Consider the following 120,700-nt stretch of genomic DNA (forward strand, 5'->3'; position numbering starts at 1 on the left):
GCATGAGACGAGCTAACACAGGAACAAACAGGAAGTGACGAAATAAACTGAACGTGAACAAAACGGAAAGCACTGGGTCACCGACCCAGGAACCCTGACAGTACCCCCCCCTTCAAAGGACGGCACCCGACGGCCAAAAGAGAAAAAGACCAGAACAGGGCGGGCGGAGGGGGCCCAGGACGGAGGGACGGAGTCCACAGAGAGACAAACAGTTCAGGCGGGCGGCCGCGTGGCCGGCGGCCGAGACGAAACAGTTCAGGCGGGCGGCCGCGTGGCCGGCGGCCGAGACGAGACAGTACAGGCGGGCGGCCGCGTGGCCGGCGGCCGAGACGAGACAGTTCAGGCGGGCGGCCGCGTGGCCGGCGGCCGAGGCGAGACAGTTCAGGCGGGCGGCCGCGTGGCCGGCGGCCGAGGCGAGACAGTTCAGGCGGGCGGCCGCGTGGCCGGCGGCCGAGGCGAGACAGTTCAGGCGGGCGGCCGCGTGGCCGGCGGCCGAGGCGAGACAGTTCAGGCGGAGGCTGGCGACGCGGCAGCCGCCGGACCAGGCGAAGCAGAGGCTGGCGACGAGGCTGAGGCCGGACCCGGCGAAGCTGAAGCTGAAGCTGAAGCAGAGGCTGAGTCCGGACCAGGCGAAGCAGAAGCTGAAGCAGAGGCTGAGTCCGGACCAGGCGAAGCAGACGCTGAAGCTGAAGCTGAGTCCGGCCCAGGCGAAGCAGACGCTGGAGCTGAGTCCGGCCCAGGCGAAGCAGGCGCTGACGCTAAAGCTGAGTCCGGCCCAGGCGACGCAGACGCTGAAGCTGAGTCTGAGGCTGGCCCAGGCGACGCAGACGCTGACGCTGAGGCTGGACCAGGTGACGGCACGGGAGCCGGGGGTGACGGAGCCACAGCTTTAGGGCCAGCGGGCGCGGAAGCCCCTGGCTGGAGACAGGCAGGGCCAGCGGGCGCGGAAGCCCCTGGCTGGAGACAGGCAGGGCCAGCGGGCGCGGAAGCCCCTGGCTGGAGACAGGCAGGGCCAGCGGGCGCGGAAGCCCCTGGCTGGAGACAGGCAGGGCCAGCGGGCGCGGAAGCCCCTGGCTGGAGACAGGCTGGGCCAGCGGGCGCGGAAGCCCCTGGCTGGAGACAGGCTGGGCCAGCGGGCGCGGAGGCCCCTGGCTGGAGACAGGCAGGGCCAGCGGGCGCGGAGGCCCCTGGCTGGAGACAGGCAGGGCCAGCGGGCGCGGAGGCCCCTGGCAGGAGAGCGGCCGGGCCAGCGGGCGCGGAGGCCCCTGGCTGGAGAGCGGCCGGGCCAGCGGGCGCGGAGGCCCCTGGCGGGAGAGCGGCCGGGCCAGCGGGCGCGGAGGCCCCTGGCTGGCAAGCAGGAGGGCTCACAGCTGGCTCTGGGTGCTGTGGCTGCAGGTCCGGGAACTGGACTGACTGGACGGGAGGCGACTGGACTGACTGGACGGGAGGCGACTGGACTGACTGGATGGGAGGCGACGGGACTGACTGGACTACAGACTGGACAGACTGGACTACAGACTGGACAGACTGGAGGACGGGAGGCGACTGGACTACAGACTGGACTACAGGGGACTGGAGGACGGGAGGAGACTGGACTACAGGGGACTGGAGGACGGGAGGAGACTGGACTACAGGGGACTGGAGGACGGGAGGAGACTGGACTACAGGGGACTGGAGGGAAGGCTGAAAAGCAGGTGAGTGAACTGACTGGAGTGGGGAAGCTAAGGGATGAACAGAGGTTGGCGATGCTAATGGCTGAGCTAATGACAGAGTTACCGAGGGGGATAAGATTGCGGCCTGGGCTAATAAGGCTGGTGCCTGAGCAGGGGACACTTCAGCTAGCCTAACCAGGGACAGTGCGAGGGCGTGAAAGGTAGGATCAGGAGGTGGATGAAGAGGTGAAGTAGTAGGTGGGCCGGTGAGCTCTTCCAAGCCTCCAGGGAGGTCAGGCTGGGTTGAGGCTGCCCTCAGCCTGGGCGCTGGGACAGGCACGGGAGGTGGCTGGACACCAGTCACCCCCACCCGGGAAACAAGAGTGGATGTGGAGGTAGACTGCGTCGCAGCTGCCTTCCTCCTGGGAGCTGGCACCGGTGTGGGTGTAGGCCGGGCCCTAGACATCTGAGGGGGTGAAATGGCTGAAGAAGAAGGCCAAATCTGGGCTGCCGTGCTGGTGGGGAATGGCTGAGTGACGGGTGTGGAAATGGTGACCGGGTGTGTGCTACTGGCAGGTTTATCAGAGTTCGGTCTGTTTCTTCTGCCACCACGATTTACAGTCTTTGCGGGAGCACAGCAGAAAAACTCTTCCCAGTCTACATCATCCAGGAGGGAATCTCCCCATGAATCGGAGATGAGTCCCTTAGTTAATCTGGGTGAAGTGTCAAATGAGGAGGGTGGAAAACAATTACCGGAACTCACCACCGGGAGTTGTTGACAATAGTCCGTGTTATGGCGGCGTGTGCGCCGCTTTCTCCGGGAAGAGGAAGCGGGCGGGGTGAACAGCTGAGCATCTGGCGCGGTAGCCTCCATTGAGCCGAGGTGGGAGGCGTAGCCGCGGTGTCGTGGCGAAGGTGGAGGTCCGGCGAATGAGGCGGCGGGTGTGTGAACGAGGAAAGCACTGGGTCACCGACCCAGGAACCCTGACACCAAGGCATCCCCGAAGTTTTAAGTTCAAGTTGCACGCCCGAAACCCGGTTTCTGCTGGCCAAAAAAGCACAGACTACCGTTCCAAACGGTCAGGAGCAGAGATGGGCAGTAACGCGTTACTTGTAACGCGTTACTGTAATCCGATTACTTTTTTCAAGTAACGAGTAAAGTAAGGGATTACTATTGCAAAAACGGTAATTAGATTACCGTTACTTTCCTGTAGGAACGCTGCGTTACTGCGTTACTAAAGCCGTGATTTTCTTGCGAGAATGTCTCATGACAGTGACATAAGCGAGTGTGATGTTCGTGACAACAGCTGTGTGCAGATCAACAATGGATCATATATCGAGTGCGGGAGAGAGTATGAGCGTGCAGCGTTTAAAGCGTGGAAGTACTGACCTTACTTTGAGTTTGATTCCGTAAAAAGTGACAAAAACATTAGTGTCCGCTGTGCGTGTGAAGAAAACTTCTTTTTACAGCGAAAAAACCCCCCCCAAACTTCCAAGCAAGCACCGAGTAGCTACGTCGTAATGAGAAACTCACAGAGAAACTGCGGTATCCTTCCACTGACCGCTGCGGCACACCTGCACCAGGATAAACCCCCGCCTACTCTACTCCTGCTTTACAGGTGAAAATAGAGCAAAAGGACCGCTAGTCTTTGACTTTATTTATTTTCTGCTGTGTTTTACTTGCATCTGAAAGAGTGAGTGTAAACACAAAAAATAAATAAATAAATAAATTATATATATATACATATATATATATATATATATATATATATTAGGGGTGCAACGATACTCGTATCGATATCGAACCGTTCGATACAGTGCTTTCGGTTCGGTACGCATATGTATCGAACGATACAACATTTTTAATTTATTTTATCAACTTTCCTTCTGACGATGCTGTCTGTGTTGAGCGCTCAGTGGATCTGCGCTCGACAGTGCAGCCTAGGCGGAGTAGTCGAACACAGATTCACTGAGCGCAGGGCAAGCTAGCTAGACAGAAGTTAAGCTCGTTGCAACGTGGCAAATTGAACCTCCCCCACCCTCATTCAGATCTGGCGTTTGGAACTATTTTGGTTTTCATGTGACGTATGACCCTGAAGGTAAGCGTGTCATGGACAAAAGTAAAACAGTATGTTGGATGTGCCAGCAATGCTCAATTGGTGGGAACTAGTGTGTTAGCGCAGTTAGCTCGTTAATGTGTTGACGTCTTCCAGCCCCACTCATGAGGCGATCCGCGGTAGCTGGTTAACGGAGATTTGCCGTGTTGTGACCTTAACGTCATTTCAGATTAACGCTGACAGCACTAGTGGGAACACAACCAATATGACTGCACATTTACTCCGACATCATCCTAGTGCAAAGACAAGTGGAAGCAGACAAAAACAAGCACGCATGCTACAAACTTTACCCGAGTCATTTAGACAGCCGTTAGCACATGATTCTCCTTATGGGGACCTGATATGTTTAATATGCTGCTGAGAATATAGCCCAGAAGAAGCGTATAGTATAGCTTTTATTTTGGAAAGAGACATTTCTCCATAATAAACTCTCTTTTCCAAAGATGAGTGATTCCTCAATCAGATACAGGGCTCGCAAAATCGCTAGCCCGACGTCCTGGGGCTTTTTTCCAGTCGGGCTACCAAAATCTATCTCTGCCTTGCCCGTCGGCCTATCGTAGGAAGGAAAAATATATGTCAATGCTTTTGCATTCTTTCGGAAATGTAGCTGGGTAATTATGTCATTGGCATCGGCCACTGTCAATATGTGACATACTGAAATCGCGTTTGAATTTGCGCTTGTTTTTTGCTTTCACTTTGCAATCGCGTGAACTGTGTATAGAAAGCGACAGTACTGATTGGTGAGTGATGATAATTTGCGCACCAATTCCTCTGACATCGTCTTATCAATCGTTAGCTTACTATGCAAACATGACAAGTGAAATCTCCTGCAGCTTAAACATGTGAGAGGTTGATCGCGCAGAGAATCGCTGAGCGTTATGTTAGTGCGTGTGTAAAAGCAGCAGGACATATATTTTAGTTCTGCTGAGCCAAATAAGACAGGTCAGGGTGAAGAAGTGACAAAACGGAAAGGTTATGACAAATCAGACTATAAGGCAAAAAGAAAGTGCAGCTTTATGGTTTCATGGACAAAAGAATTTCTGTGGCTGCAATATGACGAGCTAAATAACCAGGGCTGCACATAAGTGGTCCGCAGGTGCGCATTCGCTGTCAAAATAAAAACCCGCACAAGATAAGAAGTTGCAACGCGTGTTTGCGTACATAAGATTTTAAGGAAGAGGACAGACATTTGTTTAGAACTCTTAAAGATGTCGAAGAAGCTCCTTTAAGCAATTACTGTGATGTTCCTCCACCTCCAAAGAAATGTCAGAAGGAGTCCGAACCACAAAAGAAGCACGTATTCTCGGAAAAGTGGTTGCAGGAGGTGAGCTGGCTTCAAACAAATGATGAACGCACAGAGATGTGGTGCAGAATGTGCCGTGAAAATTTAATAAATGACAAATTAATAAAAAGGCATGAACATTTTTTTGTGTATCGAAAAAATATCGAACCGTGACACCAAAGTATCGAACCGAACCGAACCGTGAATTTTGTTGTATCGTTGCACCCCTAATATATATTTATTATGTGCTGGAATGTGCAGAAAATAGGTTTAAATATTAAACTAATTTCTTCCAGTCAGAGAATGGTGCATATAATTAAAATTTTGCTTCATGCATAAAGTTAAAAGATTAAAACTAACAAAACAAGTTTTAAAAAGAGACTTTTCCATTTGATTACATTTTGTATGATAGATTATGTAGAAAAAGTAGAATTAGGCTGAAAGATGGTTTGATATGTTTATTGATTAGCATTCAAATATCTCAGTGAAGACAGAACAAAGATTTACCACAAAGCAAAAAAGCATGAGACAAGGCTAATCAAAAGGTATTGGCTGAAGCATTTGCTTATTACGCCAACCCTTTTAACAAAAAAGATCTATCGCTTTATCACCTATTCAGGTTGTAAATCATGTTTTTAAAAAGTAACTAAGTAACTAAGTAACTAAGTAATTAATTACTTTTGAAAATAAGTAATCAGTAAAGTAACGGGATTACTTTTTTGGGGAAGTAATCAGTAATTAATTACTGATTACTTTTTTCAAGTAACTTGACCAACACTGGTCAGGAGACTCAAACTCCTAGCTATTTTGGAGGTTCCCAAGTTCTCCCCGGTTGCCAACCGTACTATCCCTGTTCTCCCCACAGGAAAATGCCCTACGTCTAAGACAAGTAGGGAGCGTTACCTCCGAGAAATGCGCTTCCTAGCGGTCCAACCGCCGTTCTCGAATAATTTATAATACTTTGTAACAACAGTAAAACACCCAAAAAAGTGTAAAACTGAAGCAGGTCCAACCTTAAAACCAATGGGGACTTTAACCCACAAAATAACCAAATTCCCTACTAAACTAAATTAACTCAGCAGTCCAACTGCTTTAAATCCTCAGTACTGTCATGAGATTTTCACCAAAATCAAAGCAGACATTCACCAGTAATTTCAGTGAGTAGACTTTAATTTTTTCATGTCCAATTTGGCATGCTTTGGAAATAATTCAACAGGTAGTGCCTTACCTTTGGATAAGCCGGTTTATGCCCACTCACTTTGACCACTGATATTCGTGCCTGCCCGTCTGACCACCCCGGACCCCGGATCTCTCAGTCTACACCTCCAACTCTCTCCCTCCTCAACCACCGGACGAGCCCCCAAATGTTGGGTTCAATATTGAGGAGGGATACAGGAGGTAATCAACTTTCAAAATAACAACACTGATCCGGCCAGGTGAAGTCAAACGATGATTTTAATGCACGCGTGGAGGGACCACCGCTGTACGCAGACAGCGCCGATCCCCAACCACCAAAGCATAGGCAGGTGTTTTATACCTTCAGGGCTTAAATTTAATGACGCCCCTTAAACGTCAAACCGATACAGTTCATACATAGGTTTCAAAACCACAATGACTTTTAACACAGTTTAAAAATAACATTGTCTCCGTCTCCACGACAGATGCTTCCTGTCAGCCTTCTGACTTTCACTTCTCGTCTGGAACACCAGACCCACATCCTGCAAGAAACTGTTCTTCTTTTTGCAAAGACAATTTTGCAGTTGCAAGCAAACATGACTAACCTCTCACCTATAAATGAGTCTATCTACTGTGTGAGTGTGTGTGGGTGTCAGCATGAAATGCACATAGTTTCACCTCTCACCTCACCAGCTGTAATAAAGGCTAATTGGGTACCAAAATGTTTAAACATCTAAATACAATATCAATACTGTAAACTGTATGATTAATGCAATGGTAATGATGATGATTATTAACAATAGCAGTAAAATATTTCTCTAATCCCCACACTGCTAAAACATCTTTGCTTTTATTTCGTGAATTTATGAATGGTTGAGATCAGTGGTGCAAACAAACAAAAACATAAGCTCTGAACTACAGATGTGAGGAGAAAAAGTTAGTCTATATGTTCTCCACAAATATGACAGTGTGTGGCATATTAACGTTTTGATGAGAAGGTAAAGTCAGAAATTAATCAAATATATAATTAAAACAGTAAAACTTTTTTTTCTGTTCAGTACATATCTGTGATCTGACATCAGTACATATCTGTGATCTGACATCTTAATCAAAATAATGATAATCATAAAAATGTGTTTTACTAATGATTTCAGAATTTTGTCAAAACAATATATTTGAAAATTCATGGCTTACAATAATTATATGTTAGAGTTAAAAATAACATTTAGATCAAGAGCTTATGTATGCTGGTGGATTAACCATAAGAAACATAAGAAAATATTTAGGTAATTACCAGTGCTGTTAACTTAGGGCATCTATGGCATAAACTTTACACTGAGTGGTAAATTTGTTAAGCTCTGTGTATGAATCATCCCCTATGACCTTTAGATTTACTACAGCTCCACTCGGTGTAACAACAGCAGAAGAGGTATTACTGAATAGCACATGATTACCAAAGTAAAAGCACAATGCAGCATTTCTTTTAAAGTTACAGCAATACTAAAAGAAAAAAGGTAACTGGATACATTTGTGGTATTTTCTGTGTAATAACTGCAAATCAGGGCTACAAAATGCTGAGTGCATATTTTAATCACAATGCTACCGCATGTAAATAAGTGTGACCATGCTTCAGCATAGTCTGTATTACCACTCATCAGATTTTCCTTGAATTTGTTAACTTTAAATGACCGGATGTCCAACTTTCAGCTAAGAAACATTTAGCTAACCCTTTTACACATAGTGGTCACTACAGTTGACAGCTATTCAACAGCTATTCAAAGGCTGTTTTCTTGTATTTGTGTCAGTGTTGATGGCATACTTGCACTTAAACCACTACATTGGACACTGATGTGTCACTCCATACCCTACCACGTTTAAAAAAAGTACATGTTTAAAAAAATGAAGTTCAAAATGCACATGTTGCATGCACATAGTTCAAAAACCTTTTTGTCATGCCTAAAGATGAATAAAAATACTTAAGAAAAAAAAATCCTGATTGAGGTTGTCATAATTCATGCATGAAAGGGTTAAAAAATATCTATTTCTATCTGCGGTGTCATGTGTCAGTATCCTGCGTTCTGTGTGTTGGAATTTCTATGTGATCACATGACAAGTCCAAGGCAGGGTTAAACAACAAAAGCCCCATTTTGAGACAGAACAGAGCAAGCATCAGAGACAACAGAAAATTCTGACACAGTGGGGGAAAAAGAGCTGCTCTGTGTACAAACTGATTGTTTTCTATGTTACTTAGTGGGCGTTCTCAAAAATGAGTTTTCTGTTTCTGCTGCAGTCTTTTGATGCCACTACAGCTGAAAGTTTTGTTCACTTTTTAGCACACAGCTGTTTCATACATGCTATTATACACTAAGAGATTTGGTAACATAGACTGGTATAGAAATCAAGAAAAGTAAATCATGCTCATAAATCACTGATATTTAAAGTCTCACTGCTGATCAAAATCCTTCAGCTTCTAGTTTGTTTTCCTCTTTTCAGAAAGCCAAAATGTCAAAGATAAATGACATGAGCATTCTGGGAGTGAGGAGCTTCGGGATTGAAGACAAAGACAAACAGGTCATCTCTTTCTTCACTCCTGTGACTGTGCTGGTTGGACCCAATGGAGCAGGAAAAACAGTATGAGGGGACATTCAGATGAGATCAAAAGTTGACTGTGAAGTCAAACAATACATCATTTAGATTTTAATATTTAAATTTTTTAAATGATTAGTGTTTGTGTTTTTATCCATGTGCACCGACCGGGACTTGTGTTTCCTGTTTCATCTTTTTAGACAATTATTGAATGTCTCAAGTTTGCGACATCAGGAGAACTTCCACCTGGATCTAAAGGAAGTGCTTTTGTTCATGATCCAAAGGTTTGTCTTCCGTTCTCTCCTTTTAGCTGATTAGACTCTGAATTTAAAAATGTCCTTAAACAAAGAGTACAAAGAATTTTTTAACAGCAATTATGAGGTTGGATGGGCCAGTTTACATCATGACTTACTTATTTGTTATAACGCATTGGTTCCTAAATTGTGTATTGAAAGGCAAACCTCCAAGTGTTGACCACATTTTATTATTTGAATACAACAGAATTAACACGTCGTTTATATATATTAACACCATAGAAAATATATATTTATTTTTAAAATGCTGACTTAAGTTGAATGTATTCCCAAAGCTACCGGCCTTATGGCTTCAGTTGCTCATACTAGATCCAGAGAGCACAAAAGTCTTGTCAGAAATGTGTTCATCTAAAAAACTATAATCAAATGTTAGACTGAGAACATGAGACTCCTGCCTCTTTTGTACCTGTAGGCAAAATCTTTATCAATATAATGAATGTAGAATTTGTAGTGTGGGCACATCATATCGGAAAATCTGAGATTTGGTGTTGTACTTGACTTATCTTAGCCTGTCTACAGTTGCTGAGTCTGCAAGCCAATTTGCAACCCACCCTCACCCTAGATTCTGTTTTTCATCTATTGTCACTGATGTCAGTAAAACTCCACCCTCTGTAGTTACAAATCTTATCATTTTTATAAATGTTGCAGGACGCCCAGAGGACAGTTGTACGAGCCCAGATTGAGCTCTCACTCTCAGACATCAAGGGAGAGGAAATCGAGATCCAACGCTTCGTGTCCTGCTCTCTGATAGAAAATAAATACTCCTTTAAAAGTGAAGAGCAGAACATTAAAAGAACAAAGTAAGAACCTGAGTTGTTTTAACTGATGTTTAAAAATGTATAATTTGGATTGAGGTGATATGGTGCCTGTCTTCATGTTCTTCTAGGGATGGAAGGAGGGTGAGCAGGTCTGTTAAGTGTGGCGACTTGCACCAGGAGATAACTTCTGCACTGGGTGTATCAAAGTCAGTGTTGAACGATGTCATCTTCTGTCACCAGGAAGAGTCTAACTGGCCACTTAGTGAAGACAGAGTTCTCAAAGAAAAGTTTGACTCCATCTTCAATGTAACCAAGTAAATCCAACACTTGTCTTGTTTGTGTCTTTTTTCACATTAAATCACTTCAAACCCAACTAAAGATAAATATATATATATATATATATATATATATATATATATATATATAGACCAGTACGCTCCTTTCAGATATTACAAAGTAAAGAATGTCCTGTCTTTCTTACAGGTATAACAAAGCGAGGGCAAAGATGCATGAGCTGCGTTTGAAGCAAAGTCGGAGAATTGAACAGTGTCAGGCAGAGCTGTTCTACCTGGAGAAAAACAAGGAGAAGGCCCAGCAGCTTAGAGACAATGTAGCCCAAAAACAGGCTGATCTGAGGGCCTCACAAGATCTGATCCTGCACATAGAGAACCAGATCGATCCACTTGAGGTGGGTTCATAAAACAGGCAAGAAAGTTCTGGTACTTTTCTGTAAACCGTTCACATGAAGTGTAATCAATTCTGACCCAGTAAAGGACTAGATGTTACAATCCCTGATAATGCATTGCTTTAAATGGAGAAAATCTTGGGGGATGGCTCCAGAAACTTTACCAGCGGCACACATCGTTGTGTGCCTCAACTTTCGTTGTTTTACCCAAGCCAATCTGCCATTTTTCCTTGGTTAGGTTTAGGGATTAGAGATCTGATCTAAATTCTCATGTTAAAATTTGGGACACATCGTCAGCAATGTTCCCTCTAATTTTTCATGTGTCTGAGCGAATGCACAAACTCCCTGAGCGGTCCCTTCGACCACTGAGAGCAACAGCAGGCGTCTGCACTGTGGTCACACCAGCATCAAATCCATCCAAGTTACATGGTTTATTAAAATAATCAAATTACAGAATTTACATTTATGTTAGACTACTTTTAATTAAGTGCTTTAGCCCACTTACAACGAAAATTTTAAAAAGTCTTGTTCATGACCTGTGTAGTTTGTTAGCACTATTGGAAGTAAAAATAACTTGAACTCCAATTTTGAAAACACAACTTTCTTTTACATATATATATATATATATATATATATATATATATATATATATATATATATATATATATATATATATATATATATAAAGCTCTGATTTGTACTATGAGTCTGTGGTCTGGGAGACAGTCCTGTAACTCTCTGTCTGCAAAATACAGTATATAATGGCCAATGCTAGGCAATTCATTTTATAGTTACTTTTTCAAAAAAGTTACTGAGTTTTGCGAACAAGGTTTTTGCAGCTGTTTACCTAAAATGCAGCCAAGGTGTTTTCTAAACAAACATTTCACAATATTTACAGAACAATCAGCTGTTCTGCATCAAATTTGATGCCACACAAATCATTTGTGCCACTCCAAAAAATCATTTCTGTCCACTATGAGATAAAGGAGAAAAACAGCCTGATACCTGCAGGCCTGACAACAGCAGATGTATCACTCCTGTAACACCTGTAACATCCAGCAGTCGCCTCATTGTTCTGACACACACAACAAAACTATTGACTACACTACACACTAACTACACAAGATTTGCGCTAAACGTCGCAAATCTCTCACATCTCAAAACACCGCCGTCACTCCTAAAACTTCCCCCTTCCTAAACAAAACTAAATGCCATGTTGCCATATCATTTTTTGATTGGTCGACATGGTACATTTTTTGACCAATAGGAAAGGCCGGGTTTTTTTGGTTTTGGCTTTTCTCACAGGCGGAGAGTGCTTTTCCTTACAAAACACAGTTTTTATATAAGATATAAACTATGATAGTATTCAGGAAGAAAACCAAACATTGCATATAATTTTATCATAACTCTGGTTTTATGTGGCCTATCAATACAATTTAAAAACTGGTATAAAGTCCACACTTTTTCCGTCAATTGTTCCGTCTGTCCTGCTCACATCTCCAATGGTTGTACGCGTTGTCATTAACGTGGCTTCACTCCACATCAGCCACGCCGCTTTGTTAGCTAAAACACCGGTGTCAGCACATAAGGACGCTGTCATAGCCTGTCAATGACGTTGATTAGCTGTGTATATACGAATGTGAATCGCATCATTGGCTGGACTATGGGATAAGGTGGCATCGTTCTAATCCCATACGGGAGCAGCCAGTCACTTACTGACTAACACTGCAAAACAGAATTGTTGAAATTTTAATTTCAATTCAGGTTCGATTTTTTTGTGTGTGCGCAACGCAGATTTTTTGTGCGCAGAGACCGTGCCAGCAGTGCGCAATTGCGCACGTGCGCAGCTTAGAGGGAACATTGATCGTCAGTAGTGGACCTTGGATTCATCAGGTGTTTCGGCTATTATCACTAGCAGAGATGGGCAGTAACGCGGTACTTGTAATGCGTTACTGTAATCCGATTACTTTTTTCAAGTAACGAGTAAAGTAAGGGATTACTATTGCAAAAACGGTAATTGGATTACCGTTACTTTCCCGTAGGAACGCTGCGTTACCTCGTTACTAAAACCATGATTTTTTGCGAGAATGTCTCATGACAGTGACGTAAGCAAGTGCGACGTTTGTGAAAACAGCTGTGTGCAGAGCAACAATGGATAATATATCGAGTGCGGGAGAGAGTATGAGCGTGCAGCGTTTAAAGCGTGGAAGTACTGACCTTACTTTGAGTTTGATTCCATAAAAAGTGACATAAAAATTAGTGTCGTGGGAAGAAAACTTCTTTTTACAGCGAAAAAAACCCCTAAACTTCCGTGCAAACGCCGAGTGCGCTATGACGTAATGGGAAAGTCACAGAGAAACTCGCGGATTCTTCCACTGACCGCTGCGGCACACCTGCACCAAGGTAAACCTCCGCCCACCTGCTTTACAGGTGAAAATAGAGCAAAAGGACCGCTGAGTCTTTGACTTTATTTATTTTCTGCTGTGTTTTACTTGCATCTATTTGAAAGAGTGAGTGTTAACACAAAAAAATATTTTATTTTATGTGCTGGAATGTGCAGAAAATAGGTTTAAATATTAAACAAATTTCTTCCAGTCAGAGAATGTTGGATATAATTAAATTTTTGCTTGATGCATAAAGTTAAAAGATTAAAACTAATAAAACAAGTTTTAAAAAGGGACTTTTCCATTTGATTACATTTTGTATGATGGATTATGTAGAAAAAGTAGAACTGGGCTGAAAGATCTATCGCTTTATCACCTATTCAGGTTGTAAATCGTGTTTTTAAAAAGTAACTAAGTAACTAAGTAATTAATTACTTTTGAAAATAAGTAATCAGTAAAGTAACGGGATTACTTTTTGGGGGAAGTAATCAGTAATTAGTTACTGATTACTTTTTTCAAGTAACTTGACCAACACTGATCACTAGACACCCTCATCCAAGGAGGCCCTGCCAGGGTTGATCAGGCCCCGGAGCGTGTCACTGGTTTATGTTAAAATAGTTTTTCTCTTCTTCTTTTAGTTTTCTACAGTTTATTCTATCTATTCACTGCAACTAAGAAATATTTACCTCTTTAACATTTATGGAGCCTAATTTCTTCAAAGGAACAGAAAAGGTGACAGAGAGAAGTAAGGCAAGTAAGTAAGATAAAATAGGAGAGAGCAGAGAAGAGAGCAGGAAGGAGGGCGCCCGATCTGGCTTCCCACATCTCCCTGCCGGATCGGGCTGTACACTCTACCTCCCCACTGCCTCCCAGAAAAGGGAAGAAGAGCAGAGGGGAGAAGAGCGGAACATTTTTCTTTCCTATTTTTTCATTCCTCCTTTTAGTTTCACTACCATGAAGTTAACTGCACAGTCCCCAGGAGGCCCTGAGACAGAAGTATCAGTCAACCAGCAAAACTTCTAATGTTATGTTTTACCCTTTTGACGAACCCTGTTAAGGCAGGCCCACCACGGGTTGATCAATCCTGGGCATGTGTATTGCGGTTAGCTGACTGCCTTAGGTGCCCAAGTGATGTCAGGCCTTTTTAGCCATAGCCAGTGACTGGTCCTCTCAGCAGTGTTAGCCAGTTCTCTTTTAGCCTGCTGTTGTGCCTGTCCTCTGATCCCAATCTCTCTCAGCAGTTTTGCTGTTGTAAAACTACTTAGAGCAGGACAACAAAGCCCCTGCACCCCACTTCCACTGGGCGCACCTTGATCTTCCAGCGTCTGTCCTCTGCCTCAGCTGCCAAGTTGGCATACCACAGCTTCTTACGCTCAAATCCCTCCTCAATTGCTTCCTCGCATGGTACCGTCAGCTCAATAACATATGCAAGTTTTGTGGAGTTAGACCAAAGGACAAGGTCTGGCCGCAGAGTAGTTGTTACGATCTCTGTCGGAAAAATTTGCCTCTGATCCAAGTCCACTTGCATCCACTAATCCCTGGCAACCTTCAGCGGGCCCAGGTCCGGGGTTGAGGGGCTCCTTCTCGGCTTGTCTCCCTCCCGGACGCTCCTCTTGATTCGTGAAAGGATATCCAACTCTGCCCACAGACAGCAAAAACAATACCTGATTAATGTGGCCACTATGCATTTCACGGTCATCTCCTTCTGCACTTCTGGACACTTCCACACTGGTTCTACCTTTAAATTACTCCCATCAAAATAATGGTTTTATTTTGGGGAAGAAGTTGAATTTTCAGGGAACCAAATCTGGAGAACAGAGCTGAGAGCAAACAATAACTCTTATCCTATCCCTGCTGTTGCGTTTACCTCCCGCCCTTACTTTAGTGTACCTGGTCAAGGTTGACCAGTCTGTTTTAACAGCTCTTAAATTAGCATAACAAACATTTTTCACCACCAAATTCAGTTCAGTCGGTTGTTCAGTGAGTGAGTGGATTCCCATTCATTTCCTATGGCGGACACTTTTGAACAGGAACACCAAACACATGTCACAAGGTTGATTAAAACACTCAAAATTCAACAAATTCATCACTTTTATATGTTCAAGTGCATAGTGTGGAGGACATCACAAGACCTTGAGGCAATCAGATGTGAAACACAATATTTATGAGTGTTTTAAGTTGTAAATCAGTCAGATTTGACCCGAACGTGACAGGAAGCTTAAATGAGCTGAAAGTGCACAGTGGCACAGATTAGGTGGTTTCTGCTGAATGTTCTCATTCAAATGCCTTTAGATAATTACAGCAGAGCAACATTCATGTTTGTTCTGGGCACAAGTTTGAGGGTCATGCTGGTAAATAACAGGTAAGTGATCAAACTTACAGAGAATGATCTAAAAGTTGCAGCCGAGCTTATTAATATGTATGTTGTAAACAAGTGATACCAGGAGAGCACAAATATAAAAACAATGGGGGTTAAAGAAATGTATTTTATTATTTAATGATTTATAATTTTTTGCAGACACGGCTGAGCGACATAAAAATGAAACTTGAAAATGTGACAAAGCTAGAAAATGAAATCAAAGCTCTGGACAGCTTGAGGAAACAGATGGAGGAGCACAACAAGGAGCTGGAGGAAACTATGGAAGAGGTAACACAATGTGTGAAAAATGTCTGAACAAATATGAGATGTTTTACTTTTTAGTTACAAAACTTCGAAAGATACTGCACTTTGGATGAAGTTTCATGATCTTGAAAGAGAAACTAATCGATCAAAGATTCATTCGTTTGAGATCTTTGTGATTTTCTGTCAGGTCCAAAATCTTTGCTCAGTGCCTGATCTACTCGTTGTTTTTTCTTCCCTGTGACTTCCTCCACCTCCTGAAAGGGAAAATAAGCTGACACAACGGAAGACATCCAAAATACATGACAGAGCCATAGAGGATAACAAGATTTCCAGGGATCAACCTAAAAAGCAGTCATGCTTATTTTAGTTTGGTTTTTGTGCACCTTTGTGGGATCAGTCTTAAACAAGAATGACCAAATTTAAATTAAGTTAGGTTTCTGAAGCTCCAAGGGCCATTTCTGGAAGTTCTTGATCACTTCTTTGACATTTTCATCACTGCAGTTTCCACTGGAGTCAGACCTCAAGACCCATTCATTTAACTGTAGAACAATTCCAATCCATTGACCTTTGTCTGTGTGTTTCAGGTGTTTCAGGATTCAGATGAGCAGCTACAGCATACTTACGAGAACCACCAGAGGACAGTGAGGGAGAAAGAGCAGAAGCTGCAACAGCACCAGGAGGAGCTGCAGACCTTTGACCAAGAATACCAGAGACTGACCAGAGAAACGAATGATCTGCTGGTAGAAAAAGGTTCACTCACCTGCATATACTAGAGTAGCTCCTGACATTTTCCTCCACACCTATGAAAAGTAGGAGTGGGTTTTGATTATCGATTTTCCGATTAAAATCAATTCTAGCTTGAATAACGCGATGTCGATTCATTAAAATCCTGAATCAATTTTTATATATACATTTATTTTGCCCGAAACGCTAAAACAGTAAATGAGAGCAGATACACGGATTCTGCACAAAGATGTAAACACAAAGCGTAGACCCGCCGACGCTTCAGAATCTGTGAGATGCCCGCTTTCTCACTGACGGCACGTACACGCCATTGGATGAGAAAGCGGACATCTCACAGATTCTGATGCGTTGGCGGGTCCACGCTTTGTTTCCATCTTTTTTTGCGCTAGATTTTGAAGCTGCAGATTTTGTCTCTCTCCAACCAAATTTGACTGAACCAGCAGCAAAAGAAGAACCAAATTATCCTTCACATTTTGCTTTACATAAACATCATCATGAATTCCCTCTTGCTGTTTTGCTTCCACCACGATAAAATGACACTTCATGCACAGCTCTCTCTCTCTCTCTCTCAGGTATAGTTTCCCATCTAAAAATCTCTGTTTTCTGCTGATTCTTGTCTGTGTACAATATTTACCACACTGCATGAAAAACTCTGTAGTGGGTCAGTTTAAGCAAAAGGTTTCCACTGAAATTGAGCCTTTACGATGTTAACCATGAACTAACCATGAACTGGTGAAGAGCCCTGAGAGCAAACATCTCCCAACACTTACATCACAAACGTGTGACTGGTCAGTAATGATGGTTCTGGAACAACACTGATAAGAAACAACATCAGCACAGTCCTATCAGATCATGTACTTATCACCATATGTGTAGCGAGTCATTCGTTAAGTCGTGTCTTGTTGTTGTGACATGTTTTCACAGTAAATATATCGCTCAGTACACTGACAGAATAAAAAATACTAGAAGTGGAATAATGCACAGGGTGGATGCTGTGTTTCATCAGTACAGAATTAGCAACATTTTTTTTCCCACAGGTCGTCTACAACATGAAGCTGAACGTCACACTAAGAACACTGAGGACCGCGACAGCCTGGTAAGAAGAAAGAAAACCTCTTCTTTCTTAACTTGTTTGTTTCTGTCAGGACAAAGGAGTCTGTGGAGTCTGTAAATACACTAAGGTGGACTTAATCACTCAGAGCAAGCAGTGACATTAAATATGCATGTGGATTAATACAAGGACACAATAACTCTTTTATTTATTCACATGTCATCTGTGTCACAGGTCCACTCTTTGTCATCCTGTCTGGAGATGGAGGGTTATGACCAGCTGCCCTTTGCTGTTTCTCAACTCGAGAGCTTTTACCATCAAGTCACACAAAGGCTGGAGGAGGAAAAGGAGAGAGTCAGTCAGCTCTTGGTAAGAAATGCTCTGTCACTCTCAGTTTTTGTCAGTATTTGTGTGTAATTTTTCACAGATAAAATGATGTCCAACCAGTCATGGCATATTGCTGCCCCTCCCTGAGCCTGGTTCTTCAGCAGATTTCTTCCTGTTATAAGGGAGTTTTTCCTTCCCGCTGTCACCAATGTGTTTGCTCATAGGTGGATCATCCAATCTGTCGGAGTTTTCTCTGGTTCTCTGTATTATTGTAAGGTCTTTACCTTACATTATAAACTGCCTTGAGATAACTGTTTTTGTGATCTGGTGTGATAAAAATTAAATTTAACTGAAAACAGAATTCTAAGATAAAATACACGTTAGCTAGAGATGCCTGCAAAAAAGTCATCTGAACAATCATATATGAACGTCTTGATGCATTCTCAATCATCCAGGAAAATAAATCTCCAAAAGTTGATTCTGTTCATCTGGACGTAGCGTTTCCTGGGAGAAACGTTTCGTTTTCGTCACTCATCCAAGTGACTTCTTCAGTCAGACTGAAGAAGTCACTTGGATGAGTGACGAAAACGAAACGTTTCTCCCAGGAAACGCTACGTCCAGATGAACAGAATCAACTTTTGGAGAATCATATATGAGATATTTGTGCTCTTCACTTCTGTTCTTCCTCCTCTTAATATTTGGTTCGATCAGGCAGAGCTGCAGAAACTGGAGCAGCAGAAGCAGCAGTCTGTTGATGAAATGAGGGACAGGAAGACGTACATGGAGAGAACGGTAGAGATGAAAAGAGACGAGCAGCAAAAGAAGCAGCAAGAGCTGAAAAACATCACAGAAGAGCTGCAACGACTGCAGGATTCATGTAGTCGACTGCAAGAGCTGGAAAATAAACTGGCTGAAGTGGTGAGAATGCACACACACATGGATCATGATGTTTTTGAGGTTGTGAAATCGTCACAGGTTGATTTCTTTGATATTCTCTTTTTCTGGATCAGAGACTGGATATATCGTGCGTGTCTCTTACACTAGATTGATCCTACTCTTTTACAGCTTGATGTATTTATCCACTGACTCTGTTACAGCTGCTTTGTATGAATCACAGTTCAAAAGCGTCCTTCTTTGTCTGACACTTGTCTCCTCTTGAGCCTCTTTCATGTTCTTATATCATAGATTGTGTTTTGTGTGTGTTTCTCTTCAGGAGCACGAGGATGCAGTTCAGAGCTCCAGTGTGGAGGAGCTGAAGGCCGAGGTCGAGGAGCTCCAGGAAGAAAAGGCTGAACTCGACTGCACACAGAGACAGCTCGACGAAGAGATGGAGACACTCAACATGCATACAGCTGCACTCACACAGATGGACATACTGAAAAAGGGCAAAGTAATGAGGAACCTAAACTCACCTGCTGCTGTTTTTCTACTTCTCTTACTGATCATCTCCCTTCTTTCCTTTATCCCCTCTCATCTTCCCTCTTTCTGTCCTCCAGGCCGAGATGGAGGAGCAGATTCTTCAGATCCGGTCTCGTCACTGTGAGGATCTGGTGTCTCTATTGGGCCACTTTCCAAACAAGAAAGAGCTGGAGGACTGGGTCTCTTCCAAGTCAAAGGAAATCAGCAGCACCGGGGACAGACTTACAAAGCTCAAGTTAGTAACATTTAAGTAGAAAACAATGCTTTTAAGATGGATCTTCTCCCGACACTCACCACTGTTACATTGTGGTTTTCATCTCAGAATGGACTTGGCATCAAATGAGCAGAATAAAAGCCACATTACTGCTGAGCTGCTGAAGAAGGAGCTGCAGTTAGCTACAGATGAAGAGAAGTTCTTGAATGTTTGCAGCAGTCGAGATCTGGAGCAGGACCTGAGCAACCTGCAGAGAGAGCTGGACGAGATATTCAAGACAAAAGGTAAATGGTCTCAAACAGGAAGAGTGGTAGCTTCTTTGGACCTTGCAATCAGTTTTACGTGGGAACTATTTTCTTACTACTGTCTTCATCCACCAACCAAAAGAATACTGCAGCTATGTGACATTGGGTTATCTGGGAGGTGCAGCATGAACGTTTACATCCTGTCACGCTGTCAGAAGCTCTCGTCACAGTTGATGCACGCTTCCTTCTGCAGAGATAGTCAGAGAGTTGAAAGAAAATAGTTTCTACTTGCTCACAAAAATGTTTGTTTTTTTGTCGTGAGACACTGCTTCTAAATTATTATTATTATTGTTTATATGAAGCTCTGAGCACCACAGGACAAGCACCACTTAGAAGAGAACTGCTTCTTTAAGCCTCCTAATGTAGTATCCATGTGAATAAACATGATTCCTGTGTCCTTCTTTCTGCTTCTGTCCTGGTTTAGCTCTACTAACTGGAACTAAAGTGGTGTACACCCAGTTCATCAGCAAGCTGAGCGAGCACAGGGAGCCCTGCTGCCCCGTGTGCCGACGATCATTTCCCTCAGAGTCTGAGGTGCAGGAAGTTGTCAGAGTCTTGCAGTCTAAACTACACCTGGTGCCAGAGAAACTGAAGATCACTGAGCAGGATCTGGAGAGGACAGAGAGGAGGAGAGAGGAGATAGTGGCTCTCAGGCCTGTGAGGTACAGTGTCAGAGACGTTTGTGTCAAACCAACAGTCCAGTCTGTCCTCATTTCCTTGTAAGAGATAAAAACGAAGAATCCACTGTCGATTCATTGATTTTTCTCTTTTATGTCTCATGTCAGGGAGGCCATTGTGCAGTTTCAGGAAAATGAGCTGCCAGCATTGAGGAAGCAGCTGCAGACTGTGGACAGAGAAGCTGAGAGGCTGAAGGGTGATGTGGAGGAGCAGGAGGCTCTGCTCGCCGTCCTGAGGTCTGAGGAGGAAAAAGCCAAAGACTGCCTGCAGGACATTTCCCTCATGGACTCATACCTGGTACCAAACATTTGTCTGTCTCATTCTTTCTCACCACATGTGCCAGACACAGCCAGGACCTGCACACATCTGTCCTTTTTTCATGACAAAGAATCAAGTTTAGAAAGTACATAAAAAGTGATGAGATCTGGATTTCCTTCTCTGTAGAGAAACCTTGAAGAGGTGGAAAGGAAAATTGATCAGCAGGCATCCAAACTCCAGGAAGTAAACCTGGACAACACATTTCAGCAGCTCAGTCAGGACAAACATGAAACTCAGGACCAGCTTGACACCAGTAAGACAACCAGCTCTGTTTCCAGCCCTGATTTTAACTCCGACCCTTGATTTCTCCCATGAAACCCATGACAATCCGAACTGTGTAAAAACTGGACTTAGTTCATATCTTTTATATCTGCGTCTCTGCATTGCAGCATGATTTCCTTTCCTTTGGCCTTTTGTGTCCTTGCAGCTTACAGCACAATTGTGCGTAAACATAAACAGATCCAGGACCAGCAGGAGCAGATTCAGAGGCTGAAAAGTGCAGCGATAGAGATGAGAGACGAGCAGCTTCAGCTGATCAGAGACAAACAGAAGCAGCAGCACCTGGAGGAGCTGAGTGCAGAGATCACTGCTAAGATGGAGGGCTTAACCACAGAGATCAGGGTGCTGTTTATTTATGTATTATTATTATTCATTTACCTAATTTTATTTCTCTGTAAGTGGAAACAAATATTTAACGTTGCATTTTTTCCTCTGACTTTGTGGTCGAACAGGAGGGAAATGAAGAACTGTGCCCTTTATCAGCTGCTCTGGAGAAGCTGCAGCAGGAAAAGCAAAATCTGGTGGAGCAGAAGAAGCAGAGAGAGGAAGAAGAGCAGAAGAAGGTGGATGCATACATGCTCTTTTAGTGGGAACGTGTCCTTCTTTCTATCTGCTGCACATTGTCAGGTTCCTTTGCTCATAACCAAAACCAATGAATCAACACAGTTCAAATAACACACAGTTATAAAATACATTTGCACGTAGAACCGTGTTTAAGACAAAAACATAACATCATGTGTGCAATGTTCTTAGAGCATTTCTATCAAACAGAGTTGTGAATGTTTATGAGGTAACTGCTGTAACTCTGTTACCGACAGATTCGTAACACTGAGGAGAGACTGAAGGAAATCACTGCTTTGCAAAGAGACGTCACTAAATATGTTGATGAGGGAAGAGACAAATACAAAGAGGTAACGTGATGATCGCTGCTGGATAAACAGGATTTGATGCTTCTGTTTAAACAAAGGAAGCACTGAAGCACCTTTCCTTAGTGTTTAGAGGATTTCACCAGTTTCCTAACTAATATGCACTTCACTTAGGACTATCTCATCACAACTGTATCCATTTATTTTAAATGTGGACTGTAATCGTGTTGATTTGTTATTTTTTTTTATACTATCTGTCTGCCAATGTTGCAGGACAAAGAGTCAGAGTATCGAGCAGCAATGACTCAGCTCCAAGAGGCTGAGAGGAATAAAGAGAGGATCAGCACAGAGATGGGAAACATCCAGCAGGACATAGACACTCAAAAGGTATCAGAGTCGGTGTTTTGATTTGTGTTTTTCTCTTTTTTTTAACCTGTAATTTTAAAAATGAAACTTAGGGTTATTTACTCTCATTGCTGATGTCACACCCACCTTTGCATCTATTTAAAAGTTAAACCACAAACTATATATACAAGATGGTTTTAGCCCCATGAAATCAGTCCAGAAGTGACTTAAACCTGCATTGCTTCTAATGAACAGCAGGGGGCGACTCTTTCCTGATTGAGTTTATAGTTTAAACCTTATTGAATAGAATCTTATTTTAAATATTTTTGTAAATTATGGTCTTCATTAGGCTGATAAAGCAAGGAATGCATTAGGGCGGGTCTACCTTTTGATTGACAGGTCACTGCTGTTTCTCAGCCAGATCCACAGCTTGCTTGTCACTCTTGCTTGTTGCTAAAAAAGGGAGATGCCAGGAGTTTAATAACTCTACTGAAGCCTTTAAAACTTTGATTTCTTTACTAAATCGTGACGTCACAGTGGCTACATTCATCTTTTATAGACAGTCTATGAGGAAACTCTGGGCTTTTTGTCCTTTAATTGTAGAAAAACTTCCAACATCCAAATTCTTGTGAAGAATGTAGTATAAAAAAAGTCTATTTTATTATCACACTGACACTTTGTGTCCTCACTGACTTCAATGCTGCCATTATTGAAATGTTCCTTAGGTCAAAGAGCGCTGCTTATGGGACAACCTGACCTTGAGAAAGCACGTTAATAAGCTGAAGAACATGGCGGCCAAACGTGAGGCTCTGCAGGAAGAACTGAGCTACATGCAAGTCTCGCTGCTTCAGCGGTGAGAGTGCTGCACTGTAAAGTCAGCCCCAGCCTCTGCTAAAGCAGCAGCGTCACACCTCAGGTGGTAAAGATTACTCAGGGCCAAGTCAGACTCTCATGTGTCTTTCTGTGGGTGTCCAGACAACATGAGGAAGAGGAAAGCAAGCTGGCCGAACTGAAGAGCGAGCGCAGTCAGGAGCAGGGCGCACAGAAACCCCTGGAGGAGCAGATACTGGAATACAGGTTTGTTACGCTGCTCTTTCTTCGGCTCTCACCATATCAGGTTAAAGCAGGTTGCTGCACACCCTCAGCCTGCTTCTGCTGGACTTTTCTTCCTGTTAAGGGCTTTTTTCCTTGCTGTCACCAAATGCTGCACAAAGGGAATCGCTGGCTTTGCCTCTACAGTACTTTGAGGTTGTGTACTGGCTGCGATCCACCACCTTCTGCTCCACATTTACTCTGTCTGCCCACTTATTTTCATACCCAGCCAGGCTAAAATATACACTTTCTGCTAAGCAATCAGTTCTACTTTGACACAGATATACAGCACTGTGCAAAAGTCTTGAGCCACCTGTCATTTCTTTATATTTTACTTCTAAGGAGCAAAGCTTGTGTAATGTGTTAACGTGCTCTGGAGCAACAGTGTTCCAGCTTTCTTAAGGTCTTTCAGAGTGTTTCTTTGGACAGTGGCTCAAGACTTTTTCACAGCCCTGTACCTAAAATAAGATCATTTCAGTGATCGATGTTAAAACAATAATGAAATCAATAAAATTCCTTTGACTTTGTGCTCATGACTTAACCCTCCGGTTGTGTTCACCCCCACCCCCTTACTTTAGTGTTCCCAGTCAAAATTGACTGGTCAGTTTTAACAGCTCTTAAATGGACATAAGAAACATTTTTCACCACCAAATTCAGTTCAGTGGGTGGGTCAATGGGTTATTCATTTTGTCATTCAGTGACCCATTCAGGGGGTCAGAGGCCAGGGGTGGGGGGGTAGATTCTCATTCATTTTCTATGGTCATTATTGACCGGGATGTAACAAAGTTGATTAAACACCAACGAAAGAGGTGCTCATCACTTTTATATGTTCAAGTGCATAGTGTGGAGGATGTCATAAGGCCTCCAGGCAATCGGATGTAAAACACAATATTCATGAGTTTTTTAATTTGTAAATCGGTCAGATTTGACCCGAACACGACAGGAAGGTTAAACACATTTCCCATAATTCATCGCTGTAACCCAGAGTACTTCAGGTATCTCAGGGTTATATAACATGAGTCACACAATAAAGGCGACAATTTTCAGTACTCAACATCACATGTGAAACGTGTGCAAAACACTAGTAAAAACTCTTCCCTCCACGCTGAGTGTGGAGCCTCGACAGAGCTGAGAAAATCCCTGATTCTCCCCGAAAGTTCACATGAGCACATGAAACAAGAGCGCTTCACTCACTTTCACTCATCTCTGATCTGAACCTTTGATTGCAGCAAACAGCTGGAGGAAGATCAGTACGGCAAAGCCGAGGAGCTCCACAGAAACAAGATGATTGAGATGAGAACCACACAGGTGCTCAGCAGAGACCTGAAACTCTACGAAGAGGCTCTAGATCAGTAAGTTTACTGCATGTCGTCGCTTGATCGTCAGTGTGGGACAGAAACCATGTGAAGGTCATCAGAGTTTCTGTTTCTCTGTTGCTTCCACAGAGCCATCGTGAAGTTTCACAGCATGAAGATGGATGAGATCAACCAGAACATCAGAGACCTGTGGCGCAGCACCTACAGGGGTCAAGGTGCATCTCACTGACCCCCTCAGACAAAAATCAGCTCAGTGATTGAAGACGTGCTTGTATCTATGAAACTACAGCAGAGTGTGATCGAGACGTCTCAGACACATTTTACACGTCTGATCACCAGAAAACTGCTCAGTGGGTAAATGTGAGTGTTTGGTCTTCACCTCGTGTCTCCCTTGCAGATATCGAGTACATCGAGATCAGGTCTGAGGTGGAGGAGAGGTCGGAGAGGCGGAGGAGCTACAACTACAGAGTAGTGATGATGAGAGGAGACGCAGACGTGAATATGAGAGGGCGCTGCAGTGCCGGTCAGAAGGTATTTAAAAGATTTTCTGTGTCAGCGCCTCCGTCACTTAAACTCTTGTTTAGTTGGATGGACTGATCCTGTGTGTGTGTTTAGGTGCTGGCATCCCTGATCATCCGGCTCGCTCTTGCAGAGGCCTTCTGTCTTGACTGTGGAATCCTGGCCCTGGATGAGCCCACCACCAACCTGGACCGGGAGAACATCGAGTCCCTGGCAGACGCTCTCGTAGAGTCAGTGCATGCAAACGATGTGTTACCCAGAGAAACCTGATGTTTGTTCAGCCTAAAGCTGAACCTCTGACTTTGTGACTTTCCCTAAAGCAGACGGTGTAAATAAAAGCTCACAGCTTCAAAGTACAAACTTATAATAAATGGATGAAAGATCTCAAAGATAGCCTGACAGGACAAACATTAAACACACTCCAGACCTTACAGAGTCGTAGCTTCATCTGTTGCATTATTCAGACTGCTTCTTGAATCCTCTCCACTTCTCTGTCTCCTCTGTCCTCTCCAGGATCATCAGGACTCGCTCTCAGCAGCGTCACTTCCAGCTGCTGGTCATCACTCATGACGAGGACTTTGTGCAGCTGCTGGTTCGGTCCGGGTGCATCCAGCACTTCTACCGCATCAGCAAGAACCAGGACCAGAACTCAGAGATCACAAAGCAGAGCACAGCCTTCCTCTCCGTGTGACACCTTGTACCTCAGCAGCTATGAAATCACTTCATGGTTCACCCTCTCACACACACCCACGTGAGCTGCTCGCCCGGCATCAGGATGAAATTTGGATTCGGCGTCTCAGCTGATGACACGTCAGCACGTGAAAGTCTGTGGACTAAAAGACACAACCTGTTCAGAGATCAGAGGCAGCTCCACAGTTTACCTTTATATTTCTATGTTTCCTCTGAGGGGACAGAGTTCTCTTATGAATATTTTTATGGGACAAAGAGGTGTGAGTGGTGTGTGCTGTGATTTAGTTTTTTGTTTTGTTTTTTTTTTAGATCTCCTCTGGTTCCTCTAAAGGGCACCCAGGACAGTTCTGAACATCAGCAGCTGTTATAGAGCCAGAGGTGACTTCAGCTGTCAGGATTTCCTGCATGCATTAAATTATGTTAATGCATGCAGGAAATCCTTTTTCCTGTTAGGGTGGCTCAATTTTGTAGTTTATTTTTTAAATATTTTTCTTTACTCTTAAATTTGTTTTCCCTACGAATATTTACTGCTGGACTTGGTAGAATAATGCACATTTGTCAGCACTTGCTCACATACACACCGTATGTAGTACCATCGACACTCTATTCGGTGTTTCAGTATTCATGTCTTCTGTTAAAACAGGAAGAAGAAACCTTTAACAGCTGATGTCTGAGAGGTTTTCATGGCAACAAAGATCTGTCTGCTCTTTGGTGAACGCTGTTTGGCTCATGCTGCAGGAGGTGCAGGTGTTTTTATAGGACAGCTGAGGGGTCACCTGCTCTTTAAGACATGTTTGATCTGTGTGAATGTGACACATCACTTTATTCAGGTTTGTGTGAACATTTATTTATTTTATATTTAACCTCATCATAAATAATGTTGTATACAGCCTGTTTAACAACATAAAAAATATACTGCTATTAAAAAACAGAAAGAAACTCATTGTTACTTCATTGGATCTGGTAATAAGATCATTATGAGAACAGCGGCCCTCAAGCGGGAGAAGTGGGAACTACAAAAACAGTAAAGGTTTAAAAAAACAACACAAACACTACTTCCTGTTAGCGATTTTAGTGAAGGTTACTACAGCTTGGCTTTATCTGACACTGTTTTAAACATTAATGTGTGACATTAATGTGTGACGATGGGCTGAAGATGTTAATGTGTGAAAAAATTCGCTTTTAGCCGTTAAGCTAGCTCTCGCTAACTGGCACAAGCTAACCCGAAGACAGTAGGATGACAGTTGAAGCTGAGTTGTAACTACCACTAGCTAGCTTCACTGCTACCTCAGATTACTTTCTGTAGAAGTGTTAGTAAAGTTTAAAGAGTAAAACAGCCGCTGATCACATGAATTACACCGCTGTATCCTCTTTGACTTCATGTCTGCGGATCCTAAACTACAGAATTTTCCCTGCCCTCTAGTGGACAACTGCATGTGTATAATCAATTTAGAGAAATTACATATGGAAATAACATCCGGTCTGACACTTCAAAATAAAAGGCCCCAATGTGGTTACGCGTTGTGACCACCAGAGGGCGGCATATATCAAACATACTGATTATAAAACTTACTGTAAAGTCTTAAAAAATGTTTGTTAAATGTTTAAAGGAAAGACAAAAGACACACAATTATTCAATTATGGATAAAAATACATTTATAAACCAATAACAGGTACTGTCTACACAGGATAATACTAATATCCTACATAATCACTGATGACTGAATTAATTTTTCTGTATGTGAAAAGATATCAAAAGTTTACCTTAATATCTATTTGATCATAAGCTGTTTTTTAAGACACACTCTTTCCAGATCACTTTTCTCATGGGCGTTTTTTTTGTTTTGTTTTTTTTTTAACTTTTCACTTCCAGCTACATTATGTTTGACATGTTTGGACACCTTCTTAGAAAAGCTTAAAGTGCTTCTTATCTTTAAGTCTACAAATTCCTAGTCTGCAGCCAATTGAGTTGAAAGTGTCATCTGGAGAGGCTGTCTTTCAGGGTTTATTGTTCTGATCCTTCAAACACAACTGATGGTGCGTTAAATTAAAAGAATGAGAATATTAAAATCAAGTGATCAGACTGATTTACTTCACTGCCAATTGTGCTAATATTTCTCACTGAAAAAGGCACCTGCAGCATGCTGCAGAGATTTCAGAGCTCATGTTGGAAGAGTGAGACATTTCTCCACTCCTGTAAGTTTATTTGTAATGTCAAATGAAGATGTGATTAAAAAGATCATCAAACTACCTGATTCTAAATGCGCTCAGTGGAGTCACAGATGACCTGGAACCTTTCTGGTAAGCTAACAGAAGACTATAAGGAGACAATGCAAAGACAGACAGCATAAATGTATGTATGGTTGGAATGGGTCCAGTTTTGCTGCAGGCAACTGCAAGTGACAAATAAAACTTCATCATCACCATCATCATCATCAGTAAAGTATATTAACAGAAGTAATTTGTACTTCTGTTTAGGGGCTGAAATCAGCTTACAAAGAGCATTAGTTATGATTCTGCCATGAAATCCGGTTTGTTTCACTTCAGTTCTTTGAATAATTTTCCAGAATGTTAACCTTTGAGCCTGACATGCAATATGCTGTGTTGGTTACATGGCATCAGTGTAATGCAAATAAATGATTGTAAACAAAGGTTCTAAAAAATATAGAACTGAAAAGTTATTTAAAGTATAGCAAGAAGACTAAAGTAACAGTAAAAGTAAAAAATTCTACCTGTACACGGGACTTAAAGGTAAATTAGGGTCTTTCCTGTTGGGGCCCTTTGGTATGTGTGGCCAAACAATCCAAAAGCTTAATGCTCTGATGTTACACTGTCAAAGAGAAAATGATGTGATGTGACTTTGTGGTTGTTTAGGAGATCCTGGTTCCTCTGTGCGACTGTGCCAGCTGTACTGACACATCAGAGTCTGCTGGATCTTTTATAAATGAGACTGACATACTCGTTAAGTATTTCCTGAATGATACAATCTCCCCATCCCTCTCAAACTGGCATTTTGTTTCTGTACAAATTTCCTGAATTACAGATACTGTATAATGACTGACTTTCTATAACTACAATCACTGAAACAGAATCACGTCAATTACAGACATCCAAACTTTTATTAAAAGTTACATTTAAAAACCTGAAATACATTAAAGGATAAATTCTTGCACAGTGTTTTTATATACTCCTGGAGCACTCAAAGCACTTTACACAACATGCTCATCCACACATTCATACAGGCAATTTCTCTGTGCTTAACTTGGGGTTAGCATTTTGCCTGAGGATATCTGGCATGCAGGGCGGAGCAGCCAGGGATCAAACCAGCAACCTTTATATTAGTAGTTGACCTGCTCTACCCCCCTGAGCTACAGCCACCCTTCATTATAAATGAGGTCCATTTATGAGGAAAATTTCATAACAGTGTCACATTAAGAGGACAGAAAATGATCATTATCACATGTATCTCTTAACATGAAATACAAACTAAAAATGATTTACATGTTTAGGGTCATTTCTTCCAGTTATGTTAAAGTACCAAACACGGTTTTATCCTGATTGCTCACTTATTGCATCGTTAATCTGAGACATCATTATAGAGTCTCTCTACTTTGTCCTGTCTGAAGCATGTAGACCAGAATAAATACCATTATCACAAAAGTACAAATAATAAATATGACCGACTCACTGCACTGATAAATGGTGATGGCTTCTGTGTTTTGTCTCAATAATAAAATAACACAATCACAATTATTACAGAAATATCAGATGTGTAAACATCAAGATGATCATCTGTCAAGTTTCAGCAAGGCCAGTATGCAGGACTCTCAGGTTTAACAGGTAAATATAAAAGTGGGCAGATTAAGGGAAGCTCAGAAACAAAAGAAACCGTGGGAAATTGAAACAAACACTGTTGGCTGCTCGTTGTCTCCATATAAACTGTCTTCAAGTCATTGTAGAAAAAAAGAAAAAAAAATAAGATGGTCTTCAAAACCCATCTGATCCAATGTCAATGTGTCGTACACTACAACATTACACTGAGTCCATGAACACAGTATCAGTGCTCCCACTCCACCCACTATTGTCATGTAATGATGACAAGAACAGGGGAAACCAGTGAATCCCAGATGATGATGATGTTCATGATGTTCATGATGATGATGAGGAGGAGTGCTTCACCAGATCTCAAACTGTTTGTGTTCCTTGAAGGCTGCTCTGTGCACGATGTTGTTGCTGTAGAGTCTAGAAAGAGACCAAAGCAGAGAGAGCAGACGTCACTCATTCACTCAGAACAACATGAATCCATGTGAGCTCAGACTGTGAATGATTCCTCTGAGAGTCTGAGGAGAAACTCCTTCACTGGTGGAGACTGATTCATGTTGGCTCACCGCACACAGTCGATGGAGGGGTTGATGGAGAGCAGCTGCAGTAACACATCAGTCGAAGCATCAGTGATCTGATTGTGACTCAGACTGTAACACAAACACAACAAGTGGCTCTAAGTGATCGCTGCACATTATATTATTGTAGTGTGTTTGAACAGGCTGATGGTTATTGGTGCCTCCCAGAGAAGGATCAGTGTGTGACACTCACTCCAGGACTTGGACTTTGTGCAGATGTGTGATGAGAGGGAGCAGCAGCTGGTCAGTGAGCTGACAGTGACTGAGGTCCAGCTCTGTCAGCCCTTCACACGAGTCCAGCATCTGGACCAAAGCCCCACAGGCCCTCTGATCCAGCGTGCTGTGACTGAGATCCAGCTCTCCACCCAGGGCTCTACACAGGGACACCGCCCGCCTCACTGTGTCCCTCTCACTGTTCACAGGAACCAGAGACAGCAGCTGGAGGAGGACAGTTTTACTGACTCTAAACAGGACAAACAGAGCAAAGAGAAACTGTCAGGATGCATCAACACCAGTGTGAATGAGCTTCTCTCTGGTTTAGACTCTTCTGTGGTCTTTCCTACCTGAGGCGGACCCTGTGGAGGACAGGAAACAGCAGGTCCAGCACGCTGTCCTCCACCTCACAGTCTCGCAGGTCAAGCTGTGTGTCCCGGCTGCTGTGTGTCAGGATGGTGGAGACGGCCCTGCAGTCATCAGCAGTCAGACTCAGAGGCTCAGGCTGATCCTCCTCTGGTAGCTCCACACAGGAGGAGCAGGACAGATCCAAGCTGTGCTGCAGAGTCCTCAGCAGGCCTGACGCTGCCTCCTGCTGGACGTCACAGGCAGCACAGCAGTGGATGAACCTCAGCAGCTGATTCCTGTCAACACTGCAAGGAAAACACATGCAGAAATGAACCAGCTGATGACTCTGTGTTGGACAGCACAGAGAAACGAGCTCTAATATCTGACCTGAGATGAGAAACTTTGTCCAGCATGAAGAGGATGGACTCTACTCCCTCTGCTGGTATGGAGGTCCACAGGAGGTTCAGTTTCACTCCGTCTCCGTGTTTGAGGATGAAGATCAGAGCAGCACAGTCCACTGAGTCCAGCTCTCTGCTGCTCAGGTTGATCACATGACCAAGTGACCTCAGTAAACTGGGTACAGCGTGACTGTCATGAGCTCTGTAGAGCTCTCTGATGGAGCTCATCACAAAGCTGGGACTGGGCCTGAAAACAAACAGTTTATTTCTAAGGACACTTTGTTTAAAGGATCAATAAGCTTCTTATTAAAGATGAGACAGCATTTCAAATCCTCCTGATTAAACAGCAGAAACTGTGTTTGGTAAAAGATCAAACTACATTCAGCACCTTTTAAACACAATCCTGTCCAGAAAGGGAAGCAGACGTGTGGTTTCCTCCTGTAAGAGGAGGTTCTTCCTCAGGTTCACAGTGATGGTCTGAGCTGACGACTGCTGCAGCAGATAGTGAAGAAGCTCCCAGTTCAGACAGCAGGAGGTCAGGTCTCCACCAACCTTACTCAAGAAGGACAACGTCAAGTCCTTGTCCTGGATTTCATGGAGGAGACACAGAAGCTGCTGGAAGCTCTCTTCACTCAGTCTGCAGAGATCATAAATATAAAATGTGCTTTAAAGCAAAAAATGTACATTTTATTTGGCCTGTGATGTTCAGGAAAGACATTTACTTGACTGTTAGAGGACCATCATGGAGCAGCAGTGTAATCAGACCCTGAGCAGGGATGCAGGTCTCAGTCAGGTCTAACCGTCCGACTGTCCAGTATCTCAGCAGGGAAGCCAAACTACTGACAGCCCTCAACAATACTCTCTGTGATGGTCGAGCTTTCTTAGACACAAGAGAAAGCTCTTCAACAGCCAGCGGACAGACCACTCTGCCTCTTCTTACCCACTGAAACAGGAGCAAGGACATGTCGATGGAAAGCCTGAAGATCAAAAATAGACAAGAGCAGAAATGATGAACACCAAGAACTAAAGATTCAATGTGGACAGCAGATAAATGGTTTTTATAAGAACACGAGAGAGTTATAATTTCACTTCCTGTGAAGCTGTTTCCAGAACATTAGTTTCACTTACCTGAGCTGTGAGATATAAGGCAGACACTGAAGGAAACTCCTCACTTCACTCTCTTCATGTGAGCAGCCTGTCAGCTTCACCTGTTTCTTCTCTGGTTGGAGTTTCAGCACTTCCAGGAGGATGGAGGTCTTTCTCTCTGAGAGGTTTATGAACCAGACTGCAGGAGCTGACTGGAAAACTGACTGTAATGATGGAAGGACACTCAAGCCTGTTTTAGTCTCACAGTCCTTCACATTGGTGTACAGATTTAGCAGGAAATCACACTGATAGTCATCATCCACGTATCTCTCATTAAACGGGAATGTTTGATATCTGCACACTGATGATAACAGCTCCAGTATCTTTTCTCCTGTCTGCTGTTCTCTCTCTGCTGCTGCACAGAACAGATTCACAAAGAACCTGACTGCTTCTTCATCTGATGTCTCAGGATCAACACTGGAACAACAAGAAGAAATATTTACACATATGCAGGTCATCTGAACAGCAATGAAAAGCCAATAACATATCATATAACAAATACCAGTTTGAACTTATTCTGTTTTTTCATGGAGTATTTTCTTTTCTTCGTGAATTTTATAACGACTGAGTTATTGTCGTTAAATCAGTGCTCTGTAAGTTTACTTTTTACTAAATACATGAGATTGTAAAGTCATTATACCTAAAAAATAACAACCAAAATCAGCACTCTGAAAAGAACAGTATGTAATTTGGTTGTTGTTCTTTAATCCATAATAACAGCTCAGTTTCATGAACTCATACATGTATGTAAAATACAGTATTAGACTTAAAAGCAACACACAACTGACAAAGTCCAACACACCGGTGAGCACGTTTCCGTATGAAATGGAGTAAAGTTGACATTTAACTGACATATAATCCTGTGTGGATGAAATCACAGTGGGTAAATATAATATTGGTGACAGTGAAATATATAATTATTTAAAAGAGTAATGTAGCCAGGTGGAAGGTCAGTGTTATGGGACATGCCACTGGCTGGCTCTGTTTCTTTTGGGGTACCCCTGGGAGCGCAAGGGATGATGGGAATCTACGGAGACATTCACAGAAGTGCTAGCTTGTATTGGTGTAACATGGGTGTTCAACGCTGTGTTTTCACTGCATGGCCTGTTTAACGGGTGGAATAGTTAAGGCACCAGGTGTTGCTGTGTTTGACTTCGCTAATCATCTTAGGGAGAGCTGTACTCTGTTTTTCTGCTGGATTAATGCACTGTATGTATTTGAGTTCACATCTGTATTGTAATATTTCATTTGTAAGAGGGAAAATGTACAAATGTACTGTGGTTAACTGTTTAATTTGGTCTCTGTAATTTAGCAGGAGAAGCCACTAGAGTTATTTTTGCACTGCTAAGTTTGTTTTGTTTCTGGACGGGTTTATATCAGTCACACATTGACATTAGACATCTTTGAGTTCCAGTCTCTGAAAAGTTGGGACAACTACCTGCAGTAGCAGTGGGTTACCAGTGCACACAGCTGTTACTTGATGAGAACTGTATGTAACAATTTTATTTCCTTATTTTTACAACCTTTCATCTGGACGCTTACTTTATAATTCAGATTAAAAGAACCCCAAAGATAATCTGTGTTTTTGGTTGGTTAATTTAGCCAGGCTACAGTTAAATACTATTTAGATTTACAGGACTCAAAATGTTGTTGTTATATCTTTTTACCCAGAATTTATCTGTTCTTATATAAAGCTAATCATGTAAAGTAGAAAAAGAGTGAAGAACTATATGATTAAATATTAACCAAGGCAGATAAAATAGAAGGACGAGGGTCTAATTACACGTGTGTTATTAGATATGATGACTTCAGATTAGATTAACAAAAAAAATATGCTTAAATACATTATTAGACTGTAAAAAAAATTGCTTTCAAAGTCACCTGGTAACTAAGCATTAGTTTCACTTACCTGAGCTGTGAGATATAAGGCAGACACTGCAGGAAACTCCTCACTTCACTCTCTTCATGTGAGCAGCCTGTCAGCTCCACTTGTTTCTTCTCTGGTTGGTGTTTCAGCACTTCCAGGAGGATGGAGGTCTTTCTCTCTGAGAGCTTTATGAACCAGACTGCAGGAGCTGACTGGAAAACTGACTGTAATGATGGAAGGACACTCAAGCCTGTTTTAATCTCATAAGAGCACAGATCCATCAGGAAATCACACCATTTCTCTTTAAGGGGCAATCGTTCATATCTGCACACTGATGATAACAGCTCCAGTATCTTCTCTCCTGTCTCCTGTTCTCTCTCTGCTGCTGCACAGAACAGACTCACAAAGGTTGTAACTTCTTCATCTCGCCTCCGAGAAGCAACACTGGAACAATGAGAGGGAAACACTTAGTGATGCTAACTGTCTGCTAACTGCTTCCGTCAAAAGTTCTCTGATGACTCAGCAGTTGTTGGCCTCATCATCACTCGGGCCAACAAAGACAGAGAACAGAGAACTGACCGAGGACTTTGTCGATTGGTGCCAGTGGAATTGCCTAGAGAAGCATCTGGGCCAATAAACTGGACTGGACTAACAATACAAAGGCCATGGTCACAGACATAAATAATATTATTAAAATTAAAGTGAAAGGCATATATATGGTATCCTAAAACAAATCAGCCAGGAAACCAGGAAAGTCTGGCAAAATATAAAGAAATGAGGGATTGATCCCAGTCTTTCACAAAACCATAGAGTTAACCATTTAAAATGCAGTTCATTTACCTGAGCTGTGAGATGTAAGGCAGACATTCAAGGAAACTCCTCACTTCACTCTCTTCATGTGAGCAGCCTGTCAGTTTAACTTGTTTCTTCTCTAGTTGGAGTTTCAGCACTTCCAGGAGGATGGAGGTCTTTCTTATTGAGAGGTTTATGAACCAGACTGCAGGAGCTGACTGGAAAATTGACTGTAATGATGGAAGGACACTCAAGCCTGTTTTAATCTCATAGTCCTTCACATGAGAGTACAGATCCAGCAGGAAATCACACTGATATTGAAGATCTGTATATGTGTCATTAACAGGGAATGTTTGATATGTGCACACTGATGATAACAGCTCCAGTATCTTCTCTCCTGCCTGCTCGTCTCTCTCTGCTGCTGCACAGAACAGATTCCCAAAAAACCTTCCTCCTTCATCTGCCCATAAAGTAAAAAAACTGGAACAAGAAAAACGAAACAAAAAAGAGTAGTGATATTATTTCATGAAAAGACATGGTACATTTTGAATGTAGTGACAGTATCCCCACAGTTCAGTGATTGTATATTAGTAGAGTTTTTCCTCATGGATGAGACTGCTGCTTTCTTGCACCATTAGGGTTGAAAACTGGGTCATGATTGTCACTTATGTGTATGCTGCATATGATACAGAGTACCCAGCTATTTAAATTATACATTTGGTGTGCCCTCTATCTTGTGACTATTATCATACTGGGGACTTTAACTCTTATATTTAATTAAATATAAATACATAAAAATACTGTAGTTTTACATTTGAATCCCTCTTGGTAAAGCATCTCGCGTAGATAAAGTCATGGTATAAATATAATAATGATGATAAGTAAATATTACAATTTAAACTAGTACAACAATGGTTTTATGGAAAAAATTATTACTTAATGTTGCAGAAATAATTATGGAACCATCAACCAAAATATCACAGAACTTTTCTGCTTTTATAACTACTGTATTTAAAATGTTTGCGGCACAGCCTAATTAAAAATATTCTCCATTATATTGGTTGCAGCTTTCTCTTCACCACGGAAATGATTCTGCGATCAACGACCACTATTGTCGTCCGTGAAAGTCCAGGTCTTTTTGCTGAGTTCAACAGTGCTTTCTTTTTTTTCAGGATGTACCAAACCGTAGGTTTCACCACTCTTAATATTGTAACAATTTCTAAGATGTGTTTTTTCTGTAGTCACAGATTAAGGATGGCTTGTTTCACCTGATTGGAGAGCTCATTTGACTGCAGGCAATCTACTGAGAGCCAAATCTTTCACATGCAAGCACCTCAAATCAGCTCCGGGACTTTTATCTTCTTAATTCATAATTACATAACAAAGAAACCTGCCCATGAGTTAACCTTGGAATCAATTGTCCAATTACTTTTGGTCCCTTTAAACAGAGAGTGGCACATGTTAAAGAGCTGAAACGCCTAAACCCTTCATCCAGTTTGAATGTGGATTTCCTTAAATGAAAACTGAGAGTTTACACATTATGTCCATGTCCATTATATAACTATAATTGGGATATGTTTCGGTAAAAATGTAAAAAAAAAAAAAAAACTGTGTCAGTGTCCAAATATATTTGGACATAACTGTATTTCTCACGTTGTCTTTGGTTAAAGCATGTTTATTTGTTGGCTTTAGTTTGTCTTTCCTTCTTATGAACATTCTACTGTGGGCTTCATATCAACAGTTATTACAGGTGCATTTTCATTTCACTTTTGCCCCTCTTCCAATCTGCATTTGGGTGATTTTACTGCAAAACACTATAGTACACTCTGGCTAGTAATGCACCCAGCAATCACTTATGGGAAGCCACACCCAAGCCAGCTGACCCCAAAGCTGAGGATATGTTTTCCAAACATGAGCATTTCGACTGCGAGACTGCCTCCTTGCAGAAATGGAAATTACACAATGATTTAAGAATGTTTTCTCAGCATAGAGCGATTCTATATGAATCTAATCTATCTGGGGAAAAGAACTGCCATTAATTAAAATAAATATTTTATTTTGAAGTAGGTGTTATCAAGCCAGAATGTTTGGGTATTTAAAAAATAGCTTTGTGCCCTGAAACTGTTTCCATTCCATAATTGCCATAGTTTTTGTGGTTCCCTCAGAGCAGCTCTCCTGATGCAGAATTCAACATGTAAAGTAGAATTAATTTACCTGAGCTGTGAGATATAAGGCAGACACTGCAGGAAACTCCTCACTTCACTCTCTTCATGTGAGCAGCCTGTCAGTTTCACTTGTTTCTTCTGTGGTTGGAGTTTCAGCACTTCCAGGAGGATGGAGGTCTTTCTCTCTGAGAGGTTTATGGACCAGACTGCAGGAGCTGACTGGAAAACTGACTGTAATGATGGAAAGATGCTCACGCCTGTTTTGGTCTCATAAGAGCACAGGTCCATAAGAAAATCACACCATTTCTCTTTAAGAGGGAATCTTTCATATGTGCACACTGATGATAACAGCTCCAGTATCTCCTCTGCTGTCTGCTGTTCTCTCTCTGCTGCTGCACAGAACAGATTCCCAAAGAACTTAGCTTCTTCACAAAAATCTGAATTCTCAGGATCAACACTGAAACATCAAAAGACAAACATTTAGTGGAGATTTGATCTGAGCTGCATAAACACAACCACACATTACTGATGGACTCCATCTTGTTCATGTGTGCCCTGTATATAATGAAAGTCCATTTAAAGCCATCTTCCATCAGAGCAGCTGAACATTGTTTTTAGACTGTTAGTGACTCACAATTCAATTCAATTCAATTTTATTTATATAGCGCCAAATCACAACAACAGTCGCTTCAAGGCGTTTTATATTGTACAATAGATCATATAATAACAGATACAGAGAAAAACCCAACAATCATATGACCCCCTATGAGCAAACACTTTGGCGACAGTGGGAAGGAAAAACTCCCTTTTAACAGGAAGAAACCTCCGGCAGAACCAGGCTCAGGGAGGGGTGAGAGAAGGAAAACAGAATAAAGACATGCTGTGGAAGAGAGACAGAGATTAATAACAGATATTCAATGCAGAGAGGTCTGTTAATACACAGTGAGTGAGAAAGGTGACTGCAAAGGAAAAACTCAATGCATCATGGGAATCCCCCGGCAGCCTACATCTATTGCAGCACAACTAAGGGAGGACTCAGGGTCACCTGGTCCAGCCCTAACTATATGCTTTAGCAAAAAGGAAAGTTTTAAGCCTAATCTTGAAAGTAGAGATAGTGTCTGTCTCCCGAATCCAAACTGGAAGCTGGTTCCACAGAAGAGGGGCCTGAAAACTGAAGGCTCTCCCTCCCATTCTACTTTTAAATACTCTAGGAACAACAAGTAGGCCTGCAGAGCGAGAGCGAAGTGCTCTAACACAAACACTAATCCTGTGTGTGAAATCACTGTGCACTGAACTGTAACTGTTTGTGGTTTGTGATGAACATGAGTGGAACAACAACATCTACACTTCATATCTTGTACAACAGTAGCTTCCTGCTGAAATGACATGTGTAACTCAGTTTCTGAATTAGGTTGGAAGGGGTGTTTACTATTTTACTTGTGCATTCATTGATGGCTTATAATTTCCTTTTTCAATCACTGGATTGTTAAACTGAAACAGTTAGTTGTAACCCTGGCCTTGACTGCATTGTGCTCTGCCTGTGCCCTTAGCTGATTTTGACCGTCTATTTCCCTATGCACAGTTTTTTGGTTTTCTCCTGTGGTGTCACGAGCCTGACCCTGAGTGTGAGAGAGTGAGAGCACTCTGCACTTTGGATCCCCTGCCCAGAGTGCCTTTTCCCCCTGCACATTGTTGAGATTGTTGTAAATATTTTTGGCACTGTAAATAAACACACTGTTGAGCTCCTCCAACTCTACGTCTGAATCCACCCACTTGTTAGCCCTGACACTAAGGCTACGTTCACACTGCAGGTCTTAATGCTCAATTCTGATTTTTTGATCAAATCTGATTTTTTTGTCTGCTTGTTCACACTACAAATAAAATGTGACAGCAAACGCGCTCTAGTGTGAACCCTCAAAGCGGCCCACATGCGCAAAAGACGACGTCACACACAACGCGCTCTGTTTAGACCCAGACCAAACAATATTGTTTGACTGATGGCCCTTAATATAAAGACTTCGGACTTTACGTTTCCCAATTTTGCTTTAAGTTATAAAGTCATTTTGTCATTTACAAATGGCCTAATAATGATCCTTATTGCTGTTTTAGAGAGGAGCGGTGCTTCAAAGGATAGTTGCAGATTTCTGTCAGAATCGGCAGATTATACAGTACAAATAAAATGTTCACGTTTCTCCAAAGTTGTCTTTCCAACAGTTTCACTAACATCTACACGGGATGACCAGGAAGCGTTCACGATGTCTTCTCCGGCGCTGATAATTGTCTTGTGCTAGTGATATAAAAGACGGATTTAATGCGACATGACCATTCAAACAGCAGTCGCTTTCTAAAACATCAGATATGTATCGGATTCAGTACCACATACGAAAGTGACCCAGGGCGGATTTGAAAATATCGGATTTGTGCCGTTCACACTGTCATACCATGATCGCATATGGGTCGCATAGGGTCAAAAACATTGGATTTGATGTGCTTTCGCCTGCAGTGTGAACGTAGCCTAAGAGTTCAGGCTGTGTTAAAAAGGTTGTTAGAATTTTACAAACTGTTTCTACTCTCTATGCTGTATTTCTATGTATGTTTGCACATGTTTCAGCTGAAGAAAAGGTCTAATAAACACAGTTGTTTACAGGGCGCAATGTTTCCCTCTTAAATAAGGGAAGAACTGAAATAAAACTGAAATATGACAACATATAAATGAAGTCACAAATATCGTTTCAATGATGATGAAAAAATATATCACTATTGGATTTTGTAAAAATAATTTTTGGATTTGTTTAGCTTAAAATATTCCAGCAATGCATTTCTGAACAGATACAGTATATAGTAACAGAAATGATGACTTATTTACCTGAGCTGTGAGATATAAGGAAGACACTGCAGGAAACTCCTCACTTCACTCTCATCATGTGAGCAGCCTGTCAGCTTCACTTGTTTCTTCTCTGGTTGGAGTTTCAGCACTTCCAGGAGGATGGAGGTCTTTCTCTCTGAGAGGTTTATGAACCAGACTGCAGGAGCTGACTGGAAAACTGACTGTAATGATGGAAGGACACTCAAGCCTGTTTTAGTCTCACAGTTCTTCACATGGGAGTACAGATCCAATAGAAAGTCAGACTGATATTCATTTTCTTCAACACCCATGTCTCTGTTATTTAGAGGGAATGTTTGATATCTGCACACTGATGATAACAGCTCCAGTATCTTCTCTCCTGTCTGCTGCTCTCTCTCTGCTGCTGCACAGAACAGATTCCCAAAGAACCTGATTTCTTTATAAAATTCTACTGGAGGATGAACACTGGAACAATAAGAAGGAAACACTTAGTGATGATTTGATGTTAGCTACATAAATACAACCTACTCATGGACTCCATCTTGTTCATATTTCTAACTGTATCCCTTACTCATAACTGTAGGGAGAAATTCTTTGTGGTAAGTATTTCACTTTGGACTAGTGCTTGTAAATACAGCCACTTCTCCAAATCTCCTCTAACTTTATTATAAGGGGCGCCTGTAGCCCACTGTCCAGTCTCTCACAGCATTTTGCTCTCATCTTGGTTGCAGATGGCAGTGACTGGCACAGGTATGTGGAAAATGGAGATAATATCTGTAGATTAGCTTTCAGAGCACATTTGGCGATTCCTTTACTAGTGTTTGTGGACCAGGTTTATTTTCCCTGGTGGTTGCTTCATTGTTTAATTCTTAATAATGGTAGTTATATTACCAATCAAAAGCACACAGGCTTATTATTGACAAGGCAATGGTGTTGCAAATTAATTACAAGACTTGTGCTGTAGAAGTTAAACCGCAGGGCAAGAACATTAACATTCAGTTAATTGTTGCTTGATTATTATTATTCACTACCACGATGTAATCAAAATAGCAGTTCAAGCAACCAAAAAAATCATACAATGATGGGCCACTTGGTTAAGCAATCTGCAGGGACGAGCGACCAGAGGTGCTACCAGTTATTCACTGAATGAGCCTCACTACAATCATCAAAACAGTGTCTTGTACTTGTGCCCCAGTGCTTTCATACACACACTTGAATGTCGAGGGAGGACTCACCGAGGGTTGTTAGTTTCAATCGTTATGCCAATGTACTGTATTCAGCTGCAGTCAGCTGAGACTGAAGAAGTCACTTGGATGAGTGATGGAATATTTCGCCCACAAAAAATGCTACATCCAGACAGACAGAATCAGCTTTTGGGATTAATGATGTAAAGTAGAATTCATTTACCTGAGCTGTGAGATATAAGGCAGACATTCAAGGAAACTCTTCACTTCACTCTCTTCATGTGAGCAGCCTCTCAGCTCCACTTGCTTCTTCTCTGGATGGAGTTTCAGCACTTCCAGAAGAATGGAGGTCTTTCTCTCTGAGAGGTTTATGGACCAGACTGCAGGAGCTGACTGGAAAACTGACTGTAATGATGGAAGGACACTCAAGCCTGGTTTAGACTCATAGGCCTTCATATGGGAGTACAGATCCAACAAGAAGTCACACTGATATTCATCAGAAATGTCTCTGTCATTAAAAGGGAATGTTTGATATGCGCACACTGATGATAACAGCTCCAGTATCTTCTCTCCTGTCTGCTGTTCTCTCTCTGCTGCTGCACAGAACAGATTAATCAAGGTTCTTTTGGTTCCTTCATAAAGATCTGACCACCAAGGAACAACACTGGAACAATAAGAAGGAACGATTTAGTGATGATTTGATCTGAGCTGCATAAATACAACCACACACTACTGATGGACTCCATCTTGTCCATGTGTGTCCTGTATATAATGAAAGTCCATTTTAAAGCCATCTTCCATCAGAGCAGCTGAACATTGTTTTTAGACTGTTACTGACTCACAACACAAACACTAACAGAAAAAGTGAAGAAATTTGTGTTTAGTCAATTATTTCTTTGCGGTAACAATGCTTTTTGGCATTAAGTCTTAACCTGTGGAAAACATGCTTTGTTTCCCCTCAAATGGGGCCACATTTGTAAGGAAACTGCATTTGTGGGGTGAACAAAACTTGTCAGATCTTTTCTGCCAATACCAAACTGCCTATTCTGCTATTCACTTTTGAAAGGTGTCATTTATTGAATTGGAGGATTGAAGTCTGAAGAAACAAGACATATTTGCAATATAACAATTGATTCATTTAATAAACAGGTGCCTCAGTAGCACCTGGCAGAACCATACACAACCACAAAAGCCTGGTACCTCCTCCTGGTTGGGCTGGTCACCAGCTTGGTCACACACTGCCTTGGGATGGCATCCCATTCTTGCAAGTCAGCCAATGTAGCTGTGTTGTTGACTCTGCCATGAACAGCATGCCCAACTGATCCCTCAAGTGTTCAACCCACAAAACATTTTCCTTACTTGTAATACACAGGCTTTCCAACAGTATGAGATGTATTGCTAAGAAGCAAAGAAAGAAATAATCAACCAAAGATAAAATTTCTTACTTTTTGTGCTGCATTTATATGAATACTTAAAGCGTACAATAATACCAAACTTTTTGGCTTAAACTACATCTATAAATCATTTTCAAAGCATCCGATGTAGCATTAATGATGCAAAGTACAATTTGCTTACCCGAGTTTTGAGATATAAGGCAGACATTCAAGGAAATTCCTCACTTCACTCTCTTCATGTGAGAAGCCTGTCAGCTTCACTTGTTTCTTGTCTGCTTGGAGTTTCAGCACTTCCAGGAGGATGGAGGTCTTTCTCTGTGAGAGGTTTATGGACCAGACTGCAGGAGCTGACTGGAAAATTGACTGTAATGAATGAAGAATAATCGATCCTGTTTTGGTCTCATAAAAGTACAGATCCAGTAGAAAATCACACAATTTCTGTTTGACAGGAAATCCTTTGTATGTGCACACTGATGATAACAGCTCCAGTATCTTCTCCCCTGTCTGCTGCTCTCTCTCTGCTGCTGCACAGAACACACTCCCAAAGAACCTGATTTCTTCATCTAACTTCCACGGAATAACACTGGAACAGAAAGGAAGAAACATTTTGAGCCTGCAGTGAATGAGTAACTTCAAGCGGCTATATAAAGTTTATGGAGATGCATTTTAAAGTCTTTGGCAATTTTAGCATATGTGAGAGCACTACAAAACTTTGAAAACTCACTCTGATATATTATACTATTGTCTAGGTGTAATGATTCTACTCTGATTCCCTCCTAAATATCTGACCTCACGCACCCACCCCTTGGATGTCAATCTTTCTGTCTCTACTCAGAGTTCATGACCATAGATGAGGGTTGGGATGTAAATTGACCAGTAAATTGACAGCTTTGCTTTTACACTCAATATGTCTGATGTGTCACCTGAGGTGTCAATTTCCCTCTCGCCTCACTCATGATCAAGACCCCAAGATACTTGAAATCCATTTGGGGCAACAAAACGTCTCTAACCAACAGTGGAAGCTCCACTCCTTTCCAACCAAGAACCATGGCCTCAAATTTCGGGATGCTTCTCATTCTCACCACTTTATACTTGGCTTAAAACCCCTCCACTGCAAACCATCTAATGAAGCCAACAGAACCACAACATCTGCAAAACGCAGAAATAAGATCCACTTCTAGGTAAGTGACCTCCACCTAGCCTCCTTGTAGGTTGCTAGGTGGACGACCCAGTAGTCCAACACCCAGTAGAAATGATTCTGACTTTTTGCTGGCAATCAAGTGCTTACTGTGCTTGTGCAGGTACTGAAAAGCTCATAACAACAGGCCTGATAACCTGTACTGCTAAAGCACCCAATAAAGGAATCCCAGAGGAACAGTTTAATGCCTTCTCTAAGTCCACCAAATACATGTGGACTGCTTGAACAAACTCACATGTCCCTTCAAGAGGATGAAGAGTTGGTCCATTGTTCCAAAATCAGGATGAAAAGTCTACTTTTCCTCCTAAAACCAAGGTGAAGAGGCACTGGCTCAGATCTCTGAATGATGTCCACCGAAAGTCTTGTTCCATGGTGTCATTGAACTCATTCCACAAGTATTTCCTTCAGTTACTGTTGAAGTCATACTCCAGCAGTAGCTGTCAGTTGCCTCTGCAGTCCCACAGGCTGACCAAGCTTGTTAAGACTCTTTCTTCAGCTTCACGGCTCCCTTCAGGAGTCCACCATCTGGTTTGAGGCCTTCCAATAGCCTCCCAAATTCTTTTTTTTCTTTTATGTCACCTACTTAGTCTACTTTGCACGTCATAAGTAGGATGAACATGCCGCTGCACGTCACTGCCATATGAGTGATCAAGACTCATGCTTGCCTTTTTATTTATGAATATTTCAAAAGTCTATTAATATCAAAGTCCCACAACACTATCACCCATGCATTGCTTGCGATGGTTCCACAAAAACTTTTCTGTTTGGTATTTTTATTTATCAGCTCAACTTGGTAAACTGCATTTGTCCAGTTATTAGTTCATAATATGTACAAGTCAATGCAAGTATTGACAAGTATTCTATGGTTCTTATGAAAATCAAATAGTGGCTGCAAAAAATATAACTTAGAGAGCTTTTATGTAGAGTTTATCATGTAAAGTGCAGTACATTTACCTGAGCTGTGAGATATAAGGCAGACACTGGAGTAAACTCCTCACTTCACTCTCTTCATGTGAGCAGCCTGTCAGCTTCACTTGTTTCTTCTCTGGTTGGAGTTTCAGCACTTCCAGGAGGATGGAGGTCTTTCTCTCTGAGAGGTTTATGGACCAGACTGCAGGAGCTGACTGGAAAACTGACTGTAATGATGGAAGGACACTCAAGCCTTTTTTAGTCTTATAAGAGTAAAGGTCCATAAGAAAATCACACCATTTCCATTTCAGAGGGAATGTTTTATATATGCAAACTGATGATAACAGCTCCAGTATCTTCTCTCCTGTCTGCTGATTTCTCTCTGCTGCTGCACAGAACAGATTCCCAAAGAACCTGGTTTCTTTATCTGAACAGCTAGTGTCGACACTGGAACAATGAGAAGGAAACATTTAGTGATGATTTGATGTTAGCTACATAAATACAACCTACTCATGGACTCCATCTTGTTCATATTTCTAACTGTATTCCTTACTCATAACTGTATTTGATCTCAGCTTCATAAATCCAACCACACACTACTGATAGACTCCATCTTGTAATGAACAGACATCCCAACAGTGTCTCCACTTCCCAAGAGTTCTCAGGAGGAACAAACTGGAAGAGAAGCTATTGCTGACGTTCAACCACTCCACCACATAGAGTATGCTGACATACTCAGTCTCTGTGTGACATGCCACATAATAGGACATTGACCCTTTAGTCTTTTTTCACTTGTCTCCATTATTTTACCAATAAGTACTTTGTTCAAAATCACTTTGATCCTTTGTTCGTATGAGGGCTGTTTGCTTGTTGCCAGCTCTGAGCCCTGGATAGCTTTCCCTTTAGTCACTTTTCTTTTGTTAGTTTCTTTAAAATGGCCATTCAGGCAGTTCAAAAAACGTTGAGCTGGGTAAGTCATTTAAACTGAGTTTCAGTCCATCAGCTAGCTTAAAATTGACCCTCTAAAATGGTGGATGATGTAAAACACAACGTCAGGAGCTCATTTTTCTCATGATCCATCACATTTCACAGGTTGTTATACTGTATGATGTTGTAAGCTTGTTTGTAAGTTGTATTGCAAAAGCTCAAGACAAACTGTTATATTCAGGATAAATGAATTACTTTTCACTAAAAATCTGTAGGAGAGGTTGTGGTTCTTATGAAAATCAAAAAGTGGTTGCAAAAAAGTATAATTTGGAGAGATTTTATATAGAGTTAATCGTGTAAAGTACAATTCGTTTACCTGAGCTGTGAGATATAAGGCAGACACTGCAGGAAACTCCTTACTTCACTCTCTTCATGTGAGAAGCCTGTCAGCTTCACTTGTTTCTTCTCTGGTTGGAGTTTCAGCACTTCCAGGAGGATGGAGGTCTTTCTCTCTGAGAGGTTTATGGACCAGACTGCAGGAGCTGACTGAAAACACGGCCTCAGTGTTTCAAAGTTAACTGAAAATCCTCTGCTTTTAATATGTTGATATAAATCAAGAAGGATGTTTTCTAACTCAGTTTTAACAAGAAACAATGAAAGAAGCTTCTTCGCAACGTTGTAAAATTTTGCTCCATTATTAAGTGCTGCTTTCAGGCACAAATCCATGAACAGATTCTCCTGCTCCTTCTCCAGTGTCCCATGGTATTTCTCCTGGCTCCAAAAAACTGGACATCTGAAGCTGAATAACAGAATTTCAGAACTGATTAGACACATTTCTGTAAAACCTGAATGTATTCAGCACAAATCTTGATACATTACGTGCTAGTGCTACACATATAGACTTGTTGTGAACAATGTCTGTGATTCCAAAGGAGAAGAATAAAAAAAAAAGACATCAGAATTTTAAATTCAACAAGATAAACACCAGCCTGGGGCCTGTCGGATTCTGTATCATGGAATTATTAACTTAATTAGACTCCTTACGGGAATGGAGAATGGATGGAAGGATGAATGAGTGGTTGGATAGATGGATGGGCTCCTTAGACTGAGCGCTAGAAGGACTCAACTTTAAATGAGTTGTTCAACTATTCTGCTAAAATGTTAAATTCTGATATATTGTTGTTAAAAAAAAGTCACAAACAGAGGTATTTTAACTTTACCATCAAAAGACTGGATAAAACTAAGCAGACTATTTAATATGCAAGAGCCAAAGCTACATACCTGAGTGAGCTGATGAATGGCAAAGCCTCTAACAGAGACTCACACAGACTCTGGCAGGCAGGAGTTTCTCTGTCCCAGTAGAGGCAGACATTAACCTTTGTAGACATCCACTGCATGACTTCCACAGCTCTTTCAAACAGCTGCTTTTCACCTTGAGTTGGAAGGTGTAAATGATTTCCATCAAGACTGAGTAAGGTTACGAAGTCCATCTGCTCTTCGCTGAGAAGGAAAGCTTTCCAAAGCTGCTGAGGCAGAAGGTTATACCTATAATTGAAAGAAGAGATTGTTATGAAACTGACCAGCATTAAAGTTCTCACTGTGTGTTGAAACCAAAAAAAAGAAAAACAACCAAATTCATACCACTCAACATTTTCAAGGCATCCGAATAGCTGTCTCATTCCTTGTTCTGATATGATCACGTCCTCGAGGTTCAGCCTTATTTTCCTTTCCTTTGACTGAGTGACCACATAGGCCACAGCACAGCAAGGGTAAGGATCCAGACTGTCTCCACTGAGGTCAAGATGGTAGTCCAGTTTGTCTAGAAAGTAGATGCACGCTTCAGGACTCTGGGACTCATACAAGCACTGGCATAAGAACAGTATGTCAACATGGAGACCACTGTCCTCAGCATCAGCTGCTTCTTGCTCACACAGATGAGGACGAAATGTGTTTATCAGCTCCTTGAAGAACCAGTTAGATGTATTCTTCAGGTCCTGATCTGGAATCAGATGCTTCATCAAACTTGGGCTCTTCTCATTCAACAGTCGACACATGAAGGGGATCAGATGCTTCATGTGTTTCTTCTCCTCTGTGAGGCACTGCTGAAAAACATCTCTGATTTTATCAGGATTCTTCAGGAGCCACAGTGCTGCAAAAAACTCCTGCACTGTGTAATGGAGAAATGCATGTGTGGTTATTGTTTCAGTCGGGGCCTCCTTGATGAGAAGTGGTTTCAGGAAGGACAGGACACAGATGTCTTTACAGGTCAGGTCTGTCAGGTTCACAGATTTTTGTTGGGTTGCAAGAAAAGCAGCTTCAGCTAGAGACAGAATTTCTTCTCTCTTGGTTTTGATGAACGAATTTAGATCTTTGTTCCTTTTTTTGCTGTTTATCTGAAGGCAGAATCGAACAATATTGATGTATATCTCAGTTATTGTACATGGCTGTGGTACATGTTTTGATGAAAAGCAAGCAGCCACCATCAGTGCATACATGGGGACATGACAAAGAGTTATCAGCTCCAAGTTACTCAAAATTTTCTTCTGATCTTCACCGAGTGTTGCAGATAAGTATGTTTTTATAGTCTGCTCACTAAAGCCTTTCACCTCCACTCTGTCAAAGTTCCCAGAAAACAAGTCATCATCCTCATCATCTGGTCTGCATGTTATGATGATCTTTGCGAGCGGCAGTAGGTCTTTGTTCAGAAGTTTCTCCACCACCGATGAAGAGATATCTGTGAGTCCATCAAAAATAATTGTAACGTTATCAGAGTGTCTCTTTATATCCTGTAAGACCTCATCTTTGCCTTCATCTGGTTCACTGAACACAGTGAAAAGCAGATCCTCCAAGTTTTTAACATTCATGATGTGTGCTTTTTCCCTCATGTCAAAGTAAAACATGTATTCAAGCTCACCGCTTTCTCTTTCTGCCCAGAGTCTCAACATTTCATGAGTCAGTGCTGTCTTTCCAATACCAGGTTTTCCAACCAAGAGTATGTTTTTATCTGTTTTCAGCAGCTCATTGGGAGAAATGTCTGGTTTCTCTTCAGGGATGTACGTCCTTAGCTTTTTAGGGCGACTCAGCTTGCTTTTCTTTTTCTTCAGTTTCTTTATTTTAGTTGGAGAAGCATTGCTCTGTGTGTCTAATATAAGAGAAATGTACAACAGATCAGGTCTCTTGTTTTCTTCAAACAGGTTTTTACTTGATGCCCAAAAGTCATTTAATATTTTCTTTACTTTTAATTTTAACTTTTCCTGATATCTGTGGCATGGCCTCGGTCCTACAAAACAGAAATAAACAAATTTACAACCTTAATTTTAAAAAGCTGGAACACTAAGTAAAATGTAAATAAAAAAAACAAAATTCAATGATTGGCACAGCACAAAACATTTTATTTACAGTAGAACATATACCTAACGAAGTAGCTGGTGTTCAACAGTTTATTAAAGTAAACAGTCGATCACATGACACTAGTGTATTTAGGCATGTGGACATGGTCAAGACAACCTACTGACGTTCAAACTGACTATCAGAGTGGAGAAGAAAGGTTATTTAATTGACATTGAAATTGGCATTGCTGTTTGTGCTAGATGGTCTGGTCTGAGTATATGAGAAACTACTGATCGACAGGGATTTTCACAGCCTACCTGAGTCCATTGCTTTTTGAAGACAGTGATGGCTGCGTCCAGTGAGAATACACAGCATGTCAAATAAAGTAACTGGTTTGACCATGGCAAGTAGTTCACAGTACTCAAATGGTCTCCACAGTCAGAACCCAATCCAATGAAGTACCTTTGGGCTGTCCAGAGCTGGGAGATTTACATCATGGACGTACAGCTGACAAATCTGCAGCAACTATGTGATGCCATCATGTCAAAATGGACCAAAATATCTATGGAACGTTTCTAGCACCTTGTTGAATCTGTGCCACAACGAATTAAGGCAGTTTTGAAGGCAAAAGGAGAGACTGAAAATGATAAATTTGTCATATTTAGTTCATCTTGATTTTGACAGCAATGACAGTCTCAACAGGTGCATTTTCCCCATTGTGTAGCATCCCCTCTTCTTTTAACAACACTGAACATAGATTTTTGGGAATTAAGGAGACCAGTTGCTGAACTTTTGTAGGGGGAATGTTGTCCCATTTGTGTCTGATGTAGGATTCTATGTACTCAGTCCTGGGTCTTCTTTGCCATATCTTTGGTTTCATGTACCAACTGTTTTAAGCTGGCGAAAGGTTTGGACTGCAGACCAGCCAGCTCAGCACCAAAACTCTTCTACCACAAAGCCATCAATGTAACTGAAACTGTCTTCAGTTTAACACCTTATTGCCAAAATATGCAAGGCCTTCCCTGAAAAGGTTGTCGTCTGGATGTGAGCATATGTTGCTCTAAAACCTATATATACTCCTTTCAGCACTGATGTTGCCTTCCCAGATGTGCAAGGTGCCAATTCGATAGGCACTGAAGCATCTCCATACTATCAAAGATACAGTAAGTGAGAACCGATAACAAGGACATGATGTCCATGATGACCAAAAAGAATTTTACCTTTCAATTCTTGTAACCTCAGAAGAGTTTTGCACCCTGCCTCAGTCCATTTTAAATTAGCTTTTGTCCCAGAGAAGACAGCAGCACTTCTCTTTGTGTTCAAATATGGTTTCTTTGCATGATAGAGCATTAATTGCCATTTGTGGATGGCCTGGTGAACTGTGTTCACAGGCAGTATTTCTGAGTGCATGCAGGTATTTCCATGACAGAATCATGCCCGTTTTTAAACCTGTGCTGCCTGATGATCAAAATAGCACAGCTATACGATAATGTTTTTCAGCCATGACCCTTGCATGTATAGATTCTCTGAATCATTGCATTATGCACTGCAGATGATGAGATATTCAATGTCTTTATGGTTTTAGGTTAAGGAACATTATCCTAAAACTGTTCCTGATTTAGTGGTAAAATCTTTCTCCAGCTGTTTGTTTTAGAATCATTTACTTTTCCAGGATATATTTATTTATTTTCAACATTTGGTATCTTTTCGGTTTTCTGTGTTTAGTTGTGAATAAAAACTGTTTTTATACGCTTTGCAAATCTTATTAATCTTAAAATTAATTACACTTTACCTAGCATCTCAACTTTTTTGGAATTGGGGTTATACTATGAATTAAATGCAGTTGTCTTGCAAACTTATAAATACATATTTCCACTGGCACATTTTTATAGAATTAGTGCATCGAAGAAACTAAATAATGAAAAATGTAACAAGTGACAACCAGACTTTTGTCCTAAAATACCTTGTAAGTAGTTCCTGTCCATTTGTGGTTCTTCCTTGAAAGAAAAGCAGCTGATCCAGTGGTGCAGGTCAAACTTGGTCTCTCTGGAAGTTTCATTTGTTTTCTCAGAAAGAAAAGGAAGCCTCCCTAAAGTCCTCTTCCTCGTCATGTCTATAATCTTGAGTAACTCATAGCAGGCTTCTTCGCCTTTTTTAATGACTGAGTCCAGTATCATTCTTCTTTTGTTTTCATCAGTTTTCTCTGCCTGTATTAAGCTGACCTCTTCCTCACCAAGAACCCCTTTCTGATTCAAATTCTGCACAATCACAGACAGATTCTTCAATTCTCTCACAAGATGGACTCTGGCAGTCTTGACATAATCTTTGGCAGACTGCGATGTACAAGCCATGTTTTCTGTGTTCGGTGTGTCCTTCACTCTGAACCAACTTCACTGATCTGCAAAAGAGGAGGAACATTATGTAGTAGTAGCAAGCAGGTGAATTCTGTACATTAATATGAATAGACATCTGACTATTTTACAGAATAGACAATATAAACATATTTAAAACTAAAGGAATTTGAAATGTACATTGTGCCTGGGTTTAGAGTGTCTGGAACAGAGTCCTGTCTCAGTCAATTATAGATGATGTGAGAGGGCGGGTGTGTGTGTTTAGGGCCCGGATGGCTTGGGGATAGAAGCTCCTCTTGAGTCTCTTTGTCCTTGCCCGGATGATGCGGAACCTTCTACCAGATTGCAGAAGTTGGAACAGTTTGTTGCCAGGATGGGACGGGTCCTTCAGTATCTGCGCTGCTCTAGTCCGGCATCTCCTGGTGTAGGTGTCCTGAAGCGGGGGGAGAGCAATCCTGCAGCAGCGTTCTGCTGTACGGATCACTCTCCTGTGTTGATGGTGATGCTGTTAGAGACGCATCTACCCACCCTCACCACCTGAGTTCTGCCAGTGAGGAAGTCCAACACCCATGCACACAGACGGCTGTTAAGTCCCAGATGTGTTGCTTTAACATCAATGCTGGGCAAGTGCATGGAGAGAGTCGTGTTTAACCTATCTCTAAGGCAAAGCATGGTTTGGAGGATTGCAACTTAATTGTAGTAGACACTGTGGCAGCAGCAGAGAACCACACTGGGCGCCACTCCCATCACATTAGAACAACAGGCTACAATTTACCTAGGATAACCAAAACTGGAGAACAGGTTATTGGAAACCCACTGTGGGAATCTTGTGCCAAAGTACTGGAAAGGAAAGTTCATCCTTTAGATGAACCTTGGATGGAGGAGGAACAATGCAAATCAACCACAAGCATCAATTTCCTTCCACTTATCCAGGTCACAGTTCAGTCGGTGTGGTCATGGCTGCCATGGGGTGACAGGTGAGGTACACCATGGACAGGTTGCTTGTTTGACACACAGAGAAAGACAACCATTTGCACTCAACTTCATACCTATGGAATCACCAATATAAATCCACTACAAAAATACAAACTCCACACATGAATTTTCGAGTCACAGATTTGAACCCAGGACCATCTTGCTGTGGGGTAACAGGGCTGCCCCACAGTGCTAACACCCGCAGCAACATGATGCCCCAACGCCAGCTAATCTAAATAAAACGATTTAAAAAAAACTGCACAATTTGTCAAATGCTCCAAATCCCAAAAAGACCAACAAAATCCAGCACACATTCAGTCCAAATTTCCAAACTCTGTGTTTTTGCTCTCTCATTAACCTCATTTACAAAAACAAAATGTTCTAATAAAGAGCCTTTTCCTGCCATTTAAAAAACAAAAAGGTCTCCCCCACAACAACAGATACAAAAGTTTTTCCTTATTTTAATTATTTCCTCTCGCTTCTACTCACAAATCCGTCTAGCGTCGTAATCCGTTAATCCGGCCCGTGTTTTCCGGTTGTTTCTGTCAACTGGAGGTGCGTGTTCCGTAAACAAGACAAGAACGGTAAGACGAGTTGTGAGTCCAGATGTTGCAGGATGAAGATGTTTTGAAGTTCAGCAGCACCTGCCGCCAACTTTTTCGACCAAACAGTTTTGGACAACCTCTTCACAAACTCCTGCCTGCCTTCCGTTTGCTGTCCATCAAATGCGGGTTTATGAGCGTGAATGTTTTTGGCGCGAACCGGAAAAAAGCGAATGCCTTGTAGGCGTGTTTATATGGCCATATAAACACGCCTACAAGGCATTCGGAATACGCCCGGGCGTTTCTTGACAAGGTAAACAAAAATAGATGTGGGTTATTTGGCCTTTGCCATATATAACCCTAATTTAAAAAAGGGCGTGGAGGTAGATAATATCTGAACATGTGAACATGATTCATTAATTCATGTTCTCTGTAATAAGTTACAGTTCAGCTGAGAACAAAACTTTTGGTTTCTTTACCACCAGGTTACCTACAAAAACACAAATTTTAAAAACCGCCCAGCTCTTCTTGATGAATCTTACCTGTATGGCACTGTGTTCAGATATCACACAGACGGTTTTATTTTCTGCGTGTGTCCACGCGTAGGCGACTTTAGGAAAAATGCCGCCAGTCATGTCGTTACTCCCAGTTTTCATAAGAACGCATCCTGTAAAAAGCGGAACTCGTAATGCCTGGAGGGTCCACTGGATGCCGCCATTGGACCAGAAGACGTCAAAACGAGTCCGCTTAAGTCCAGACGCTTTTCTTTCCAAGCTTCTTAAACTACGATGACCTGGATGACTGAGAACCTTCACAGACATAGTCCTCTTTTGTTTACCGAGCAGTGTACACAATGCACCAATATACTATACTACTTCAAATAATAGTTTCTATGTATGTTTTTATATAGATCTTTTCTTCTTTTGATTATTGAAAAAAAAAACTGTACAAATGAGACAAACAACATGATAAGGTACTTTAAAAATGAACTTATCATTTCAGAAGTATTTAAGATGAATCAAGTCTAAAATTAGACTTTTAAAAATATTTTATGTTAAGTCCAGTAAAACAGATTTTAGATGAAAACTTAATATTTCTTATTAAAACATCATGTTAGTGTTGCCATGGTCCCTGTGTCTTTGAGCTTTGGGGATGTTTTGAGTTTTCTTTGATCATCTTTGTTTTATAGTTTTGTATTCTGTTTTGATTATATGTTAATATCTCTGTTATTTCTTCATGTCTTATCATTTTCTTATACCTTTGGTGTTGTGGTTTCATGTCTTTAGTTCTCAGTTTCTAAATCTTTAGGTTAACCCCCTCTTGTGTTCCCATTCTGTTCCCTCAGTCTTGTGTGTTTTGTCTTCTGTCTCTGTGTCAGACTCGTCCATTTAAGTCTTAGTCCTGGTCTCAGTGTTATTTATTTCCTGTCTTATGTTGTTGTTATTCTGTTTTTGTGTGTATTCGCTCAGTCGCCACTCATCTTTTGTCATGTTCTTTCTTGTGGCTGTGTCCTGCTACATTGTCTTTTCCCCAAGAAGAATAAAAGTTTTGGATATTTTGTTTCTGTTCTGCTTTAGTTTGTATTATGTTAAACCTCAGCAATAAAGTTGCTTTTAAGCTTATTTCTCGTTTCTTGGGCCCTTTATTTTAAATCCAACTCCTGTCTGCTGCAAAGCTGCCTTGACAGGTGTAGAAGCCATCATATGTGTTGCTATTGTTATATTGATTAGAGTGAAAATCTTCTGTGTCAGGTCAAACGTGTTTGTAGATCAAATGCTATTGCAACCCTTTTGGAAATAAGGTAGCACCTAAAAGTACAGAAAGAGTCCTAATCACGTATATAAGCTAGTGAATCACTGCTGAGTCAGTGTGTGGACCAGTCTTTAGTGGTGAGATTTAGTGGCGTATTCTGCATATGTTAAAACTTGGTGTTTTCTTTGAGCTGCTGGTGAGTAGCAGGTATCTGCTGGCAGCAGAAGTGTACCTTTAATTTGGTAAACCCTTTCTTTTGTCTTTCCTTAGGGTATTTTAGTTTGTGGATGACTTTTGTTTAGTTGAAATAGCAGTGTTGCCATTTCTTTGAGTTGAGTCCTTTTTACTAAAAACCTTGAGTTTCACACTTGCTCTGTTTCCCTTTTTCTTTTCTAGTCTCCCCTCATCCCGAGCCCGTATTCATTGAGGCGTAACACTAGTTGTTGTCCTGCCTCCACCTGGTGTGGAACTGTGAGTTGCCTGGGTAAAGGAGAAATCTCAAACTGCCACTCAGATATTTGCTGAGTCAAACCATCTACAAAAGAAAAGACAAAAGCAAAACATTTATAAAGCAAATAAAGCATATGAAACAAAAATGAAAGAAGCATGTTTTTTTTTGGGGGGGGGGGGGGGGGTTGCACTTTTGGAAATAAATTAATAAATAAATACATTTAAAACTAAACTTAGAAAATGTTAAATTCTGATATATTGTTGTAAAAAAAAGTCACAAACAGAAAGATTTTAATTTTTACCATCAATAGACTGGATAAAACCAAGCAGACTATTTAGTATACAAGAGCCAAAGCTACATACCTGAGTGAGCTAATGAATGGCAAAGCCTCTAACAGGGACTCACATAGACTCTGCAGGCAGGAGTTTCTCTGTCCCAGTAGAGGCAGACATTAACCTTTGTAGACATCCACTGCATGACTTCTACAGCTCTTCCAAACAGCTGCTTTTCACCTTGAGTTGGAAGGTGTAGCTGATTTTCATCAAGACTGAGTAAGGTTAGGAGAAGGAAAGATTCTCTCCAGGTACTCCCGCTTCCTCCCACAGTCCAAAGACATGCAAATAGTGGGGTTGGGTTATTTGGTGATACTAAATTGTCCATAGGTGTGAATGTGAGTGTAAATGGCTGTCTGTCTGATAGCCCTGCGGCAGACTGGTGATATGTCCAGGGTGTACTCCACCTCTTACCCTGAGCAGCTGGCATACGTGCTCTCATGTTCTAAACCCAGTTATGGCAGCAGCAATGTGGCAGGTTACAAAACTTGAGAGGGGTGCCAAAAAGTGATTTACAGTATTTAAATTGTCATGAATGACTTGTTGGTACTTAATCTGTCATCCAATTTTATTTCACATATATCCCTCATGAATGTCACAAAGTAGAAGTTGCAATCAGTTTTTGGCCTTTATTTATCTGTGTAAAAAGTCTCACTGACATTAAACATGTAGAGTACACTAGATATGACCATTGGACCAGGAAAACAGATTTCTCCTTTTCTGATGTTTACCAACCAAGTGAATCAGTTTACTACCACGAGGATCACCACTGAAAATACTAAAATAGCACATGTATTTATTTTTTAATGGAAGACTTCTACCTTCATCTAAATTTATTTTGCCAAGAACATGTATTTTAAGGCAAAGTGTGTGTTTCTACCAGACCACCAGGAAAAAATCGCCCCTCCAGGAATCTGTGTCTCCATGAGAAGTGAGATGTCTATGGATAAATTTGAAAACTTTGAGAAGGAACACCAGACTGGCTGTGATAGGTGGGAATGAAATAATGTTTTTGATGTTTTTCTGTACAATTATCTGCACCAAATCCACAATTTAGACTGCCATATGTACATTATGTACCAACTTTCCAAAAGACAACACATTTGATTGTCTGATATTTTCCTCATTAATGTTAATCTTAACATTGTATTTACATATATTGTATTTACAGTAGCGGTTTTTGATATGGGCGACACGGGCAGTTGCCCAGGGCGGCATCGTGGTGGGGGCGGCGCAGGATTCTCTGTTCACCCAGGGCACCAAACAGGCTAAGACCGCCCCTGTGTATTTACTTAAAACCTCCACCTAAGTTCATTTGAGGTCAGTTTAGTTACTAAAGTACAATCCTTAATCTCATTATCACTCAGATTTTAAGAAAACTAAAACTAATTGTACCATAAATTACATTATAATTTTAATATCACTTATTTTCTGTCAGTGCCCAGCAGGAAAGAACAACTTCCCCATGCAGTGCCGTGTCCATCAGTATTGAGTATGGCTAAACCTGAGAACTTCAGAAGAACACTTGATGTTGAAGATTTTATTCTAAATTATTCTAATATGTATGTGTTCCGATTGATCCATGCATTTGTGTGTATACATTTTTTTTTTTTCACTGTTTGCTTGTTTTCAACTCTGACTTCTAAATTAATCTGTTTTTTTTTTTCTTGTTTTCTAATCAGATGACTGTGAGCACAAACTGGACCAAAACAGCACAGATACATCTCTTCCTGTTTGACGACAATAGGACTGTGATACTGCTGAGTGAGGGGAAGCCATATCCTCATCATCCAGAGCGATATGAAGCTTGGCCCCAGTCACGACATAGAATTGGTCTGACTGGAGGCTGTTACTGGGAGGTTGAATGGGAAAGAAAGGTCAACATAGCGGTAACTTACAAAGATATTGAAGATTATCATAGTGTACTCCTGGAGCTTGTATTGTTGTGAAGATGGTTACTACTCCTTGCATAATAAAATCATCAGACCTATAAATTCTCCTCACAGCTGGTCCTCCAACTAAGTAGGAGTGCATTTGGACTGGAATGCTGGCACTTTGTCTTTCTACGGAGTCTCCTCAGACCCACCAATCCACCTCCACACTTTCTACACAACATTCGCTGACTCTGTTTGTGCAGGATTTGGATTCTGGGAAGGGCCTGGCTCCTTAGTGTCTCCCTGCCAGCTCTAGTTTGATGGGAGTCCGCTTGTCTTAATAGACAGTTTGCCAGCACTTGCTTTTTTGATAATCTTTTTAAAACTGTGCATCACATACACATTAGAAGTGGCAGTCATGGAGTAAACAAACATACTACTGTATCATGATATGTGGTCTAAAATAGTAAAGATGTCAGTGTCATGGTACAGAAGTTCAGCAACACTTGACATATTAGAAGTGAATCAGCTACAGTACATAAATATGTCTGTGTAGCAGAAGGAAAGCGACGCCCAACAACATTCTTATTTTTAATTAACTTATTCACCACATTTGTCCATTTAAATAATTTGTTCATCTCATTTCATTATTGGTGTGATTTGCTGTGTCTGATTCCTTCTTTACTTGCTGCTTTTTATTTTGTTTGGTTTAATTAGATTTATATTTTATCACATGAAAATGTTTCATATTTATAGAAGAATGCTAAAAAAAAAAACGCTCTTCCTGACACATTGCAAATATGAGTCAACTATGTTAACAGCTGCTCAAAACTTGTAACGTAGAAACACCGACTTGAAGTGATGAAGCTACAGAGAACTGTATCATGTAGTCACTGCCTTTAAAACATAATAACAATAATAACAACAACAACAACAACAATAATAATAATCATAATAATAATAATATAGTGATATTATATATGATAGTAGCATTTTACAACTTTAAAAGAAATGTTTCATTTGTAGATCATTGTCAGACGGACACTAAAAAGTTTTGAATCGGTTTTTTTTTATTGTTGTTTAACGTACTTTTTATTATCATTATTAAACATAAAGAGGACATGTCTGGTCTTTTATTCATGCAACTGGTTTCAACAAAAATTTTGGTTTGTTACGAGAAGTCACGTGCATGTCTGGTCTCGCCGCTGTTTTTCAGTTCAGGATGAGCTCACTGGGTAAGTGGGTGGACCTGCAGCGAGTCTATTAGGGCAAAGTTTAGCCTGTACACGGGTGCAGGTGCAGCAGCAGCAGCAGCAGCAGAGATCCTGAATACCGTTTGGAGACCCCGAAAGCAAAAAGAACCGATCGAGAGATGGCTGATAAGAAAGCCATCCTGTTCAACTTCTGGGGAGTCGCCGTCTCTGCCAGACCTGCTGCCGTTTTTAAAAAGCTGGAAGAGTTGCACAACCTACCGGGGTAAGAAGTGACCGTTTTGCAACATCTCTGAACCGCACAGACGTGTCGTATGGAGACCGCTTTGTCTTTATATTTGATTATATTAAAAACAACAACAACAAAAATGGCAGCACGGTGGTTAGCACTGTTGCCGCACAGCAAGAAGGTCCTGAGTTCAATTCCACCATCAGGCCGGGGTCTTTCTGTGTGGAGTTTGCATGTTCTCCCCGTGTTTGCGTGGGTTCCCTCCGGGTACTCCGGCTTCCTCCCACCGTCCAAAGACATGCAGCTTGTGGGGATAGGTTAATTGATTAATCCAAATTGCCATCAGGTGTGAATGTGCGAGTGAATGTGAGCGCGAATGGTTGTCTGTCCCTGTGTGTTGGCCCTGCGACAGACTGGCGACCTGTCCAGGGTGTACCCCGCCTCTCGCCCTATGACACCTGGGATAGGCTCCAGCGCCCCCCGCGACCCTGAAAAGGAGAAGCGGAAGCGAATGGATGGATGAACAAACAAAAAACAATGAAATACGCAGCTGCTGCACGAATGTGTGATTGTTTATTTACAGTGTGAGTGAGTGTGGATATCAGATCTGCGCTTCAAGCTGGATAATTATTACAACAGCAAAGAAAACTGCTGGAAATGAGCAGGTGCACGTACTACATGGCCAAAAATATTATGTTAATTTTAGACAACAGCAACAAAAAAGTTTTGTCCATAACATTTTGAAATTATGGCAAATATTGATCATGTTGATGAGATAGAGGTCTCAGAAACACTTACAGCAGGGATTTTCTGGATTACCTCTCAGTGTTAATTTAACAGACTGGACTCAGGTCCAGTCTGTTAAATTAACATCTCTGCCTTTTCGTTCCCGGTTGTAGAATGTGCTTTGTAAAGCTGATTGTATAACTTTTATTCTGACTTGCAAAAACTTATAACTTCCTCAAAGTCTTTGCTCTTTGCAGGCACTTCTAGCTGATTCTGTTTTATCTCAGACCTGATCTAAGAGTTCAGTAAACATTTGCCTGAGAGCTGAGTGTTATAGATAAAAACCACCAAGGCTCGCCCATCTCGGTGTTTCTAATCACCTCATTAATCTTAGGTTTTGTGCTCTGTTTCTCAGAGGTTTTCTCTCCAGTGTGGAGTCCAAAGACGACGGCGCCCTGAGGCAGGCTGAGAGAGGAGCCATGACACTTACACAGGTGGGCGAAGACATTTAGAGTTTCACTTCATGCCTTTTGTTGCTATTTCACTGATGTACAGCTGTGTGTCTGTGTGCAGATGATCCCAGCTTTGGAGGCCGAGTGTGTGCAGGAAGCCCGGGACAGGAGTGTGACTCTGCCGTCTGATTGGTCAGTTAAAGGCCTGCTAGACAAACTCACAGAGGCAATGATGGACGTCCAAGCAGCTGTGCTGAAGACAGCTGCTGGCCTGCGACGCAGCGGTACACATAACACTCTTTAAAGAAGCAAACTTACAGAGGCAGAGGAGTCGAAAGAAAGCAGGTTTAAGCCACGTCCACATTGGCTTCCTCTGCATAAAGAAATAAGTAGAAAAAATTTCAGATCTGGTTGAAAAACCTTGTTTAATTTCTCTCACTGCAAAATATTTCTGTTCTGAATTCCTGTGTCCCTCATCTTTGAAGGAGACAGTCACCTTTATTTCAGCACGATATCTGCGTAAAGTGAACATTGTCACTGCTACCTGCTTGTTTAAATGCATTGTGGGGAAAAAGTAGGTCACTACCATTTAAATGATGTCTAATCTTTACGTCAACCTCTGATCTAAAGGGTTACTGACAGCTGTGCTGGCCAATCACTGGGTAGATGACAGAGCGGCTGGAGATGGCACAGGTCGCCTTCTCTCTCTGCTGGGCGGCCATTTTGACCTGGTTCTCCAGTCCTGCCACTTGGGTCACAGGGTCCCTGAGCCCGCCATGTTCAGCTCTGCCCTGCAGCGCCTGGGGGTGACACCCAAACAGGTAGAGGGTTTCGTGATGTAGACAATAAATATGCAGCATCACTGAGATTAAATTCTTGTATATCAGATATTATGAGTCATCTGTCTCTATTCAGGCGTTGTGGCTGGATGCTGATGTTGAGGGTGTAAAAGCCGCAGAGGGAGCAGGGATGAAGGCCGTCTTGGTGGAAAATCTGGATGCTGCTCTGGAGAAACTGTCTGAATTTACTGGCTTTCAGGTTTGTGTCACTCTGAGTATCTTCTCTGATGCAGTGGGTTTAAAGACCCTCACATTTAGATCTAACTACAACAAAGAAAATGATTACATTAATAACATTTGTATACGTTTGAATTTCCAGGCTGTTGGAACAGTGAGTCCCCCACCATCCTGCAGCCCTGATGAAGTCTCCCATGGCTACATCACCATAAAAGTATTAATATCCATCAGTGTCAGCAACCTGTTGAATTATGAAAACACAACACAGAGCTGAAATGCTGCTGGCTGTCTTTTCCAGCCTGGTGTGAGGACTCATTATGTGGAAATGGGCTCCGGTCCACCGGTGCTACTGTGTCACGGTTTCCCGGAGAGCTGGTACTCCTGGAGGTACCAGGTAACCTGTTTCCATTGGATATGTTGGGACGCACGAAATAGTCACCTTCCAAAGTGTATTCAGAGGGTGTTTGAGATTAGATCCAGTTAGAGATACACTAAGAGTCAGAGATATACCTTTTTAGATTTATAAATTGTCTTGTTTTCAATTTAATTCAAGTCTTTGTTCTCATTTATTTAAGTTTGCAGTTATATTTACTTGTTGGTGGTGTTATGGTTTTTTTAATCTTGCAATAATCCTGAAATAAAAGCCATGATTATTGAACAACCCTGTCACCCCTGTGCCAGATCCCGGCCTTGGCTGCAGCAGGATTCAGGGTTTTAGCTCTGGACATGAAAGGATATGGAGAGTCCACAGCGCCACCTGGTAGGTTGAAATACTGAAAGACTGAAAATATAGACTGTACTTAAAAGATGTATGTAGCTTCCCAGTATAAATTCTTTATAATGAACAGCAGGGATATGTCACTTCCCCTAGCCCTTAATGCCCAGGATCAAAAGACCTAAAATGCTCAGCTTGAGGCTTAACTACCACACTTTTACCAGTGTGTGACATCAGAGAAGCTACAACCATCCTTTATATACAGTGTTTGTGTGGAGTCAGCTCAGTGTTGGTGTAATTCCTGCCATATTGACTCTCACAGACATAGAGGAATATTCTCATGAGGAGCTTTGTAAGGTACACAAAAATATTAAATCTACAGATTTAGTATTGTTTTAAAATGTTTTTCTGAATCATATTTTTCTCTCTTTTTTCAGGAGTTAGTCGTATTTTTGGATAAAATGGTGAGTATCAACACTGTCATTGAATAGCATGATAACTTAAAGTTTACACAAAAGCTTATGGTCCCCTGTTCCAGTCCATACCACAGGTCACCCTGGTGGGTCACGACTGGGGCGGCTCCCTGGTGTGGGCCATGGCCCGCTTCTATCCCGAGAGAATCAGGTGAACACACATAGACACACACAGTCCCCCAGAGCCTGTACAGTGAAGTCAAATTGCTTTTCCATGTGCGTGAAGGGCTGTGGCATCGTTGAACACCCCAATGTTCAAGTTGAATCCTTTGGTTCCTGCTTTCGAGAGACTGAAGGCTATTCCAATATTTGACTATCAGGTCTACTTCCAAACACCAGTAAGTGTTATATATATATATTAATGTTAATGTTTGTTTCTGTCACAGAAAAACTGCAGCTTCGTAAGTGGGGTTTGTGTTTCAGGGTGTGGCGGAGGCTGAGCTGGAGAAGGATTTGGAGAGGACGTTCAAGATTTTCTTTTCCAGCAGTAGTGAAGCGGTGCGTGGATCGAATGTACAGACACACCCAGCATTGCAGTGTGCAGTTTGGGAGCTAAACAGGTGGAAAAATCACCCACACGTGATGAATGTTTTTCTCTGTACCACAGAAGGGTCGTCCCCCTCTCAGCACCGCAGGAGTGTGCGCTCGAGGTGACGTTTCCTGCTGGTTATCAGTGTTTGCTGTAAATGCTGAAGATTTTTAAATCTTCATTCACAGATCTCATGCTGTGTGTGTGCGCTTTATCACAGGTGGCCTGTTTGTGGGTCTGCCGGAGCAGATTCCCAGGAGCTCTATGCTGACAGAAGCCGACCTGCAGTACTACGTCAGCCAGTACAAAGAAAGAGGCTTCAGGTTGCAGATTTTCCAGCTTCCTGTAGATTGTGTTTCTGTGTGCTCAGCCAACAAATAATATTTATGTTTATTACATGAAAGCATCCACTGTGATGGGTGATTCTTACACAGCTTTTTGTTAAAATTAGCATTTTAATTACATCCTGCAGTTCCTGCTTTTATGTTTATGGCACTAAAATTAGTATTTTGCAGATTGTAGACTGCTGGTGAGAAGAAATTTGATGTCATAAGCAAATATTCCTGAACAGTCAGTTAAATTATCCAGTTCTGTGAAGAGTCACTGAGTAACCTTTGGGCTTTATTTTACAGGGGGCCCTTGAACTGGTATCGAAACAGTGATGCAAACTGGAAGTGGATGTGTTCCCGGCCCTTTGAGAAGGTTTGGTGCAGTGTCACAAACATATTACAGGCTGTAAATTAAAGCTGTGACTTTGGGGTCCCAATATTGAAGCAAATGCAGAATTGCTTTAAACCTGCATTCTTCCTAATGACCAGCAGGAGGCACCTCTGGAATCATAATCATATCAGAATCAGAATACTTTATTGGTATAACAAAGGATAAATTAGACTTGTTGACTTGGCAGTCACATCTTGTTATCAAGCTTTCTGATTCACAGTCAGATGTTTGCGCGTTTTAGCTGCTAATGCCGACAATGATGCTGACGGCGGGTAAAGACCCCGTACTGCTGCCGTCCTTTACCAAGGGAATGGAGGATTCGGTAAGAAACAGCAGCATTGACACAGTCAGATGAGCAGTTATTGGTTATTGGAAGTGAATCTGATATTTGTTATTTATTAACTGAAGATGCCAAACCTGACCAGAGGACACATCGAAGAGTGTGGACACTGGACGCAGATGGAAAAGCCGGCAGAGACCAACAAAATCCTGATATCCTGGCTTAAAGAGGCGCACAAGAAGACTGAAGGTGGTACTGTGGCTCCCAAACTGTGAAGAAGGAAGGAAGGAAAGAAGGAGGAAGGAAGGACGGAGGACGGAGGAAGGAGGAAGGAAGGATTCTAACAAGATTTTCAATGTGGCACATAAAAGTTTATTTAGAACAACTTAGACACTCACAGGCAGTTTTAAGAGTGAATGAGCCTCCCATGAAAAATGTATTCAGACAGAAACTGATGTGCAACCAACAGGGAGGAAAATGTTCTGCTAAAACAGGGAAAAACTGTACTACAAGTAACAAAAATAAGAAATATCACAGTTCAAGATAAAGATTATATTTTAACAAAATGTATAAAATCTCATCATTTTAATGAAACAGCATGAACATTTTGTCTTTATTTTGGAGAACGAAAGTGCCATTATTAAACACTTTTAAGGTCATCTTAAAATCCTAATGTATCTGTTTTATGGTTGTTGTTTTTGCTTTGTTTTCAGTTTGATAATTGCTTTTTTTTTCTTGCACAAGTACTTCTTTTTTTTCCCCTGTAAATGAAATTGAGATTTTAAAAATCAGTGCATATACATGAACACATTTAACAAATAATATAATATTAGTAAAAAAAAATACAAATACAAATAATGATAATTATTCAGGAAATCAAGAACAAAACTAATGGGTGGGGGGAGGGGTTTAGAAAGGAAATGAGGGATATAAGGATAATGGAAAGGAGGTAAATAAAGAGGTAATGTGAAGGAAAGGGAGGAATTAAGGGATGGGATAAATGAAGAAATGATGGCAGGAAGGAAGGGGTAGGAGAAGAATAAGGAAACAGGAAGGAAGAAATGTAAAGAAATAGAAGTGAGGATATAACAAGGAAAGGTGGTGGGAAAGTAAGTAAATTAGGGAAGGAATGATGACAGAAAAAAAGGGAGGATGTGAGGAATAAGGAGAAGCAGAATGGAAGAAAGGAGGTGTAAAAAGGGACTAAGGTAAAGGTAGAAACCGAGGAGAAGGATTCTTTTTAAACGTCCTCCAAACTTCATGCAGCTGATTCAGAGAAGAACAGCACCCCCTGGTGGTGAAGATGAGCGCACACCTGGTTTACAGCTGTTTCTCCTTGAACAGTTTCTTCCAGGCTGGCATGATATACTTGTAGATCTCATCAATCTGCAGCACGCACACACAAACACACCAGCTTTAAGCATGCTTCACAGCAAATAAACAGAAGGTGGCGCTCTTCCCTTGGCTTACCTGTTCAGACTTCTTCACTCCGTATCTAAAAAGTGTCGCCTGATGCTCGCTGTTGTGAAACAGGATGTCAAAGGTCACCTCGCGGCCCATCATGTCCTCGATGGCGGGCTTCACCACACCGTGGAAGTCCCGCGGAGGGTGCGTGTCATCCAGCATGTTGTTGACCTGTTTTAAAACACACTTGAAGTCACTGTCTTTAACAAACTCATCATATATGTTTAACCCACTCATGCTACCTTGTATTTCTTCCCCAAAAGCTCCAGAGGGTCCAGTTTGACCTCTGACCTGAGAGCTCGGCCGTACAGCAGCAGTTTGGTGTCTGAATCTGACAAAGACAAGAAATCAAATTATTTTAAGAGGCAGATTTCCAGAGGAAGGATCAAGAAAAATAAAGTTTATCTGTCATATTATGATCTTTGTTACATGAGCTGATAGGAAACCTTTTTTTTCTGTGTTATATGGAAAACTGAGCCGATTCTTGTAGGTGTACATGTCGTCCATCTCTTCTCAATAGATATCATCACATACAAAGCATAAATCCTGCGTTCTCACATTATGTCCATCTTTCAAAGATGAAAAATTTCTTATTGACAGTTTTACATTTTTGCAGAATTTGAGACTAACATAATAACCTCTTGCTGATGTTCATTGTTTAACACTCTTTTCTATAAAATAATTGTATTTCTTTTAACCAAAATTCAAGAAATTATTCCTGCTCTGGCAGACTTTTTTCACTTGTCTGTGGAAAGGTAAAACCTTAAAAAGTGTCACCAACCTCGACACGTTAGGTGAGCGACGTATGGAACTCCGTCCCTTTCTCCATAGTACACTCCGAAATGAGAGAAGTATTTGTTCCTGGGATACTCCACAATGTCCCCTGGGAACAACTTTGGGTGGGAATTTTTCTTTATAAAAATAAAAAACAAACAGAAGAAGAAAAAAAGAGAGAAAGCGGTAAAAATCATAAAGTTACCACAAACAATCACCCCGTGGTTCTGCTTAACCCGACTCTGGATAAGGCCGAATCAAACTCACTTCAAAAATAGTCCTCGTCTCCACAGGCAAGGACTAAACTTCTATCATCTAAAATATAAACAGACACTGGCAAAAGCACAATCTTCATCACTGGATCTGCACTGCTTTTTTGGCTTTGTCAGTATTCAGTCAGTTGTGCCAGAAAGGGGATTTTTTTTTCTTTTAAACCACAAGAAAACCTGAAGTGAGTACAGGCGGCGAAACCACAAGCACTTGTGTGCTATATTACTGTCGAGCAAGTATACTTCTTCTGCCTTTGTTACTATTCATCTTAAATATCTTATACTTCTCAGGTATGAAAAACTGAGAGCAAATTTAATGATGTTAATGCTTAACCAAGCCATCAGGTCTCCAGCTAGAGGTGTTAGTATGAATCCAACCACAGACTGTAAATAAAAGCTGGATATAACCACTTTGAAATCGCCCATCAGATTGTGAAACCTCAAGTTGAGCATTTTGGTTCTCACCATCTTAAAGCTAGAAGTGTCAGAATTAGAGCTGGCTGAGAAATGCTCAAAGGATACTGACATGTCAACCACTAGATAGTCTTGCCTTTTTTACCCTAGTAAGGCCAAAATAAACATTAACCCTCAGGTGAGAGTCTTCTTCAGGAGAGAGATGAATATGTTCAAGAACCTGAAAGAAGTCAATCTGCCTTTGACTTAAGCATTTTAGATGTAGGTAACTTGCACTGTAGCCTGCGCTGTAACCTGTCGTCCACCTTCCTACAAATGTAACTAAGAATCACCATCAACACAGGTCATACAGGTATACATGTTGGTAACGGCGACCCGAATAGACTATGCTGTAAATTCTACGTAGATTTCACAACAAAAACATTGATAAATATAACAAACCAAAAGACTGCCGGCATTTAAAAAGAATGTGGGTTTATGATTGTTAGTAGGAAAGAAAGTTAACTAGCGAACTCGTGGTCCAACATCTGGAGGCTAACATGGGAACAGTGGGGGAGATACTTGATGTTAAATTGCACTAAGAACAAAGTCCTTCTGAAGCAGGGATGAGGGTCATTAGTCTGTCTCCTTTATTCCAGGCATTTGGTCATATAATACACGCTGAAAATATAGCTCTCAATCAAAAATCAGACATTCATCAAACTCCTAATAGTTCATCCTACAGGGACCATGAATATAAAAGAGGAAGAAGGCAGAAAAAGAAAGGCTTCCGGCTGCTCCCTTAATAACATGGGCTCACCATGGCAGGTAGCTCCACAGATTCTTATGCCAGACGCCCTTCCTGACGGACCATCAAAGGGTTTTGTGTCTCCTCCTGGAATCTAAGCAAGGATCTCTCGCTTGTTAGTCTAATGTGTAGATGACTAAACTTTGAAACCTCTACAGGGACTATGAATATAATATGTTCCAAACTTCAAGGTAGACCATCCAGAACCTGGAATTAATTCATCTGTGATTCAACATTTAAGCTAAAGATTTGTGCCAAATTATCATGTAGATATTTGGACATTAAACTCATATAGATTTTTCGCCTGGGCAGCATGATGAGTAGCTACTTGGAAATTTCACAATTGTCCTAGAAGTTCAACCAACGCTACAGAAAAACATGATGTGTGAATGTGCTCAAATGTTTATCTGAATCTGGTCTTGTTATTTCACGCTGGACTTAAAGGGTCAGGTAAAGGGTCTGATTGACACTGAGCTTTTTTACTTTCAATTTATGGAAAAACTCAACTGTGGGGGCGTAGAAGATGCAACATTTTCAGCAAGGTGGAATGGAAAAGATAAGAAGAGGAAACCATTCAAGAAAAAAAAAAAACAGTTCTAAGAAATAGCCGCAATACTATTCTTAACCATTAATGCATGATCTGCTGATCTAGTAACGAGCAGTTTTTGTACATTTTGAGTTGGAAAACAGTACCAAAGACAGGCTTTTGAAGACTTGGGTGGCTTCGGGAAGTCACATGTTTACATTAAATACTTCTGAAGTGAATTCAGAAGCTACTTCATGAGATTTTTTTTCATTCAAAGTGCCTAATTGTCCATTTAGTGCTCTTTCAGATGAATTAAAGCGCTTACACCAAGCTACAAAGTTATTATAATCAACCATGAGTAACAACTTTGGGTCCTCTGATTTCAGAAGTAGCACTGAAACACAGTGTCATCTAAAAATTTAAATATTCATTTAATTAAAAGCAAGATTCTAGAAAAAGTAATGGTCATACTCACCAGGCCCATGAAGGGAGGATTAAGGTATTCACTGTGGCTGTCTTTGGTCCTTTCTGAACATAAATCCACAGCACATGCACACAGGAACCTCACATCATTTACATACAGGCTGTACTCATGTGATATGATGCATCTTCTCAGTCTGTCGCAGTCACAGTACACTGACCACGCTCCTGTCACCCCTTATCACACCTTCTGCATCAAATCATTTGGGTTTCTTTTCCTCCCTTTATATTTTTGCTATATTTTATGTTGCCTGGGATCATTTTGGAGTGGATTTTGTGTCTGAATGTGTGATTCTGTGGTTTTTAGACGAGGTGCTTCATAGTGCACCGACATGAGTCCCTTTGTGTTTCCGATCCCACCACCTCTGGGCGTGTGAAGCAGGTGTTTCCTAAACCGAGGCTAAAAGAGGAAGTAGCTTCAATTGGCTTTTTAATTTTTTTTTCAGCAGAGATAAGTAAGCAAAGTGAGAAAGAGAGAAAGACCCAGAAGCACAGAGAGTCTCAGCTCAGAACCATGAGACTCTCATAATGACTCATTTTAGACCTTTTAACTTGAACACAACACATCACATATGTTGTGTTTTTCCACAGTTCCAACAGCTGTTTCACAATAATGTCCTGACAAGTGCAATAAAGCACTTGGAACATCAAGTCAGCATCAGTCTGATGTAATGTGATGGCATTTTTAAATAGAGACCATCATAGCATGAAGCCATTGAATAATCGCGACCACACCCAGCCACTCCCCACATATACACCCAAAGAAAACCCACATCAAATGAGGAATTAATGCAACATTACATACTGAAAAAGAGAAACAGTAATAATGAAATCATAATAGTTCTTTTATGAGCAAAGTCTTTTTAATTTCTGTCTGATTTTCCAATGTAAAGCAAGTGTTAAATACACAGAGTAATCAGGAGTCTGATTCAATGTGAGTTTATTTCAGGATATTTATTTAAAGAAACACATAACAAAGGTCTCCTGATAGCCAGCATAACAAAAAAATTTCACCTAAAATTTTATACTGTCCATGCAGAAAGAGAAAAAACATGGTGTGTGTAAGCATGTGGCACTGAAACAGCTGGGGGTTTTTTTTGTGAACAAAGACTTGTTTTTAATTTAAAGTGATCAAAGTCATGAATTGTTGATGTTCACAACCACGGCAGAAGACCAGAAAGAGGATGAAAAAAAAAGAAGAAAGTTTTCTAAGAATAAAATTACACAGCAGACAGTTTACTAGGTTCACCTGTTCAGCCAAATGTTGAACAGGTGAACCAAACATGAAAATCAGCCAATCACATTGGGGGCAACATGGTGCTTTTAGGTATGTAGACATGATCTGCTGAAGTTTAAATTGAGCATCAGAATGGTGGAGAATGGTGATTTAAGTGACTTTTGGCATGGTTATTGGTGGCCTGAGTATTTCAGAAACTGCTTATGTGCTGGGATTTTGCCACACAACCATCTCTAGAGTTTATAGAGAATTGTCAGAAAAAGAAGAAACACCCAGTGAGCAGCAGTCCTCTGAGAGAAAATAAAGAATGGGCAGACTGCATTAAGCTGGTAGGAAGGCAACAGTAACTCAAATAACCACTTATCATAACCAAGGTATGCAGAAGAGCATCTCCGATGATACAACAGAATAGATGGACTACAGCAGGAGAAGACCACACCTCACCAAACTCACCAAAACTGGCCAGAAGATTAGAAAAACATTGCCTGGTTTGATGAGTATCGATTTCTGCTGCAACACTCGGATGGTACAGTTAAAACAGTTAAAAGCTGCTGTTGGTAGCATCATTTACAAACCACAGCCTACCTGAGTATCGTTGCTGACCATCTCCATCCCTTTATGAACACAGTGTACCATTTTCAGATGGCTTCTTCCGGCAGGATAACTCGATATCCCATATTTGAGTCAGCAGGTGGAAAACTTTGTTTCAAATTTATAATATTGTGACTTTATTCTTATATATACACATTCATATACACACACATGTATATATGTGTGTGTGTGTATATATATATATGTATGTGTATATATATGTGTATGTATGTATGTATATATACATATATACAGATTTCTCTCTACACACACACACACACACATCTCTGACTTCTTCTGGATGTTCTTAAAGTGTTTAAAATTATTGTCACAAATAAGTGAGAAATAAATGAATGACACATTTTTAATTTTTCGTTTTAATTAATGCTTTCTGATACAGCACGAGGTAGCCACTCGAAGTACATTTCCAAACCCTTCACCCAAACATATAACCCCTGTTTCTTTAACATCACAAGCTTCTGGAGCCTCATGATCACCTTTTCTTCAGGTCCAATGTATTGGTGGGAGGAGGACGGGTGGAGGTGGATGGGACGGATACACATGTCTGAGTAACCAGGGAGATGTGTTGGGAGATGACAGCACAGATCTGAAAAACCAAATCTGAGCAATGACGCGAACCAAACACACGGAAAAAAAAAAGTCCAGGATACATACACTCATCTCCTTACACTCCCCCTCCCAACTCCTTCATTAGGCCCACTTAAAGCTTGTGAGATGTTGCTCCGCCCTCTCTGAGAAAAAAAAAAGAAAAGATAATCTGTGGAGAAATCCCCCTGAAACCTTTCGGTTCATGGGTATAAGACTTGCGTCCTCTCACTGCATTCATCTGAGAACAGAGCAATGTGTTGATGTCACCGTCACTGATTAAAAACTCTATATACATGTGTATAACACACACACACACACACACACACACACAAATGCCCCTTTATAAAGTCAGTGCAGCATTACAGTCGTTCAGTCTGTTAAAGGCACCTGAGTTTAGCTCCAACTCGAGCTCACCAGTGTATACATAACACACACACACACACACACACAAACAGTTATTTCCCTTGCTCTGTTAAATAGATGCGATAGCACACTGGCCCGGGTGTAAAACTGTTTGCTTTCTTTGAAGGAGCTTCTGACAAATACATTCAAGATGTGTGAAAACGGGTTCCTGGAGTCTCTCGACGTCTTTGATGCAGAGAGGAAATCTGTGGAACAGCCTCTTGTCTGGCTGCTACAGACAAGAGCGCATGTCGATTAAAAAAAAAAGAAGAAAAACCACTAATGAGGGTGTTTTACTGGCTTTTACCTGAAGAGAAAAGGCTTCGCTGTCCTCACGAACACATGTCACTAAGCTGGGTCTTCCTACAGTCGCGCCAGTGTGGTGGGGAAAAAAAAGCCAGCATGATGCTCACACTGCCCTGCAGGAGTTAAATATTGTTGTGTAGTTTGTGGGTTACAATCACTTTTAAAGTGTGGCTTTGCTCCAGTTTCACTGCCGGCGTTTGTCCTGATTAATGATGCAGCGATTAGTTGAGCAACAAAACAAAACAATTTTTTTAAAAATAGCTGCTGGCATTTTTTTTAAACCTCGAGAAATTGCAAACTTGCTACACACGAAGTGAGTTTTCACCTCCGTAAACAGCAGTCAGCAAATGGATGTGTGAGAATCAGCTGCCTTTCTGACGGTCTGCAGGTGATGCAGCATTGGTGTGGTTTTAATTTGCAGCTGTAAATAACTAAAGAGCCAAAATGTGATGATGCTGATCCTGACTGTAAGCATGGAGGGAACATGTTTAGGGTGGGTGATCCCTGAGAAAGTTTGTCATGTTCATATTCATATTGGTGTCACAAAAAGACATAGATCACACTGATGTTTCTGTATCTCTTTGGAGTTCTCTATACAGTTATTTTGCATCTTGTCATGCTCATTTTGTGCTTTTTAATAATGGTTTTGCATCTCTCTGTGGTTCTTTAAAGTATCTTTGTGTTTATCATCTCGATCACTTTAATTACTCAGAGGATCTGCAGGGCACACAGAGGAATCCTGTGATCCACAGAAACACCAGGACTGTGCTCCATCAAGACGATTATTTACTTTCACCTTGTTTCATCCAGCCACAGAATGCATATAAAAGATGGACGTAACCTCTGGATCAGCCAAGCAAAGCCAAAGTGGAAGTGCCTTAAACTGCAATATTTCTAGTAGCTTGCAGCAGGCAACTTAACTGGTAAGTCAAACTGGTCAGCTTTAAGCATCACAAAAGTGACGTCACCATGGCCACGCCTAACTTTTACATAAAGCATGTGTGTTTATAAGAGGCTAAATATTTTTAAAATTTGACTTTAAAACAATCAGCAGCTCACACTGGAGAAGGTAGACTCTAAAACCCTGAACTTATTATAATAATGATACTGGGTTTTTTGTCGATCGACTAACCGCTGCAGTCATTTTTTGTCTCCCTCACACACACACACACACACACACACACAGTATCTAAGAGTGCTCCTGTCCCTGACTCTGGCTCTCCTGAGTGTCTTGCCCCCAGCCGAGGCCGTTGATGGGCGCGTGTTTGTCCCAGCTGTCCGTGTTGTGCCCATGCTTCCTCTGGTGGCGTTTGTAGTTGTCCCAGTGGCCCGTGGTGTAGCCGCACTCGCCGCATGCGTACGGCTTCTCACCCGTGTGCCGCAGCATGTGCCTCTTCAGGTTCATGCTCTGGTTGCAGGAGTAGCCGCAGATGGAACAGTGGAACGGCTTGGCGCCCGAGTGGATGCGCTCGTGACGCCGCAGGTTAGCCAAGTTCCCGCAGGCGTAGCTGCACGACGGGCACTGGTAAGGCTTCTCGCCTGTGTGCACACGCAGGTGCCGCTTGAGGTTGTCGAGATGTGAGGAGGTGTAGGGGCAGTGCGGGCAGCGGTGAGGCTTCTCCTCTGAGTGGACGTGGGAGTGGCGGGCCAGATGGTTGGGGTAGTGGGACAGGAAGGGGCAGTGAGGGCAGCGGTACAGCTTGTTGCTGCGCTGACCGCGCCGGGATCCCCGAGACACGTCCCTGCTGCAGGGAGCCCTCGAGTTGTCTTTGGAGCAACGGCGGCAAACCTGGAAAAATAACAGAGCACACAGTGAGAGGAAACATTTCCTGTGGACAGATCATACAATCAAACGGTCATTAACCAGAATCGCCGCTCCGTGGTGGTCATTAGAAAGCCTGCAGGTTTAAAACGTTCCCACAGTGGGATAGCCACCTTCAACATCAGTTTTTCCTTCCCACATTCACCAAGTGCTTGCTTATAGATGGTCATCTGATTGTTGAAGATTCTCTGGATTATTTTAGGCGCTTTACATTACAATATAAAGTCTCTTTAGGCAAGTGTTTTTGTATATTGATGCTATATAAATATAAATGAACTGAAAAGAATAAGATAATGAGGCATCTTACACATTTGTTCATCTATTAATACTTATGAGCTTTTAACTCCAGAAAAGAGAGCAGCCCTGACGTGACAAAATTGTTCACAAATCCTAATTAGCAGCAGCAGCAAGTTTTACAAAGTTTTTAAATGACAGGGACTAAAAAGTGTTCAGGCATAGGGGGGAAAAAAGAACTTGTTTAAAGGCGTGCCTGAATGAGGCTTGTAGTAAGGAAGCACTTTAATTATTCAATTTGTGTAGAACAGCGCTTGATCAGTACCAGTCCATTAACAACTAAATCATTAAGATTTAAGATTTTTCCTGTCAGGAAGTTGGTTGATCCTGCTGGGACCATAGAGAACTTGTAGATAGAGCTGAAGACACAATACGGGGTGAAAATGGCATGTATTGGAAATCTGACAAAAAAAAATTATGACAAAATTGATCAAAACCAACGAGAGAATGCCCGCCATCTGAATCTATGGTGGCCTGAACATGTGCACCACCTTAAGATTGCCACTGACTTTTTAGCTTGTGACATCAGTATGAGGGAGGAAGCCACTCTGCTATCGTTAATGTAAACTGGGAAAATGTGGAAGTTTGTGGTGGGTGGAGCTTCTGTTTTTCTGTTTGTCGTGGAAACAAACTACACATTGTACAACCCCTCATTTCATCCTAAAGTTTACAGAGGATCTTTCAAAGAAAACCAGCTTTGTTTTGGTAAACAAACCTGTCCTCCATCGCCCTCCACCTCTCCCTCTGCCTTGTCGCCCTCTAGGTCGGACTCCTCCAGGGTGAGGCCGCACACCCGGCAGCAGAGCGGGAAGAGGAGGACTGGAAGGGGGCCAGAGGGGGAGCCGAGTCCTCCCAACGTCTGGAGGTAAGCAGAGTCCTGGGACACTCGCAGGGTCAGGTCTGACATGACTGCAGACACATAGGGAAGCATTCAAAATGCAAAGTTGTTTGGATCATTATTAGCTGCAGTGTAAACACGTTCTTCTAGATGTTCCCCATCATGCAGTTCAGTTTTAGGTCACTGAGCACTAAGCCAGAGAGAATTTCTCTTCCTCATTTTGCCGACTTGCTTCCTCTTTTCTGCTCTGCTCACTGCTTCCAAGATGAGAAATCTTCCCCTCAGAAAAAGTTCTTCTTTTTTTTTTTTTTTAATTCAGAGTTGTCAAATCTCCAAAATGCAAACCCTCCGCATGTCATCAAACCTCTGCTCTGGGTTTGTGATATTTCCAGGTTTTGAGTGTGCTTTCAATCTAAAAATTTCTACATAAAGAACAGCTTAAAAAGCCTGGTTAGTTTTTATCACAAAACTACAGGAATACCACAGGATATATGTGAGCATTTTGCTAAATGGGAAATGCAGGCGTCATGTGTGTGTTTGTGGGGCTTGACCCAAACAAGCAACAAAGTGAGCACATCTCACGGTTCCGTCACAAAGACACTAAATTGTAGTAAGAGCCTTTAAAAACAGAATTACTAAGAGACTCGACATCAGACTGGTTTCCTTTATCAAAAAGAGATGCATGTGACTATAACCAACAGACAAACACACGAACATTTAATCAACTGATAATGAAAAACTGAATACCCAACATGTGGTCACACTGAAGCTGAAATCTATTGCTGCTGTTATAATGATGATTTCACAATGACACAATACCCATGCTTCACTCTTAGATCTGCAGTGTTTCCCCTGCCTTTCCCTCGGAGGGCAGTCCCCAACCCCTCCAACCAGAACCTCCCACAAACATCAGAGAGAGAGAGAGAGAGAGAGAGAGAGAGAGAGAGAGAGAGAGAGAGAGAGAGACAGAGAGAAAGAGAGAGAGAGAGAGAGACAGAGAGAGAACAAAACAAAATATACACATCTCATACACATATATAAGTGTTATGTAGACATATTTGAAATTAAATTACATCTAAAGTAAGACAACACTAACTTTAAGGTTTACAATTTTATATGTTTTAATATATTCTAACAAGAATTCTTATCATTCATTAAAAATGGATATCATCACAGCTTTATCTCCTGACACTAAGCCACACAAATGTGCTGTTGTTCATCTAGGATTGTATTTACATCATTTTAAAACCTAAGGAGTTAATGGCTAAGTGACTCCCCTTTTTACATGGCTAAATCACTGATGCTAAAAAACATAACACGGTTGGGGGCCAGGTAATATTTTCAAAGTTTTCAAATTGGCTGGAAGAGCCACTTTTACACCAGTTCATTCATTTGCAGCATGTTTTAAGTTGTTAAGAAACAAAGCATATAATGCATGTCTGTGTTATTGCTCGTGGTGTACACCTTTGCCACAGACCAGATAATTTTTCATTACATCATGGCAAGAAAGAGGGTGTGCTTCCTTTATCACATGACTCTATGTTATTCACCTAACCTGTCACAGTCCACAGAGCACACTGGAGCACTGGTGACACCAACTTTACCCAAACTGAAAACAAGTCATTACTGTAAATGCATTACAAGAAAAATCCCATAAACAGGTGTTAATCGGTCTAAAATCCCTGAGGAGAACTTTTCCAGGAAGCCTCCAAACCCACCAAATAGGGAAACACTGAACAAAAAGACATCGCTGTGACTTCTCCTAAATGACTGCTTTTTCACATTAGTGGCACACCCTGCTACGTAGACGATCTGAAAATGTTATTTATACTGATGATGATGAACTGAGTTTTCAGTCCAAAGGTGAAATATATAAAAGTTAGTTGTCAGATTAGCAATCAGAAAGAGTTTCCTTCAAAGTGATTAAAAAAGAGAGAGAAGCTGCAGGCAGCCTGTGAAATTATTGATTAACAAACTTGTTTTAACACAAATTTATCAGCTTTTTAACTCTGAGACCATAATTAATGTAAAGGTTTGTGTTTACTCACCTTCTTCAGCATCACCGTTTGCCTTTTTCCGTCTTCCCCGTCTTTTCTCCTTCTCCCTCCTCTGCGGCCTCTCCTGTGTGTGCATGCGTTGGTGTCTGCGCAGGTTGCCGAGGGAGCTGCAGGCGTAGCTGCACTGGTGGCACCTGTACGGTTTCTCCCCGGTGTGTGTGCGCGCGTGGCGCTGCAGGTTGACGAGCTGGGCTGAGGCGTAGGGGCAGACGGGGCAGCGGTATGGCTTCTGGCCGTCATGGGTCCGCATGTGGCGTTTGAGATGGTTGGAGTAGCGCGAGGTAAAGGTGCACAGCGAACAGGAGTACAGTTTAGGGGTGGGGTCCGCAACACCGCTGGCTTTGTCTACGTTTCTCCTCTTCCTTTCGGAGCTGCCGCCGAGGGATCTATCGGACAGGTTGGAACCGTCCAACTGAGAGGAGTCGATGGAGGTGCCATGCTGGAGGCCCTCCTCACAGGAGAGACAATAAAGCTCTGCCCCTAGGTCGAGTCCTACACCTGGAATGAAATATATCGCATTTTCTAATGTTAAAATAATTAAAACAATATTAATATTAAACAATATTATATTGATTCAGAACAAACAAAGTAAAAACAAACCTCTGCAGCCATTTGTACTGATCTAACCTAGGCATTTGACACAGTGGATGATAAATCTTAAAGCAAAGACTTGTCACAGCAGGGCGGTTCATGAGGAAAAGCAACCCCCCTGTGCCCGATGGTTTAAAAATGATTTATCAGGCAGGTTCCAGTGTGTGCAGGAATCACATTTACATCTGTTTCATGTAATTAAAGGGGTGCCCCAGAGTTCAATTCTAGGACCACTGTTATTTATTGTACATACACATAGCAAAAAGCCACCGTATGGGCAGTTTTTTCCAGGCCTGCAGCCCCTTTTCAAATTTTTTATTCTGTATTTAGAGGTTTGTGGAACAACATTTGGCCTCAGTTACAAATTTTGGGATGAGACAGCACAGAGTTTCACTGACACTGGCCTCACCCATTAAGGAGGAAATTGGGTACATACATACGCTACAATCATTATGTTGGGCATATTATAGTCAAACTTTAATTTTTATCATAATCTACTCATCTGCACATACTCCAATAACCAGGCTCTCTACAATAACCTTTTAATACAGTACAGCACAACCTGATGATAAACTTTTCATGTATTCCTACAGTTCTGAGTTTGAGTTAGTATATTAATACATTTATGCAGAATTACAATTGATTACTCTTTCTTGTTTACACCTACCAGTCAGTAACCAGTGAGAAAACTAAAACTGGTCTTTTATTTTACATTGAGTTGTGTCTGCTCTCTGAGGCAAGAAATAGACTTGCTGTTTCCACGTTAATGTCAGTGGTGGACTATGTAGATGTGACTCATATGCATGTGTGTTCATGTGCTTACATATGCTGGATTCTATCCATCATAGAGTTGTGAGATGTCCTGGACACTAAACTCAAATCAAAGAAGTGAAAATATTCCAATATCACTTTGTGCCCAGGTCTTTTTTATTTTTAACTCCACATGTAAACAGCCTGGCATGTTATAGTCAGTCAGTAGTTACCAAGATCTAAGCCTGCCCCCAAAGGTGTGTCTCCCAGAAGCTGACCACATCCCTTACAGGAGAGGAACGCTGGGAAGGTGGAGTCTGTCGGTGCTGACGAGTCGTCCTCCACACTTAGAGAGAAGACAGTCATACCTGAAGAAGAACACAGGGTTAAACAGACAGTTGCTTCGACCTCTGAGGAGAAAAATTCAACTCTCATGGGGTTTGAGGAAATACTTAAAAACTTAATTTATTACAGGAATGATTTATATATTTATGCTGGCAGCTGAGGCACGCTGAACTCACTTCTCCTGAGTGAGGTGTTGCAACTCAGAAGGAAATCAGCACCATCAGCACTGAAACAGGAATAGACACAACCTGGTTTGCCTCTTATCTGTAGTTATTTTTATTTAATTTAATAACTATACAGTACTCTCTGTATATAGTAACCATTGTCCTTAATGTACATATGTAAGAAAAATTGTGTATGTTTCTGTTCTGTGTCCTGTTTGTTTGTATATGTGTCTTTTTGGCTGCTGTTACAACCAAATTTCCCCTTGTGGGACAATTAAAGGATTATTCTATTCTATGTCAAAACAAGAAACAACATGACAACTTAAGTTAGTCAGTTGGAGAATCTACTTCTCCGAGCTCCTAACATAGCGATGAAATGTCTTTGCCCTCTATACATCAGCCTGTACCATAAGTGACATCACAAAAGCTGCACCAGCTTTCGACTTCTTCTACTCCTACACCAGCACTGATGCTAAGATTATTTCTGAGTGGTGACACCGGTGGTTCGGGCAAAGAGGGAGTCCTTTACAACTCAGTTGCAAGTATGGACCAGTGAGGACTTCACAGTTGGTGCACGAACGCCACCTGCATGCTCAGTCGTTCATTGCTCTTTCACTACAGCATCATCTATGGAAGCCCAGACAAGTTAAAAAGTGAAAATACTGCATACTTTTCATTTTAGCTCAACATTTGTGACTCTTTAACTTGGCTTCAAATGTGAATTTTAAAATCTATAAGCTATTTTCAGCTTCTCCTTTACCACAAGGGGTCACCACAGTGGTTAGCGCCACACATTTTATTTGGCAGATTTTTACACTCTACGCATTTCACTTACCCAGTGATAAACTAATAATGCAGACTAATTACCCAATAATGCATTCAGCTTACATTCTGTTTAACTTTCTAAATTTTTAATTAGCAAACATTTGACTTTTTAACTTGCGCTACAGACAGTAACGAAATGGGTTTGCATATTATTTCACTTTCAACAAACTCAGAGACAAACTTATGGTACAAAGTACCATAAACTCAAAATCTTAAATATGGAAAGCACATCAGTTTGAACTTGTAAGTCTTTTCGAGCCCGATCATCAAAGGGACCATACCTCGCCTGATTATCAGGAATTGGGAGAACAATGTTTAAAATATTGTGTGAGCACAGGGTCAATGCTTCAGTCAAAACAGAGAGAAAAACTTAATAAAAACATGTGAAATGTTTAAATATGTGGCTTGCTTTCCAACCCAGTGTATGTAAAAACCTGTGTGTGTGTTACTGACCAGACTCTCTATCCAGCCCCATGATCTCCGAGTCTCCAAACTCCAGCTCGCCGCTCAGCAGGAAGTCGCTGTCCAAAACGAGACAGCCCGGCTCACACACGACTGCCCCATCCTCAGAGTCCACTGAGTGCAAACAGACACACAAACATTTCTCATAATTTCCTGTATAAACACACCTGACCAAATGAAGACAAACGCCAAGCCCAGCTTCCAGCTTCCACCTGAGGGTGTTAAAAAGTCTAGGTTTCACTCAAGGGTTTCCCTTTGTGATACGAGCTGTAAAACTGTGAAAATCTGACACAAACATCAACATCTCTTCTCTTTATGTAACAAATTTTCATTTCCTTTTTAAAAAACAAACAACAACCCCCCCCCGCCCCCCCCCCCAAAAAAAACAAAAAAAAACAAAACCCAGACACATTTATAGATTGCAGGGTTGTTGTTGTTTTTTTTTTCAAAAATCAGGCTCATGTTTCACATACACATGTTTTTTTTTTGTTTTGAAATTTGGCTGCAGAGAACACATTTGATAAACGGGACAGAAGACAGCCGATAACAGAGTTTGTGCTCGAAAACACACAAAAAGAAGAAGAAGAAGAAGGATAACAGCAAAGGAGGTGGAGAGGAAACAAGAAGGAAATCGGTGAGCGTGAGATAAGTGCTGAGGAGGAAGAGCAGTGGGGTGAGGAACGAGGCTGAGAGGGTCAGGAAGAGGAAGACGAGTCGAACACAGAACTGATGATACAGGACATTTTTATACTCTTAAACCTCTGAGCGGACATTTGTTGACCCAGCTTAGAGCAATTCTAACTTTTAATGTCACAAAGAAAATAAAAACTTACTAATAATTAAAAATATTTACACTAAACATTAAGGAAACTTAAAATTATTCTCTTTATTCCCATTTTCCTGAGCTTTAATTTGAAACCTACAAAACCTACTTTTTCAAACAGTTTGCATAACTATTAACAGTAGTTAAGCGTGGAAAATTATTCTGCTGCGGTTTTTCTGACCTATTTGTTTTTTAGAGGTCAATGACAAACACTGGCTAATGTAATCTTTAATAATTAGCTTTTTAATCATAACTAAAAAGTAATTAGAATTTAAGGTTCTGAGACATTTACTAAGACAAGAAAAACGAATTCAGGAAAAATATGGGGTGCTTTTGCAGATTTATTTAGATTAATTTAGAAAATTAAGATGTTTTTCCTTCTCAAAATGGGCCTCTGGAGGCCAATACACACATCCAATTAAGGCAAAAGTCTGAGTTTTCCTGTCATTTCAGGCTATTTTAAATGTGAAGATTAGGCCTAAGTAAACTAAACCCTGCTAAAAAAAAAGAATAAGTGAAAAACATTTATATGAGACACTTGATTTCTGTTTGGTTGAAACCTTTTTAGTAGGAACCAAAAATATAAAAACAGAAGCAATCGTTAGCTGCAGACCAGCAGCCAGAGGACAGAAAGTAACAAACACCACAACACATTAAAATTTTTTCAAACGAATTCAAGCTGCACTGTGACTGCTCCTTGCATCGACTAAAGAAAACAAAGATGCTGTATGACAAGTTTAAGGCTGTGCAGGTGAGTAGGAATTAAGAAGGTAAAAGGGTTTCAAAAGGGTTATAAGGACATTTCCAAGTTATACATTCTACAGAGACAGAGATTATCCACAAATGGAAGACATTTAAGACAGCTGCCAGTCTTCCCAGGAGTGGAAATCGCAGCAAATTCACCCCAGTGTCAGACTGTGCAAGGCCCAGAGAAAATACAAAAAACCCTAAGAGCTTCATCTCAGATTCTACAGGCCTCGGTTACCTTAGTTAAATGTCTATGACAGCACAATTAGAAAAAGACTGATCAACTGTGGCTTGTTTGCAAGAACTGCCAGGCACCGAAAGCCTCTTCTCTCATGACACGACGGCACAGCTTAGATTTCCAAAGCTGCAAATCACAATACTTCTGGAACTTCTGTAAGTCCTTTGCACAGCAAGATCAAAATCAAACTCAGCATATCAGCACAAACATCTCATAACAGCTGTCAGCGTGGTGGTGGAAGGGTCATGATTTGGACTTATTATACAGACAGGACCTGGACAGCTTGCAGTCATTGACTCAACCATGAACTCTTCTGTATACCAAAGTATTCTACAGTCAAACATGAGGCTGTCTGTGTGACAGCTAAAGATTATTTTACGTTATTGGTACAAACAGGGTCATTCAACTAAATAATGATCCCAAGCCCTGCAACAAATCTTAAATGAATACCTGCATACCTCAATGAACTGGAGCAACACTGTGAAGAAGAATGTTACAGACGGATAAAATCACACAGAAAATGATTATTTGAAGTTGTAGTTGATAAAGCTGGTTCTGCAAGCTACTGCTAAGAGTCCTGTTTAAAGTCTTTTAGTTTTCCAACAAGTCTGCAGGCAGGTAATGTGAGTTAAGACCCAACATCTTACAAATCCCAGATATTTTAGGTTTTCCTGCATTAATATTCCTCCTTTTATTGAAGGTTATGGAGTTCAGTTTTACAGAAGCTTTGGTTCAACTGTGCGATCATTCTTTCAGATAACACTGCTGTGATTGTGTCAGACGTCCAGAAGCTACTTGAGCTGCAGTTAGACTTTGAATGCGAGTAATTTGAATACAAGGATGTACTGGCCTTTTTTTCCTCTGAGCCCCTGCTCACATGCTCACAAGTACACTCCCATCTAGTGCCTGTTTAAATATGTACATCATTAGAAATCTGAGAAGGTCAACAGGTGACTTCAGGTCTCCTAAATCCAGTATTCTCTTTTTTTAAGCTGACTCATGCCCACGCAGTGAAGCAAATGTAAACAAAGGGAGGTGAGCGTTCTACAGGTGACACGTGGGAGGAGAGGAAAACAAAAGAAACTGGAGACACAACTAAAACCTAAAAACGTCTTCTGGCCCCTGTTAATAATAAAGGTGAGGGTGCACAGGAAACCAAGGGGAATGACAGAAATCATACAGGAAGCTGTGAAAGAAAGAGAGGAAGAACGAAGGGGGGGAGCAGGGGGAGGTCAGGTAGGGAGCCTGCGAAGAGGAAGTGGAGATCGGAAGCAGAGAGGAGGTGGAGAATCCAAGTGAGCCAGAACAGTCAGGATGAGATAACAGATAAACACATCTGCTTAAAGGACAACATGTCTTCAGCAGTCTTCCTCTCAGAGAGATAAAGAGGAAAGGACTCGAGGACCAGTCAGGCAACTTTTAACATGACTGTATCCCTCAGAAATGTGTCTAACTTTATAAAAATGCATTTAAAGTGGACCAATACCCAGCAAAGACTCATTGCCTTATTCTATGGCAGTGATTTAAGATTCATCCGGACAGAAAGGCAGCAAAGAGCTGGAAGTAAACAGCTGGACTTACGTTTCACCGGCTGCGGGTTGGACTGTTTTCTCCGCGGCATCTTCGCCTCTCTTCAGCACGGATCCTGCGCTGTTTTCGCGGTGACACCTCCGACACTCTGCGGGCTCTAGTCCGTCCGTCCAGCAAGAGAGGCAGCCAGCTAGCTAACTGCATGTCATCCTCATCATCACCTCCTTCCTCTTCCTCTTCCTCCAACGGACAGCAGTAGCGGCGGAGTCATCGCCACCATCTAACGCCTGAAGCGGAAGGCGTACACCGGCAACAGCACCAATTAAAAAGACCCACACCTTCCCTAAATTATTACATTACACTTTGCAGCTATATTCAGTTCACAATAAACTTTAAAAACACACCAATCCATTTAAATTCATCACCGTGGCTCATTCTTTGTTATTGTTTCGCAGTAAGTAGCCGGAGCCATCTTGCTAGCCAGCGAGCCAACCGGCTAAAATCAACACTGTAATCTAACTCTCGCTTTTAGCTCACACTAAAAATAAAACTTAATGAAGTCGAAGACACTCCACCGAACAACTTACCTGTGATAATGTCTCTTAAAATACCGCGGGTGAAAATGCAGTTAAACTATTCTCAAAACACTCTTTTTGTTGTTGCCAAACACACACAGCGCCACTACGCCGGGTCCGGGCTCTATGTGACGTCACCGAAAGACGCAGGGGATTGTGGGAATAGTAGTCCTTACTGTGTTTACCAACCTCAAATGACCTCTACATATTATCAATGGAAGTTTGTCTCTGCCACCTCAAAAACAGTAAAATCTCTGTATTTCAACATACAAACCCTGAATTTTAACTTAGGTGTGGTGGAAAAAATAATTCTTTACATATGTATATATCTATAGCTAAATAATAACAATAATGTTTTCTTTTGTTTGTTAGTGTTTTTGGTTTTGGTTTTTCAATGTGAGAAACAAGCTCCCTCAAATTTGAGGTAATCTTGCAATTTTTTCCTCACACAAAAAAAAAATTGGACAATTCATGTATGTTTATGTAATAACAAGAGCAATAATAATAACAATAATAATAATTATTATTATGCAAAGAATGCTGTATTGTATAGAAATCTGTCTTCCTATAATGTTTAGAAGACAATCATTTGATGTCCTAGAGATGACTAACAAGAGTTTAATGTTGTGGATTTGTAAAAATAAATAAAGTTAAAAAATGTGAAGTTGTGAAAAGGAACACAAAAGGCACAGAAATACCACAAAGATTCAGCAATAGGTTCATTTTATTGTCAAAATATTCAACAAAAACCTCAAAAAGAGATAATCCTCTGGTGTTTGTACCACTGCAGACATATATGTTGTTTTAAGTTAAGGTAGTTGATGCCAACACAAATTACAAAATGCAAGAACATATATTTTGCATGATGCTTTTGCTTGAATACATTAAATTAATGAATAGATATCATACAATTGTGATAAACATACCGTGAAATTTACATTAAAACAGTTTATCAATAGGAGAGGTTTTTTTAAAGACCCTATGCATATACAGTTCTAAGTGTCAGGTAGGTTTAACTAACGTAAAAAAAAAATCATATCCTTTTATTCTGTCAGCTATTATTTTTCTGTATGTACAAGCTCTGAATACTTTGACATTTCATCAGTAAAAATGTTTGTGTTGTTAAACTAGAAAAAATAATGAGGTGAATAAGGTGTATTTTATAGGTTGCTGTTCTCTAGTCAGTCACTCAGGCAACATTACTCAGGAGAGATCAAGGCCTGAGTAGAAATCATTGAGGGGTTAAGTGTCAGTCAAAGACTGGCTAAGAAAGAAATCATCTATATAGCTGTGTTGCACACATTTATCTTTATATCTTCAGACTTTCTTTTTTAATACTCAAAATTCTGCCACCTATTCAGGATAACACTACACAATTGAAAAAGAAAAAGAGAAAAACATATTCCTTTAACTTGATAATTGTTCCTTAAGAAGAATCTAGAATCCTCTACAATGTTAAAATATTAAATGAATGAAACTTCAGGAGTTTGCATTACACACTGTATTTCTAAAAAACAAACAAAACTGGGTTAATTCAATTCAGTGGGAAATTTCATTTGTTTTAAGTATGGGACCAACAAAGGATCAAAAGCAGTCTTTCATTTTTGGGATCCTTAACTGTCAAGTGGAGCAATGGCAGCAATTAGACAGAACTTCCCTTAAGGTTTTATTTGCTCAGATGCCAACTAAAGATCTGAGTTTTATTGAGCTGGGTTTCTGGGATAGGGTTAACGAAGTCAGGTTAGGGAATTGGGGAGGGGATGGACTGCCTATGAAGATGGAACAAAAAAAACAAAAAATTGCCACCTGAGCATCCCAAACAAGCCACAGGTACAAATACAGTCATATAAAATCATGTACATATTTTAGAGCTCTGCTCTGGGTCTTCTGGTTTTCTCAAAACATTACCAATAGGGGTCATAATTTGCAAGAGCTGAATCAGAAAAAAACTACTTGGTTAATTTCAGCAAATCCTCTACATATATTATATATCAGTATGTTACTATATATTATGTTTAACGCTCATTCACGAGTTAAACATGGACTCAAACTCATCAATCCTCTGCCTGGTGTTTCCTCTGGGGATCTTTCTGTAGGACACTGTTTTGTACTTCGATGATTGTTGGCCATCTTTCTTCTTGTCATCTGCAGCATCAGACTGACCATTCATCACAGGAGACCTTACGGTTTTCATTGGAGGTTTTACTGTGCCAGAGGAGATTTTGCTCTCTTGTTCATCTTCCATCGAGGACTGAGCAGGAGCTTCCATCAGTGTCACCTTGTCCTCTGGTCTGCAAAGCGATGTCTGTAGGTCTGAAAATGCACATGTTTTTGAATAATTTAAGTACTTCTAGGAAATGACTTAAAATTACTTTCTTTTGCTCCATGGAGGTTTTTGTCCACTAATATTTATCTTAGTTGAGTCAGTGTCATCTTTGTGGAATTTTAATGAATGAACTTTCTGGCTCAAATCTTCTCTTTCAGTAACTGTGTTCCAGCCAATCATAGCTGCAGTTATATAATATCCAATGTAGATCTGAACATTTGAAAACTGTAACTTCACTTTGGAACGTTTACAGAACAAATATATCAATGTTTTACACAGCAATCTGAATTTTGGGTCTATAAAACCGTTTTATTAACGACGTATAACAACACAAAAATAAACCTCACCCATATCTTCTTGTTTCTTATTTTAAATGAAAATTTACCTTATCTCACAGAGATAAGGTAAATTAAAATTCATGTGTGTGAGATTTCAGAACTTGTCTTTGTTAGGAAGTCTTAATGCTGATGTAGCCCAGAGTAAAATCTGTTTTACTAGCATTTAGTAAATTCCTGCACTTATTTCCCGCCATTGAACGCATCGCAGGTACATGACTCCAACCACATGACTTTGCTCAGCCAATCGGATGGCATGTGGGTTATAGTAAGCCTGTCCCGGCTTCCTCCTGTCAGACGTGTGGAGGCAAGCCAGGTGACAGAGCTGTTGCAGGTTTGTATTGGCAAACACTTGCTTTTCCCCTTTTAATGCATTTCTTTTAACACCCACTAACTTATGCAACTTAGATGCTGATTACTGTGAGCCAGAGCCATAGTGTTGTTGTGCACTGAACAGAACGGAATTGGTGAGTTTGAACTTTTAATTGACTGTTTGTATTGCTACCAGCTGACACTAATTGGCTGCTGCCGGTCCAAACAATTTGATTTTGATTTGACCGATATTTGTTGAATAAAAAATGTTGTGAAGCTACATAGTATGTATATAGCAGTTGAAATGTTTCAGTTAAATCCTGATTGGTTAAATATACTGTTTGTTTATTTATTTATAAATTGTGTACACAGGAACAGAATAACTTAATGTATTTAGCGTAATTGGCTGACATTTTTGTATTATTCTTGTGATTTCTTATTGGCCTTGTTTATTTAATGCAGAACCTTTTGTGGGGTATGAAAAAGGATGGCGAGCCAATGAACGGCTAGGAGCAGGACTCATTCTGCAATTGAAGCTTCCACTGGTTGGGTGGGAAGCTATCAAAGACGACGCTCTGTCCCCATTTTCCAAATACACTAATTTCCACAATCATACACACCATTCCCCCCATTTATGGACAACAGCGCTTGGACATCTCTCATGGACATTCAGATAAGACTCACGGACTTCAGTGTGGATCAGTGGATTTGATGTTAACATGTGTTATTTATGGGGAACTGTTTTCTGAGAATCTATATTGCTTGGTATAAGCCATAAGCCGGAAGAATTTGCTTAGTTGTCTTTGTGCACCCCCACTGGGTTTCTGATTAATTGAATAGCTGCAGCAGGAGTGATTATTTAGGTTTCTCTTTTCTTGTTATTTTTCTTTGGGGTTTGGTTAAATACATGGTACCTGCAAAAGCATTTTGTGTTGTGTGTATTTATTAATTACTGCCCATCAGCTCCAGTAGCATTCCTAAATCTTCTGATTAATAATGACCATAATATTTCACTCAATACCTAGCCTGTATTAACTCATTAGCGCTTCATCAGTGTTACACTGATCTAAAGACTATAACAATAACTTTTTCCTTCCACTCCGCCATATTTTGCAAGCACGTATTTAACTTTTTAGCCAATAAAAGCCAAAATATTCTTAAGAATTAGTTTATTGTTATTCTGTAGATTTCTTAGAAAAAGGTACCCAGCAACATACTGTAATTAAAAGAAATAAAATAAATAATATGACCAAAAATACTATGTCTATGTATAATAATACCATGTAAATGATTTTACTCAATGGTCTTTTCTACAGTCATTTTGAGCATATTTCAATGCTAAAATGTTTGTAGTTTTACGTAAATAAAAGTTCACTTCTTTCAGTTATTCACTTCAGCTCCTCTTCAGTCAAATTTTAACATGTTTTCCTCGTAAATCTGATATACCGTGGATCTGCCTTTTTCTTGCTCTCCTATGTGAGACCCCATTTTAAAAAAAAAAAAACAAAAAAAAAAACCCCAAAACATTCTGGAAGTGCATCTAAAGCCAAGCTTATTCTACCTGATAAGTGTCTGATTTAATGTGTGCAGTTCCTACCTGTGACCACAGGTGTCACCAAACCAGCCAGGACGGAAATCTTTCCAGTGAATTCTCTGGTTACCTGTGTGCAATACAGGTGGAGTATTTCTGGAGTTGCCTGCTTCTTCTACTCCAGCTCTTTCACCTGGATGCCGCTCTTGCTCCTGTAAACTGCGCTGCGACGTCTGTTTGTTCACTTATATTCAGATGGGCGTCAGCACAGGGAACGTTTGTGTCTGTCACACTGTGTGCAGCAGCAGTTTGGTGTGAAGCGTCTGTGCTGCTCAGAAAAGCCTCCTTGTCACTGCTCGGCGATGTGGGATAAATGTCCCTGCTGTGGGTTTTGGCAGCGACAGCCCCTTTCTCTCCGTTTGTGAGGACTCTGGGAGCTTTGTTTTCTGTGCCATGATGCAGAGTTTCAGCAGATTCTGGGTCCTGCAGAGGTGACAGAGGGACAGTTTTGGGGATCAGACTGATCAGGCCTCTTTCCTGGCTCCTCAACCCATTCTTCAGTTTCTTCTTCTTTTACATCAACTTGTTCTTCCTTTTCTTTGTTTACCTCCTTTTTGTTTTCAGCATGATGCTCTCTCAGCTTCTCCACTTTGACTCCTTCTACATTTCCTCCTGTTATCTGTCTGTCTTGCTCTATTCTCTTCATCTACATCTTCTTCTTCCATTCCTCTTCCTGCTCTTTCATCTCCACTTTCATCTATTACAACTTGTTTCATCTCACCCTGACTTTCATCCTCACATACTTTTCCTACTTTCTCATCTTCCTCCTGATACTTAAACCACTCTTCTTACTCATTTTTCTCCACCCCTCTTTTGTTGCTTCCATCCTTCTTCCTCTATTTCCCTCTTTTTCTCGATCACTCTTTGACTTCATGGTTTTCTTTCTGTCTTCCTCTATTTCACCTTCCTCATTTTCATCATGTCTTTCTCCATGTGGCCTCACTTCTCCTCTTCCTCACCTTCACATCCAGCCTCACCTTCCATCTCTTTCTGTTTTCCTTTCTTTCTCTACACATCCTTCATCCTTTTGGATTTTGTTAATGCTTTCTAGCAGCACGTGTCGTTTCTCAATTCAGTCTGGTGACCTGGCGGACACATTTTCAGCCTCATGCTTCATGTGCGTGAGTGGACTTGTAATACTTTAATCAATCAGGTATGAGCTTGCGCTCAAGTTCACTGAGTCCTCCACAAGGTTTTACTTCTCTTTAACTGTGGCACAGACTCCTACCAAAGAATCCAGACTGAAGTAAAGAAACTAAAGAGTAAAGTTCTTAATGCAAATTTCTATTCAAGCATAAAGTTTGATCAGTAAAATACTGCCCTGTGTGTTCTCTTTGCCACAATGAACCTTTGATGCTTATTTCTAATTTCATTCATTTCATTTTCCTTCTTGAATTCTACTAAAGTAGCCTTGCATGACTTATAGGTCTAAATCATACTTATTTAGTTTTACATCACCTATTTAACTACTCACTAAAACCAATATCAAATCAGCCAATCACAAGGCTGCCACTCACGTATACATGGTCACAATGAGCTGCTGAAGTTTAGACAGCGCATCAGAACGGAGAAGAGCGTTGATTTAAGGGGCTTGGCATGGTTGTTAGTCTAAATATTTCAGATACTGCTGGTCTGCTAGGATTTTCCCACACAACCATCTCTAAAGTTTACAGAGAATGATCTGAAAAACAGAAAATAACCAGTGAGCGGTAGTTCTCGGGAAGAAAATGCCTCGTTGAAGTCAAAGGAAAATGACTGCTTTGAGCTGACAACAGTAACTCAACTAACCGCTTGTTACAACAGAAGTGTGTCAAGAGCATCTGAATGTACCATACACTGAACCACGCATGTCGCTCTTGTCAGCTAAGGACTGGAAACTGAGCCTACAGTTCACATGGCTCACCAAAATTGGACAGTAGAAGAGTGGAAAAAAGTTGCCTGGTCTGATAAGTCTGAATGGTAGGGTCAGAACTTGGAAGCATGGATCTATCTTGCTTTATGTCAGTGGTTCAGCATCACTTCTTAAGCACAGCCAACCGGAGTATTGTTGATGACCCTGTTCATGCCGTTATGAATCACAGTGTATCTATCTTCTGATTGGTGAGTTATCCTGCTGGAAGCACCAAAGTTCAAATCATCTAAAACTGTTTTCTTGAGCATGACAGTGAGTTTACTGTACAGAGAGAGACCCCAAATCACCAGATTACAACCCAGTAGAGCTCTTTTGTGATGCGATGAAACTGCAGACAAATCTGCAACAAGTGTGTGATGCTGTCATCTCAACATGGACTAAAATGTATGCCACAAAGAATTAAGACAGTTCTGAAAGGAGGTGGTCCAAATTGTCTGTGGATATTAGACTCCCTCTCAGTCCATCCCCTCATGCTCTATTGTTTCTCTGTCTTTAAAACAACTTCATTCTAATTGGCTGATTGCCTGTACCTGGCATCACCATGAAAAGACACGACCTCTAATTGAGATAAAACAGAGCCAAGAGTAAGAAAAACTATTAGAAACTGAGTGTTGACAGTAGTCTGAAGCTTTTGGCTACAGGATCACCTGTACTTATGTTTGACAACTAGGTCATGCTTATATTGAACAGGAACAGCACTACTTGAACAGGATATATGAGACAGAAAATGATGAAAAGTACAACTGGTCCTCTCTAAGAGCATGTGTAACCAGCAGATAACAGGAGCGTTTTGAAAAATGCTCCAGTGAGAGAGTAAACAGTCAAGTACATGAGTTGAAAAGAACAAAATGTTCTGAAAGTGTAACAGCTTGCATTGATTTCCTTTTAATAGTTTCCCCTCTAAATAATACATTTTTAGGTTTTGAACTTATGCTATCTTCATGCAAACTGCTCACCATGTTTTTGTATTTAAAATTTATATAAAAATAAAGTAGAAAAACTCCACAAATTATTAAACATGCCAGGGTATAAAATGATCCCAGGTGTGTTCTATAACATTATGATAATAAATAATTTTGAAATGTGCAGTAAAAGCAAAGGTTCTAAAGCCAGAGCATACAACCAAAATCCTGTAATTATACAGCAGTACAGACTCCTTGGCTGAGCCTTTTATTTGACTTTAAATGTACATATAAGAGCTTGAAGATCAGCATTCCTGCTGCGGTTTATCCCACTGTGCTATGTAAAGCATTATAAGCTTTAAAGTATGTTACAGTTTCACGTGTAGTGGAATTATTTCCATATTTCCCATCCACTACACAGCACATAGTTGTTATCTCACTGAAACCACATCTATACCACTACAGTTAAAGAAATATTATGGTATTTTGTAAATGATGTTATCTTCACATTTTGCATAATTTAGAAATTGTATAAATCTCAAAAGCAATTGCATTTAGTGTCCAAGATGTGGCAGTATAACATGAGAAATGCCATGCTCATGACCACATGCTGTGTGTTTACAAAAATGAAACAGTGTTACACCCATCTCCAATCCCCTTCCTGTATTTTAACTGTTTGCATGGTGTGTGTGTTACATGCCTAACTGTCTAAACCTTAGTGGGTGAATGTCTAGTTTCAGCTCTTCATTCCCTCCTCACTATGTCCTTTTTCACACTTTAAACCTTGCTTAAGTTTTTGAAATGAGCTGCTGTTTTTGTGAAGCATATTGTGGTTTTTGTTAAGCAACAAAACAAGTTATTAACATCAAAACATTATCAAATTATTAAGTAAAAAAAGCATCTTTTTGTCTGCATAAAAAGCCATCAGTCCCACTTCCTGCAAGTGATTGCTTTGTCACCGGCACAAATATTTTATAAATACAACTTGTTTGTGTTTCTGTTTATTTTTACCATTTACTTTTTTGTTTTTTGTTGTAGGTTATGGAGGTTTTCAAATTGTTTTTCATCACAAAAGATAAAAATAACCTTTATGATGCAGCTTTATTAGGAGCCATTAAACCAAATAAAAAGCCCAAATCATCATTCATCAGAAAATTTATTACAATAGTAAAATTGTGCAAGAGTACAAATTGGAGGGACTTTTCCTTTTTTTTTTTCTCAGAAGTTTCACATCATCTTTTCTATGAAAATTTGCATTCATTGTGTTTTACATGCAATTGTGGTACAAGCAAAACCTTAACTGAGAACTGTATTGTGTATTTCTTCCATTTTAATAGTAAAACAGGCTCAAATCCTTAATTTTTTTGCAGTGCTGATGTAATGTGAAAAGGTCAAGCTGCATATTTTTTCTATGGATGTGAATGCTAGTGCTTTTTGTGCATTAGAATTATTGCAATTTGTACATCCTTTGTTTTCACTCCTCGACCAAAAAGAAAAAGAGCTTTGTGTGAGCTAGCAGCAGCAGCAGCAGCACAGAATTGGCTCTTTTACATTTTCTAAAACCTGCCTTCATCAGTAGTATTTTCTAAGTTTTGCTTCTCTCGCTTTGCCTCCTGCTGAGCTCTCCAAGCAGCGAGAACCTCGTCGTCTTCAGCCTCTGCGGCAGCTCGAGCCCTAATCCTCTGCCTGGTTTGGGCAATGAAGGTGGAGATGTCATCCTCCTCCTCTTCTGTGGCTTCCTGTCTCCTAGTCCTTCTCCCTTCTGTCTCATTGTTTTCATATCGTGAATGATGAACAGCGCCGTACGGTCTTCCCGGTTGGCTGTAGCTGTGGGATTGTGTGAAGCCATTGCAGGAATATTCTGTGTCTTCACTTGATAGATCTTCATGTAACCTGGCTCGGTATCTGGAAGTAATGCCATACGTTTCCTCATCATCATCTTCGTCAGCAGCATAAGAGGCTCTTCTGCTTGAGAAGTCAAATTCAGAAGCTGAGGCGTCAAGATCATCATAGGGGTCCTCTGATGGACCAGCTTCAGTTCCTGAAGCTAGTTTTCTCGGGGGAGGCCTGACACTTTTCAGCCAGTCATCAATGTTGGTGTTTTTATCTTTCTCCAGCGCTGGGTTTAGATTCAGGCACCCCGATAGACCGAAACTCCTCTTTGGTTTCTCCTTTTTCTTTGTCTCCTCAAGAAACTCCTCCTCTTTCTTCTTCCTTTCCTCTTCCTCATCTTCATCCTCCTTTGGCTTCTTTTTCTTAAACAGAGTACTGCGTTTGTTGTCTTCCAGGATCTTCTTCTTTTCATAGGTAGACATCTTGTCCCTCATCTCTGACTTGATCTCCTTGTCCATGGCATCCAGTTTATCCAGGTTAACTTGGTCCTGGAAGAGGCTGAAGAGAGGAACACTGGTAGTGGTAATCTTGTTTTTCTTTGAGCCCAGGGTGGAGCCAAGGTTAGAGCCTAATGCTGAGCCTCTACCACTGAGACCTGAGATGCTGCTTGAACCGCCACTGGAGAGGATTGATGCTGCCCTGCCTCGATCTTGTGACAGAGAGCTGGAGTAGGAAGCACCACTCAGCAAGGATGCCTTGTCATCATCGACACTGCGCCTTGAAATCACGTTTGATGAAGCACCAAAGCTCAATTCAGACCCGGCACGTGATGGAGGAGGAAGGCTCATTTCACTCTGCTTCTGTTTGATCGTTTCTGAAACAACATTAGCAATCCAGTTTTGGATGCTAGCCAGATTGACCATTGGTTCACCTCCGGGGCCCTGCACAGTTGGAACTGGGAGGATCGGCGGTACTGGTGGCACAGGATTTACTGGGATTCCAAACTGTGAGGATCTTGTGCTGCGAGCCTGGGAAACTGAAGAAATTATGGAAGATCTACCACTGAGCATGGACATATTGTCATCATTGGCAATACTTGGCGGCCCTGTAACACCAGCTCCAGCCCAGAAGGCAGATAGAGGTATCGTACCACCACTAACGCAACTTTCTGTTTCCCAGCCACATACAGACTGGCTTTCTTCTAAAGTTTTCTTTGAACGCTCCAGAATCTCTTCACGTCGTTGTCTTCTTCTGATTGTTGCTAAGTCCTCGCCTCTGCTCAGCTCCAGAATCTCATCTGTGTTCTCTTCCCCGAGACGCTTCTGCTGCCTCAGCTTCCATGCCTGATACGCTGTCAGATTGATGTCTTGCAGAGATGGTGTCTTGGCTTCTTCCTCACCGTCACCAACAGAACTTTTCTCTCCATCCTCGCGATCTTTCTTGTTCCACCCAAACTGGATTCTCTTGATTCGCCAACGTTCCAATGGTGACATCTTCTCCTTATTCTTCTGACAGAAGTTAAACATGGAGCTGGTGTCAGAGAGGATGCTATCTACTTCATCATCAATCGTCTTCTTCACTCCTTCGTCTTCAGTGGCAGTGCTCTCACTGCCTTCATCATCTTCTTTCTTGCGGTACCGAGCAGCTGCTTGCTCTTCGATCTCCTTAAGCCGCTGCTTCCAGAGATCAGAGTAAGTCATGCAGCTGGAGGTGGACATTGTGTCAGAGGGTGGGCGTCTGTTGCGACGCTTCAGCCGCTCTTTCACAGCTCGTATGTCCTCACTGGTTACGCTCTCCACATCAGTGTCTCCAACTTCTTTTGTCTTCTTTGTAAAAACCCCGGGAAGAGACTCCTCATCCTCCCCATCAGTGTTCAGCTGTGCCTCCCACCACTCATCATTCTGGTATTTTTCATTCCTCCTCTGCCACTCCTGAATCATGCTGTCCAGACCATCATCATCATCATCCCCATCTTCCTTGCCCCCCTGTTCAGATAGAACAAACTTATTTGGGACACCATTGGATACCTGGTTGTTGAACCCATTCTGTGCTCCAGTCAAACCATTTTTAAGTGCTGCAGCAGCTGCAGAGGAGGCAATGCTGCTCATCACACTTTCTCCATCCTCCTCCTCCTCCATCATAATGGAGTTCGCTTTCACCTCAATCATACTCTGCTCTTCCTCTGTGTCCGTATCCTCATCATCCTCTTCCCCAAAGATGCGAGTACGCGCTCGAGCATCAATCACAGAGCACTGGCTTAGTGTTTCGTCGTCATCATCTCGCTCCTCCATGAGGGTCTCATTGAATTCTCTCAGCTGCTTCAGGAAGCCTTCGTTGGGGTTGATGGCACGTTTTTTCCTGATTGAGGTCAGAGCCTCCATGATGGTCATGTTCTGGAAGATCATCAGGTAGCAAGCCACCAGGATAGCAGAACGACTGATGCCCATCATAGAAACAACAAGAACCTTTCCTGCAAGTAAAGGGAACAATGATTACCAATACTGAAGAGTTGAGGCAAATACCATTACTCAGCTACACCCAAAGTAAATGAAGTATGTTATGTATGTATACAAATTCTACATGAAATAGTCCACAGTATACATAAGTTTTGATGTCTGCAATAGATTAATGTAGTTAATCTAGTTAAACTTGCAATAATGGCCTATGATCAGATGAGGGCAGCAAAACCGTTGACAAAGCAATAACTTATTACATTTTAGGTTTTATATGTTTTAACTTAAGTGTGCTGAATCCCTTTCTATAATGTTTATGAAGAAAAATGATTTTTTTATGACCAATATATGAGACTAATATTTTATTTTATTTATGACCAATCTTTAGTCTTTGTATTCACACTCTTTAGAGAAAATGTCTATTTATTTACCTAAATGCTCCACTGTATTCACCAGTATATATTTGTGTGTGACTGCCTGCTGGTTTTAGATAAACAGGTCAGGAAGGAAAGGCTTTTAAGAGCTTTTTCTTTTAGAACCAGCAGCATGCTGTGGACAAATTCAAGGTTATAAGTGTGTCACAGCCACGCAGCTTAACTGAAACTCACTGTAAAGTAAAGAGTTTCCTTTCTTCAACACCTATTATTTACACACATGTTTATACACCCATTTTCAGGCTCATAACAGGCTGACATCCACTTTCATGGCCAGGTTAGGACTGTCCCTTTACTTAATGACAAATGGAGTAGACATGATATCTGAAGTTAATTCAGAGTTGATTTTTTTTATTTTATTGCTTTTCTCCATAATTTTAAATATGAGGCCCAGATGAAAGTCACTGCATATCAAACAGGTCATCATCAGGTTGAATAAACCTGATGAAATCTTAGAGAAATAACAAAAAATGTTAGGAGCCGCCAAATTAACAGTCAGATATATTTTTAAAAGCAGTGACTATAATGACTAGTTCAGCAACATCAAAAGGCCTGAAGGAAGATGAGTAAAAATCCTAATGATAGTATTATTTCCATGGTTAAGAAAAACAAGTTCACACGATTTAATCATTTTAAGAACACTCTTGAGGAGGTGGATATATCACTTTTAAAGTCTATAATCAGGTGACAGCTTCATGAATGTAAATACAGAGACAATGTACAACTACTTAAGACACTCAAGAAAAGGAGAGACAGATTAGACCAGAGAAGAGGAGAAAGAGTTGAAACCAAGGATAATGTACCAGAATGATGGGAAGAGAATGGGATAGAGAAGAAGACAACTCATGATCTAAGGGATACCACATGATTTGGTAGAGGCAGTGTTATGGAATGGGCATGTATGGCTGCCAGTGGAAACAGGCGTCTAGTGTCTACTGACGATGTGACTGCTGTCCATCCCCGAGGCATAATAAAAATAAAACCCAAGAGTTTCTCAGATGACCACATCAGTCACCTGATTGCAACCCAGTAGGGCAGCTTTTCAGTTATTATAGCTAAAACGGGATGCAGAGAGACCCACAAACAAGCAGAAGCTGAAGGTTGCTGCAGTAAAGGCCTGGTAGAGCATCTCAATGAAGGAAATGCAACATTTGGTGATTTCAATGGCTTTGAGACTTCAGGATATCACTGACTTTTAGTTTTTACAAGAACTGTTAACCCTCTGAAAAAAAATATATCCATAACAGTTAACACAATACATCTTGAAGTAAAATTGGTAGAGGGCACTTTAATCACATCTTACCGACTGGTTTAAAATGTGGTATACGGAGGCCAAACTACAAAAACTGTTTCTTTGTCCATCAAATTTTTGGTGTAACTGTATTATTAAGCTGTTGTTTATGAAGTTTTCAGGCAATATTTTAGGGCATGTTAATTAAGAAACACAGTCAACAGCACAGTGACTGTGTCAGCCTTTCCAGGAACACGCATGTTCTCAGTCGACATATAAAATTCTTCTCAGAAGCTGTGATGATGAGAAATTACAGATCAGTTGTTTAAAATATTTCATTGTATCACTGTTGACCTTCACCTGGAGATATGTATTATAAATCTGGAAAAATACGTGCATTGTAGCTCATGACTGTGGGAACCAGAGACCAGAAAATGCAGCATTGATGAAAACAGACCAAAAAAAAAGTCTCAAGGTTTCCCAACTTCCATTTCTAATGTCATATGAAGAGGATGCCTTCAGGTCAAGAAATGAATAAGACATTCATTATAAAGTGGACATACAGAGCAATGACAATCAGGGCTATAGGCTCACCAGTAAGTAGATGGAATTGATTGATTGAATATTGAACTAATTGATTATAAATACTTTAAATATGACCTTTTGAACTAATTCATTATAAATACTTTAAATATGAACTTTTATTTGATTTTGAGTGGTTTTACCCATGGTGATATCACGTTCTGGAGTACCTTCTCTGTCAAGTAAGGTTTTACTGATTGAGACATAATTAAAAAATGTCTTGTCCTTACAAAATCTTAAAATGAGGTAAATATAACCTAATTTAAACAACAACACTTTACATATTAAACTATTTCAGTGTTCACAGTTTTGTTTTTTAGCAGTAACAACTTAAAAAGCAATCATTTTCTATATGTCTTTACCAGTCTTTCACATCGGAAACGAAACAATACTGGAAGAGCATATGGGAGATGGATGCAACCCATAACAGCAATGCTCAGTGGTTAGTGGATCTGAGAGCAGACCACAGCAACCTCCCTGAACAGGGACCAGTAACCATCACAGTGGCAGACATACAAGAAAGGGTCTCCAGTATGAAGAGTTGGACAGCACCAGGCCCCGACATGGTTCACACCTACTGGCTAAAGAAACTGACTGCACTCCATGAGCTTCTGGCAGCACAAATGAACCAGCTGATTGATCATTGACAAGAGACACTTGGATGGCTAACTGAAGGCCAGACGGTCCTGACCCTCATGGACCCCCAGATGGGACCGGCCCCATCCCACTACTGGCCTATAACCTGCCTCAGTGCCACATGGAAGCTCCTGTTAGGCATCATAGCAGCTAAGAGGAACAAGCACGTGGGTCAATACATGAGCGGGGCACAGAAAGGGATTGGCAAAAATACCAGAGGTGCAAAACAACAGCTACTGTTAGGCCGAGCAGTCAGCCAAGACTGCAAGACTAAGCTGACCAACCTCTGCACTGCCTGGATTGATTACAAGAAGGCCTATGACTCAATGCCCCACATCTGGATCCTGGTATGCCTGACCCAGGGCCGTCTATATGCTGGGGCAAGAGGGGGCAATGCCCCCTTAAACAAACGTCCTGCCCCCTTAAGTCAAATTTTTAGAACTTGAGAAAGAAAATAATAGATTACCCACAAACTGAATATGGACAAGATTTACTACAGTAGCTGAAAAATCCGCTGGAAAAGGCACAAATGAGATGATAGGTTTCACATCTCGTTTGCTCTTTACCTCCGTGCGCTGTCTGTGCAGGCTCACACAGGACTCGGCAGAGAACTGACACCCCACCCTACACCCAGCTATACATCAATGCGACGCATCTTGCCACCGCCTTCAAATTGGACTCAAGTTTATAAAGAACCATTAACCTGCCTCTGAGATGAAGCGTAGCTACGAAGAATGTACTTTTGCTCATTTGGCTTCCAGTTTTCAGCAATGGCGGTAGCTACTTAGTTTTAATATTACTCTTTCTGGGTCACAAAATAAACTTTTAAGATATTTTCAGGCGAGAATGTAGCTGTGTAAACTTTTAAATATCTCCTTGATTTATCAAGACATCACATATTTGCAAAAGTGCTCTGACGTTTTCGGAGACGTCTGTTACCCACCAGCTCAATAGCTAGCTGGAGGTTCAAGGCTCATTAGAGCTGGCAAGAACAGCGAACTCCGGGCACATCATTTTCTAACCCCCTGCGGTCTTTCGCTACTCAGGTTAAACATGATATATAAATCACTTAGATAACTTAAAAATGTTATTGTTTACTCCAGTGTCCTGTTATATTTTCGATAGCAAGGAAATACAATCTGCAAATTTCATTAAAAGTTATCATTTTGTCTTCATTTTTAGTTACAACATACCTTAAACACTTCAAGCTGTAAGCAAATGATCGTTATATAAGAGTAGATGCATGCAGGTACAATAAGATGTACGCTTTACGTTTTTCTGATTAGTCGACTAATTGCAAAAATAATCGGTGACTAGTCGACTATGAAAATAATTGTTTGTGGCAGCCCTAATCCAGAGCACCCCACCCAACCCCCACACCTTTCCCGCCTCCACTGCCACCATGTGCCCCCTTTACATTTCTGTCTGGCCCCTCATATATGCCTGTCTAGAACTGGCCAAGGCCTGACCTATACAAGATCAACAGGACCCTAAGAGCCTTCATCAGGAATTCAATGAGGATGTGGCGGACAACACTAGAGGCAATCTTCAAGCCCATAGCACAATTCACCATCAAGTGTGGGATCTACCAAGGAGGTGCTCTGTCCCCATTGCTCTTTTCCATAGGCCTGAACCCCCACAGTAAGATCATCAACAAGACTGGCTATGGATACCGACTACTGAATGGAGCAGTTGTCAGCCACCTCCTGTACATGGATGACATCAAGCTGTATGCCAAGAGTGAATGAGACATCGATTCATTGATCCACACCACCAGGATATACAGCAGTGACATCAGAATGTTGTTCGGACTGCAGAAATGTAGTCGGATGATAAAAAAGAGAGGGAAGGTAGTCAGAACTGAGGGGATCCAACTACCAGAAGGCAACACTGCAGACGTAGAGGAGAGCTACAAGTACCTGGGGATCCTACAGGCAAATGGGAATCATGAAGAGGCCACTGGGAAAGCTGGAACCACCAAGTACCTGCAGAGTGTTGGCAAGTCCTGAGGAGTCAGGTGAACTGTAAGAACAAGATCAATATCTATGCCCTGCCTGTGATCAGGTACCTGGATGGGATAATAAGTTGGCCAAAGGAGGAGATAGAAGCCACTGACATCAAGATATAAATCCAGCACAATCCAGCACATAACAGCAGGGTGCAAGATGCTAGCAAGCAGGGCATATATGGAACTCCATAAGCAAGTGTCTGGCATAGTATACAGAAACATCAAATACGGGCCTGGAAGTCCCGTATTTGACCAGGACCAGGACTGGTGCAGGTGTGCCGCAGCGGTCAGTTGAAGAATCCGCGAGTTTCTCTGTGAGTTTCCCATTACGTCGTAGCGCACTCGGAGCTTGCTTGGAAGTTTAGGGATTTTTTTTCACTGTAAAAAGAAGTTTTCTTCCCACGCACAACAGACACTAATGTTTTTGTCATTTTTTATGAAATCAAACTCAAAGTAAGGTCAGTACTTCCACACTTTAAACGCTGCATGCTCATACTCTCTCCCACACTCGATATTTTATCCATTCTTGATCTGCACACAGCTGTTGTCACGAACGTCGCACTCGCTTACGTCACTGTCAAGAGACATTCTCGCAAAAAAATCACGGTTTTAGTAACGCAGTAATGCAGCGTTCCTACGGGAAAGTAACGGTAATCTAATTACCGTTTTTGCAATAGTAGTCCCTTACTTTACTCGTTACTTGAAAAAAGTAATCGGATTGCTCTCCGTTCCCCACAGGCCTTCAGTACTCTGGGAGGAACTTCATCGGGTCCCACAGCCTTGTGGGGGTTCACTTTTTTCAGAGCTTTCAGGACCTGTGTGTGTGTCACCTGGAGGATGGTCTCCGTGGGGTCACTGGGGGCCTTTGAGGGAGTCTGTGTGTTCAGCCTGTCAAACCTGGAATAGAAGGTGTTGAGGCTGTCTGGTAGGGTGGTGTCTCGGGGGTCTGTGGTTGTTGTGGTTCCCCTGTAGTTTGTGACAGCTTGAATTCCCTGCCACATGCTGCGTGTGTTGTTGTTCAGGTAGTAGCCTTCAAGTTTTTCTGAGTGGCCCCTCTTTGCTGCGCTGATGGACTTCTGCAGTTCATAGCGGGCGGCTCTCTTATACTCCACCTGATCTCCTGCCTTGAAGGTCTCCCTCCTCTGCCTGATTTTCTTTTTAATGTCTCCATTAAACTGGGGTTTTTGGTTGGGGAATCTACGCACAGTCCTGTTAAACACTAGTTTATGTAGTCGCTAACAGTCTCTGTGTATTCATGGATGTCGTTAGCTGTTCCTTTGAAGATGCTCTAGTCTGTAGCCTCTAAGCAGCCCTGCAGGCTGGCTTTTGTACCATCAGTCCAGGTGTTAATAGTACTAACTGGGACTGGGTTTTGTTGTAGATGGGTTTTAGCCAGATTGCTAGGTGATCAGACTTTCCAAAATTAGGTTTTGGTTCAGCTGAGAAGGTATTTCTGATGTTGCTATAACAGTGATCCAGTATTTTATTTCCCCTGTTTGGTTACAAACTGATGCAGTTTAGGCATATTTTTCCGGAGATTGCAGTGATTAAAGTCTCCCAGAACAATTACAGCAGCGTTTGGCTGTTTATTTTCGTGCTTGTTGATCATGTCGTGCAGCTCCTTCAGTGCAGCCTCCTCCTTAGCGGACGGGGGGATGTACATGACACTCACAATAATGCACTGCAGTTTTCTGGGCAAATAAAATGGCCTTAACGTTAGAGTCAGAAATTCCACATTTTCAGAGTAGGATTTTGACATGATCTTACAGTCAGTACACAATGATTGCTTGACGAGTCCTCCACCGCGTATCTTGCCGCTGTCTGTAGTTCTTCGGTCTACTCTGAAAATCGTGTAGCCCTCTGGTGTTATTGCTTTATCGGGTGTCCTCTCCGCCAGCCAGGTTTCACAGAAACACAGTATGGAGCACTCCTGAATTTCTTTTTGAATGGAAATCCGAGCATGGAGTTCGACCTTTTTTTTTTAGTTTGCAAGCAGTATTAGCCTTCCTTTGCTAATCATGTGCCAGAACCTTCAGTCAGCCGTTCCCCATCTGCCATGCCTCCACTTCGGCTTGTTGTTCTCAGGAGAGGCCCCTGCCTCAGGCCAGCCTAGCATCAGGTCAGCATAGCGTGTTAGCTCTGGGTAGGATTCCAGCAGGTTTGGGTCAACAAGTCCAAAATTACTGTGCTCTTGCAGTTTTCGCAAGAGAGTAATAAGGAAGAAGAAAGTAAAAAGTAACTTGACTCTGTGATGTTGCCCTCTGAGGAGGGCCATCTTACCCGGAAGATGCTCAAGAGCTCAAGAAGATGTGGTGGGTGAAGGTAACAGTGGTCCCAGTGGTAATCGGAGCACTTGGTGCAGTGACTCCCAAGCTAGGCGAGTGGCTCCAGGAGATCCCAGGAACAACATTGGAGAGCTCTGTCCAGAAGAACGCAGTCCTAGGAATAGCTAAGATACTGCGAAAGGCCCCCAAGCTCCCCGGGCCTCTGGTAGAGGACCCGAGCTTGAAGGATAGACCACCCGCAGGGCTGTGATGGGAATTGTTTTTTTAAAAAAAATATGGCAGCTATGCAAGTTTGCAGTTCTGCTAATTTTCTTTTTTCACAACATCATCCCTCTCTACACCATTTGTGCTCCCCAACAGTTTACAATATTGACAACTGCAACTATAGCACAGCATTCATATCATGACTAAATACTGATGTACTCTTATGTGGTTCTCAGTCAATCCATTGAAAAACTATTAAAAATAATTAATTTAATCAGTTTAACAAAATTAAGAAAGAAATGTAAATATTTAAGCTTTTTAAAAATTATTATTAGTTTTAATTGATCTGAGCATTATGCTTGTAAACTGCTATAAATAAATACAAAAAACAGTTTGTTAATTAACAGCATAATGTTTTCTTAAATGTTTTGCTTGTTTTGACATTAAATGACTCTTAAATATCTTGACATGGAAGATTATTTGTTCGGGGTCTTTCTTCATCACTACAATGGTCTTCATAACATAAAACCTGGCAGAAGTTGGAGTAAAATATCTGATATATCTAATATCTAATATTATTTAATTTCCTTGCTCTGTAGGTAGGACAATAAGAAAGATAAAATCATTAATCAGTTAATAAAAATGTCCAAATTTGCTCCACAGTCTCCAGGGAGAAGACAAGATATTATTAAGATGCTCTTGCCATAGTCTTCCAGCAACATTTTAGGCTGTGTTAAGTATGAAGCACAGTCAACAACACTGTGACTATGCCATTTCCTTCCAGGAATACTCTGTGTTCTCTGCCAGCACAAGAAATTCTTCTCTGAAACTGGGATGTTGAAAAGATTACTGATCAGATGTTTGGGATCTGTTAATGCGTCACTGTTGACCTCCACTCCAGGACAAGTATTGAAAAAGTGCTTTTAGCAAACCTTGGTAAAATAAGTGCATTGTGTATCATGTCTGTGAGCTAAATGATAAAATAAATGAATGATTAAAGGTCTGTGGGAACCTGAGATCACAAAATAAACACTCTATTGATGAAGACAGACACAAAACCATTGCCAAAGTTTGTTTCCTACGTCATAAACTGAAGTTCGGAGATAAAAATAATGTTGAGGGTGATGCCTTCAGTTCAACAGATATATATCATGTGGACAAAAACAGAAAAGCCTATTGGGAAAGAGGCTCAATTTTAAGTAGACACTCAATAGATTGGTGGAAGATCGATAGATTATATATATATTCTTTTCAATTAATTCTATTTTATTTATATAACAGCGACAGCGACCTCTAGGTGCTTTATATTGTAAAAAACTACAATAATTCAGAGAAAACCACAAAAATCATATGCTCCCCAATGAGAAAACATTTTGGCAACAGTCAGGAGGAAAAACTCCCTTTTAAAAGGAAGAAACCTCCAGCAGAACCAGACTCAGGGAGGGGCACCAGTTAGGAGAAGGAAGGACAAAGACAAGCAGTAAAGAGAGCAACCATAATTCTGCTCCCAACCACACATTGTTTCAGAAACCTTTTAAATTTCTGCTAAACCACTTGGTAGAGGATATTTTGAGCCCCTATGTATTCCTGAAACATTTACAGGAAGTTAACCTGTTTAAGCCATCTCTACAGCTTGCTTTTGATCTGTGGATGTCAATCTAGGTTAGTCGCTGAGTTTTTCAGGTAGCTTCCTCACAGGAAGTTTAGCAATGACTAAAGAATACAAGAAATGTAAACTCTCTGTGATGAAAATATCAACGTCAGATATATTTGTTTTGATATGGCAAAGTGTCAGATGCTTTAGTGCACAGATTTAAGAAACATGATAACTTAAAAAAAAATTTTTTTTAAGGGTCAAACAATTTTCCAAAAATATACTCTGCCAAATGGTTGATTTGTTCCTTTATAGTAAATTTTTGAGCTGCAAAGGTCTGTTTGCAAAGAAATAAAACCTCTTATGATGATTTATTGGTGTTTATATCATAAATGTAATTGTATTACATAAAATTCTTGCTAAAATAATTTCATAAGTATGAATATATAATCATTACAATGATAATGATTTATTTATGAGATAAAAAAAAATCTTATGAACACTTATTTGTGGTCTTAAATCACCAATAAGTGATCATCTTAAACTTGGTGAAAAAAATATGAGACTCTTTAAACATACTCTAAATATGGTCAATAGGGTTCTTTTTGTTTAACAAATAATAGACTCCAAAACTTTGTATTTTTTCCACTATTCATTCATGCCTACAGTCGACATATAAGAGATACTGATCTTTCTAGCATACTGGCGCAAGACCCCAAACCCTATGCTATGTACCCCAACACTGAGCCTGTTTGGATTTATCTTTAACCTATGCATCTCAGAAGGGGGGTTAGATTTGGCTGTTTATAAGACAGATTGTTCCCTATTGAACAAGAAACAAATATCTCATAAAAGGTTTTCCCCCCAGTTGCCATGCCAGCTTCTAAGGCTGAGCAACCATAATTCTGCTCCCAACCACACATTGTTTCAGAAGGAGTTGTAGCTACCAAGGTCCTCACAACCACTACCACATTTGGGAACAGACATCTGTCACTTCAGTGTGTTACTGCCCTCTCCAAGGGCTTTGTCAATCCCAGAAATGCAATATGTCCTTTGACTTGAATCCACACACAACCAAATACCACCAGAAATAACGGGGATCTAATTTCTTATCTAATTTCTCTAGTCAATGAATTTTGTCATGATTCAAATCTGGTCAGTTTTGTGAACCATGCAGTTTTTGTTTTATTCTCAGTTCTGTTTGTTCTGCTTGGTCTCTTATTTTCCTCTGGAGACAATTTTATGTCTCTTTCCCACAGTTTAAATCCCAACTCAAAACTCATCTGTTCAAATCTGCATATTCACTGTGAATCCACTGTTTGTTAATTTTATCTTGTGCTTTTATTTTATTGTTCTTATTCTGCCATTGTTTTACTAAGTGTTTTATCCTATTGTAAAGTGTCCTTGGGTGACTTGAAAGGCACTCATAAATAAAATTTATTTATTATTATTATTATTATTATTATTATTATTATGTATGGATGTTGCTATGGATTGCTTGTTTTCTTTGTTGTTATTCTTCTCATTCATGAAAAAATAGAAACAGACTTTCCAACTATGAAAAGGCATCACCCCTGTGGGTTTCCAGTTGTGCTAACATCACCAGTCAGCCTTTCAACATGATTTACTCAGTGTGGTTTTTTGGCAAGAGGCGTGAAGATTCTCTTTGTAGTTAAATATTTAGATATTGGATTAACCTCTTTGGGCCTTAGGGGGTTACTAACAAAGAAGTATGCAAGAGGCTTACAATGTGGCTTAATGCCGTATTGTGTGTTATTATACATAATTATTTATAATTATGTGTGACGGCTATTAGTTTTTCAGTATATTTACTTTACATATGAAACAAAAATAATAGAGGGGAGAGATGCATACCAAATTCTCCTCTGTGTATTATTTACTTCTAATTTTGTCAATAAATCTTACCAGCAGAGTTGATTAGTGTTCAGTGATGTACTCTGAACTCTTCACCACAACAGCAAACAAAGATTTCAGAGGACAGATGAAACAAATCCTGCCTACCTTTGTGCGTCAGCAGAGCATCGTCCAAGAATTCGGCGGTGGGTCTAAAGTGCACCGAGATGTCAGCATCAGGGAAGTCGTCTACTTCAATGCCCATGTACTTAATGTTCATGCCGGCGTAAAATGACTCGTTGGTGTAGACTCCTGTACCGTGAGCTGTGTTCAGGATGTGTGTGATGCCTATTCGCTTCAGACGGGCCTTATTCACTGCAACAGACCTGAGGGGGGGGGGATCTGTCTTACTGTGTGTAAAATGACCCATCCAAACTTTCAAGCAAACAGCGTTACTAAAAAGCCTCTGCAGAAAATGACACCTGAGGAACATCACACTCTGGAGAAGAGCAGGGAAATAAACTTTGGAATCAGCCATCTATCACCCTGTTCTGGAGCTTTCAACCACATCACACAATATTTATCGGCTACCAAGGTTGTTTCAGTTAACACGGAACATTTATCTGAGCAATTTGTGGATTTTTAATAGACCAAAAAAATGGTTGGATAAATTCACCAATAAAGACAGCTTGATTTACACAAAACCTCTGGAACAAGCTGTCAAGTAGACAAGTTAGGACTGTTTGGGCTGATTACTTGTTTATCGCAGATCAGAAAATGGGATTGATAAAATCAATTAGAAGAGGAAAGTCTGTTTTAAGTGAATGATGAGGTGGAATTTGTCTCATATTTGGAAGGATTTCTCTAGTTATTCATTTCCAGCTATCCACTATAAGATTAAAGAAAGGAAATTATATAATTTTTATACATTTTTGAATCTTGTGCCATTGCGTCTGATGGGTACTTGCCATGAAAGCAAGAAAATTTGCAAAACCATTCAAAGTCCATAAAAATGTAACAGAATTTTCTGTGAACCCTTACTAAAATCTGAAGTTGAACTGAAGTTCATCTTCCAGCACAGATTTGTCTTCTAAAATATCTGTGCCTATGGTCCGGAACTAAGAATAATCCTCTATGATGACTTGTGGAAAAATAATTTAAACAAAACGAGAATGCACCGACTCACTTTTCGGCAATGAAGATGTTGGGCCACACCTCATCCACGGGATTGATGGGAGCCTCTAGGCGGTCCTGCACCATGGCTCTCTGGATGTCCAGCACACAGGGGGTGTTGTAGGGGCTGCGGTCATCGATCATGTCCCTGACACGGTTGTAGAGATCTTCCACCATCAGCTGCTCAGCAGTTTCCAACATGGACTCTGGGATGGACTCGGACCGCACGCCTCGAGGTGGCAACTCTGAGGAGGTAAGATAGTAATAAACATGATGGATTCTTGATTGATTTTGTTGTATTATATTAAGAAATTAATGTAAGAAGTCTGTGTGACACAGAAGACAGGATGAGGAGGATGCGAGATGAACATCTTCAGGTATGCTACAGAACAAAACCAAATATTTAGGATCAAAGATTTTGAGTAAAATTACTCCAACTGTTATGTTTGGTAATTTGTTTTGCGTCTTCCTAGATTGTCTCTGTTGCTGCTTCCCGCCCTATTTTGGTAATTTGCCTTTGGTTGTTTTATTTCCTGCAGTTTAGTTCTCTTTACTTTCTTTTATATTTCTGCTCTGCTGCATGTGATTTCTCTGATGGTTTCTTGTCCTACGTGTTTCCCCCATGCCCCTGTTGGCTGCTCTTATTTCTTAGATTCATGTTTAGTTTGGAGTATTTGAACCTTCCTGGAATTTATCCTTTTATGGTTTATTGTGAAGATGAATCAGCTTAGGATTAAGAAGATTTTGTTCAGAGCTCCTGCGTTTAGACCCACTCCCCTGTGAAATCATAACAGCTATGCCACTCCTAAAGGACATACCGGAGTTTAATGTGTGCACAGCTTCAAAAGAAGCATGCCATTAATGCAGAAACAGGTCACTGCAGCTGTCCTCATCAGCGGTCATCTTCCTCCCTGCAGATGAAACCCGTTTTGATCATTAGGCTGCCTTTAATGCAGTCCAACTTAAGAGGAGGAATTTGATGAAGCCACGAATCTGGGATGCGTCACATTAAGCTAATTTCCTCATTCCAGTGGATGGCATCTCCATGTAACAAGATGAAGGAGCAAAACGTGGATTGTCTGTGATTGAAGACTGTTGAGCCACATTAGTCTTCATTGCTCGACACACTGCATATGAATGAGGAGTGAAGAGAGACAGAGTCTGACCCCTGTGCAGTGCTCATCTGAGAAATTCATCTGATTGTGGTTTATTATTAATCCGAATCCCCCCAGAGCTTTGCAAATACAAATCAAATTTCAGATTAAGGCTGGTGAGGAATCATGATATAAAAGCTGATTTTATTTTATTTATTTATTTAGCCTGTAAACAGGCATCTGATGTTTGCTCTGTACTTTTCATCAGTAGTTTATGATATATTTATATTTTTTGCCATTTTTGTTTATTTGTTATTAAGTAAAGGAAGCTTCTGTGTGAATTCAATTCAATTCAATTCAATTCAATTTTATTTATTTAGCGCTAAATCACAACAAAAGTCGCCTCAAGGTGCTTCATAGATACAGAGAAAAAACTAAAAATATGACCCCCTATGAGCAAGCACTTTGGCGACAGTGGGAAGGAAAAACTCCCTTTTAACAGGAAGAAACCTCCGAACCAGGCTCAGGGAGGGGCGGCCATCTGCTGCGACCGGTTGGGGTGAGAGAAGGAAGATAGGATAAAAGACATGCTGTGGAAGAGAGACAGAGGTTAATAACAGATATTCAACACAGAGAGGTCTATTAACACTTACTGAGTGAGAAAGGTGACTGGAAAGGAGAAACTCAATGCATCATGGGAATCCCCCGGCAGCCTACATCTATTGCAGCATAACTAAGGGAGGATTCAGGGTCACCTGGTCCAGCCCTAACTATATGCTTTAGCAAAAAGGAAAGTTTTAAGCCTAATCTTAAAAGTAGAGATAGTGTCTGTCTCCCGAATCCAAACTGGAAGCTGGTTCCACAGAAGAGGGGCCTGAAAACTGAAGGCTCTCCCTCTCATTCTAATTTTAAATACTCTAGGAACAACAAGTAGGCCTGCAGAGCGAGAGCGAAGTGCTCTAATAGGGTAATATGGTACTACAAGGTCATTAAGATAAGATGGGGCCTGATTATTTAAGACCTTGTATGTGAGGAGCAGGATTTTGAATTAAATTCTGGATTTAACAGGAAGACAATGAAGAGAAGCCAAAACAGGAGAAATATGCTCTCTCTTTCTAGTCCCTGTCAGTACTCTTGCTGCAGCATTTTGGATTAACTGAAGGCTTTTCAGGGAGTTTTTAGGACATCCTGATAATAATGAATTGCAGTAGTCCAGCCTGGAAGTAATAAATGCATGAACTAGTTTTTCAGCGTCACTAAGAGACAGGATATTTCTAACTTTAGAGAAATGGAAGAACACAGTCTTACATATTTGTTTAATATGTGCGTTGAAGGACATATCCTGGTCAAAAATGACTCCAAGGTTCCTCACAGTGTTACTGGAGGCCAAGGTAATGCCATCCAGAGTAAGAATCTGGTTAGATACCATATTTCTAAGCTTTTCAGGGCCGAGTACAATAACCTCAGTTTTATCTGAGTTAAGAAGCAGAAAGTTAGCGGCCATCCAGGTCTTTATGTCTTTAAGACATTCCTGCAGTTTAACTAATTGGTGTGTGTTATCTGGCTTCATGGACAGATAGAGCTGGGTGTCATCTGCATAGCAGTGAAAATGTATGCTATGTCTTCTAATGATGCTGCCTAGGGGAAGCATGTATAATGTAAACAGAATTGGTCCTAGCACTGAACCCTGTGGAACTCCATAATTAACCTCAGTGTGTGAAGAGGACTCTCCATTTACATGCACAAATTGGAGTCTATTAGATAGATATGATCCAAACCACTGCAGTGCAGTACCTGTAATACCTACAGCATGTTCTAATCGCTCTAATAGGATATTATGGTCAACAGTATCGAATGCTGCTCTAAGGTCTAGCAGGACAAGCACAGAGTTGAGTCCACTGTCAGAGGCCATAAGAAGATCATTTGTAACCTTCACTAAAGCTGTTTCTGTGCTGTGATGAGCTCTGAAACCTGACTGAAACTCTTCAAATAAGCCATTCCTCTGCAGATGATCATTATTCTGCTGCGGATTACGTTTTGGATTAAGTCTGATTATCCTGTTGGTCTTCTCTTTTTAAAAATAAATATCTGCACATCAGGATTCATTGGCCAGGTGTTTTACTTGTTCCAAGTGCATATAAAATCCACCCAGAAGCTCTGATATTTCTCTACTTGAGGGCTCTGTTAGGCCTGTTTCCTTTATAAGGGTCTACATGGGTCTGTCTCCAGATCAGACTTACACATCATGCTGAAGCAAGGCAGCAGAATTTTTCTAAGAAAATGTGATTAACAGCAGCTTGTTTAGAATCTCAATAAAATATGTAAAGGGCAGCTTGAGCCTCTTTCCTGTGTCGTCTCACCCTCGTTGATGATCTTCTTGGCAGCGATGGCTGATGAGAGGTGGATGGGCTCCATGAAGATGCTCTCAGCATCAGACCCAGAGATCATGGAAAACCTGGACTCTGAGGTCATGGAGAAACTGGGAGGCACAGACAGAGAGGTTATTATTCATGAGCGCTGCATGACTCACAATAAGAGCCTAATGCATCAGCTTGCACTGAAATGTTGATTGTGTTAAATGTAGTTAATGCATGAGTTTATAAAATGAGGCTGAGGCTCCAGCTTTGTATTTCCTTTACTCCTGTACACCTTCTGACTTTTGAATTCTTTGATGTAATTTCTGAATGAGAAAAGGTTCACTTGGTTTATTTAATCTAAATGGCTTTATAAAGTGTTCTCAGTCTGATCAAGAGCTCCTCCATCAACTACAGTGAAGTCAATTTAGACATTGTAGAAGTACTTCTTGAAGAATGCAACTTTTGTATTTTAAGGTTATTCTGAACTAAATAACTAAATGTGTTTTCTGGAATCTAAAGAATGTGATAGAAATATGATAGCTGAAACAAGAAAAGAGCTCCAGTTCACCCATCAAGGTTGCAGAACAGTGACACAATCTTCAACATCTATTATTCACAGCCATGATCAGAAGCTCACATAGACTTATGAATGTGGTCGTGATTTTGATATTTTAATTGTTTATTTTAACAATTGTACAGCATACATATTTATGACTTTAAAACCCGGGTGCAGAAGTTTGAATTTATTTATTATTTATTTATTTCTGTAATCCACATAGTCAAAAGTATATAAACAGACTGAAATATAAACAGACATTTACATCTTTTAATGTAGAGCTAAAAATTCTGCATTGTCTTTTTACTTTACAAGGCCAAGGCCCATTAACCTCATTGATTAGACTCAGCTGCTGAGTTTATCTTTGCCAGCATGAAACCACAGTTATTCACTGAAACCACAGCTGCGTTCATACTTTGTTTTTTCTTTACAGAGGATGAAAAAACACAAGTTTCATCACTTGATTATGAACAAAAATAAACTCTACTATTCTGGTTTATTTCTAATTTGCTTTTCAGTTTAATTGGGGCTCCACATATCACAGCACAAGAAGGTGGAATTAAATGGTAAATGGCCTGTATTTATATAGCGCTTTACTAGTCCCTAAGGACCTCAAAGCGCTTTACATATCCAGTCATCCACCCATTCACACACTGGTGATGGCAAGCTACATTGTAGCCACAGCCACCCTGGGGCGCACTGACAGAGGCGAGGCTGCCGGACACTGGCGCCACCGGGCCCTCTGACCACCACCAGTAGGCAACGGGTGAAGTGTCTTGCCCAAGGACACAACGACTGAGACTGTCCAAGCCGGGGCTCGAACCGGCAACCTTCCAATTACAAGGCGAACTCCCAACTCTTGAGCCACGATCGCCCCGAAAATGCAGTACTGACAAATCTTCATTTTACTTTGTGGTCTCAGTTTTATAGTATTTTTTTTAGCAGGATTCAATGTGAAACAGAAGGTTTTTCACATCAAAGTGGGCTTAACGTCCTTAATTTTCATGCACAAATCACATTAAATAATTTAAGGCTTCTAATAAAGCAGGCACACATTTTTTATTGTATAGGTACCTTCTTCAATTTAAGCCATTAACCATGGCTCCAAGCTGTTTGCACAAGAAGGAAACACGCATTAAAAAGAGATTTGTAAAACAGGAAACAAGCTAAAAATGGCATACATATTTATAGCTCGTATTTTTTCATGTGTAATGAATTACTTAAGACATCTTTGGACCATGATGAGAATCTCCCGTTCCACCACATCCCAAAAGTGCTCTGTTGGATCGAGATCTGAATGTCATGGCAGAAATCAGTCTCATCAGACCAGGCAACATTTTTCCAGTCCTCTGTGGTCTTCTGCTGCTGTAGTTGATCTGCTTCAAGGTTTGACATGTTGTGCATTCAGAAATTCTCCTCCACATATCTTGGTGGTAACAAGTGGTTATCTAAGTTATGGTTGCTTTCCTATCAGCTCAAAGCAGTTTGATCATTCTCTTCGGACTTCTGACATCAACAAGGCATTTTTGCTCTGTCTGAAAAACCTCTGAGATAGTTATGTAGAAAAATCCCAGTAAATCAGCAGTGCTATTTTCAAAATCACTTAGTTCCTCTCCTCCCCCATGCTCATTCTGATGCTCAGTTTGAAGTTCAGCATGTCGTCTTGAGCGTGGCTGCACGGAGTTGCACTTGTGGGGTTGGCTGATCAGATATTTGTGTTAATAAGCAAATCTGCAGGTCACATTAGACGGCTGCCCCTCTCTGAGGAGAAAAGGGAATTTTTCCTTCCCACAGTCACCAATGATTGCTAGGGGTTTATATGATTGTTGGGGTTTTCTCTCTATGTATTATTGTAGTTCACCTTACAGGCAACTTGAAGCAACTGTTGTTGTGATTTGGTGCTGTATAAATAAAATGGAATTGAATTGAATTAAACAGGTGTACCTAATAACGTGTCAAGGAAATGTAAATGCATTTAAATGGGGTAAAGCGAACATTTTACTGGGAAACTACACAGTAATAGTTTTGCAGTGATACAAAACCTGTGAAAATGGAAGATTTGATTTAAATTTTGAACACTGAAGCAGGAATTGTGCAGTGTTTTCATGTTTGACAGAATCTGTTAATTTCCCAGTCAGTAAACCTGAGACTGGTGTTCTGTGTTTAAAGCTTGCCTCTTACTTTGGGGAGGGACAGCGAAGGTAATGAGATTGGACTCCGCGGACGCTCTTCTCCTCATCTTCTTCCTTTCCATCAGGTACCATCTGATCACCTCGCTCTCCATGTTCATTGGCCGATGCCATGGCAACCAATATGCCTCCTTCCCTTGCTTCTGGTGAACCTGGATCACTACTGACAGAAGAAAATAACAAATTGTGCTGTTTTTCTCTTTAGAGACATCAACAAAAAAAAGCATGCTTCATCCTCACTGACTCTCAACTTTTTTCCTGTAACTTGTTCGATGTTTTCACTATTTTATAGATCAATTTAAATAAATGAATAACACTCTCTCTAAAACTTCTTGACAAAAGTGTGACACCAGACATTTAATATGATGCTAAGTCTATATTTTTGTCAACAGTTCAGCTTTGTCATCTGAGTTAATGCCAAAGTTTAATGAAAAAAAAATAAACAAAACAGAAACATGAATTTTTAAAAAGATCAAAATTTGTAACTTATTTTCTTAATAAATTTAAACTTTAATTAACATTAAATTAGACTATATTTGGTCAAAATTAAGCTAATTTATTATAAAGATATTGTTCTATCACAATAATTTGATTGCAAGTAAAATATCACAAAAAGGACAAAAAATTTATTTGCACTGTACTAAAATCCCTCCAGTGACTGTACTAATGAAGTTGCATGAATTTGTGAACAGTATTTCACTGTTTAATAATCTTTAACTTAAGTTTATTGATGGACAAAACAACAGCACAAAGAAAAGGACACTGAAAATATTTCCTCGATCATGCACTATGAAAAATATGACCTGTCATGTCTATTTTAATTCAACCGTATCACAGATTTAAACTACAGAGGTAGACCCACAGTCCTTTAGGGACAGACACATTTTAATTCCAGGTCTACAAAAAACAAACACACACAAAAAAACCCAGAACATAAAATGCTGAAAGCCGTGTTAGTTCCAGAATAGTTGATGGACATATACATATTTGGTGTTGCTGTCCCTCGTTCTCACTGCTTGCGTGTGTGTGGATGCGGGTGAATCTGGGAGCACCAGTTTACAGGAGTCTTCAGGCCTGGCAGGTGTGCCCTGCAAGGTGGCTGGCCACACCTGAGGAAATGACCACACACACACCTGCAGCTGATCAAGGCTCGTCGGAGGAGCTACTTAGGAGTGTGGCGGAGCTCTCTCCGACGCTGGATCATTGTGTGACTACTCATCAGTGTTTTCAACATATCAGTGAGTGTAAGCCAGCCACAGTTTGAAAGTGTCTAAAGTCTGCCTCTGTTATTTCTCACGGGGAACGTGGAAACGAGAGGGCAGCAAACACGGGGTGCGTGGACACTTGGAAACGAGGACACAGAGCACAGACACTGGGAGGAAGACACGGCACGGGTGTCTGGGGTGCACAGGGATTTATTTTTGTGTGATTATTTACTTCACTGTAAATAAATGTATTGATTTCATTGAAGAGTCCTGCATTTTTCCACGTTCCCACAGTTTGCCAGCGCTAACCCTGACAGTTTTGATGTGTTAACTAATTATAGAGAAAAGTATAAAATCACAGTGGTCATTATGTGTTCAGACACACTCCTCTCCCCTACATTAGCTACATGAAGTTATATCTACAAATCGGTATCTGTGCAGTTATTGGCAGTATTGACAATATTGGATCAATATCAAAATATACAGCATCGCACAGTACTACTCTAAATGATACTTGGTTTTAGTACTTGCATAAACACTGATTGGCTCTAAGTGGAATTGATGGTGTTAAACAGAAAAGGAAAACTCAGATTTCTAATTGCCCTGCTCTCATTAAGCTCAACATATGTAGCTTGAGTTTATGTCAGGGAGGTCAGATTAAGATTTAAGAAGTCTGATTCTTTCTTCTTGTTTTTCTCTCAGCTGTGATTACAGCTGAAATAAATCAAAACACCAAATATTCTTTCAGTTATATTGATCGACAGTCAGTAAGGGTCAACAACAGGCAGCCATGACTAAGATACTAAGCAATCAGACAGAGCCTCATGTTGCTATAAGTGTGTGTGTGTGTGAGCTGAGGCCTTCCAGCAAGTCTATTTTTAAGGCGGTGACAGCTGCCTCAGCCTGCAGGCCTCACAGCAGCGCTGAGACCTAACAGCTCTGTGCCTTAAACAGCAGCAGAGGAAGAGCTGCTCTCAGATCAGATCAGATGTGTGAAAATTCAGAAATAATAAACAGGACTTCAGCTGCATAGAAAACATCTCCTACCTGTGTCAGTGTGTGTGTGTGTCTGAGAGTGAGTGTGTTTTCCTACCTCTGTCTGAAAGGTGTTCCTCTGAAGCCGACTCCGACCGCTCTGACACAGCCTCCTAAAGTTAGACCCTCTCACCTCCCCCCATCCTGGACCGCCTGGCCAGTGGAGGCCCTGACACCTGACACCAGAGCTGTGGAGTAACTGAGTACTCTTACTCGAGTACAGTTCAGTCAACCTTTACTTAAAAAGGCCTCATTTAAAGACACAACCAAACTGAGATGGAGAGACACACACTGATAAAAATGCAAATTAAACGCAAATTAAGGAAATGTTTATTGAATAACATTCATTGCAGGAGGATTCAGCTTTCTCTAATTTCGCTGAGATTTACATCCACAACATGATTATGTCTCCTTCCCTCCTACTACCTTTCCTCCCTTGTCCTTTTTCACATACTTCTTCCTTCTTCCTTGATTCCGTTGGTTTCTTTTCTCAGTCCTTTTCCATCTCTCCTCTTCTTTTCCACCTTTGTTTCTTTACTTCCTGTTCATTTCCTCCTATCTTTTAAACTGATCTCCCTCCCACTGCCTTTCTTCCTGCGTTGCCTTCCTTTTCTTTAGTTTATTCCCTACCAACAAAAGATAGATAGGTTACATCTGATAAGCGTATGTCTTATATGTAACAAAGTTACATTGTTGCATTAGAAAACTTTAATGCATTTATGTTGTAGATACATTGTACAGTACATTGTATTCATTTTCTTTAAAGTAACAATGTTACAATGTTGTTGCATCATCAGCAATGCTGCAAGCTTATCAAATAATGACCAAAAACATAATGAAATGTGTTTGGAGGTCAGTTTCTTTTTCATTTATTTATGACGTTTTTTCCTTTTATTGAGTCCTTTTCTTTCTCTTCTTTCTTTACACTTTTTTCAACCTTTTCTTTCTCCTGTAGTTTCTTTCTTTGCCCTTTCTCTCTACTCCTCTGCTGCCCTCCCCCTTTCTTCACTTAGTGTTTTTTCCTGTATTCTGGTTTCAGACAGCAGGTAAACTCTCTGCGTTATAGTCACTCGGCATGATAACACGCTGGCTTTGAAACACAGGAAACAAAGCTTCTAAAAGAAAGGAAAAGGAAGAAATAAAAACTCCACACTGATGTATCACTGGACTTCAGCACAGAAAACAAGTGATAAGTGCCTCCCTGTCCTTTAACCACATGACTAACCATTTCAGTGCACAGAACTGTTTATTTTTCTGTTTTTATTTTTGCTTTTGTAACACGACCTCCCGTAAGCTGATTTTCTCAGTCAGTGGTAGGAACTACAGTCTCCCAACTGTGTCTGTGTTTGTGTGTGTCTGTGTTTGTATGTGTCTGTGTTTATCTGCAGTCAGCTGACAATCATCTGGACTATTTATAGTCTGAGAATGCAGCTAATTTAAGTCACACACACTCACACACACACTGATATTATGAGCTCGTTATTTCGAGTTTAAAGGCTTACAAAATGAATTCTAATCACTGGATGTTTCAGCAGATCAAACTGAATTTAAACTCCTCTTTTCCCATGAGAGTCTATTTCCACTTCACGTGATGTGTTTCTACTTGGTCTCATTAGATTAATAAGATACACGAGTCTTCCTGCATGCATGTAGAGCTAATTATGGAAAGACTTTATTTACTGTAACTGCTGAATAAAAACCAGGAAAAGCTCTTGGATAAAATATTGTAATAATCACAATTTCAGAGTCTTCCTGTGGTGATTTCTAATCCAGCTGTTTTAAGCAGGAACATTGGCATTAATACGATGATATTTTTCTGCTTCTGCAGATCAACTCTTTATCATTTGCTACAAAATTAATGATTTTGCAGGCATTGATCTTCACACCACAACGTCCAGTCCATTACAGGGGTGACACAGGGCCTTTTTTCCTGCCTGTGTCCTTAAAATCAGTCTTGAAGGAAACCCTAAATGAAGCTATAGGATAGAGGAGGATTGGCAGAGGAGCTGTGACTGAGAACACATAAGTGTTTTTAACTCTCTATGTATAAAGTGGTGTGAGATACAGCTCTGCTGTAGTAAGGCAGGAAGGGACAAAGCTGCTATATAAGATGACAAACTGTGAGGTTGAGCTCTCTGCTTTACTGTCATGCTCTTATTTTGAAAATGTTGGTCCCTTTATAATTGAGTCAGTATAAAACAGCCTTTCCTGGGTTGACTCTTCCTGTTTCTTCTTTTCTTGGTTTCACCCTTTTTCCCTTTTTAAAAAAAACAAAAAAACAAAAAACCTTGCTTTGCTTTCTTTGTTTTCCCTCTTTTGTAAGGTTTTCACCCATGTCCAAGTGTTTCTATAGTCCCAACTCCCCACCTGTCCTCCTGACTGTTTACCCTTCTGTGGATACCTGGATTGCAATTTTATTTATTTATTCAGTAAAACCAAACCTTCTTTCTCTTTCTATCAGCACGTTTTTGTGTTTAACTCCTCTCTCCTGTCAACGCCTCATAACACGAAAGAGAAAAGAAAAAAAAAAGCTAAAATTTCATAATAGCTAGGCCTAAGTGAGAAATTGGACACTGGAGAAGTGTGTGAATGTCTGGCTCGGTGCGTCACAGATTGCACTGAGCCACAGTGAGATTACAGTGGGTCCGAATTCACCCTCCTAAGTTTGTATCTGAGGAAATGTCCATGTCTGCTGTAGCAGCGACAGAAGACAACACATCCTCTGCCTCCTCTTGCCTGGGCCTTGTATATTTCTTTTTTTTTTTTCTTCTTTCTTTTTTTTCTTTAAAAAAAGCTTCTGATATATAGTTGAAGTGCTTGATTTAGTTAGTCACCACAGCTGCTGAGACACAACGCTTACAGCTTACATAGCAATGCTATGTTGGATCTGCTGAAAGGATGCTGATTAAGAGGCTAAATAGAAGAAAGCCCATGAAATGTTCAAACTGCAAAAAACCCATGGGCTACATCTCAGATGCTACAGACCTCATAATCAGAAAAACGACCAAGTATGACTTGTTTGAAAGGATTTCCCGGTATAAGCCTCTTCTCGCTAAAAAGAACATGGCAGCTTGAATACTTGAATACTTATAGAATAATATCCTTTGAACATATGAGCCCAAAGTGGAGCTGTCACTGAGGTGACCATGAACTCTTCTGTATACCAATGTATTCTAGAGTCAAATGTGAGGACTTCTGTCTAACAGCTAAAGCTTGGACCAAACTGGATGCCAAGCACAGCAGAAAATGTACAACAGAATGGCTGAAAAAGAATGAGATAGAGGCCCAGTCAAAGTCCAAATGTCAACCTGATTGAAATGCTGCCGAGGGACTTTAAGAGGGCTTTTTAGCTTCTTTTGGTGTTTGTTTTCTTTAGGCCTGTTACAAAATAAAACTTACAATTATTCTTGGAGCAATCACGAAACACTCCGTTTTATCAACCATCTCAAACAGTTTTGATTTAAAGGTGTGTGCATTAAGAATGATGAAGCCCACAAACTTTTAGAAGCTTTTAAACTCTTTATTTTACTGAAGAGTAATCGAAAGTGCTTTTGTCTAGACACAATAAAAGGTGAAACTGTAACTAACACTGAGTAGGTTTTGTACATGCTCCACACAGCACACATGTGCAGACACTGTAGGTGTTCACCCATCAGCCATTTATGCTCACATTAAAAGATTTCCAGGCGTGTAGGAGTGGCATGTTGGCTGCTTGAGAGTTCAACACGACAGAGGAATAGCAAACAAATAGTACTCTGTGAGAAAAGGCACGTACAGGCACAGAGGTAACAGCACGACGTCTAACTGCAACATCCACAAGAAAAAAACCCCACAGTGACAGCACACTTCTCAGTGTCAGAGCTAACAGGGCAGCGGTGTGTCATGGTCCCTGTGCCTCCCCGGCCAGCCCAGTGTGGCCACAAGTGTTTGTTGTTATACTCTCTCTCTGCTCCCCTCGCCTTGCTCTCTCTCTCTCTTCTACCTGTCTGCCTGGGCGGAGCTCTGATTGGGCTCCCGCCCTTGGCCCACGCACCTGCAGCTGATCTCCGGTGATCTCCTGGCACTGCACTGTCAAGATATCATCATCATGTTGGAAAAAGACTTTTTAATGGAATTAACCAGTAAATACATGTAAAACTCTCTGGTAACCATGGCAACAGGATAGGAACTCATTGCTTTCCACTGCTAAAGTATGATTTTGTGGTCATTTCATGTATTTCTGTGTCCTGAAACAGCTAGTGGGACAACAATGGCAGCCACTTTGACAATAACAAGGTAGAAATTATTAGTAAGCTACAGAACCCACCTCAACACAGTGGTTACAGCATTTCTCTGAGGCTTAAGGAATCAAAAATTACCCAGTATATCCAGCTGGTAAAATGCTACTGGCTTTTCTTTGGTGGCATGTTTGGCACTCTGATGCTGGAAACGTTTTAAGACATTCTAAAACAGCCAAATGATTTCATGATATTGTTGGGCTTGAATTTCAGGATGCTGACTGGTCAAATCCTTCTCAGGGTGTCTAGGATATAAATTATGGAAGAGTTTGGACATTCAGAAGTAAGACTGGTACATCAAGAGGCCTTATGTCTTAGACACACTACAGGTATTGTTCATCCCATTGGTCTGAAGAATAGGGCTAGAACAGCTTTCTAATTTTAGCTGTCATTACAATCTGGAAATAGAGTAAGATCACCTGGCACCAAAGATCAGCCAGCAGCAGATGGACAGATTGGATTTGCTCTTAAAAATATCCTTCTTTTTCAACCAACTCTTTGTATTTAACCCCTGACGAGTCCTCAGACTCAGTGAATACTCTTTGAATTCCTTGGCCTAAATACAAAATGTAATACTGCAATTTAAATGCATGCACTGGTTCTCTTTGCTCTGATTTCCAAAATATGTCACTTCGATCCAAGAAAATAAAGAACACACTACCTGAGGGTGGTCTTTCATCATTTCAAAATATATATATAACACTTTTTGTAATAGTGTTATTTTTTAATCCTGACAAAAACCATCTGTTATTAAAATATATATTATTGTGTAATAGTCCAGAGGGGGAGGGCTTTACCTTATTGAATATTCTCTGGAAACTAAAGAGATGTGGCCAGAGGTAGAAGTTTGTTAATCCTGTGAGGTCTTAGTGATTATACTGATGCTTAGCAATTACAAAGTCATTTTGTTATTATCCC

The 120,700-nt window shown here is 40.9% G+C and overlaps 6 protein-coding genes across 16 annotated transcripts; 2 read left to right on the forward strand and 4 right to left on the reverse strand.

Annotated features, from left to right (window-relative positions):
• The first annotated feature begins 8,729 nt into the window (after positions 1 to 8,729).
• On the forward strand, positions 8,730 to 25,741 carry LOC102789430 (DNA repair protein RAD50-like). Its single transcript, XM_087836093.1, has 27 exons — positions 8,730 to 8,858; positions 9,014 to 9,097; positions 9,776 to 9,927; positions 10,014 to 10,199; positions 10,369 to 10,573; positions 15,473 to 15,601; positions 16,162 to 16,327; positions 17,359 to 17,417; positions 17,607 to 17,741; positions 18,411 to 18,617; positions 18,913 to 19,089; positions 19,196 to 19,353; positions 19,441 to 19,616; positions 20,062 to 20,299; positions 20,423 to 20,612; positions 20,760 to 20,886; positions 21,061 to 21,254; positions 21,365 to 21,475; positions 21,731 to 21,823; positions 22,052 to 22,165; positions 22,849 to 22,976; positions 23,099 to 23,200; positions 24,445 to 24,567; positions 24,661 to 24,746; positions 24,929 to 25,062; positions 25,147 to 25,280; positions 25,564 to 25,741. The coding sequence occupies exons 1-27, from the start codon at positions 8,730 to 8,732 to the stop codon at positions 25,739 to 25,741; spliced, it is 3,915 nt and encodes a 1,304-aa protein (XP_087692219.1).
• A 3,117-nt stretch (positions 25,742 to 28,858) lies between these two features.
• LOC118454867 (uncharacterized) lies at positions 28,859 to 53,389 on the reverse strand. 7 transcript variants are annotated; one of them, XM_087836087.1, is made up of 20 exons: positions 52,672 to 52,973; positions 51,388 to 52,208; positions 50,820 to 51,254; positions 47,168 to 48,806; positions 46,808 to 47,071; positions 45,903 to 46,325; positions 44,645 to 45,046; positions 42,674 to 43,075; positions 41,322 to 41,762; positions 39,936 to 40,379; positions 34,953 to 35,384; positions 34,155 to 34,556; positions 32,228 to 32,662; positions 31,822 to 32,076; positions 31,488 to 31,736; positions 31,089 to 31,346; positions 30,704 to 31,006; positions 30,334 to 30,603; positions 30,129 to 30,212; positions 28,859 to 29,982 (listed from the first exon to the last, which is right to left on the reverse strand). In XM_087836087.1, exons 3-20 carry the CDS (start codon positions 51,205 to 51,207, stop codon positions 29,916 to 29,918), a joined length of 7,158 nt encoding a protein of 2,385 aa, XP_087692213.1. In that variant the 5' UTR covers positions 51,208 to 51,254; positions 51,388 to 52,208; positions 52,672 to 52,973; the 3' UTR covers positions 28,859 to 29,915. The 7 variants fall into 7 exon arrangements, with proteins under 7 accessions (XP_087692213.1, XP_087692216.1, XP_087692218.1 ...); XM_087836090.1 differs by lacking the exon at positions 52,672 to 52,973 and having other exon boundaries at positions 47,168 to 48,260; positions 48,441 to 48,806; positions 51,388 to 52,342; XM_087836092.1 differs by lacking the exon at positions 52,672 to 52,973 and adding an exon at positions 37,119 to 37,526 and having other exon boundaries at positions 51,388 to 52,342.
• A 5,051-nt stretch (positions 53,390 to 58,440) lies between these two features.
• Positions 58,441 to 64,151, forward strand: ephx2 (epoxide hydrolase 2, cytoplasmic). Of its 2 annotated transcripts, none has more exons than XM_087836307.1 (18): positions 58,441 to 58,609; positions 59,715 to 59,793; positions 59,873 to 60,035; positions 60,382 to 60,572; positions 60,667 to 60,801; positions 60,910 to 60,981; positions 61,066 to 61,161; positions 61,449 to 61,527; positions 61,805 to 61,839; positions 61,920 to 61,946; positions 62,021 to 62,106; positions 62,182 to 62,293; positions 62,379 to 62,453; positions 62,563 to 62,605; positions 62,705 to 62,807; positions 63,117 to 63,186; positions 63,446 to 63,526; positions 63,613 to 64,151. In XM_087836307.1, the coding sequence occupies exons 1-18, from the start codon at positions 58,506 to 58,508 to the stop codon at positions 63,757 to 63,759; spliced, it is 1,698 nt and encodes a 565-aa protein (XP_087692433.1). In that variant the 5' UTR covers positions 58,441 to 58,505; the 3' UTR covers positions 63,760 to 64,151. The 2 variants fall into 2 exon arrangements, with proteins under 2 accessions (XP_087692433.1, XP_087692434.1); XM_087836308.1 differs by having other exon boundaries at positions 60,667 to 60,789.
• Positions 63,834 to 68,233, reverse strand: plaat1l (phospholipase A and acyltransferase 1-like). Of its 2 annotated transcripts, XM_006800284.3 has the most exons (5): positions 68,194 to 68,233; positions 65,730 to 65,859; positions 65,191 to 65,279; positions 64,955 to 65,119; positions 63,834 to 64,870 (listed from the first exon to the last, which is right to left on the reverse strand). In XM_006800284.3, the coding sequence occupies exons 1-5, from the start codon at positions 68,200 to 68,202 to the stop codon at positions 64,805 to 64,807; spliced, it is 459 nt and encodes a 152-aa protein (XP_006800347.1). In that variant the 5' UTR covers positions 68,203 to 68,233; the 3' UTR covers positions 63,834 to 64,804. The 2 variants fall into 2 exon arrangements, with proteins under 2 accessions (XP_006800347.1, XP_087692435.1); XM_087836309.1 differs by lacking the exon at positions 68,194 to 68,233 and having other exon boundaries at positions 65,730 to 65,919.
• Positions 68,234 to 70,387: 2,154 nt separating this feature from the next.
• Positions 70,388 to 83,538, reverse strand: znf513b (zinc finger protein 513b). 3 transcript variants are annotated; one of them, XM_006800283.3, is made up of 7 exons: positions 83,417 to 83,538; positions 82,881 to 83,116; positions 79,483 to 79,605; positions 77,986 to 78,063; positions 76,346 to 76,852; positions 74,175 to 74,368; positions 70,388 to 73,132 (listed from the first exon to the last, which is right to left on the reverse strand). In XM_006800283.3, the coding sequence occupies exons 2-7, from the start codon at positions 82,918 to 82,920 to the stop codon at positions 72,533 to 72,535; spliced, it is 1,542 nt and encodes a 513-aa protein (XP_006800346.1). In that variant the 5' UTR covers positions 82,921 to 83,116; positions 83,417 to 83,538; the 3' UTR covers positions 70,388 to 72,532. The 3 variants fall into 3 exon arrangements, with proteins under 3 accessions (XP_006800346.1, XP_006800345.1, XP_087692574.1); XM_006800282.3 differs by having other exon boundaries at positions 77,929 to 78,063; XM_087836448.1 differs by lacking the exons at positions 79,483 to 79,605; positions 82,881 to 83,116; positions 83,417 to 83,538 and adding an exon at positions 78,217 to 78,314 and having other exon boundaries at positions 77,929 to 78,063.
• An 8,381-nt stretch (positions 83,539 to 91,919) lies between these two features.
• Positions 91,920 to 115,644, reverse strand: styxl2 (serine/threonine/tyrosine interacting like 2). The gene is made up of 6 exons (XM_006800280.3): positions 115,564 to 115,644; positions 113,258 to 113,428; positions 110,524 to 110,642; positions 107,083 to 107,314; positions 106,065 to 106,282; positions 91,920 to 95,085 (listed from the first exon to the last, which is right to left on the reverse strand). The coding sequence occupies exons 2-6, from the start codon at positions 113,377 to 113,379 to the stop codon at positions 92,339 to 92,341; spliced, it is 3,438 nt and encodes a 1,145-aa protein (XP_006800343.2). The 5' UTR covers positions 113,380 to 113,428; positions 115,564 to 115,644; the 3' UTR covers positions 91,920 to 92,338.
• Between the last annotated feature and the right edge of the window lie 5,056 nt (positions 115,645 to 120,700).

This window comes from Neolamprologus brichardi, chromosome 23 (genome assembly GCF_056152115.1).
Source record: "Neolamprologus brichardi isolate AB-2024 chromosome 23, ASM5615211v1, whole genome shotgun sequence".
In the NCBI taxonomy this organism is placed as follows: domain Eukaryota; kingdom Metazoa; phylum Chordata; class Actinopteri; order Cichliformes; family Cichlidae; genus Neolamprologus; species Neolamprologus brichardi.

Excerpts from the sequence above, each read along its gene's own strand:
- LOC102789430 (XM_087836093.1), top strand. The coding sequence starts at position 8,730 with ATGTCAAAGATAAATGACATGAGCATTCTGGGAGTGAGGAGCTTCGGG. Across the intron at positions 9,098-9,775 it reads CTTTTGTTCATGATCCAAAG|GACGCCCAGAGGACAGTTGT; the intron begins GTTTGTCTTCCG and ends TAAATGTTGCAG. Across the intron at positions 19,617-20,061 it reads CGAGATATTCAAGACAAAAG|CTCTACTAACTGGAACTAAA; the intron begins GTAAATGGTCTC and ends GTCCTGGTTTAG.
- LOC118454867 (XM_087836092.1), bottom strand. The coding sequence starts at position 51,207 with ATGGCTTGTACATCGCAGTCTGCCAAAGATTATGTCAAGACTGCCAGA. Across the intron at positions 46,326-46,807 it reads CCATTCATCAGCTCACTCAG|CTTCAGATGTCCAGTTTTTT; the intron begins GTATGTAGCTTT and ends TCTGTTATTCAG. Across the intron at positions 29,983-30,128 it reads CCCTCCATCGACTGTGTGCG|ACTCTACAGCAACAACATCG; the intron begins GTGAGCCAACAT and ends GTCTCTTTCTAG.
- ephx2 (XM_087836307.1), top strand. The coding sequence starts at position 58,506 with ATGGCTGATAAGAAAGCCATCCTGTTCAACTTCTGGGGAGTCGCCGTC. Across the intron at positions 59,794-59,872 it reads GAGCCATGACACTTACACAG|ATGATCCCAGCTTTGGAGGC; the intron begins GTGGGCGAAGAC and ends GTCTGTGTGCAG. Across the intron at positions 61,528-61,804 it reads AGAGTCCACAGCGCCACCTG|ACATAGAGGAATATTCTCAT; the intron begins GTAGGTTGAAAT and ends TGACTCTCACAG.
- plaat1l (XM_087836309.1), bottom strand. The coding sequence starts at position 65,919 with ATGATTTTTACCGCTTTCTCTCTTTTTTTCTTCTTCTGTTTGTTTTTT. Across the intron at positions 65,280-65,729 it reads CGCTCACCTAACGTGTCGAG|ATTCAGACACCAAACTGCTG; the intron begins GTTGGTGACACT and ends TGTCTTTGTCAG. Across the intron at positions 65,120-65,190 it reads TTTTGGGGAAGAAATACAAG|GTCAACAACATGCTGGATGA; the intron begins GTAGCATGAGTG and ends GTTTTAAAACAG.
- znf513b (XM_006800282.3), bottom strand. The coding sequence starts at position 82,920 with ATGCCGCGGAGAAAACAGTCCAACCCGCAGCCGGTGAAAC. Across the intron at positions 79,606-82,880 it reads CAACCCGCAGCCGGTGAAAC|TGGACTCTGAGGATGGGGCA; the intron begins GTAAGTCCAGCT and ends GTTTGCACTCAG. Across the intron at positions 74,369-76,345 it reads AAACGGTGATGCTGAAGAAG|TCATGTCAGACCTGACCCTG; the intron begins GTGAGTAAACAC and ends ATGTGTCTGCAG.
- styxl2 (XM_006800280.3), bottom strand. The coding sequence starts at position 113,379 with ATGGCATCGGCCAATGAACATGGAGAGCGAGGTGATCAGATGGTACCT. Across the intron at positions 106,283-107,082 it reads AACATCTTCATTGCCGAAAA|GTCTGTTGCAGTGAATAAGG; the intron begins GTGAGTCGGTGC and ends CCCCCCCCTCAG. Across the intron at positions 95,086-106,064 it reads TGCTCTGCTGACGCACAAAG|GAAAGGTTCTTGTTGTTTCT; the intron begins GTAGGCAGGATT and ends CTTTACTTGCAG.